This window comes from Stigmatopora nigra, chromosome 8, assembly GCF_051989575.1.
Source record: "Stigmatopora nigra isolate UIUO_SnigA chromosome 8, RoL_Snig_1.1, whole genome shotgun sequence".
Lineage (NCBI taxonomy): Eukaryota > Metazoa > Chordata > Actinopteri > Syngnathiformes > Syngnathidae > Stigmatopora > Stigmatopora nigra.
The window spans coordinates 6,903,004-7,023,888 of record NC_135515.1 but is presented as its reverse complement, the minus strand read 5'-3'; the positions used below and the strand labels follow the sequence as shown (position 1 = coordinate 7,023,888).

Genomic DNA, 120,885 nt, shown 5'->3' with positions numbered 1-120,885 from the left:
CTAGTTCCATTCCCTATCTGTTCTGAAAATTGACAAATAGAAATAATGTGAAATATTATTTCAACAGTCCTGTTAGTTGTATTTACCACCCCAGTGACCAAGACATGGTCCCAATGTTGAACAGTCAGTGATGCAAGAGGATAGGATGTTGTTTACTTGCTCAGCAGGGAGCCTATGTAGCATTTGGTTTTTGCAAGGGTGCAGTTTGCCTTTGATTTGTGCATTTGGCCGGCAGAGAGAAGCAATGAGCCAAACTTGAATAAAAGCCAATAACCTGTGAGTTGACTGAAAAAGACATCACAGAAAAATTTTCCACATGCTGTCTTTCCATCTCAGGGTAATTCCCTTTTATCTAATTTATTTATTTATTTTGTTTTTACAGTAAAATGTTGCAGGGTGGTTGCTATGGCTTAGTGGATAGAATGTGCAGGGATTTATCAGTGTGGTTTGAATCATAGGTGGGAAAGGTAAGAGGCAGCCAATGACTCATAAATGCTCTCCAAATATAGTACACAGTGGTGTTTTATTCAGTGGGCACTGACGCTATAGAGAACACGATGTTGTTTGTTTTGAATTTCAGATCACCTTGTTAGTGCTTTATTTATATCTACAAACATTTAAAAATATCTTTAAAAAATTGTAATTTGAACACATTCATTCTCAATAGTGTTTCTGAAAATAACATCAGACAAGTGTAACTTTGTATTTTGTTCAGTGAAAATCTATTGAGAGGATATTTAAAGTTCTAAAGATTATATCCAGAAAATAGTCTTAATTTTTTATGAGGCGTTATTTTATTTCTCAGATGTAATATTCTGTATTTTATTGTACTTTTACACATATTTTTACTGTGGTTTGATGTTGTGTATAAATTATTAAACCAATGATTTCGCGTTTCTCTGATATATGGTACTCCATAATATCCTATGCAGGGCCAGTCTAGTCTGCCTTTTGCCCGAAGACAGTCGGGTCAGAATCCAGCAACCCCCGCAACCCTTTTGAGGATGGGCAGTATGGAAGATAAATTAATCCCATGCAGGAAATTCTCACTCCACATCCTTTAGTAGTGCATCACCATTTGTCATGGCAATATGAATGCATCACTTTCCAGGTCATGGGATAAATAGGAGCACCCCTAATGGAACAGCTGTTTCCTTCTATCTTGAGTATGGTTTGGCCAGAAAATGTAGGATTTTTTTTCCTCCTCTAATTTGGTGCATATATGAAAAATCATCTTGTATTAACTTTGAAATTAATTATGGTCTACCTGAATTAAAATCCTAACTGTTCTCCATTAAATAATCTTAAACAGGAAACCTACAGGGAGACGTTGTATTTAGTCACAACAGAAGGTCTTCAATGATAAACTCTTTCCACAAAAATTAGAATAGCTCATAGCATGAGGCAAAATTGCACAGCAGCTGAAATTAATGTAATAGATAAAACATATTGATGTATTCAAGGAGAGGTAGTCCTGGCTAATTTTGATCCAGAGGCCAACTACCCTCTGACTCACAGGTCCCAAGTGCCCCAAAATAGATTGTGCCCCAAGCTGTTGCCCACATTGCCCATAGCAAAAAAAAAGTGTATTTCAGAGTAAATTAAGACTAAAATGAAATTGAAAAGAAAAAAATAGAGCATTTGGGCCTTAGTTATCAAAGTTTTGGTAAATCTGCCCCCAATGAGAGTCCTCAGCACAGGTACTAACTGCGCATATCAGTTAACTTTGAGTGGGTGTTGTCACACTATGGAATCGTTGTTGTGGGGAGTCTAATATGCTAAAGAAGCACAAAGAATATCTTTGTAAAGAGTCGATATGAATCTGTGTAGGCACACATCGAGGGTCAGACTAAGCTCACATACAACCACGCACACTTGATTTTAGACATGCATTTGATTATGGTTAGCTTGTCGGCCTCATAGTAGGGGACCTGGGTTCAAATCCAGGCCTGTCCACCTGTATGGAGTTTGCGTGTTCACCCGGGCCTGTGTGGGTTATCTCCAGGTACTCCGGTTTCCTCCCACATTCCAAAGACATGCATGGTAGGCATGCCCCTACGTATGAGGGTGAACGTGAATATTTATTATGTAATGGCGTCACCTCATGGGGTACAGAAGGTATCATTGCAATGAATGAGTGACGTTTGTGACGTCACTATGGCGTGTGTAGTATTTGTGCCAGAAGTAGTACAATTAAATGTCAAACAAAAGACCATTGTGCATATTGTTTAAACATGTTTGGTATCTGCTGCCATCAAGTGTTGAGAAAAGACTAAAGTGGTGATTAAACACTATTCTGACATCAGGGCTATGTAATATTATCATTTTAACACGTGAGGGAGTTGTAACATCACAAACTGAGTTATGTACATTTATAATCCTATAAAAAAGTGGTACTCACCCTTGCTGGCAGTGTTCTTCTACTACACGAAGCCTGTTTGGTGCAAGAGTTTTTGCTGTGAATAACATTTGATTGCAACTATTAGGAGTTTGTATATTTCCTTTAGGAACCATTAAGGTTTTTATGTGTCTATTCTGACATTTGCTTAACTATAAACATGTCATATTCTGATCCAGAATGTAAACCTTGGGCCTAGAGAGTATTTTGACATTCAGTAAACACCTAAGGATTGTGTTCATGTGATAAGGAAATAGGTAATGTTTTCTGATTGGGTGATGTCAATCTTTTCACTTCCTGATGAAAAAGAATATTCTAGAACAGGGGTTGGCAAATGATTCCACAAAAGGCCGCAGTGGGCGAGGGTTTTCATTCCAGCCTATTAGAGAAAACCATTGCACCTATCTGGTAATCAGTTGATTGCAGTCAGGTGATTCTTGTTTTCTGCAAAAACCTCATTGTTTAAACATTGTGCAAAAACCTGCACCCATAGTAGCACTAGAGGGTTGGTTTTAGGGTCATGACAGTAGCAATATATTCAAAAGGGTGATTATTTATGTTATGCTGCACAATAGCAGGAGTAATTTGGCCTAGCACAAACCTGCAGAAATCATTCCACGGGCACTTGGAAGTTACCCCCAATGACTCAATGCAATGCTTCACTTGCGACAGCCTTTCATAAATCCTCTTGGTTATTTTGGAATGTGTACTTAAGTGTTCAGCATGGGTGTAGAAGCACATACCTCACAAGAGCTCAGGTCAGTGCTTCTTTTAATTATTCTTCAGCTGTGTTGTCTAGACAAGAGATCAGAAAACACTTTCTGGAATGTATTTCTAAGCATGCACATATACACACTTCTGTCCCTAAATTAGACTGAGTGAAGACTCAGATTTAGCTTTTTATAAGAAACAATATTTATGGACAATAAATGCAACTTGATCTTTTTTTTTTTACATGGTTAGAATCAACACCCGCTTCACTATTCATTATTACAGACAGTCACGCACACACTAGTTAAAATAATGATGTGGTTGTGCACTGAAGACACATTGTGTCTCCAGGAAAAGACCAGAGACTGTGACCATAAGACCTCAAAGCAGATCCAGCAGTCAGTAGCCACATTAGGTATATAGTGCTTGTCATTATTAAGACATATTCCCTTCATGGCACAAAACTGCCATCTGCAACTTCAGAGCTTTTCAGCAGATTTATGTACAAATATGCTTTTTTTCTGTTTTGAAGAATGTGGAGTAATGAGCAAAAACAAATCTTGACAAGTTATTATATTTCTTATTCTGTTTTTTGCTGAAACTCATTGAAACAAGTGAATTGAAACAATTTAGAAAGTGTTGTCTATTGCATTTAAGAGAGAAGAGACATTTCTATAAGAAGTAACCCAAATTAGTAGTTATTTAATGTATTTTGTAATCTTTACTTAAATTAAATAGGATTTTCATTAGTGCCTTTTTTTCTGATCCTTGAAAGTTTTCATAAATTCAAAAAAAGTAATTACAAGCCTTTTTCAAATGTACAAACTCAAGTGTACATTTGTACTTGAAGTGGATATCAATACTCATTTATTTTGCAAAGGCACAGAGCTGTTCTCTGAAGCCACAGGTTGCTTGGACGTCAAATGACTTTCTTGTGGCAGACAGTGCGTAACAATGACATCCTTTTTGCTCTGACACGCTAGTAAAAGCCATTAGACACTGAAAAATCCCCCCTCTCCCCCTCTTCTCAGCATATAATGCATAGGGAGCAAGATTGTAAAAATGTGTAGGTACGCTAATTAATTAAACTTGTCTTGAGGCCTGTCTTCACGCGTCAACCTGGCCCATTAATTTTCAATCCAATAGTGTTGGTTTGTCACACTGTTTTCTCCACATTTAAAAATAACTTCTCAATTAATTATTGTGACAATTCTGGAAAATGGATTAACACTATTATTCCATTAAATTGCCTTTCTTAAACAAGGTCAAAAAAACAACAATACAAAAATGAAATAAATTTCAAGCTGCATCTATGAGCATTAGAATGAAACCTCATCAGTTTTCCAGTAGCTTTGGAGCATGGGGTCCCCATTATGTAGATTTCTAAGATGCTATTGCATGACAATAACATTTTGATCCCTCCCCTTTGTTTATTTCTTTAACTAGGATCATATGAATGTCCGCAGTAACCTTTGCATAAATTGAGAGAGGATTTGTGTCTTGATAAAGTCTAATGCGAGGTATATCATGACATAATTGCGAAGGTTTGTCAGTGGGCTGGAAAAAAAGAGAAATTGTGGAAGGTAAACTCCTTGAAAAGTCGATTTTGGAGCAAAAAAGTTTGAACACCCCTGCAGTAAATCATGTGTGATACATGTGCACAAATGTGTTATGTTAGAAGTGGATTGCAGTCAGGTTGGTTATAGTGTATATGGAACAAAAAGCTGCCCTGGGAGTGGCCATCCAGGACCCCTTTGCGCACCCCTGAAATCTATCCCTAATAACAAAGTAGATCGCAGTATGTTAGCTCATTGAAAAGTAGATCTTGGAGCAAAAAAAGCTGCTACGGAGAGTTCCCTCCCCAATTGTATTGTCTGTGTTTAAACCCCACACACACAGAAGGGACTGCCAGCACTATGTGGAATTCTTGTTCATAAATTCTATGATTAATACATTTTGCTTGTAATCTGTGAAAGCATCCTGGCATGAAGGATGAGGATTCTATGTTTTTTTCATCACACAAACTAATTGAAAAAGGCCAGTGGGGTGCTGCTATCGCTCATGTCCGCTGCCAGGCTGAGGTATGACTGACAGGGGGAAAGGGTGGCAGAAAAAAAGCAGATTTAATGAACAAGCATGTGATTGTTGAATAGGCAGGTGCTGGACTGGGCACTGCTCCATGTTTTAATAAAGATATCTGATATTGGTCGGCATTCAGGAGTCCAGATAACACCTGCAGTGTGTTGCTCCTTTTGTTCGATGATGGCAATATAATGTTTGGATACTAATTACGCGTGATATGTATTCATTTACGAACATGTTTATTAATGTTGGTGTTATAGTAATGAAGCAAAGAGTGAGTCTGAGTTTTTTTATGTGCCAAAATTAAATATAAAGTCAATTTAAAAAGATAATTGCTTTATGAATTAATGAGAGGAGTTTTCAAATTGTCCATTAGTTGATTCAATAGCTAAATATAACCTCAAATATAATGAAGAAAAAAAGATAATCATGATCATAATATTCATTACTAATTCAAATATTTTTATTATAATTGTAATAAAGACCTTTCTGTGCTAAAATTTAAAGAAATATGAATCCAATGAGTGTGGGCTAGTGGTTGAGTGGTTAGTGCGTCGGTCTCGCAGTTCTGGTGTCCCGGGTTGGAATCCAGTTTGGTTATCTTCTGTGGAGTTTGCATGTTCTGCGTGGGTTTTCTCTGGGTACTCTGTTCTCTTCCTGCGTTCCCAAACATGCAGGGTGTCTTAGGGTAAACCGCAAGAACTAATAGCAAAAGATCATGTTTTGGGGCCAATGATATACTCTCAACGAATGATCATTGAGTCTTTTTTGCACCATTCTGAAGGCTAAGTAAATATTGAGAATGACGTGGCTAGCCATTCAAAACAAACAACATTGTCTCATATGGTCACTGAGTCATTGCACGACTATTGATATCTAGAGCAATGACTCACAGAATCAACTCATTCTTATACCAAGTGTACAAAAAAATCTGAAACATCAGAAAGAGAACCTTTGGAAGTTTTGTGAGCTTTTCACAGACCCCCCAAAAGATATTCAAGCAACCCTGCGGGTGCCTTTCATCTGGATTTTAGGAGATGAAAGCATAGTTTATGCCAGCATTTTCCCCTTCTAATTAATATGCAAATGTGCCCTGTTCTATAAGGGATTTATATTTAGAAGAATTCGAGCTATGGCCTCATACACAACGACTGAAAATACATCCAGTCTATTTAATGTTATTATTCATTATGTATTTAAACATGCTTTTCAGCTCATTGTGCCTGGCAATGCTGTCAGAAGGGAGTCAGAAAAGTGCTAATTATTCCTGTACATGGTCATAACGCTTGATAATAGACAAGCCATTGCCATGACAACACATGACCAAAGGATGTTCGCTAAATTTCTTTGGGCTGGGATTTATTCCCATTTTTCTAAATTCGATTGATAAAAATATTTCAATTACTAAAGGTTTTTATTTTTTTCCTGCTTGTTTTGACACATGATGATGATTACCAAGCGAATTGATTCTTCCTGCTGCTGTTTTGATTGTATCAAAAGCAAAGATAAATGGTCAAATTGACCCTTGATAGGATTTTTATATATGCAATCTAACATTTCAAATTGCTTTCCCATAGCTATTACACAACTTAACTTATTAGACTGCAGCAATATTCCCCCTTCACTTTAAATAGGGAAGTACCAAGCTATTTAAGGATAAAGTTTACGTAACCTAATTTAAGCATACTGGGAGTCTCATGAGGTGTACTTGACTTGACTTTTAAATACAATTTCTCTCCGTTCTTACTAACATTAAAATACATGAGAAAAGAAAAGGTAAGAGTAATGAATCAATCAATCAATAAATAAATGTGCACGTCCTATAATGTGTGGCTTATATTTGATGAAAGGGCAGACATGCATATAGAAAAGTGAAATGAAACAGAATTAGTGAACAGTATTAACATCACATATATTATATTATTATGCGTACTGCACTTGACTTTGAAGTCAAGACAGCTATCCTCTCATCCTCTATACACATCCAGCCACGCCAATATAAAATAGTATGTAAGGGAATCTGTGGTAGACCTTTACTATGGAAGTAGTACCAGATGAATCAGTTCAGTCATCAGATCCATTCCCATCCATTATTCATTTTGCTGGGCCCAGCAACCCATCCTTTTCCATTTTGTGACATAGGAACAAAGCTATCTAGAATAGCAGAAGCAATCATGACACTAGAAAACTGAAAAAATAAATGAAAGAAAGTTTTGTGGCATAATTAGTGATGCAAGTCTCCATAGCATCCTGGCTGAGAACTACAGTTATTAAAGTATTTTTTTTAGTCTCTCCACATTAATTGAGTATCTTCTGATGTTTTATTCCCTATATCTGAACATTTATTCCAGTAAATAGGTTGAATGGCATCTCCTTTTGCTAGTCTTTTTTTCTGAGGTTTCTTCTACTGTGGAATATGTATCACAAATGTGTATTTGGAGGTGATGTTAAAAGCACCTTGTGGAGACACTGAGTGTGTGAGTGGCAGGCAGAACTAGCAACTGGCAAGCTGCCACAGATAATAACATCTGAAATAAATGTGATGTACGCAATTCAATCTGTATGGCGAAAGTGAGGGAGAGGGAGAGAGCGGTGAACTTGTAAATGCTATCTGCTCATCCATGGAATGAGGACTGACACGGCGGGCCCTGCCGAATAGATTGCACAATTAGCGGCCTTTTGTGGTGTTTGGATGCGTGGGGAGATTGTCACGCTCTCACAATATTCCCACAACTTCCTTCTCAATGTGCAACTTTTTCTAAAATGAAGACACATTGTGCACTTTAAAAAAAAAGAAAAATAATCATTGCAATTTGCAATGAATGTTGACTGTGAACTAGGCTTTTAGGTTGGAACTGTAGTCAAGACTGAGACCTTTCTATATCACAATACTCCAGGTAAAGACAGGGGGCAGTCTTTAGCAACATTGAGCTGATAAAGTGCATGGAAACGTATTCATTGATTTTATATTTCCCTTTCACACATCATTTCTCTCTTCCTATAAAACTGCTTTGAGGGTAAAATGCACCCAACTGGCGATTTATTATGTTTATATGTGCAGTGTAATTACAATTAAAGGACTGTATGTGGGTTACCATATTTAACTTGGCTATTAGGTTAATTGAAGTCTGGATTGTGCATGTTTTAATGTTGCCATGAGGTCTTCTATGATTGATTCTATCTCACCTGTGACCTGAATGAGGTCAAGTGCTATTAGAAAATGAGCAAGTGCATGTGAATCAATGTTGTAGCAATGGCACCATTGTAACAATATTCAGTATATTGTAGTACTTAATAATAATACAACCGGCATTTTATATATATATATATATTTTTTTTTAGCCACTTCAGTGGTGAAGACTACAGTATATATGCTAACTTTCTGTCTGTAATGCTGCAAAAAGGGCCTTTTGACCCTTGACTATAACTAATTCACTACCAATGGTGGCAATAGTTGTCCAATCCATTTAAACTGGGAATGTTTAAAATGATCATGGTTCCGTGCCATTGACAGCAAAAGACGTGCAATCCTTTTTCGTGAATGTTCATGGTTTAGTATGTTGACAGCATTGTCTTTGTCCCTCTTATCCTTGTATGGTGGTATTTGGGTTCCTTCCAGTTTGGGCTTAGTGTATAAATTAGAGGTGGGCAAACTGGGCCTCGAGGGCCACTGTGGTTGCAGATTTTTGTTCCAACCGATCCAGCACACACACTTTAGCCAATGAGCTTTCTGCAGAAAACAAGAAGCACCTGACTGCAATCCACAGATTGAATTTGTAGGACACCAGATTGGTGAAAAGGTGTCCTCTTTATGGCTTGGAATCAAAACCAGCAAGAAAGAAGAATTTGATAATGGTGTTCCCTTTACTATATAGTATGTATAAATATTGTAGCCCTCAGCTATAATCTTGCATATGTACATTAATATGAATATGTTCATTAATATGTGCTGTCCCTAATCAAACAAATCAAACTCAAATTGGAAAGATGAAAAGACCAAAACAAAGGTACAAAAAGGTACCATGATAGTTTTTCCTTTTTTTCCTCCTCTCTTGGGTCTTCTGCAATTGAAATTTGGCAGTAAATCCATATTTTGAAAAATATGAAGATAGGATTACGTGTAGTTTAAGTGCATTATGAGAAGGAAACATAAGAGTCATGTTATGTGTGCAAAGCATTGCCATCCATTGCTCCATAATGCACAATGCTTGATGATGGCACTCAGAATGTTTGATCCCTCCTCTTTCCTCTTTCTCCCATCCGTCCCCTCCCCTCTCCTCCTCTCTCCCCTCCCATCACTCCCTCCCTCCCTCTCTCTTCCTCATGCGTGCACATTACCATCCCATGGCCGTCTCTAGGTGATCTAACGCCGCCAGTCTCCAGCAGGTGTCCAACATGACGAGCACTACAAGCGGATCTCTCGCTCTCAGCTTCTTCCTTCTCGTGAGTTTGATGTCCTTCCTCACCAAAGGTAAGTTTCACTTCTCAACTATACCAATGTTTATGACGCAGCCCATTTAAAAGTGTGAGAAAAGCTTAGGAAGATCTCAAAGGGGAGGGTGACATGAGTAACTCGCGATGGCTCGCGCACGAGATCCCGCTCGTCTTTTTGACAGTTCTCCCCCTTCTCACTCTTTTTCACGTCAATATTGGATTTAGTGACGGAAAAAATAGCCTGTCGGGGCTTATGGCGCAGCATGGCTGTCAATTCAGTGTTGTCAATAGTTACGTAGCAAATTTGGGTTCGAAATCGTGAGAAGAAAAGTAGCGCACAATTGTAAGAAAGTAACGCTGTTGGATTCAAGTTGAACGTTTTGGAAAAAACACTACTAATCTCAGGCAGAAAAACACGCATTGCAGCTATGTCTCGATTCGCCGTGTCTTCCTTTAAGAATCTGTTTAACAGCCGACATGTCCGTGCACGAAGCCCCATGAATCTGTGTTTGCACTTTCACTGCATGCTGGTGCACGAGACGTCCGAATTTGCACGCGAATGGCAAGCATCAACGCGTGCGTGCGTGCGTCAATTTGTGAGTGTGACAGCACATTGACACTTGCTAGTGCATGTGAAGCTGTTAAAATGTCAGCGTATTGCTTGCTGGGTTTCATCCAGCTCAGCAGTGTGTTTTATTTTGTTACTGTTGTCACTTGCAGGCTTGGGGAAAAATGAAGAGCATGTACATAGTGTTGTGTGTGACAGTTTGTGGGGGAAAAGAGGTGCTCATAAATGCATCAACAGGTAAACAGAAACGTGGGAAAATGTCATTGCATGATGTGGAAATGTGTAAACATTAGGTCAATAATGGATCTTTGATCTGATGGAGCTACTTCAACATTATTTTTTTGCAAAAATTGGCAAACTATTATGTCACAGCATTGCATCAATGGAATGCCAAAGTAAACGTTCGGTCTGTTTAATTTGAGACCTTGGTTTGTAAATAATTTCTCACCAGAGGGATCATCTGGGAATGGTCCCAATGCGGATGTGTCCTTTACAAACCCAATGGATGGATAACATTGTCCAAAACTATCCCCAAATGTGTTGTAAGTTACTAGAAATTTAAAATAAAATATATTTTGGTCCAAATAATATTACTTGGCGGACCATGGGGCAAGTGATTTGCGCGTCTGCCTCACAGTTCTGTTATCGATCCCTTTTGGACTTTCTTGTATGGAGTTTGCATGTTCTCCCCGGGCTTGCATGGATTTATTCCAGGTACTCCGGTTTTCTCCCACTTCCCAAAAACATACATGTCAAGGTGGTTGAACACTCTAAATTGACGCTGCCTGGTGCCCCATCGCTGGCTAAGATAGGCTCCAGCATCCCTGGCAACCCTTGTGAGGATGAGTGGGAAAGAGAATGAATGAATATATAATATTACCTGTATAATCGGGGCATTGTTTATCTGAGAAATCAATACTTCTCTCCAAAATGAATGTTATCTTACAAAAGCTGATTCATATTTTGTGTATCGAATGAATTGTCCTGTACTGGTCGTCATCACCGTCTCACTGTGATTGTTTTCCTTCAGCTCGCTGCTCGCAAAGCTTGTATTTCACAGTTGTTGATTGTATTATGTGTTGAATTGGAGTGGAACGGCATACGGCATTGTCTCACCCTCTATTCTCCCTCCGCAGCGTCCTTACATTTAATTTAATTAACCTGATAGTCAAACAAAATGATGTATTGAGTGTGTGTGGTACGTGCTGTACAGTAGGTGGATTCATATTCTGATCTGGTAACAGCTGTAAACAGATAAAAAAACAAACAAAAAACTAAACAAAGACGCGTATCCTGAAGTACAACTGGTGTTTTTTTTCATGATTTTGTGCAAGAAGGATGAAAATAGTTTTAATCTTTTTTCAAATCACCTAATTCTTGTACTAAGACATAGAAAATAATTACGTATAGCTCACAAGAGTGGGCTAACTAACTTTTTATGATGACATTTGAATATTATACCTAATTACTGTTAAATATTTGTACACCCCTTCCTCCCCTGCTGCTCTTAATTGATGCAAACACTGGATTTCGGTAGACAAACTTAGTAAAAGAGTACTTAATACGAGATTTAGATTGCTAATCATGTTCTTATCGTGAGTTGTCGCAGCACGTCAATCCTCTGAGACTGGTACAAGAGGGTATATGTAGGAAAAAGGCATTCCACTTATTGTGTATTTGAAGAAATTCGTCAGGCCTGAGTGACGAGGAAGTAGATCAATGCAAAGCTGTCACTGAGCCCGTGGGCGGTGCTGAGGGACGCCATCACGGAAAACAAAAGGAAACATACCGTTGTTACGGGCAAGGGGTTTCTAAAATCCCCTCAAGCCAACATGCTGTCGCCTGGCAGCCAGCAGTTTGCCAATGTGAGTGATTGCTTGTGTCCGTCTCTCTATTCTGCTCCCCTAGTGATGATACAAGTGTTGAGATCACTCACGTTGACTTCTTGTACTGGTGGCAGGGGCCCTCACTTCATATTAGGATATACGGTGAAGTGCTTTGTTGCGGTGTAAGTCAACATGACTTAGGTGATCTGCTATTTCACGAGTAGAATGTGTTTTATGTTTTGTAGTTCTAAATGCCTTTTTTAACCATACTTGTATGCTAGGGGAAAACCACAAATGTCATTTCTGTATCACAAACTACAGAATTTCGCAAAGATGTGTTTTTTTTGTGTTTTATCAAAAATATCACAGACTTGTTATGAAAAGATCTGGAAACAGTTTCAAAAATGGTATTTCTCATGCAATATATCCAAACTTTAAATCTCACTATACCTGTATAATGATAATATAAGCATTCAATTCAATAAAGAGCAAACCCATTCACTTAAGAAATAGCTTCTTTTATTTTTATCATAGTTAATAATTCACACACCTTACTACATAAGTCTTATTTCAGCAACCTGCTCGAGGATAATAATAATCCTGCACTTAATGGGCCGTTGATAGTACCCATGTGTGAGCCTTGCACATTAGTTCACCCCAGTACATCATTTGTAACAATAATTCTGCTCTTCTATTTAAAGAAATTAAATTTATTGCTCATCAAATTTACATTAAACAGCTTAATAAGCCCCACGCACTAATTGCCAGATAATGCATGGCTCTACTTAATGCGCCGCTAACTAATCTTATTATTGGAAGGGTGCTCCGCATAGAGAAGTGGCAATGACTTGCGACTTGGTCAAGAGTCATTTGGGCTGCTTCGATTATCTTCATCACACTGTACATGACTGTTCTTTTCCTCTCATTCAGCGCCGCCACTGTTTTTAATATAAAATTACGGATAAGGAAATGAATGCATTTACTACTTTTTATGGGATTTAGTCACTTGGATCTTTTTCGTATCTCAAGTTACTCATTTCCATATAAAAAAAATCATAACCTGAACATTTCATACCTAGAGGCATTAGAAGTATGACTGTTTTTCTGGCTGTTAGTGGTAGCTAGTTTGAGAGTCTGTAAAGAAAAGTTTATTGTGGAGGAACTGTATAGCGAGAGAAAAAAAGAAGTCCTTGGATGTGAAGTCGCTTTTACATTCTGCAAGGTTAGGCAAGTGTCGAAGTTAGTTCTACATTATGTATCAAATAAATAAAAGCAAATAGGCAAAAAATACCAGTCTTAAAACCCAGGGAAATATCTTAACGACCATTTGCCTGCATTGAAATGTAGAAAAAAGAGTCAATTAGGACAAACATAGCAGATGACAGGGGCCTTTTGGTGGGGACAGAAGCCTCTATTCATTCATATCTTTGCTGTGTTAATGAGGAAGGCAAGCATCAATACAGCATTGTTTTCCCTTTTCCTTGCCCTCCCATTGGCCGAGGTGAGTTTTACGCTAACAATCGGGAGGAGAAACTTGAAATGCCGCTGTCTGGTTTTGAATAGGACATACAGGCCACATTAGTATGGGTGATGGAGCAATCACAAGCTGCCATAAAAGGCAGCCAAGAACACTATTTTCTTTTCTTGTGACACACCAAACTCATATTTTTGCCTTATGGTTTTTACAAAAACATGATTGGATTCTGGCTTGCTTCTCCCTCGGTTGTTATTTTTCAAGAATGATTTCCGTACTTTCCGGGTGGACGCGTCTCAGTTTGGGGCGCTGCGGCGAAGGCTGCAATCATATGTCTCCCGTTGCACGGATGGGTGCAGTTTGGGGAACATTCCCGGCGTCTCAATCTGTGGCTGCCATTTGTGTCACACCAAAGCAAAGCCTCATTCATTAGCTTGTCAGCGCTTACATGAACCTCACAAAAATAAACTTCCTAGTTACATTTATTCATTGGCAGGGTGTAATCTGAAAATCTGGCCCTTTTTTGTCTCCAGTAAAAAATCTGATGTTCTATTTCAACAGAAAGTTTTAGCTTTATGTTCTACTTAATTGGAGACAGAGGGAATCTCTCATTATTTTTTAATTTGATCTATATATTTTTTTAGGGGGCTTATCTAAAGCTCAAAATGATTATTTATCCAGTGTCTATTCCTACTTATGATTATCATTCACCCTTCTAGGTTTTGCATTTTGTTTTTATTGTTCTTTTATTGCCTTCTATAAGTATTTTACGCTTTGCTTACTTTCTTATTCCACTTTGTTTTATACCCAACTAAAGCCAATCCGCATCATTGCTTCTGTCCAAATGAATGGCGAGTCACTCTGACCTTGCTCTCTTTCTCCCTCTTTTTCTTAACCATAGTCGTAAATGTTTCTGGCACGGGCTATCATTTAATTTAAGGGAACCTTTGCATTTGTATTACGCTGTTACAGTCGCAAGGGGCGAGTTATGATGATAGCTTTTCAGACGCCTGGACTAGACTGACTGAGAGAGAGGAGTCAATCTTTACTCAATGCGTACTTGGCTGTCAAGATGTCTGCTAGGCCAGGAAAGGGAGCACCATTATCAAATCCGTCTTTCTTTTGGTCATATTTTAAACTGATGCATCCATGCGTGTGTGTGTGTGTCTGTATTGATGGTGGCTCATCAGGTTCCATCAGATGTGTTTACTGTGCTCTAATGGCAACCCATGCACGTACTAGCTACTGTACGGACACGGCAACGCTCTCGAGCATGTTTTATTTATTTTCTCGCATCTGACTCTGCTGTAATAACCAAACAAGATACTGTACTGCATAATCAGCAATCGTAATAGAACGGTTACAGTTTTATAAACCTTTTGACATTCATTCAGTCTTTCTGAAGCGCTTTTGACACATGTTCCACATATTTTTAGCTGGCATTTGATCATAAATCTTGCGTAGCACACGCAGAGATATCATAAAGAAAAGCCAAATCAAAGCAAGTCAGTATGTATCTGAAGAAAATGTAGTAAGGACAGTTATATATTTAGCAGTCACTATGAGTATACGTAACAAGGAACTCAAAGTATAGGATGATTTGAAAAAATCCTTCAAATATTGGTGTTTTTATAATAATATAAGTGACGCAAATCCAATAAATAGAAAAAAATTACAGCAAACATATTTTTGAATGTTTCATAAAAATAGTAGGTGTAGTAGTAGTAGTAGTAGTAGTAGGTGTAGTAATAGTAGAAGGATGAGGTGCTGTATGTGTAGTAGTAGGTGTAGTAGTAATAGTAGTAGGATGAGGTGCTGTAGGTGTAGTAGTAGGTGTAGTAGTAATAGTAGTAGGATTAGGTGCTGTAGGTGTAGTAGTAGGTGTAGTAGTACGTAGTCGTCAATGATCCCATAATAAGATGCTAAAGTGCCACAGCTGACAGTTTTTGATAAGAATCAAAATGGAAAATAGAAATCAATTTATGGCTATGATTTATACCCTGACTGAAATTTAAGAGACAAGTAGGTTTTTTTTTCTTCACACCTTTCCGGGTGGAGTGTTGTTTGTCGATGTATTTATGCACATAGAAGCCTTATTTCCTTTCGCAGCGGGATCTTTGGCTACACACAGGGACGACTTTAGACCCCTCTTTCCACATCTGTCTGCATTACTATTCCTTTTTCCTGCTCCTATTCTAATGTTTCCCTAATTTTATTTAAACAGTACACTCAGGGATAGAGCGAGGGGAAAAAGCAGAGCAATGATTCTGGATAGAAAATTGCAAATGCAATAAAGTAAAAGCCATATCCCCACAATAAATCTTTTGTGTGTGTTTGGTTAGTAGGCCGAGTGCTACTTAAGGGTGCCAAATGGAAAGATTTTTCATTCCTGATTGGACGACTCTGTAAGAAAATGTTGATAACCCCCAAAGCGAAAGTGATGTCCTTACAATTATTGAAGGTACTTTTTATGACCGCTTTAAAAAAAAAAGAATTGTTTCAATTAAGGTTAAAATGATTTCTGCAGCATTCAAAACATATAAAAAAAAGCTCTGTGTGGTTAGCATGTCCGCCTCAGACTTCTAAGTGCACGGGTTCAAACTCAGTTCAGGGTGCAAACATGCTTATATACAGTGGCAATATAGCTGGTTTAATTTAACCCTTAAAGCCCTGCTCCTATTTTCCACATTAAAAAATGGTTTGGCCTTGCTTGATGTAGTTCTATTCTTGTTAAAACTGATTTAACGGAGTCTCTTCTGCTCAGAGCCAAAAAGGACAGTCCATTTCAAGGCTAATGTTGGGACACAATTAATGGCAATTGTGACTCATCTTGCCTGCACAGATAAACAAAATGCAAGGCTACCTGTCTCCCTTGTAGTCACTTGGCCTTTTATCTTTATTTTAGCATGATTAAGGGACCAACAAGAACAATTGTGAGTTATTTGGCTACCCCTCACTTTTCCTCGTCCTAACATTTTGTCTAAAGATTCATGTATGATGCCTGCAAATCAAGGTATAAAAAAATAGGACAATTTTTGCGCTTTCTGAATTCGACCACTGATTTGCAGTGTTGAGTTTGCGTCCTCTCCTTATAGGCTTGCATCTGTTTTTATGAGAAATCCTGTTCACTTTGAATAGAAGGCAATATCGTGATCATTATTCCAATCAAATTTGGACGTCTATCTCTCTCAATGGCAGCCAATGATTTAAATAAAAATCTATTTCACCGTAAAAATCAGTGGAACTTTAACCTTAGAATCCTAATTGCTCAGGTTTAAAAAAATCTGGTTACCTCACCACTTCAGAAGCTGAAAACCCTTCATAAACTGAGCCAGCCCTGTACGAGCAATTAAAAAGTCACTTTCCATAATGTGCCTCCTTTAACAGGTTCTGCGCCGCCCGCCTCAGGGACGTCATGCTCCTGATTTCATCCGCATGACGACAGACCATCTTAATTACGCTCTGACGCGGTGCTCCAATCTGTCTTTGTCAGACTGATCGGGAGTGTGCAGACCAAGCACAACGGGCCTGACCAGGAGCTTATTGATTATTTCTCATACTTGAGTCATTGCACTGCCTACACACACGTACACACGAGAGGCAATAGAGCTAATGGAAGGGGAAAGTCAAAGTCACATTGTTTACATCGCAGATGACAGCTAAATGTATTTGGGAGAAAATATGAGAATGGCATGCTGCCTCTCAAATGGCATTGTGTATTGTATCCAACAAGATGCTGCATCATCGACTGGTGAATTCAAAACATGTCACGTTTCATCCATACTAGGCCTGTTATGGATCTGTTTGTCGTCCGATGGCATCTTAAAATCTAAAATTATTGACGTTTGTGTTTACATCCGACGGTGACGGAGCAGAGAGAGAACATTACTCTTGCAATCTTACATGAATAATCAATGCACTTCTATATATTTGGATTATAGGTAACTAAAGAGAAGTGGTGCATTTTGCAGCCTCGAGTGGAGATTTAAGTGATCTAAAACACCTCTTAATACACTTTCTAACACTTTGGAATTTGCATAGCAAATTGCTATACACTATGTGATGTTTTAAAGAGTATTTCGTATATTGGATAGAGAAACTTACCATAGTTAAAATACATAATCTGAAAACTTCTAAACAGTGAGCATAAACAACTGTTTGTTTTCTTTGTTACACAGCATCAGTCTAAAATTAAACATAATCCTATAGTGGTTTTGAAAATAATTACAGGCTAATACCATACCCAAATCATTACACGTTTTTGTTCCTTTTCCTTTTCTTCCTTCTCTCTTGGGGTGTTTTTGTTGGGTCCTTTAATGAGCTGCGGGCTTTATAATACAGTTGACTGAAGTTGCTTTGTGCTTTTCTTTTGTTTTTTTCTGGTCTGGAAGCTCGATGCACAGTTAATAGTTTTTACTGGATCAAAAAGGGAGAATTCTTTGGGTGACATTTGTCTTATGCTTGGTTAACTTACTGGCTTTTATTGACCGTCCTACACGAACCACAGTTGCTCTATAAATGACCTTTTTATTTTAATTTAATTTTTACGACACAGCGACTTTAGTATATCAATACTTACAACACAAACTAAGCGACTACATCAACATCCCTACTATTCAAAAGACTAAAATATTATTTAATAAAGTACATAATTGACATCCATTGAAAGACTTAGAAATTCTATCCTAAGTTTTATGAATAAATTTATCTTCTGAAAGAAAAAATACACACTACACAATCTAATAAATAGTTTTTGGGGGTATTATTTGTACGGATGTAAGAGTTTTCTGGGAAAATGCCTGTGGTCGTGATAGGTAGGTGCCAAAGGGGGTCGAAATCTCCACTCGCTTATCTGTCAGAATTTTTTTATATTGATAGTGATCATTGTTCTTATAGATAAGCACCACATCTTGTTGATGACATCAAGTACAAAGTAGCAGCCCAGTGTGCTCAACTTTGAGTGCAGAAAGTGAACTTTGCATGGCTCTCATGCTGTTTATCGACCGTATAGATTTTTTTTCCCCCTGCAAGCCTTTGCGTTGGAGGTAGTGGTGGTGGTGGTTGTGGTGGGGTGGGGTGGGGGTCAGTCTGTCTTGTGAAAGCTGCCTGCCATTCGTTGTAAGTGCTTTCTGTTCCGCAAGCTTCAATTGTTAAATATGTAATTTACGAGCTTCCTTCTTTTTAACCACCACTTTGATTTTTGGTTTTGTGTGTGAGACAATGCCACTCTCTGAATAAACGAATACATAATTCTCCATTTTACACATTTACTGTGTGCTACTGTTGTTTCGCTGCAAACCCCGCAGGAATGGCTGACTGAATAGCACTAGGCAGTTTGTTTAACCTGCCTGCTATTTGCCCTTGTGTCCTTTTCCCTGAGAGAATCTGTTGTATCTGTGCACCATAGCCTACAGTATGTATGGATGGAAGTCAGGGCCACTGAGAGGCGGATGTGCCCCTGAACACTTTTGCCAAGAATGTGTTTAATGCTATCCGTTGTTTTTCACGTAATGTTATGTTTTCGAGTGGCAAAGATACCATTAATGTGAGAAAGTCTTGTAGGTTCATGCCAGGACACAGCACATTAAAAAGAGGATATTTATTATTTGATGTGTTGACACTACATAGAAACTAACTGGGAAGACCATGTCTATACAAATCATATACCACGGTTATTCTCATACTCGGTGTTGTAGCAGATTAATGTGCCATGAGACATCATCAGGTGAGTCATGGGAAGTGATTGAATTTCACTCAGTTGCTCCCAAAATGATTTACTCTAAATAATCAATCTTTGTTCATGCGTCTTTTCCAGTGATCTTTAATGACAGTAAGAAAATTGAATTGCCCATTCACTAGATAGTATCTTATGGAAACGGGAATGCAATCTGTATTGTAATTTGGAATGATTCCTGTCAGGAAAAATGTAAAACGGGAAAAATGGAAACTGAACGAGTAACCCCTAACCCTAGGACAACCACTGTTTTGACTTACATCGTCACATTTGTAATACATGCTAAAATAAGACATTTTACGCAATGTGTGAAAAATACAGTCATCATTAAAATACAATAAACAATAACAAAACCAAAATAAGCCTACTTTCACAGAAAATATACTTTTTTGAAAACATTACCCAATATTTCACTTATTTTATTAGCTTTAAAGGTTTTATAAATAAAGACCCAAGTAAAACACAATTTTACAATTTCAGTCTTGGTATTAAAGATCTCTTGTCTGGCTCAGAAAGATTCACCAGCATGCATTTTCGAACACATATCAATACATGTAAACAGGGCCCGGCTTAGTGGCGTTATTAAAAAGAATAGCTTGTCCAAACCTCATAAAGTCCAAGCATATGGTTATTGTTAGGATGCTCGAAAGTTGAGTTAATGCCTATGAGCACTAAGATGGCATCCATCAATTCAGACACTTTATTGGAAATGGTAGATGGGCTTCTCGGGAGATGTAAATGGTTTTGTTAGCAAATGGCTATGCTTGGATGGGCCTGGAGGTGCAGTGTGACAGAATGAATTGATTTGACCTGGGGGGTTCTGTAGTATTGCTCTTTCTCAAATATCAGTCAATATGTCAGACAGCATATATGGAAAACTTTCTTTATTGAGTGGAGAGTCTGCCAATGACCTATATAGTCTTATTCATTGCATTTTATTTTAGATTGTTTTTTGCTCAAACTAGTATTACCTGAGCGTCTGTTATCTGTTGAATTTCTGAGTCCATGAATAGTTATTGGCTATGTTTCATTTGAGCATGCAGAAATTCCTTCCCAGTTTTATGGTATTTGGTTTAAAAGGATGCTCTGCGGGTTCTTCATAGGGTTGAGGTCATAGGGTTGCAAAGTCAATGTAGCCATCAACCACTATTATTTGGCAGATCTATTAATTTTAGTCTTAGTATTAGTATTTTAAGGATACTTTTGTCATTTCCTTTTAAGGTTTGGTGAGTTTTCATTCCAACCAATGAAGATGAAACAGTTTCACCAATCTGGTGTCTTAAATGTGTAATCAGTTGATTGCAGTCTGGTGTTGCTTGAATCAGCAGAAAGCTCTTTGGTGTAAACTGTTCATGCTAGATGAGGATTTTTCAGTTTGACGTCTTCCAAAACTGTATTACACAAATTCTATTTGACACCTTCATCAAAACATTTCGGAAAGATAGAGCTGATTGTTTCTCATTAGGAGAGCACAAATCGTTCCTTTTTTTTTGTCCATTCATATTCCTAGGAAAGACTTGGCAGTGAATTGCAAATGACAGCAAATGTAAACGTTTTATACAAGGTGTGACAGTACCCGAATCCTTCCAATTAACACTATAATCCATTCTGATTCAATGCCAGTTGAACGTGGGTGAAATCCCTTTGCCGGCGTTCCGGAAAGATTCTCCGGCTCTTGCTCATATATTTGCATTTTGCCATGTATCATTTTGACATGTCACCCCTCTTCTTTCACTGTATCTACTATTTATTTAAATCGAGACCTCTGCCCAACGGAGGTTAATGCTGCATAATCCATCAAAAATGTTTGATTTCAACAAGAGAGCGTTTTGGAGTCTTGTTAAAGTATATGTTGTGTATTTGGGGAAGTTTCACTTGATTTTTTTTTTGTTTCGTTTTTTTCCCTTGAGGTGGAAAACAGCTAGAATTGTAACACCATGGTCATTGTTCATGACTTGAAATCCCTATTCCCCTCTCACAACAGAGAGAGAGAGAGTGTGTGTGTGTGTGTGTGTGTGTGTGTGTGAGAGAGAGAGAGAGAGAGAGAGAGAGAGAGAGAGAAACCTGATACAAGAAACTAGAAATAAATAACTAATTGCCTTCCCATAGACGACAATACATGACATGAGTCTGTAGTGTAACGAACCTATTTAGATTGGTTTATCATTTCTTTTGTTTTAATTTTTAAATTCATTTCACTTTGCTTTCATTTGTGCAATCTGAATGCTTTTTACAATTCCCCAGTGCAGTACTCTGTGCTTTGTCGTTATGTACACGTTATGTCCTTTTTATGGTATTTGATGTAATAATCATCGACTTTATTGATATGAATAAAAAGATAGGATCTAAGGAGACAGCATTAAAGTGAATGATTTCTCTCCCTTTAATTTTACATGGAAAAAAAATTAAGTTGAGAAATTAAAAAGGTGGCATAAATTCACTGCTCTCTCCATTTGTCGCTCTGAAATGCTGCGGAGAATGAAGATAAATTACTTTCACAGCCCTGTTTTAATGGCATACAGTAACGCACAGCATAAGCCACGACTTTCTTATACATATCTGTACAGGGGGTCCTTGATTTATGATGGTTTTTGCATTGAAGGCACTGGCTTGCTGCTGGTTGTTTTAAATGTATGGTCATTATATAGTTTGCCACAAATATCTTCTGTACATGTTACCCCACAACGGTAGGGTAGTGATTAACTGCTTGCCTGCAACTTTGTGTTTTGTGTCATGCTTTAATAAAACAATGAGTTAACTTTATGTATATCGCACTTTTCTCAGAAAAGGTCACAAAGCGTTTCACATCGACACTTCAGCTAAAACAAGATTAATGAAGTAAAAAAAAACAAGTGTAAAAATAGAGTAAGAAATGTACATTAGCCTTTAAAAGCCCAAAATTAAAAACTTTAGTAGGCCCAATAAACGTAACAAAAAGCCTGGGAAACAAGAAAGTCTTCAATTGCCTTTAAACTCCAGCTATCAAAAGTTTTTACACACTAATTAAATGATAGAATCTTGTCACAGAGTATAAAAAATTAATTGCTATCAAGGTTGGCTGGAAGCCAATTCAGGGTGTCCCTCGCCGGCTGCCCATAGTTGGCTGAGATAGGCTCCTGCACCCCTTGCGATCCTTGTGAGGATAAGCTGTACAGAAAATGAATGGATGAATTATCAAGCTCACACAGATCCATACAATTTTTTTGTAAGATTTTGCCTCTGCAATAATTGAAACCAATGATGTTATCAAAGGCAATGATTCCGGCAGAAGTGCATGTGACTTAAGGTAAAAACACCAGTTGAGACTCGTTGACTTTATCATGCAATGAATGAGTCAGAAAATGAAATAACTTCTCATCTGAAAATATTAAAACTGGAATTTTTAAATGGTGCACTTTTGGTGATGCAATAGCCAACAACGCCGGCTAAATCCATTCTGTTTCGGTTCCAATGTCATTGTGAACAACTTTAATTGTCAACACATCATTTGGTTAAAGCAGTCTAGTTAAATGTTTTGACTAAAACAACACATTAGCCAACTGACAGACTGGTTCACTTTGGTGTTTAATCCACTCAGCTCACTGTTTGGTCAGAATAAGAAAATTAAGGCTTAATTTGGCTGTGTTCATGTTGGAAACATTTCTGGACATGCTTATTTATTACTTATTCTTGCCAGATGGCAGAGCCTTTACATTTGTCATTTGTACAACCTTGGAAACAAAAAAAAAACCTTTAAGTTCAAGGGAAAATAAGCAATCATACCTTTGCCAGGAAGTTAATTTTGCAGTTGAGGAGTTTTGTGGCAATCTGTTAGCTGATGCCTTCATTTCTTGCTTAAAATTTGCCCTTGTGTTTGGAAGTAAGACTTGAAGCACTTTTGGGCATTTGGTCTCAAGGACCTGTAGTGGACCGAAGTGGAAAAATAAATCAAGCAGCATTTTTTGTTAAGGTCATAGGTTTTCCCCCTCAATTGAACTTCTTTGTACTTTTTAAATCTAAGAGTCATTAAATGCAACCCCAGTAGCTTTGTGATGATGATTACCATCAAATGCTGTAATATATAGCAGATCCCTGTAGATGCTGGAATTAAATGTTTGATGTCGGCACAGCTTTTCAGTAGAACATAAAGCAAATATTAGGTAGGCTCAGGCTTGTCTTGTGGCTAGTGAGTTTTGATTAGACTTGGTGTGTCATGCGCTAAGTTGTGGAAAGCTGGAAATGAATGAGTAAAACACAACAACACAAGGTGGTCACTATTCACATAGTGTTTGATAAAACCGAATTTTACCACATTGTTGATTGTTTTGTTCACCGATAAAGAGATAATTGTGGTACCTTTGACTTCTCACTGTGTCGCTTAGCGGATGAAACAGAAGGAGCCTTCACAGTTGTATGGATTGCAGTCGGCGGGTCGGCACCTGTCTGTCAAGACGTTCTTCTAATTGCCCGTGACACTATTAGCAGACCGCTGTCGCTTGTACTGTGTGTGAGTATTTGATGATGCTGGGAATGATGCTTTTGTTTCTGGTAAACAAACTTTTACTGTGACAAGTCTTGTGTTACATGCTCTCATAGATTCGTGACAAGCAATTGCATGCTTTTAAGCCATGCATTACTCGCCTCTGCATATTCATTCCTTCTTATGATGCAATTTTGACAAAACAGAGCTATTGACAATTGGCCTAACCTTACCAGTTAAGCCATCAGTCGTGTAATTACTGTGTATTAATGTGTCATGGTGACACTTATGTTGTGATGGCCAGCGAGTTTTCCAAACATTGGTTATCGCTGCCTTATTTACGAGAGACATTTTTTGCCAAGGAGATGTGAAGGTGACTTTGTGGTGTCAAACAGGCAAAAGGCTTTCAGACAAGCTGTCTCCTTTCAGCAAGCGTTTTAAATCATCACTCCAGCCAGCTGTATGACAATAGGCGTGATGTATAACCATTGGTATACTGGCAACGAGCCATCGCTTGTTGAAACAGCCACAGATGTCTAATGCATCTGATTTTATGCTAAATTTCGTTGACCTCAAATTAAAATTTGGGGTTTTGAGGATGTTACTCCATGTCGCCATGCATAACTCCTTGATGGTTAACCAACAATAATGGGAAGTGAGCCAAAGTTGAGTGAGATTACTGGCCCTACAAAATATGTCTGCAGTCGGTTATTTTCAAATTTGAGTGCCAAGTACTACTGGAAAACAGTAATCATATGCAGCTTCGAAGGCCTAAATAGTACGCGGAAAAACAGAGTTGGGTTCTTTTCAGTTTCAGTAACCTTCTGATATTTTAAGAATATTATAAGCATAACCTCAACATTACATAATTCTTCTTTCGAAAACATTAAGAGAAAACAAACCAGATCATGTTAGGATAGAACAATTTAATATGAACAAAATAATAAACAAACTGAGAAACAAGCAGGGATGGCTTACAATTAATAGCAAGGTGATGATTAAAAAACTCCCCAGAGGATTATGTTAAATGGAGTTGCTCCCAAAATATTTAACTATCGACCCAAATGAAAGCAGGCAGCCAAGATATGAGTGATGGTAGCTGGCCTGGAAATGCCACTGCCAATAGATGGTTAATACCAAATAATGGGAGCAATTAAAAAATATTTATGTTGTCATCACTTAACCAAAATGGTTTGGAAAGATGAATTAATACAGGTGTCTGTGTCAATGGTTGTATCACAATGTGGGCTTCATCTTCACCCAGACTGTCCTTGGACACCCACATTTATGTTATAAGCCGGGCTCACACTGCGACAATAGATCATCTCCTGCTCTGGAAGGCATTTTCTGCCGTGCACCGTAAAAAGAGCTGTAATCTGATTTCGACATGATTGACGGCAAAGCATCACCACGTTTTATTGGGACAATTGCACACTCATTACGCATATGTTTGACAAGTTTGCCCCCCTGGCATTGGGAATGCTTGCGATTAATCACAAACAGCAGTGTGACAAAGAGAGATAATGAAATGATGAAATATATGTCCTGTTTGAAGATTATGTGATATTATTGATGGATGGCAAAGGCACATGTCAGAAAATAACAGCCTTAACTTCATCTATGAATGCCGAGAATATATTTTTGGGTCACTGTTGAGGTTGCTATAACTCTTTGTGGATGATATTCAGTTGTTATCAGTCTTGACCTAATGTGAGATGTCTTTTCTTCCTTTCTCTTCTTGTTCAATAGAAAATGTCATTTTATTGGATAGAGGTGGATGGTCACTGCTAGACCTTGCTTTCAATATAGACAGAACATTTACAGCATCAATGGTGGCATTCAAGTCAAATGGGATGTTTGGATTATAGAAAAAGGACAATTGGCTGAATTACAGTCAATGCTGAGTCTAGCCATGACCCCTCCCCCCCGAAAAATTGGCATTAGAACCAGGAATGGCACAAACTGATAGCCAACCATTCACAGCGCGTTCAATTCAATAGGGGAAAAATATGATATATAGCATGGTTAATGGAAAACAAAAACATCACAAAAGCAGCCAATTTGTATATAATTACTAGTTATTAAATTTTGATTGACATTTCATTGTCTTTTTCACCCCTAAAAATGATTACTTAGGCTTTAAGAAAAGGAACAATGTATCATGCTTTATTGAAACAAACCGGATTAGCAGACTCAGCAAAACTGTAAAGCTGTATTATAGACCACAAAATTAACCGGAAATTAATAAAGACTGGGGAATTGTTGGCCAAATCATGCACTTATACTCTAGTCCCCATATAGAGCAGTATTCATGAGGCAGTAATGACCTTTCTAGTGTATATCCACTGCTCATTTTGTTCATAATGAATTAAGACTTTTTATGGAGTCTCTTTTCAGCAGTTGAACCAGCCACAGACCAATTGAGGCACTACCATTTTCCAACTTTGTTTCATCATTCTCCTAACAGACAAACCAGTCGATAAAATGCCTTGGCAGGGCAAACTATTCTAGGTATTGCGGTGGTTCTGAAAAATTTTACAACACCTTTTCAACTTTCAAAGTACCATATATAGAACTAACCAACACTAACTTATTGGCTATTATTTACACCATGAGCGCTCTAATTCAACTATTCAATTAACACTAACTTATTGACTATTATTTACACCATGAGCGCTCTAATTCAACTATTCAATTTTTCTGCCACCAGTTGAGATAAAGTAGATGACTAAGACATCAATTGCAAATAGAGTTAATTGTGGAAAAATGTTTCCGCCATTTTTTAATATTACAAAAGTCAAGTATGACCATGAATGCCTCAAGAAAAAGATGTTGAAGTAGAAGTTGAATCCTAGATATTTGAAAGGAAACATTTCCATGAAATTAAGTAAATCTTCATGGCTTTAAATACAACTAAACTCTATGATAAATGAACTGTTCTAGATAAATATATAAAATCCAAAAGATATATAAAAGGTTTGAATATTTAGTTCAATCTATCACGTACCACAATAGGGAGCAAGGAGAACCGAAGGTGGCACTTGTATCACATTTTAAGAACGACAGAGCTATTGCATTTACACAACCAGCATTCAGAATTGTGCCTAGATAGAGACATACCCTGAACTGCGAGAGTCTCAATTGTGATCCAAGAGCGAGAGTAACAAAATGTACCAAAGTAAAAGAAAAATTCTCTCTTCAAGGTTGTGATTGCAAGGCTTAGTGCAGCAAATAAAATACTCAAAGAAGACATAAGTCTCATTAAGACTCATAAAGGACATCCTTAATAAAATCCTCTTCCTGACATGTAAGAGTTCTCTAGTGTTGGCTGATTAATTGCCAGCACAAATGAAAGCATGAGAGAGAGCCACTAGTTGGGAGGCTGTAATTTATCCTCAAATGTCCTTTCTTGCCCTCCTAGACTGTGTGGGCGCCACTGGGAAAAAGAAGCTCCTATCCTCAAATTAAGTGCAGGACAACTTGTTAAGAAGTGGTCGTTTGTTATGGATGTTGGCTTTTTATTTAAGTTTGTTTGCGATCAGGATTACTCTGACATGGCTTCCTCCAATTTTTATTCAAATGCAATTTTTAGGAAGCTTTCTGTTGGTTTAAGACAAAGAATGTTTATCTTGTCGGTATGTTTGCTCACGAAAAAAGCATCGGAATCCCTGATGGTCACAATCTGTAATTTGGAGTCATTTTTTGAATAAGAAAACAACTGGTGTTCATAAAATCCCAGTCAAAAATCATAATAAGCTATTTACACAGTCATATCTTGCAAAGTATGTTTTTGGTATGCTTAAAATAATGTGAAACAAACCACATTGAGTCACACACCACTGACGATGGCTCTTCAGTCGTATGTACAGTGATAGCAAAATATGCAAGCAATAATGAGAACATTGCTTTTAATGTCTTCATATTTAAAATGTCATCATTTCACACCTTTGAGACAGACTTTCCTCAGTGGAAGTTTTATAATGGCGATGCGTACTAATCACCTTATAATTATGTGGGATCATAAAAGAAAAAAAAACTTCATAAACAGAAGCTGTGCTACTCAAAGCTTTGTTATGAATGCAATTAGTTGAAAAGTCCAAACAGTCAAAACAGGAGAAAAAAATCCTCACAATCATGTCCTTTAAATAGTGATTTGGGGGATTTTTTTTCTCCTAAGAGCAGCAGCAGTGCTCCTAGTGGGCGTCACTCAGTTAACCCACAACCACAGGGTAAAAGGATATGGAGGCCATCTGGTTGCACTTTTTCTCTTAGACCGTAGCATTCAGGCTGCGTGCCCACATGCGCGCTACTGCAGGAGTGGGGTGACGGTCACGGAAGGGCCAAAAGACTCTTAAAACTCCCAGTGGGAGCACAATATGAATATTCCCGCTCCTGTTTTCGGGGTTGCCTAGATGGTGACTCTGTGGCATCTGTCCACACTTTTAACTTTTGCGACCTTAGCAAAGTTGTATTTTTTAGTTATGCTGGCATATATATATAGATAAATAAATAAGAAACTTTATATATTTATATATTGTTATTTATTTATTAGTTATTTTTTACATTTATTTTGAATAAAGTAACCTCAAAAACAACATGTTTTACGACAGCACAACATATACTTAGATTTTTTTTTATTAGCTTTCGATTGTGAAGTGAAACAGGAAAGAATAGAGCAGAGGTCTTGAAATGCATCAAAATTGGATCAAATTGACTTTGAGTTGGGCAGCCCAAAACCAATATTGGACTTAGGCAAGCTATTTACAGTACCTTAATCATGTTTGACAGAGGCTTTCAGTCTGAGCAAATCATTGGCCAATTCTTTTTCTCTTTTTTTAACATGAGTCTTCATGCTTCTACTACTATTATTTACGTTTGTTATTTACGGAAGACCGTACAAACAAAAGCAGAGCGATTAATTGTAAAGGAAGGTTCAGTTTAATTGACATTGATAGGGTAGTTAAAAGCAAATGGAGATGAGCAATGGTCCTTGATAGAACCTCCTCCAATCATTGGATATTCTTTCTTGAAAGCCAGCACCCCCTCCTCACCCACTGTTGGAAGATCATCTCAAAATCTATTTTCCCATCTGTGGAAAGTAAAACCCTCTGTTCAAAAGAGATGTTTAACTTTTATAAACCATGGCACTATTCTGTTTTTGTTTATTGTCTGTTGAAAACAGGTAAATAGCTGAAGATATATTTTGTGCTTGAGTTGAACCTGGAGGACAATAAGGTTTTGCATCTTTAGGCAAATTAATTTGTAGATTGAGGTGTGACAGCATTTAGAGCGCAAGTGGAGAAGTGAAAATAATCAAACGACTCCCACCTTTGGATTTAATAAGCCAGAAAACCCTCATTTCACCTTTCAGTGCATGTGGGCTGTATTTAATGCTTAAATAAAATATCCAACTTTTCTTTGCGTGAACAGCATGCTTGCACACTGTGCAAGAGACATAAATGATGTGTTATTCAGGCGTTCATCAATGGCAGTATTTATCTTTCTAGCACAAAAATACAAGGTAAGCATATGCAGATATTCGGGTTCAGTATTAAAATGGAATATATTTGCAGTTCCTGCAAATATAATGTTTTGAAGAGAACTAAAATGAACATTGCCAAAATGGAAATTTTTGATTAGTTTTAATAAATACTCTGAATGTTGCATGAGTACAGGTATTAGATACTTAGGGGAATGTTAACTGTTTGCACAATGGCACGTGTAATTTGGCCTGGGGTTCACACAATAGGAATTTGTGTGCTAACTGCTCAAGCCTATTTGAGTGACAGGTAGAGGTGGAGCTTTTCTCTATGTTGTGTCAAACACATCAGTCCCTTCAAATATTTCCTCAGTTAGATCCCAGAGAATTATTTTGCAAAGTGACTCTAGTAAGTCTTGAGCTAAAACTCTTATGATTAAGCGGGCAAATGAAGAAGGCAGAATAACTTTAACTTTCCGGTAGCGGCCGCCCACCAGCTGCCGGAACAGAAATAGTAGTGTATCATTAAGGCTTGCATTGAGGGAAAACACCCTATGTTTTAGTCCTAGCCAGAGGTTATGTGGTGTATTCACGCAGTACTTTTTGCTTCGAAAAACACACTGAATTAGACTGGGGAGCCACGTTATGTCTGTGCATAATTTAATTGTTTGTTTCTTTTCAGTGTTTTTGTAACATTTGAAAAAAAATGGGATTTAACTTGGCAACTATCGCTTAGGGAGACATCCCAATGGACAATTTCTCTCTGACACATATGCATGCACAAGCTGTCTGTAGATTTATTTTGTCAGGGATGAGTCCGACGACTGTGTACAGCGCCCCCGCATGACGCAATGCGCTGCAAATCTACGCGCCTTTGAACTTTGCCTTTCATGCTTGTCCGTTAGTATTTCTATTTTGTTTTGTTTTGAAATTTTGTTCTAATCCATAGATGAGTTCCACAAAGGCTCAGAAAAAGATTTTGTTTTTCTTTCTTCCACTGAGAAAAGTCACAAGATTGGCCAGAGTTTAATAACCATGTATGTTCGTTAAGATTGTGGACAGTTAATGGTAGATGAGTAGGGGAGAGTGTGGCGAGTTGTGCCAGTCTTTATATACTCTCTTTAAAGCAATAGCATGACACTAGTGCCTTAAAAGTGACGTGCTATTAGTTAGGGATGTTGTGAACAATCTTAAATCCAGTGTGTGAAATAAAGCTTCAGAACTTCCAACATTTAAACCAAGGAAACACATCAACAACCTCTTTCGGTTGTTATTCCATGAGTTACTTCATTGGCTCCCATTGACAGCTATAGACTATACAATCGGTACAGTTTCATTATATCTCACATTTGGCATACTAATCGCTCTCTGCTCTGCAAACACCAAAGAGACTAAACAAATACTGAAAAAAAACCCTCACAGTAACACTCCAAGGAGAGTCAGTCATTGCCTATGTGGAATTAGCACTTTTGAGTTTATTTTAGTGGGTTCTCCATTTGTACATCTGACGTTTTGCTTCTGAATAAGTTTTGCTTCATTGTGCTGTCAGAATTCAGTTGATCATTAGTCTGTCCCAATTTCATTCTCTTTTTGTTCTGTATTCGTGGCACAAAAACATTTCCCCGACAGAGTTCTGAGGAATTTCTGGGGTAAGCTCCATAAAGTGCCCTCTTCTCCACCTGTTCTTGATGAATATGCAAATACAAAGTAAAGGATCTGCTTCTCAAGTCCTTTTTATATTTTGATGAAGCGATTTATACTCGTGTTTAAATCGAGTACATTCAGACGTCCATTTATAAATGATGATATAATAACTCCCTGACTTGTAAATCTAATTAATTGTTGTCCAGCACATTGGCTTTCTGTCTACCGGTACCAAACATTTACTATCTCCAAAGATTTTTCTGCACTAGATTTCATTTCTTTCAGTCTGGCTTTGTGTTTACGATGTCGATAAAACTATATTAAAAATGGGAGAGAAGGGTCGCAAAGTGTAAGTGAGTGGGACAAAATGTTCTTTCATTGGGTTGTACTTCAATGCATTACGTCTCTACAAGTCGTATGGAGAGGTGAAATAGTGATGGTCCATCTTTTAAAAATACCATAAGCATTATTTATTGAGTTCAATATAGAGGTTTTCATACACCTAGAGTAGCTTCAAAGTGATGTAGAGGCAAAAGAGTAAAACTATAGAATGGGCAAAATGAATGTTAATCCTCCCAATAGAGATCTTATAATTAAAGACGGCATTAAATTGGCAAGTTTATATTGCTATCGATCGCTTAAATTGAATGTCGTGTGTAATCAATATGAAGACCAAAGAGCAGTCGATAGCTGACAAATCAAAGCGAAAAACATGGTTTTAAAGTACATGTTTTTGCAATCACAGAACTATCTTTATGTAGTGTTCATTTACATTTTGACACCGAAAAGTAACATTAATATTACAACATCGTTTTTCAACAGTCGCCTAGAGAGCAGCCAAGCGAATGTGACGGACACTTGAGGAAATCACTCCAAATGTGCAAAATCACCATGACCTCGATTATCACGAACCGCCCGGACACAATTTACCCGCCTGTCCAAATAAAGAAGACTGGAATTAGATGAGAAACATAGCAGTGTCTGAAACACAGGAACACAACATCTTAAAGCAATATGTATGGAAGTCTTAATCCTTTTGCCAAAGAGGCTCTTGGTTGAAAGGTGAGGCGCTGAAGCAGCAACTAGACACCTCATATGGCGAAACATGTGCTGTAGTAAATAGTAGTTGGCTTCTCTTCAAATTGGGAAGGAAATTGAGTTTTGTTAACTGGGCACTGCAAGGTCCCCCGTTTAGAGATGGAGAAGATTCAGTGCAAATTGGCCTTTCTGGATAACACATTTTAGTATGATGTCAATATATAATTATTACATTTAACTAAACTAATATTTATAAAAAAATACAATGTTTTTTCAACGCTATCTTAGTGTAGAAAAGTGGCCTCCAAACTATTCCACATAGAGCAACACAAAGTTGAGGAAAAATAAAATGGTTCTCACTGAATTATGAGCATAATGATATTCTCTTTCTTTATTCTCCGGATAATGAATAAACAATCATCGTTGGGCACAATGAAATGTACACCTCACTTCCCTATGCTGATGACTATCTTGTTTAAAGTATATCAGCTGGAAAATGCGCTCCCATCATTTAAATTCCTTTGGTTCCGCAGTATGTGTTTGAGAAGAAAATACAATATTGTTTGCTCATATTGCTTTTTTATCTTTAGGAATTGTTTTGCAGCTTCCATTCAGAGGCTCACAACTGCTTGAAATGTGTAATAAGATGATCATTGCTAGTTTGAATATGACCTTTAACCGTGAAATAAGATAGGTGACTTTGGTGTGTATAAATGTAGTTTGTTTGTGAGAATATGTTGACCTTATGCAAGGTTTTTTGGATAGCCTCATCATTGGCCTGCAGCTTCCTTGAAGTTTTAATGAAGATGGCTAAGTGCAGTGTGGGGGTCATGCTCCCTTTCCTCTCAGAGCACACAAAAGCTTTTCTCAGCTATTCTGCTATTCATGGTTACACATTTCCAGTTTGCCAACATATTGTACTTGTATGTACAGTTGTGTGTTGTAGCTATAGGGTAAGTGAATGGAATGTTTCCAGCCTCTCCTGCTTTAAACAGAATGCAGGAGGAGGAAGATAAAAAGTTTGACCGGATGTAGGCCCCATGTGTTTACATGAGTAAGTTGAATTGATAGCAACATTCCTTGCAGAAAGATCTTAAATTGGAATGTAGGAGATTATTTTAAAGTTGTACAATTATGGAGTAAGAGCTCACTTTTGGCGTGTGTGTTTCTGTGTGTGTGTGTGTGTGTGTCCTGGTTAGTGGCTGGTTATGTGTGCTATATCTCCAAGTTTCTAATTTCTCTGTTTTTACTTGGCAATTAATTTACTAAAAGGATCCTAAGTAGGAGCTGGTATTATCCAGCTTTTGCTGAACAAAGGACTTTGGAAATAGTGTAGGATATTAGTGTCATTTGCAAGTTCGTACCATCCATATGTTTCACCTAAAAGGGAGATAATTTTACATAACTGCATATTTTGTTTTCAAAGATAACGGAATTCATCTTTGCAGCACCACTTTACATACTGAAAGTGGGGGCTTTTCATGCACCCCACACACATTTTTTGTCTTAAGCTCGCCTGCCATGAAGGATGAGCCGTTAAAATGCTCCACCGAACGCTCCAGCAGGTCTAGCGTTCCCATCAGTGATGTTTGGGGCTGATATCTCCCCTGCAGGATAATTAAGGAACATTAATATTCAGTTGCGATAACCACCAGCCTGTCCAGTTTATGCATGAGTGCCACAGAGATAAGCCTGCACTAACTTCAGTGCACTCTGTTAGAGTCAGTGAAAAAAAAAAGACAACTCCATCCCCAATTCTTCTGGCGGAAACTTCTGCACTGAGATAGACAGATGGTTATGGCTTTTGGATTTCAAAGTAACAAAGTGAAACTAATGCCAACTCAAATTTTTTTCATGCCGGAGAGTTTAACGTGCTCTGGCCCCCTTGTTGGCGACAACAAAGCAAATCTGCTGACTGCCACGACTCCACACATCAACCTGCTGAGTTCGAATGAAACAGCTTTCCGTACTCGACTGCTTCTGCCTTAGGGGGTGCCGGCGCCCACGGTCCTGAGAGGTAAATGGATGAATGGGTGCTTTATGGAGATGAGGAAGCGTAATGGTACTCTCTTCTCCATCCCCGCGGCTGGAACACTGGTTCTCTGTGTCTTTTATCAGACACATGAAAGCGGGACAATACGCTAGTCTGCCATTAACAATATGGTGTCATTTGAAGCAGATTATCCTTGTGTTATAGAAGAGCCTGAGAAAAAAAAAGCCCTGGAGCACAATGGAGTAGGCAAGATTTTGGCTCTGTGAGGAAATCCAACGTTCCGCTTGATTTTATTTGAAAAAATCTAATCTGCCAAAGTGGTAGACTCACTGTCATTCTTAAAAAAGACATTTCCGCTCTTATTTGTCTTCCACACACCTTAAATAATGAAAAGAGTGTCTGGTTTGCCTCCAATGGATTTTAGCCATATGATGCACGTCTATATGGAATTTGTATTCATTTGATACAACATTTTGCTAAAATCTGTACATTTATTGCATTTTATAGTCCAAAAGAGAGAACAGGGGCTAATTTTGGACCAATGTTTTATTCATTCAATTTTAACATGCTTCATTGGGTTGAAGTGTTGGCCTCTTGCGCCTTCATGAACCGGTAACCCATATGGTTAACTATGGATATTTTATATTTTGAATAGCATATGTAGCTTTGGTTTGAGTGCTGAGCCTGACAAAAACACTAGTAACTAGTAGTAGTATTGATCAAAGAAAGTCCTTCAACAATGATAAACAAACTTTAATCCTTTCTCTTGATTTGTGCTTTAGCCTATGGCCAGCTATCCATTCTGGTCCGTGTATTGTCTTTCTTGTCTTCCCCTATGGGTCGAACAGAAAGTTCAACCATCTTTCACGCTCCCGCTGACTCACATGCGGCGGGCCTTTCACACCAAGAGTCTGCTTTGAAAGAAGCCTGCGGGTGCAACCGCTCTTCTTGCTTCCTTTGGGCTCAAACTTGAGTGACAGATCAGTTTTTATTTATTTATCTATATATATTTCAACCCAACCATGGCTTTTCCATCAGTACATCAGCCAGATGAAATGGTGGTTAATGGAATAATTACTATTTTGAAGAGGAATTACTATTGTATTTTAATGGTATATCTGGTTTTAATGCTTGTGTAATGTTGACACTGGTTAAGCTTTGTTCTGTTTGCCAGGTAAAAAAAAAGTTTCACAGTTTTTAGATCTGGACTTGGCCAATATAAAAGCTTCCATTTTCTGGCATCACAATAGTAGGCAGGTGGTTGATCTAGTTTCCTTAGTTTGTGTGTTGTAAAAGGTATTATGCCAAAGTTTCCGTGCGGTCAAGACCAGAACATTTTTTCCACAAGATCTGGTTTGTCTATCAACGTCAAAGGCAGCCAATGTTTTAAAAGAAGCTAACTTTATATGTCGGACTGTTGGCTTTATTCTATTATTACTTAAATATTTCCTATAAACCATGTGCTATTGGAGGCAATTTGAAAAGGATTACTTGCGGGAAAAAGTAATACTGTCTTACTGAGCATGAAGTGAAGTTAAAGTGACTGCCCTGGTGTTGTGACACTCCAATAAAGAAAGAAAAGGGAGACTGCTTTGTGTGTCTATTAATCTGGCTGTGTTTGCTTTCAAGGGCTTCCGACAGTTACAAAAAAAAAAAGGCACACCACCTTCCGTGAGCCATCGTGGTGAGGGCAAATAAATCCATAAATACTGTGTTTAAAAGGCCACGGGACCAACAAACCTTTTAAAGACCAGCGGCTAAAAATCGAGATAAAAAGGTCAGTGGAAAAATGAACTTCTTCAACAGTAGTTTGACAAAACTCCCATAGATGAGGGGAAAAAAAGAGGCCACTCAGCCTGTGCTTTGACATCTTAACCACACGCTACCTTGTGCACACAGCATCAAGTATCGAGAGTGAAATTTAAGATGTTCTCCAACTACAACTTTGAGTGGCACTCCAGGGTAATGTTGATAATTTTCATAAATATTTCAAGTCAATGATAGCAAGGGCATGGCCGAACCCACGTCGTGTCTACTATTACCAGGCTAATCTGAGCTCCCCCCCTGGAGAATTTCTAGATTTAATTTAGGCATTTGGGGGATGATGCTCGACGCTGACAAGGGCCATCCATCTTCTCTTAACAGTCCTAATCTTTATAGAGGCTCCAGACTTCAGGTAGTGTGCGTGATGGATAGCACCTCTGGCTGAGGACAGTCCATTAGCAAGGTGGGGGTGAGTGGAGGCGGGAGGGATAAAACCACAAATCCAAAAGGCTGTTTGCACTGTCGGCAATGCAATTCAGACAGGTCTGGCAGCAGCAAACAGTTGCTCTAGTAGACAGAAACATGGTTTTGAATTGCACGTCAAATCTGTAAGTGCACGCACAGGCTCACTTTATTGACGACTGAAGGGAAATCAGAGAGTACAAAGCTTCAGGAAAACCTTTGGTAACCATTTTCTTCATAGGAATAAATGGCTAATGAATTGACAGCCTAATTCCTTGTGTTAAAGCTCGCCTGTCAGAAGTTGATTTTGTTTTGGACTTTTATGTTCGGTTATTTATATTTCATGTTCTGTAGTTCTATAATGTTATTCCTTCCTTTAAAATAGATAAATTGAAGAACAAAAATACTTTCCTATGATAGCATGGGAAGATAACTAAATCCTTCAATTAGTCATTGGGTCATTATCCTTTTATTCTTTCTTGATATGTAGGAGAAAAGACATTTTTCGTGATATTTGCCATTTGCTTTTGCCGTTTTGCCATCTCTGGTGACGAAACAACCAAAATATCCAAAAGACACTTATGGATTTAATCCTTTTTCGTAAATCCCTTATTATTTAATCCTCTGTTTTTTTTTTCTATATTGGCACTTGTCCTGTGCTGCTGAAATGGATGAAGTATTTTAAAATTAGCACACTTGAGTATTTTGTTTTTTCAAGAACGTACCACCTCCTCCACCACCACCGTCACATTCAAAGAAAGAAACAAATGCAAAAGGAAATCTTTTAGATGCTCACTGAACTGAATCCTCATTGGACTTTTTTTTAAGTGAATAGTGACAGCGAAATGATGCTCACCCCCACTGAATATCCACTCAGTGATGTGAATTGAATTTCTGTCCCACTCCGGATGTTTTCTTGCATTTGATAGTCAGCAGTTGTTTATTAAAGGATCAATAGTGCAGACACTGCCATCAATTAATCTTGGTACTTTCACTGAAACCATGCGTGTAATGTGCATGTGTGTATGTGTGGAAGTGGCATCATCCAGCTCTTTGCTGTTGGCCCAGAGGAGAATTGCTGCCAGTCATTTGTAGTTTGAAGAGAGATGAAGTGCCACAAATATTTTCTCCACACTGCCTGCCATTACCTTCAAATGCAACATCAAGAAGCTCACTGATGTCTTACTTTTTAAGCACTTTTTACTTTTTCCTCTCATCGGCACATAGGAAAAAATAGATGCTTGGAATATCCACAAATTAGCTCATTTTAATCCTTTAAAAGTGCTAAAACAAATCTATCAATCAAAGCTTTTTTGTTAAATGTACAGCAAATCAAAATTTACTGGATTCGCTTCAGTACCTCTGCATTAAATATATCTCTACTTTTAAAATTAAACAGATAACGGGAACATTTTGTCTTGTATTTGATCATACAGATTGGTGCATAACTCCTTCAACCTGAACAGTGTTTTTATCAGACATACATATGAAAATGGTTGTGTTTTGGATGGACTTTCGGAGGAAAGATGGAGAGAAAATAGTCCGCGCCATTGGCGACAAAGGGCAGCTAGGACCTTGTTTAAACCACTGCTACACTGAAAGTTCAAGCCCAACCGTGCGTTTTGTGTTTAAACAAGGACAAGAAAGGGTGGAAAAGAGTGTAGCTTTTCTCATTTCCTGTCGCTGTTTTGTGAAAGTGAATTACAATAGCGTGGAGGTTGGACACGAAACCTCTAGAACATCCCTGCCATGCCAAATGAGATATGTACAAACAGTGTAGCCACAAAAGAGGAATAGGTAATGTGATGGGAAGGTTTTCTGTTGGCGTTTACACATATTTGGTGGTGAATGAGTTATTTATATTTGGGTTTTGTTTTTTTCCCCCCTTGGAGGAGTGGTCTTCTTTACTAAATCCAGTCAATCTTGACACATCAATCAATCCAATAATCCAATTGATGGCAGGCAGCCAGTTAGTCAATTACAGCTAAAGCATGGCAGGCTGTTTGGTGACACTGTCAAATGGACTCGGCCAATGAAACTAGAGTTGATGGTTAAATTAAATGAAAAAATGCATATTCGAGTTTTTCTTTCTCTCCACAACTCCACTTCTTGGAGCCTCAGCAGTGGATGAAGCCAACAGAGTGGATTTAACATTCATAGTAGCAAGAGAGCAACGCTTGTTCTCTGAATGCCTATCTCCAGTAATTTAACTCCTTCAATAAGTGAACACAGCACAACATCACTAGTGTATTTCATCTATTTCTGTATATTTACAAACTTTGTACCTGTTGTTGGTACAAAAAAAATCCATTTGAATGGCCTGATAGCTGATAAACAGATCTTGATATCTATATAAGTCCTCCCCCCCCAAATTTAATGCATATCATGATGTTTTATATTTGCATACATTCTCAAACAATAATTTGTCCCTAACAAGTCACAGGAATGGTGGAGGATCCTTGGCCCTGCCGATATTCGCACCAAGACGTGCAAATCCGTGCTGTCCTGACGGCTACAATTAGTGTCAGCTAGAGTATTGAGTCTTTAAAAAAGATTCCTGGCCTTTTGGCTCCTAGCCTGTCTGGCTATGGATGTCTCTAATGAGTCATTAGCTGCATGGCCTCTTCCTCTCATGAGCCCACCCCGTAATGGCACACCTTTCATCTTTTTACAGAGAGCCTGTCGTTGGTCATTAGTACAGCTCTGAAGTCCCATTACCTTTACGTCAATGATGAATGAATAGAACACCACTGCCAAGAAACACAATATCTCTAAAAGTGTCCAAGTGGTTGGACGCCACTTTTAAAAAAATTAATTTAAATCAATGGGTGTTTTGGATAATTAACCAAGAATGGAAAAAGTTTCAAACATGGCACACATGTATTATGCTATTGTCAAAAGCCTAAGAAATCAAATATGTTTGTCCTTAGATTTAAAACAGTTCAGCAGCACTAAATACTAACTTAAAACTGCACTTCAAAATCTAGTTCTTGACTGTAAACTTCCGTTTTCTCCCCAAGCTTTTGTTTCAAAACCTGACACGGATTGGCCTCAAAACCTACTGTTTGTTTCAAACCCCAAATTGTAATCAACTCAATGTTGAAAACAACAACAACAACAACACAGCATGAAAATCGCAACGTTGAGTTAAATACCACAGATCCTAATTTGAAAGGCTTCAAATCCTAATTTAAAGAATTAAGACCTTAATTCAGATTTAAGACCCAGATCTGATTAACTGTGTTTCTTGTTGTGGTCAAGGTGTGCAGGCAGCCTCATCTCAAGACACAAATATCTCCCATGTATCTTGCAATTATTCATCCATTAATTGATTGTTGGTTTGTTTTGTCAATCTTTGTAAAGTCACGACAACAACTGTAAACATACACAGACTACAACCAAAGATCTTTAATCAAAGAAGCTTCTTTCTCTCCATTACTTGCCAGATGATAGCTTCACATGATCCCAACCAGATTTAAGAGAGGAGCCCCTTTGGTTAAATACAGCCAGAGCTGCTTAAAAAATACAGTGCCATCTTGTTTGTGTGGCTCCATATCATTTTCTATGTCCTTGTCTCTCACTCTGAAATGGTTCACCTTTGTTTGGGTTGTTGTTTTCCTCATGTCAGGCTGACATTAGGATTGACAACCACAGGCAAAGTGCAAATGCACAGGTTCACAATTCGAGGGGCTTAACGTGGATTGTTTTGCATAGAGTAGCGCCCGAGGAAATATCCAAAGACAAGTGCACTTCACTCACAGCAATAACAAAAAGAGAGGAGTGTGTAGTCAATTCTGTGTTGTTCATCCAATGCGACTCAACATAAATTAGGTTTAAGGATGATGTTCTGCATTTAAATATGAACCAAATTCATTACAGTTTTCCTAAAAACAGTCCCTTTTTAGTTACTTACAAATACTATGAATTTTATTGCAGGGCCCCTGTTGTATGTAAAGTTCTATGTACATTATTCTCCTTATTTATGATAGGGGTTTGCTTATGTATCAAAATGATTGGCATTATGCATGCATTGATTTATTGTTGAACATGATAGGAACAATGCACGCTTAACTTTTTTTTTTTGTAACCAAAACCCTATCTTGTTAGATGTAGTTATTCTCCGATAACTGAATTTGCTTCATCAAATCACATATCAGAACGTAAAAAACACATACATTTGTCAGGGACATGAGTGAAACTTTTATTTCCTTCTACTTTTTAAATACCTTGGCTTCTCAATATTTCTTGTTTGTTTTAGATACTGCTGGGAGTCAGTGGGATGCTAGTTATTTTTGCCCTCCTTTAGTTATTAACATTGACATACTGCTCAAGGCACATAGCTCACTTTGATGTCCGCCACTGAGCTACACAGTTTGTTCATGGACTCACAGCATGGCCTGTCTGCAAGGTAGTTCTATCTGTGTGTGGGAAATACTGTGCAATATTCCAATTGACTGCAGTTAACATTAACTTTGGTCATTTCCTATAAATGTTTGAAATTGGAGCCTCATTGTTTTCATACAGAGCCTTTTGTAAGTGTAGCTGACATTGCTGACGGTCAAGGGAAATCAGTCCAGAAACCTGGAATTGGTTGCTGATTGTCTCAGGGCCATGTTGACATCAAATTGTGTTTGGATGGATAGTTATATAGAGATTTGTCACATTGCGATACCTTTATGGAGTTGTAAGTGTGACCTTAGCTATTTGTTTCAATGGCAAACTAAATTGCAAATCTGCATAATAAAAAATCCTGCTGAGCAAAAGGGGAATTGGCTTCAGTTGGTTGAAGAACTGTGAGCATTCTTCAATATAAAAACGGAACTTTTGCCGCAAATAAAAAGAAGCCACTCCAATGAGTTTTTGGCAGTTCTTACCAAAGACAGACCCGCTCAGGTGGACAACCTTGAACACCCCTCCTCTTCCTTCTGGCTGACAGACCGAAACCTTCTGATTGATTATCAGTAGCCGTCTAGACGCGAGTACTTTGGCCTCATGTCTCAGCGGCATTGTGTGGGCTAGCCTGTCCGTGTCCTGCTCTAGTGGTTGTCACCTCGCAGCCAATTTAAAAGACAAGAGTGAAAGTCTTCCACGTAGCACCTGTGACCCACGGTCCAGTGGCGAAGAAGCAGCAAACACCACTGTTTTAATGATGTCCGGGCTGGCGAGCGGCAAAAACAACAGTTCACTGTCACTTTACGCTTTCTGAACTGAAAATTTCAAATGCATGTTCTTTTCCACTGTAGTTGGATGCTCAAAGGATAAATGTAACGTAATATTTATGCTACATTTCTCAAATGTTTTGGGTAAATTCCAATTTAAAATTTGGAAAATATTTTTTTTCAAGTGTAAAAGGATATATTTTAATATATTTTTTCCTCATAAGCAGACTACCCAAACAAAAAATGGTAATAGGCATAAAATTCAAACATATTTATAGTAATTATAACTTCAAGTCGAAATATGTTTGTGAATCCTTTTTTCTTTGTATAATTGATTTCCAACCAACTTTTATCTGAAGAGTTTCCCAAAAATGACTAAAATTAACTCAGCCTTGCTTTGTTTGTCTTCGTTATAGCACTCGCTTTTTACACCCTTAATCAAAATTTTGACACTTTCTCACTCAACTGAATGGTGAAAATATGAAAAAATTATCACCACACGTGTTGGCAAGATTTATAGTCATTTTAATTTCTCTCACTTAATTTCATACCTGGGATATCATTGAAAAAGTCTCATTTCTAATTCTATATTTCCCTATATAACTTTGAATGATGATTTCTGTTGAAATATAATATTGTAATTGATGCTCTTTCTGCAACCTGTCAAGGTTAACTTTATTTGTCTTCTATTGGTTCTGCTGCAACTCTTTCTACTTTAGTAGTATTCAGATTGGCTGGCTATTTCTGATTCCAGGAAAATCTAGGCTATTCATTCCGTTATATTCAACTTCAAAGAGGGGATGATTGATGAAGATCCCATTTAGCATGCATCTCGGTTGTCCTTTAGCATCCTTTTGCCGTGCTGTTGATTATCCTTATTTGTCTGGCGTAGGCCTTGTGGGGTACTCACACTTAAATGGCTACAAACAGGTGGTGAGAGTGAGACAAAAGGGTGTGCAAAGAATCAAGCTGTGTGATGTAACATCCGGCACTGGAGGACATCCTTGTCCTTTGAAGTTCGGCGAATAACACTTTACGCGAGGCTGTTCACTGAATGCTGCTCTTAAGAGACACAAACTGCTTTTTTTTTACCCCTATTTTTTTCCCTTTTCATTTCTTTTGGGCTTAGCATAGCAGCTGCTGGCTGAGAAATTGGCTCAATAATTAGCAGGATCACATGGTATTTATTTCAGTAGTCATTAGTTGTTTTTTTAATTGGAGGGTTGCAGACCATTTCGTAGTTATGGGTTCCTCTTGTGTAGAAAGCCATGTACATTTTTAATAAATACTAAGACATTTGCAAAAACAATGTTGACAACTTTGGAGGATTAGTGGGCCTGTGTATTTAATTTTGTTCTTAAATTACTATTGTTCTGATTTTTATTAATGTCATTCATTCAGAAAATATGTTTTTTAATCAAAATTGTGTTAAAAATACAATATTCAGTAATAATATATGATATATTCCAATCATAAGCCTGTTGACAGAATGTGAATATAAAAATAAAACTCGCTTGAGATGCTCGAGTGATGTTATATGAAGCAAGCAAAAAAAAAGACGTATTTTCTTTTTCTTTTTTTATCTGTATGCAAATGCCGCAAACTGATTTCCTTTCTACGACTTCAGGGACAGGCTCATTAATCTTCATGAATGAAAATATGATGACGACAACAAAAATTAACACAGCTCCTTGTAATATTTTGTATGCCCATTTAAAGAAAGTTTAAACCAAGCACATGCTTACAAAAAAAAAGAAGATAGTTTGAGGTAATAAAGTATTTTGACTGGCCAAATAAATATTTGGTACTTAAACCCCACAGAGCATTTTTTATATTACTTTACCCTCTAATTTCAGATTGAAATATGAAAATAAAATCTGTTATTAATTCAAAGCCATTACGTTAAATATTATGCCTACTGATTTCAATGTCCTTTTGTCTTTTTCTCCTAGGTAAGCATTTTCCAGCTCCTATGCCTCGAGGGGGGGATTATGGCTGTGTGTGGCGCCCTGGTCCACTTGCTTGCTTTGGCGGTGACATGAGTGATTGAGGTGATGTACTGCAGTGTGTCCAAAACAGAACAGAATTGCTAGAGAAGTGTGTTGATTGCTCAACTCATACACAACCCAGTAGTGCAAATGTAACGTTCCCAGCAAGTCAGTGAGTTCTTATTTTGGAGGTGATAAATGGATTGTTGTGAACTCAACCAAAGCAGTGCCATTGCACCGCATTGTCCACAAAATATTTAAAACCATAACCTTCCACAGAGCGCTTTGTATATTTTGCCGAATGTCAAGTACCGCACATCACTTTTCATACATATTGTGTAGTAAGTAAAAATGATTCACGCATATGATTGAATGGGTCCACTATGAGGCAGTTACTAAAGGAAACAATATTAAGATTTTTTTTATGTAGAGTTTCAAGTGGCATTTTCAGCGAAAAAGTGTACTTTAAACAGTTTTTTCATCCTAAGAGCCCTTCTACTTCCTCTATGGCTGCATTATATTTCTTCAAACATATTTTTATTTATTCATCTCTGGCTTAAATACACAACCTGGCAAAATTTCCACCATCTTTGTATGCTTACCCGACCGACATATCATCCAAATGTACTCATTATTATTCTAAGTTGTTTTGTTGGTAATTCCTGAATGACGTCTGCCCTTGTGTTACTCTATCGACGTAAAAGCGGCAGTTTATATTCCAGTAGCTCCCCGGTATTGACACACTGAGAGAGGGAGGAGGACTACTTTTACTCAGCGGTGGGCCGAGACTCCATTATGCATGAGCCCTGACCACCCGTCACCAGCTGTCACTGAGCAGACCGCCGAAACCCGGCTGCACCCTTGGGGTCACCGCGGTCCGTCAGGGAGGCTGTAAACTGACTCCACTGGCTTGGAAACTCCCGCCTACGTTCTCACTTACTTACTTACCCCCTTCTCGGTCAATAACGCTTCAGTTCGCCTTGACTTCCCCCCGTCGCTCCTCAAAGGCTCTCTGATCTCGTCTTTCCACGGGCAGCGCTTGTGTTTCTCAGATTTGACGTGACAGAGGGGGACGTTTCGAGACACCTCGCCTGTTTTAATGCTCTGATTTGTTTCGGCATACTTATCATTAAAGGCCAGCTTTTTAAGACATTGTACAAGGAAACTCAAGGTGACTTTACCCGTGCTTTAAGATCATAGCGTATACAAACTTTGCACACCTGAGCTTTATCTCTTACTATAAGGGGAATAATTATCTCTAACATTGGGGCCCATATTTTACTATACAGTGCATGTTTTTGTGTTTTGCTGCTGATAAAACAGGGATGCTTTTGTGCAGAATGTCTAGGCCACCAATGATTAGCATAATCCAAAGTATACAGATACTTTTACTATCGGCATGACAGTTGAGGGATACAGTCTCCCTGAACAGGTCACTGTTATCTGACAGTTCAGCCAATTTTGATTATGTCACCCCTCCCATAATGTCGACGTTATTGCCTATTCAGCGGGTCTAGAAGTGGTACGCTGAAGCAGATGGTGCTGGAGGCAGGAAAGCAACCCTTGTCTCACCTCAGTCTGGACAGTGGAGTTCATCACTCCCTGGATGGATTGGAGGAGTTTTGCTTGAGGCAAACAATGTTATAAAAAAAAAAAAAACAAGCTGTAGCCTAGTGAAACTCCTAATGCACTAAACATTTGACCATATAGCAATAGTAATTGTGAAATTTGGAAAATAACTACAAATCGGCTATAAGATAAAAAAGAAAGACCTAAACTTTAACAACTCTTTGACATTAGAGTATGACTTAGTATAATATTTTTGCAGTTTAAGCTCACATCGTATCTAATGTTAAGGTAAGGTAGAACTTCCCTAATGTTTAACATTACCTGTGCCTACCTGGAATTGCTTTCAATGTGAGAATGCTTAGTTAAGTTTCATTCCGATGCAATTCCAGAAGGAAGTACATTTAAGAGTTCTGCTAGAGGCTGTACTCAGGCATTTAAATGAATGACTCTCCTGAAAAAATCCAGACATATGCCTACACATTCTATTGCATAAGTGAAATCAATGAGTAGAAAGACAAGTTTGCAACTAGTCATTTTAAGAAAAAAGGAATAAATCAAGATTGACTTTGTATTTGGCGTCATGCATTTGAATCAGAAGACGTAGACGTATATCTTGGCATCTTTGAAAGGAGAATATGCAACACTTTTTCAAATCTATTTAGGGTGACAGCTCAAATCATCATGAAGTGCTAATATGCACCCCCTGTAGCTGGTGGCTTTTCACAGGCACACATGTACGTTGGCAATCACACGCACAGCTCGAGCGCATGAAAATGGATGTCTTCGCAAAAGAATTCTTATCGAGAGAACGCCTTTGTGCAGAAGCATCTGATTAAGGAAAATTGAAGGGGAGTCATTTATTGCCACGGCGCCGCAGCTGTGAAGCTAATTAGAAGTGCGGCCATTTCCGGCGAACAATGTCTCAATTACAGTTTGCACATATTCTGGCAGAAAAGGCTTTTGTCGAGCATGTGCGTCTGCTTTTTTTTCTGCGTTTCCTGCTGATGTAGATTGATTACATAACTTATATTTTACCGCATTTTCTGTGTGATCCAGAAGCAGTGATTCATTTGTTTACATGTCTGCTTGTTTAGTAGATTTCTGGTTTTCTGAAGTCTGGTGTGTTTTACCATTCGACAGTATTCTGTGAATAGTAGTGTGAGTGCACTCTCAAAATTCACACTCAATGCCAAAGATGGTTCAGACGTGATAAACAAGGGAACAGCAATCTAAATAATGCATTACATGCCAAATTGCAGTGGTTTTCATTGAGGATTAGGTTGTGATACCTCAAATTTCCATTAGAGATTAATTATTTTGGGGATAATGACTTCCACAACCATCATGAAACCTGTTTGAGTGTGGTTTAAGTAACAAGTTGATGGGTCGGTATAGCAAAATAGAATAAGAATAAAAAGTGCAGCTTTACCAAGCACATGCTCACAAGTCAAAATTGATTGGATGTCTATCATCAATCTCATTTTATGAGCTAACCTTAATGACAAATGAGCATAATTGGATGTATGGTGCGTGATGTCAGTGGCAGCTAATGGGGTAAAGTGTGTCCTGTAAAGAGTTGTAATATAGACATCTAAGTCCACATTATTCCCTTGTCAAACATCCCAAAACAGTTACTAGTCCTGAATGCACCACAACACCTAAAAATCAGTAAAGATCCATAGCATAGAACACAAAAAGACACCATAGATACGGAAATCATGAGAAAGTGATGTAGTACTACTTGTTCAATCAGTGTGCTTTCTTGCACGTCTTCACAATTATTGATTTATGACGTAATCAGCCGGCCAGCTTCAATAAAGCTGAATTGAGTGACAGCTGGGAGTCCGCCGTGGAGTAGCCGCATATGTCATGTGTCTGCTGGCTATTTGAATTTGAATCCCTATTCATCATTTTCTTTCTAATATTAAAGGTCACATTTGCATTGGAGTTGATAAGTATTTGGTATGCAGGGCCCATCGTGTTGCTCGCTGCCAGGTAGACCAAAGTTCAGTCAGCTGGCAAGCTTTTTAAGGGACTTTGCATTGTACAGTAAATGAATATGAATGTGTGGCACAATTGTTTTGTAAAAATGAAATTGACCAAAGCGTTTTTTGTTTACTTTAAAAAAACATTTTTCACAGAACTGCTACCTCTAAATTTAGAGGATCGTTTATACACTTGTTTTGTCCCCTTCTAAGATTGCAATCAGTCGATCAGTGCAATGGAATCAATTTTGAGGAAATGTGGTTGGTTACACAGTTGACATGTTTTGAGCATGTTAAATGTGTTTGGGTAAATGATGACTAATGATGGAAATTACAAAGCATGACTGTGACTGGAGACCACACAAAAATTACTGGGCTTCAAAATAATATTCCAAAAATTGAATTAACATAATATGACATAACTAGTTCACGGCCATTAATAGCGATGGATAATCATTAACAGCCCTCCTTGTTAAAATGGATTAAACTTCTATCAGCAACATGTTTCACTGTCAAGCCTTCTAGTTCAAATTTAAACGTATCACTCTTACTGGCAGACAACGGTTCAATTTTAGGGCTAGGATTTGAATTGTCTCACCATTTAAAGGGTAATATAATATTTTTTATCATGTCTATCTCTGTGGAAAGAATCTTGTTTATGAAGTTATAGGAGCAGAATTTTCTCATGTATAACATTGGATAAAAGCATAAATAAAAGCCAGTACTTTCCGTTGCCTCCCGACAGGGTGCCAGAAATGTTATCAATGCCTTTACTAGTTTAGCCAACCGAATAGGAGTATGCCAAATTTTCCATTCTTTCTCGTTATGCGATTATAGTCATGAAAAACAAACCTGAGCTCGAATCAATTTGTGTCCTTGTACATTGGTGGAATGTACAATATCATAAATATGCTCTTAAGTGGTTGAATTTTCTTGAGTTTACACATCCAAAGTCTAAAAAAATTCGCAATTAGCTTACAGAAATACTTTGAGCAACTGTTTTCAATACTATGTATGCCTTTTAGGTTTCATGTGATTTTAAAATGAAAGTAAATCTTCACGAGTTTTGTGTTATGTATTGCTAAGTCACAACTTAATAATTGATTACATCAAACAGAGCTTGAAACCTATGAACCATTTTAAATGCTACTAATAAATATTGCTTGCTTTGTTTATAAGTCGACAATCTATTCTAGAATGTTTGTTTTTGATAAATCACACCAGTATTTCATGATGGTCCACTCAGCCATGAGGCTCTCATCTCGTGATGGCCTCCTCCATCACTGAGGCATGTAAATCAGGACGCTGGTGCCTTGCGCTCTTCAGCCGTCCGACTCAATTTCACACTTCTAGCAGCGGGCAAAGATGCAGATGATTGCCGAGGATTTTAATCACTCATAATGACCTGCCATTGTCGCCCAAAGCAATCAAATAAAATCATATTGAAACCTCTTTTACAAATAGAAAATGCAACAAGACAGGACTGCTTTTTCTTGTATTTCACTGGTAATGATTAAAAAAATACGTATATTTACCTGTATATACCAACTGTGTTAAATACATACAAATCAATCCTACATTTTGAATTTAGTTTAATTGCAAAGACGATGCATTCATCGACTTATTGGGCGCAGCATCAATTTTAGAGAAAATTCTAGACTTTAAGTGCGCCCAATAGGGGTGAAAATACAGTTATTCTGCATTCCCAAGCTTGGGACCATCCTGAACCTTTCTGATATAATGCAGGATACAGGAAACAAAACATCTGAGCTTTAGGCAGCCATGGTATAATGGAAATGTAGTGATACATCACAGATGGAGTGCAGAACTTGAATTACTGTACAATGCTAGAAAATGGCCCCTGGGCCATAGTTTGCAGAGCTGTCTTAGCAGGGATGTAGTTTTCAAAATGTTGGTGAGGTTGTGTTGCTTTCGATCTAGCAGAGCTTATAAGCTGAGCCTTTGTGTTGCAGTTTCTAAATGATGGACAGCAGTAGACGGTTGTGTCAGACAGACAGTGACTGAGGCAGGGCATTGTCATATTTGGGTTAATGCTGGAAGTAAGACAGATGCACCGAGCAGACGGTGCTCCATCAAACATGTCTTGAAGGTGCTCGGATGTCGGGCTTACCCTATACGTATTTTTTTCTTAAATAAAATTACATACCACCTCTATATGAAATATGAGATGTAATTAAACCTGCATGGCAAAGATCCAAGGTTCTCTACAGCAGTGAACCCACTAATCAAACAGGACATCTGTGCCGAAAAGGCCCTTAGCTTGAAAACCAATATGTTAACCTACGACATACATATTAATGTTCTTCTTTATTCCTTGAATTTTAAAGTCAGGAGTAAGCTAAACACAATTAATCGCAAATAAAAGTCGATAAATGAAAATATACTCTGTAATTTTCCTAGCTGCAAATTTTCTCCTTGTGCGTGCTTACATATTTTTTCGCTCCCCTTTACATGGTATTACATTGTTTTCATTAAAGCCCCCCTACAATTTGCTTTCCTGTTCTAAAACACCAACTGTCACGGAATTCTTTGGGGGGCAAAGATGGGTTCCACGCCCTGTTTGTCTATAGTCAATTGTGCACAAGTGCATCTTGACCTCCCAATGACTTTATGAACACTGTCTGGAAAGCCAACTAATGACAGTGTGCGGTCACCAAACAAAATTAAAATTAATCCAAGTAGTTATTGTTGTAGCTTCTCCACAAGACAGTTTTTGGTGTGCAAGTTTGTCTTTTTATAGCGTACTTTAAGTGCTTGTACTGGCAGGCCCCATGCGCAGCGTAAAGCTTGTAAGATCCAACTATCGGAGTAAAATAGCCGCCGCACAGCATCCTGTGGGTTCCCCAAACACTGAATGCTATAAAAGGGACACATTTTCAAGGAGTCTCATAAGAAAACCGATAAGTAGACCCAGTTGGTTGAGAAAAATAAAATATGTTACAGGTTTATGCTGCTCAAGTTCTTAAGGTGCTTTGGAACATCTCCTTGACAAGGTTAGGAGTTTAAATTTGAGATGGACTATATGCCACCTGAATATACACCGCAACAGAAGTTTATTTCACAGACAATTGGAATCGATTTATTTCTGTTCATATTGTGCTGTGATTTCACTTCCTGGTCCTGATTTTGACAAGAAAAAGACAATTCTTACATTCGTATCTATTTTTTGATTGATCTATCATTATCACATGAAGAAGGAAACAAAAAAAAACATCAAATTACTAGTTGGACGAGTTGAGATAGACTTGTCTAACTTTAATGGCTTCAGAGAGCCCATATATGGAAGCAATTTATATTGTGAAGTGATTACATTACATTCTTAAAGGCTATTGCGCCTACTGTGAGACTTTATATTATCCAAGATCATCTTAATTAGAGCACAGGCAATCTGTTTACTACATACTCAGACTTCACATTTGAATGAAACGGAGACAGAGTATCTGCTTCTTATTTGGTTAGCAACAGACAAGCTTTCATTCATCAAACTGAATAACATTCCGGAGTGACTTTAGACTTATTTGGATTCGATTTCCCAGAGGATCTGACATGTCTCAACACAAACACACATTCTGCTTGTCAAACAATGACACATACAGTCAAACGCCTTTATTTATTTATTTTGTATATAACAACTCGACTCAGGCGGATGTGGCAGGGGTAAAGTGGTTATCTTAGATAAGAAATGCCTATCCTTCAACTGGAAATCACATTTCCTGCTCCCACATTTTATCTGTAGGGGCCACCTGTGGCAATAACGATGAGTTGAATGGCCAGTGCTGGGGACACGCGAGGGGGCATTGGTGCCAATATCCTCTTAGATCCACGGCGGGGGACATTGCTGTGAATGCTTAAAAAATCACACCTGAATGAGCCGTTTGTGGCAAAAAGTCAAATGGTCTTCCAGATGGTGCTACAAAGTACTACAATTCCCAATGTGGTGCTGTCTGCTCAAGTCATGAGGTCATCCAAGTGAATCTACAATGTTCACTTCACTTGTAATCATTTCAAACCACTCGGGTTCTGTGGAGCCATCCCAGTCCAAGCGTTTTGTATTCAAAGACAAATAGTCTGCTTATAAGCCCCCTGCTCTAAATATCTTTAGAATTGAAAACTGATTCTTGTCACTTTTGAATTGTCAGGTCCCTTTTGACCTTGGTGAAGAAATACATTTCCCAATAGACTGAATAAATTTTGCCCTTGAGCATCTGTAATGGAATGTTAATACTTTGCAGGTGGCAACGTGATGTGTTCCAGTGTGTTTTTCAGATTGATTATTTTTAGTTTACACATAGTTGGTCACAATCGTTATTTTTATGCGAATTTTGGAATGACAGGTCATTGAATTTTGCAACAAGTCATTTTTCTAGTAGACCGGTAACAATTTAAAGTGAGTTGACTGGGTTATTTTCTTTACAAAAAATATGGCATCGTAGCTCACTCTTTTTTTTCAATAATACCCATATGTTATTTAGTATTTATTTTATCATAGATGAATTCAATTACACATTGATTTTTGTGTCTGCCATTGACAAGGGTAGACAGATTAATTTAAACTGGGATTACTACTTGCTATGCTTGCTCATTTTTCAGTGTCCATTTTGACTGTTAGGGCTTGCAAGGAATAACAAAAATGGCAGCCTGTGAGCTAGATGAGTGTCCATTTGAAAGGTTCCCGCGTGTTTTTATCTATTTATTTCTTTATGTACGTCCTTGCCTGGACGTATTTCTACTAGCATGGAAAATAATCTGTGACCAAGATAAATGGAGATGCACAGTCTAACTGCCTCATCTGTTACAATTGCTTACATAAATATTGGCACTGGATCCTCTCACTATCTCCTGAGCTGGCAGCCCCAAGTACTGGGTGGGGAGGAAAAAAAACGGGGAGATCTCTTAATATTTGGCAAAGTCACCGGCGGCGGTAACAAGGGGATACTTCGTCATAGTCACGGTGTCTGTCAGGTACCATAGAGCTTGCCAGCATTTTCAATTTCTGCTTCCCCCTCTCTCTTAGCAATGTGCCAAGGTGGGAAAAATAGCAATCTGTGTATAATCTTATTTGTTTAACACAGTGAATGGGGCGGCTGAAAATTGGTCTGAAGGACACCTGCTGAGATACTGAAAGCAGGGACGTGGCATGAGGATGTCACAGGAAAAATGCCTCTCAGGGAAGGGTCACCAGATGGCATGAAAGTCATCGCTCTTTATTCCTGATGGAATGGGAGGGGACCTATTTAGCAGTCACTTGTTCATCTTCTCGTGTGAAATTGCCGGAAAGTTTTTGTCACTGCGGCATTTCAGCTCGAGATGGAGGCATTAATGTTTGAAAACACGTCAATATTTTTGATGAGAGAAATAGTTTTGCTATTGTTGTCGTCTAAGATGGCCAGCATTGTTTTAGTACTCTGCATTGTTAGAATGTTTGTATCTCATTCAACACTATTGACGGCAATCCTCATCGATTAGTTGAAAGGCAGGTATGTGTTTATGTGCTAAACTTTGAGATTAACTTTTGAAGGTAAATTATTGTAAGTGAAATCCAATGTAAAATGAGTTGCTCTATAGCTATCGTGACACTTTTCCTCCTATGCCATCATTGGTACCCTCTGCACACTGGTGCCACTCCAATGCACATCCTTTAGAATAGAGTCCCTTATCACTTGCAGAGAGGTTCAAATTCCGTCAATCTGGCTTCACCTGTCACTACTCCTAATGGCTTGCGTTGCCGAGGCCCTGGTTAAACAAAGCAGAGTGCTGCGTGCTCTCCCACTGAGAGTGTTACAGAGACAAAACACAAGTGCAACACGGCCGACGTGACCTTCCGTCAGCCTTTTAAGTCACCGCTGGGAGCTGACTAAGACGGAAGTTGACCATCTGTTTCAACTGGCCAATTGAGAGACTGGAGTATAGTAGGCAGTTGCTGAAGCTTCAAATGAAGTGCAGTCGTCACCGTGTAACATTTAAAAACCCCAGTTGAGGTACTTTTAATTTTCCACCATTTTTTTTGGTTGTTTACTTTCACAAAGATAAGTAATTTAGGTTATTTTCGAGTGATTTAGTTAATTAACTAGTTTTCAATTCGATCATTAAAAACGTATAGAATTGTTTTAGTTTTTTAACATTGGCATTGTGTACTTAAACAAGTACACAAACTTATGGAACTCTACATTTATAAATTGTGCTAATGGACTCACCGACTGGGGAGTGAAAAGCAGCGGGGAAGCGTAGCCACCATATCCACACACTCGGCTCCATCTGCCCATTGTATTTGCCCTTGGAAGCCCAACACAGCGGCCAGCGCAGGCAAGTTAATGAGCATTGCGCAAAGGTTAAGTAAACAGGAGGGGTTGGCCTAACTGGAAAATGACTACCTCCCTCCATCATCACAGACCATCGCTGAGCAACGCTGGCCATACTCTCATGCCATTATCTGCTCTGATTTTAATGATGCGTGGGTAACACTTACAGCAGTATGCCAGTTGAGCATACTGGCAACCCTAGTTGCTCAAATGTTTGAGGTCTAATTGGCCTCCATTGCCAAGGGATCTGGTGAAATAAGACCCAATTTCATTTGCCTTGGAAGCGCTTCTTGGACTTTGTGAGCAATGCTGAGTCTAAAGGGAATAGGGTGAGGTGTTCTCATTCTCACAATCCTTCATAGTTTAGACTCTTCCCCTCGCAGTTGTATACCATGATGGATAGCCGGATTGTGATTCAGCATTCTGTGCCTTTGCGGTGCCAGGTCGTTGTCTCGCCGGACGTCCATTGTTCTCCGGTCGGCCGGAAGAGTCACCTTTATCCGATTGATATAAATGGGATATACTGAAACTGAGACATTAATTACAAAGTTTATCTCCCTGTTAAAGTACACTAATAAAGGACTGTAATAAGGCATCCATCATAGCAACTCTGGGTGGAGAGTGGCTAAGGGCACCGGCCAGAGGTCAACAAAGTTTGATGACTGAAACGTATGAGGCCACAAGAGCATTTCATGGACCACTAAGGGTGCTCATTGTGTCCATCGTGGTCTTTTGTACCGCAACATTGCAATGTGCTTAGCAGAATGCCCACACTTTTTGTGAGCATGCATTTCTGACTCTTAGCAGTTATCAGGATCTTATGTGTGCTGCCGACAGCCTTGACTAACACAAATGAGTTGCTCAAACCTAATGTCTATCACAGATCTCTTGTCTTAAATCTATTAGTCACTACTTTGACCCATTATTCTAGGATACAGTGCTCATTGTCAGCATGCGCTATGCTGCTTTGTCAAAGCCTTAGTGTAAAAACTGTTTTCATGCTATCGCCTGTAGTCGATGGTGACAAATGTGCAGCGTGGGCCAGCGACATTATATGCCAATCGCTACAGGCTTCAGTTGCTCCTGTTGATAAACAAAATGGACCCATGCCAGAAAAAAAACACCTGCAGAGAGGATTGGAGTTCTTTTAAGCCAATGGCGTAGAATGACCGTCAAAGGTCATTTCATTGTTACAAATATGTGATTTAAAGGCATGACATTCGCATTCTTTTTCTCCATGAGCGTGAATGACTGACATTTCAGAGTATTCCCTCCAAATGCGATGAGCACTGAACAACAATGATCAAGCTGCATATTCAACATCTTTCACCTATTAGATACTATTTTTTTAAGCTTGATTAATTTATTTTTTAATTTGCCCCGGGCTTGTTAAAATTCTTAGATCTTGGGAGATACACAAGTTGATTACCAGTATTTGTTATGAAGTGAGCCTTGCAAAATTCAAGTTTAGTCCAAACATAAAAAGAATCTGTTGGATCAGTCATTTGGCTCTATTTATCCAAACCAAAAAATGGAACCTTTTGTCACATTTATAAATCTATAAAAAGGCATCTTCACATCATATGAACGGTTCAAGGGTCTTTAAAAATGTTTTCTAGGACATAGCAGCAAATTGACCATGCAAGTGCAATTTTAGCAATCATTTTGTGGCTTTTGGCTGTGACTCAGAAATGATGTCTGACATCTCCACTGCTGTTCTACTGTGCTAAGATTGCACCAGCTGTCTCCCATTTGCTTTGTAATGTCGCCTTTGTTCATTCTGAATCAGTCGTCTGATGGCAGCCTTACTGGAGGGCATTGTCCCTTGTGCATGAGACCCCAAAGAGGCATCGACACATTTACTGGTAGCTGGTGCATCAAGGTAAATGATTTTTTAGTTGTACCAACGTTGCCTTGTCTCAACCTTGATTGGGCATTACATATAGCCTTTATCCACACTCAGTCTCTCTTGGTCTTGAGCTTGACTCTGTGTTCACATTATTGTTTGATCATTGCCTTACAGTGCCTAAAAATTGCTCCATATCGATCCCAACATTGTCTGGATTTTGACTGTTTCTTACCGCTTGGTCTTGGTTTATTCCTGATTACTTGGTGTGGACTCCTGACATTGTTTTAGGTCTTGACTCGGTCTTGCCATGCCTCACTTTTGATCTTACGCTGCATCACATTTCATCTACCTTGAGCTTTACCAACATTACTTCAACATGGTTTTATATCGCCTCTATCCTTTACGTGATACATCTGACATTTCGTTCTTGTCGGTCATGAAAATGCCTTAGGCTGTGTCAGCCTCGGTTTTATTTCTGGATCACATTGTTCAAGCGTTTAACCCTTTAGCTTGCCCTGGTCTTGACTTGGTCTTTGCATTTTTTCATGCTTCACTTTCCATCACATTACTTCATTTTGGAATTGACTCGGTCTCATTACCTGCAGAGCTATTTGTTCATAATATATGTATTGTTTATGGTCAGATTATTTTCATGTTGTGATTTTGTATTCCTGTAAAAACATAGATGGAGAGGGAATAAGGCTCATGAGAATTTGAGTTAAATAGCTTCTAATGCTTTATGGTTTTGATCTTAATAGGAGAACAGAAACATACACCCCCAATAGTGGCGGCGAGCTAACAAACAACCACATGACACATCGAGTTCGAATGAAGCACGGGGCAGACACATTTGTGGTTAAAGGCGTGCCTCTTCATCCTCAAACAGGTGTCTTCATGTGCTACATTGTGTAAGCTTAATGCACATTCAGTGATGATCTCCTTACAAAAGAATAGCTTCTCATATGCAAAGCAGCCCTTTTACTCCTGAAGATCTATTATTCAGCTTCTTGTTTGCAGAGCCCATCGTCAAACGAGCTTTGGTTCATTCAACCAATCGGAAAAAAAAGTCCACATGGAAGCAAATGTGGAGAAAAAGACAATGATAGCAATTAGTCGTATTGAGATGACAATGTGGGTTTCTTTTTTCGTCTCGTCTCCCTTTGGTACCATTCTTAATCAGAAAATCTGTGGACTGTGATCCGCGACCATCATCCAGTTAAATATAGAGCTGCGTTCGTCTAAATAGGACAATGTGTGTGGTGCACAGCTGTCACTTACACTACATGGTTCAATTGACACAGTTCCCATTTTTTGTACTTCCAAATTGGATAAGGAGAAAGTGTAAAAATTAAATAAATCTTCAGATTAGGATTAAAGTCCTGTTACATCAATTTATACCAATGTGGAAAGCGTCATTTAACTTGTCATTTATCTCCTAACTACATTTTATTTTATCTAATGGTAAATATACCTGATATCAAGTTTTTGCATTGAAAACATTGTTTCCCCATCAAACATCGTTTCCCCGTCAAAAAATGTTAGTTATATTCTTCCTTTAATGAGGAAATTAAGTGTAACCATGAAAAACCTTTGGAAATGGACTAATCTAAAAAAACTGTAATTGGCGGGTCATTAGTCCATGGTGAGTCCCTCCTCTCACCCAAAGGCATCTAGGGATAGGCTTCATTTCATATGTCTCATCATACATAGTGATATTTTGTCCCAGCCTAAGTGTAAATCCAGTCTATCCTCAATGAGATTTCAACAAGATAAAACTGAACTATCATCACAGCCGCCTCATGTCATCGCCCGCAACGCACGCCAGGGCAGCGTTTTAGGGCTTTTGAACGAACCAGTGAAAATGAAAGTGTCAATGCTCGCTCTTCATTCTGCTGGCAACACACATTTCACCCCATGCAGGTGGGCCAAACCTCTGTGGTTCGCCTGGGGGCAAGCTGTCGCACTTCCCGCCTCGCTGGCTCGTCTGTCATTGGCCAGAGCCAAAATCTAGAGGATCTTTGCCTGCAGACTTTTTAAAAGTCTCCGGCGAGAGGTCATATATTGAATTAGAAAGGCAGCAGGGGTCTATATATATATACATTGGTACTGCAGCAAAAGCAAAGTATTAAACTTCATTTTTGTAGCCTCAAGCATTGCGTGCCCTGTCAGTCTGGCCTGGCTCACTGAGTGACTTTGCAGTGTATTTCCATGGGAGAAAAAAATATATATCTATTTATCAGGGTCAAGCGCTGTACTTTACTCGACTCTGAATTCATATTTATTATTAAAGACACAATTATAAGTCGTATAATATATTTTTTTACATGAAACTGTATAAAAAAAGTACAAAACACTCCTGTGATCAGCTTCAACTGCCTTGCAACATTGTAACATGGTGAAGTGCACATCATTTGTCTTTAAAACGGCCACAACAGAGAATACCACTACTCGCTACCTCTATAGAGTTATGAAGACTTTATGATTGCAGCTATACTAAGCGTGCTTTGACGAGCCCCGAGGTGTTGTGGGAAATCAGTTTGCCAATAAAATGTCTCTTCAAAGCTACCTATAGTTTGTCAGCACCCACATTTTTGTCTTACAAATAATTAATGAAACAATTTTGACACGTTTTCTGCAATTGAACAAAACAAAAGCATTGCCTTCACTTTTTACGGCTTTACAGAGATTTCTTTAGTGTATAAATAAACCTTATTCAGCTTTTACAAAACTAAAGATCTAGAGAATTAAGCCTGTTGATTATGACTATAGATAGACTTAAATATTATAAAGATTATTTTGTGACTGATAGTAATTATTGCGATTTGGGCTTAGTTGCTAAAAAATCATACTGGCCTTTTCAGGATGAAGATAGCCACTTTTTCCATTTTAATTCTAATTTATATATGTCATAATGCTACTGTATGAATAATATAGGGTTTCACGGGAACATCGTTCTACTAAGTGCAATAAATTATGAGATGTGCCTCTAACATTACGCTATGTACTGCCCTGCAAATGCTGACATGAAGCAATTTCTGCAAAACATTTGAAGCGTGACACAATTCAACATTAAGATGTGAATCATATTTCTAGTTTAATGAGGATAGTTCACATAATTCATAATTTTTAGCTACAGTCTTCAACGTGGATCATAAGTTTAGCTAAAATAGTACCAACATGTTCATTATACTGCCAAAATATTTTGTGTTTATGGAAAGTTACATTAAAGTATGACTGCCAAATATATTGTAAAGTATTCAACAAATAGAATATTCATTTTTATCCTTTACTATATTTACCCAGTGGAAATTATTCATATGCTTTCACCTCACAGAAACACTTAGAAGGTCGTAACCAAGTCTGCATAAATCAGCCATAAAATGTCACTGTAAAGTTGTGAGGTTATTTATGATTACAATAGCTTCCAGCCATTATGAAGCTGTGACATGAGGGTCTAAACTTGTGGTTGAACCTTCTGCTCTGTCAATTGACTTGCCGTGAGGTACAATGTCCAACGTTTTTTTCAACATTTAGCTCATAGAGTTCAAATCTGCATTAAAAGGTTCATAAAATAAATTCTCAGGGATGTTTTGTTTTTGCATAAGTCACTTCAGTCAGTCTATCCGGTCATATTCAAGCAAGATGTTTTTTTTAGAATATGATAATGAATTATTCGCACAAAACTTAATGAGTGGTGGCCTTCTGCCGACATTTGGCTGATTGTTTTTTTTTCCCCCAATGGCGTCAAGAATTAAATCACTTCTTAACTCCTGTCTTCCAGGCAAAGTTTGAGACATTGAAATTAGGTTTCTGACATTATTTTCCCAAGAATGTTTTTAATTTATGTAATTTGTAATTGTTATCGGAAGCATTCATAATATTCATCGAACTGCTAGTGGCACGCAAACCATTTTCTAGAATTTTTAAGGAATATCTTGCCTGCCTGCTCTATTTAGATGTTTGTAAACTGAGAGACTAGTGCTCTACGTTCTAATTGTATCCTATTACTTTTGAAACAGAAAGTCAAGCATTTTGTTTTAAATCAGGTATTTCTTTAGGCATTTTGACTAGTGTTCTTCAAGGATTAACTTGTCTTAAAGATTGTGTTTGATTGCTCCTACATTTGAAGTCCAAAGATTAGACAAATGGGTAGCACAAAATTGTGAGTAAATGCGTCTACTTGGCTATGTTTTGCTCATCTATAAACATATATTCGTAGTGATAAATAGGTTGTTATTTTTTTTTCTCCTGAATCATCACAAAGCAATATGCTACAGCTTCAGCATTCTTGCACTGAAGGTCAACAGTGTTTGTGCACTTTTACGTGTGTGTGTCAGACTGAAGATTTAATCACATTTCTGTCGCCCACGTTTTGACTGAGCAATGGGAAAATGAGGATGAGGAGACAAAATGTGTAAGGGAAGAAAAGAAATGACATGCAAACACAGTCTAGTCAACCTGCAAGGTTTTGGTGAGTCGTAATACATAAAGAGATTGATGATTCTAACGGGACGGGTGTGAGGAAAGTAGCTGGTGGTAGCCCGCACTGGAGTTGTTGACAAGACAAATGTTTGTTGATGGGCTGGTAATAATCATTCGTAATCAGAGCGCGGCAAATGTGTTTTCTCTCACGGTTTTGAGAGATGGCCTGAAGGGCTCTAATCAAACACCCAATGCAGTCCAAGAGCCACTACTAGAACATTTGCCAAACATTGTTTATCCTGCTACTTTTTACTTGATGTGTCTGACAGACACTTTTAAATGCAAAAGCTTCAGAAAGTCATTGATTTTTCAAATCGAGATGCAGTGCATTTTGTCACGGAACAGGGATTCCCCACTGTTGAGTTGTGGGGAAAATGTTTCAATCTGTCTGTCTATCTGTACATATTTACTTACATCCAACTTATCATAAATTACCATATGAAAAAGGCTCACCTTCAGTAATGTCAGAATGTTCTAAGGATTTTAGATGATGACTTTAACGTGCGGATCCCTCATGCTTGACACCTGACACAGAACAATCTGACCCTGCATGTTGACTTCATAGAAGACTCTTGACATTTTCCCTGTTTGTGGGCTCATTTCAAATCGTATAGAAATCCCAGAAAATCAATATAGTTTCATTTAAAATGATTAAATATAGGCTAAATGTTTTTAAACCTGTGCAAGTTTAATAAGAAAAGAAAATAAGCTCCCTTTTAAAATTATAGAGGCCTATTAAAAAGACGGTGTTCGGACAAACTGGTTAGATTGAACTTTAACGCGTGTCATTCGGCAAACAACCTCCTTCGCCTACATGCCTGCAGTTCGTCGTGAGGAGAATGCACATTGCATTAATCTGACTAATGAGCTATCACGTTGCATAAATAAATCCAGTGCAACAATAATGTATTTTAATAGAAAATGCTAAGGGCCGCTCGAATGAAAAATTGCCTCTCAAAAGTTATCGCCCGTAGAATAAATCTTTTTTTTTTCTTTTCGGCTCCGTATTTTGACGAGTAGAAGTTGATTTTAATAATTGATTATCGCGAAGTGCTTTAAGAGAGCATTGCCTGATAAGCGAAGAATAGAATTTAGCATTGAATCCTCATCGATCCCCTGAAGAACGTTTAGTGGAGTAGTAGCACACTCTGGGATTATTTATGGATCTTACTTGACCCTGGGAGACTGTGTTTAAGGCCCCCATATTGACTGGCTACTGCTGTATATGCACATATACTTCTGACCGGACATAGATTATCTAAATAAAACACTGAAAATGCACTCAGTAACATGAAAATAGTTTGCCGTGTCTTGGAGGTGTCGACCAACAATAATTGCTTTAATACACAGGATGGAAACCAGTTGTGTTTGGTAGTCATTTGTCCTTTTTAGACCATTTCGTTAGGGTCTTTCCACAAATGTCTATGACTGTTATAGCAATGAAGTTGGATTATCGTAATTTCCTAAATATAATACAAAGCATTGTGCCATTGTGCACTGCATTTATGAACCTCTTTGGTAATTACCTCTTTATGATACCCATTTTCTCTTTGCACAACCTGGTGAGTTTAGTAGGACGAGCCCCGAAACCAAATGGTTCTTCACTCTATGCCTTAGCCAAACTTGTATGCTTCTGGTGCAGTTTAAAAAGGGGGTGCAATCACAAGTAAATGGAAATTTGAGAGACTTACAGACTAGACTCATTTTTCCTACTCCCTTAAGATCTTCCGAGTGTTCTGCCAATAATTAAAAACAATGTGATTCTCCTTTTTTTTTTGCCTTAATGGTGCATGGCGGAGGTTCAAGCTCATTTCTGAAGCTCTGCATCTGAACTCCTTGTACACATTACTTAACTACATAAGATAACTTTTCATTATGATGTGTTCAATATGTTTTCTATTGATATTTTGTATGTATATATCTGACTTACATAAGTTTCTCGTTTGAAATAACTATTGATGCTCTGATGACAAATTTGGCTCTCATGCGCTTGCTACATCAAGGAGTTCAAGTTGTTTTTGTAAACTTTGAACATCCCTGCCAAGGCAAAGAGAGAAAAAAAGCTTTAAAGGTAGCATTTCTTTAGTAGATGTATGAGGAATGATGTTAGATGATGTTCGTTAAACATTTCAACGTATAATGCTGAGATCCCATGCTGACACCCCATCTATCCACCTGTTGATCTCCATTCTTCCCCACAGCCAACAGAATCACATTATCTCTAAAAGGCCTGGCAATGAATGATCAAAGTTAACGCTAAGCGTTCAAATGGATTAAACATCTATTGCTGATACTCTAAAGGAGTGATTGAAAAGTCCTGTGGTTTGGTTGACCTTAAATGTTGTACAAGTACAAAGGTGCAGTAGTTAACTAGTCATCTAAGTGCTTCAAACACATTAGTAACCATGCAAGTAAGGCTTTAATTTGGATTAAATCATCAAGATTGGCCCTTTAATTTATCTTCTGTGTGCATACTGAGAAGGTGCACAAGCAATTGCAGCAGGGTCACAGGTAACCGACAGGCTTTTGCATCTCTTCTCCTTTTGAAGCGTTGTCAGTTTTGAGACATCGAAACCCTGTAATGTAGAACCACAGGCAACTATTTCTTAGAGATGAAAGCATTTGAAGATTCATCAAAGAGCAGAAAAATATGAAAATATGTTTGTAAGGCTGGTAGAAGCATACAAGTAATAACGTGCGGCTCAGCATGAGCCGGTCAATTCAGGCTAACGAACGGTGTCGTTAACGACTGCTACGGCATCTGCGTTCTGACTGACCGGGCGTGTCGTTGGGGTTGACAGAGTGCTGGTGTGTTCTGTAGCCGTAATGAGCTTTACAGTATGTGTCGGCAGCTGATTGGTATGCGGCGCCAACCTGCTTAATTGTTTGCCTGCACAAACCCCTCTCCCCCTACTGTCCCACGGCTCCTCTGATTCGGATCCATTTAGCCTGTACTTTTCCTCATTATGCAAAGCCTTCACTATCGCTAGCTTGTGTGTGAGGTGTTTGGGATTGATGGAATTGACACTGTAATTTAATTTAAAATCAAAAAGTCATCCCCACTTCTTGGGCAACCCTTGAATACAAAGCAGAGTGAGGAAATTTAAGCAGATTACTTTTTGAATTGGTGTGTGCCAGCATTTTGGTTGAAGTCAGTGGACACGGAAAATCAAATATCCTCCTGTCATTTTGTTTTATTAAGCCTTTCCGTGGCAGAAGCATTTTTTATTATTATTATATTTTTTAAATAGAATTCCCTAAAAATGCAGCAAAAAGCAGCCGAGTCCCGAAGTGGACTTGCCAATGAAGTGTGCTGCCTTTCATCTTGTTGACAAATCAACTGTGAGAAGCAGCTCTGCAAGGCTGGGAGTTGCTGCAAAGAGCAATGAGGAGCTGTGTTGAGCTGCACTCCAGTAAGCCGAGGGATGAAAACCTTCTCTGATGCTGATCCCAAGCAGCACCGACATAGCCCTGATCTTCCTCAAACAGACACACTCCATGACACGCCATGTTGAGGTGTCAAGCAAACCAATGTCAAGAAATGCTGTCTGTCTCCGACTGTACAAGGTCTCTGCGCATTAATACATCTGCAATGTGGATAAACATGAAGTTTGCTTAGAGATTTGGCAGGAAGTAAACACCCAAATATGCTTTAGGGCTTTTATTCCCAAACAGTGTGTAGTGACAGATCATCAGGTGAGCCGCGGGTAATTTACAAATTATTTACCACTTTGTACCCACATGAGGACATTTGAACCATGGCGTGTTTCCCACTTGCTCTCCTTTCCAATATTTACTTCAACTATCCTGCTTGCATTAATTTATAAGTTGTGTTGTTTATTTTGAATGTTTAAAGTAGTGGTTGGAGTGATAGGATTACCTTGTTTTTGTACTATTAGGCTCACTTGAGTAGAAAGTTCACCAGTCAAAATAGTAACATTTTAGGGGAGGGTATTTAATTTAATCAGAGACTGAGAAAAACAATCATACATTACAGTAATAACAAAAAAACAGTCCGAATAGGTGTCTGTTACAGTGCCTCAGGCACCCCTCTTTGGGCTGTGAGTATGAAAAATCACCACAATATTTTATATTGTATTAGTCCTATCTGAGTGCCCACTGTGCTATTTTTGTGACATATCTATGAATTTATTTCATGACAGTACACATTTATTTATTATTTCAAAATTATTACAATTAGGATAATGATTTGGTACCACAAATGTACCAAGTGTATGGGACTATGACACATTTTTGACTGTTGAATATATCTTGGAGTTCAGTTCATCTCTAGGATTGTACAAAGTGCCTCTGGATGTCATTAATAACTAGTGAGAGGAGATATTGCTTTCATTTGGTTTGATGAATTATTGAAGGGAGTGCTTTATAAACAGCAGCGGTCTAGAATTTTGGTCTGCCCTTTTGTTCTGTAGCTCCAAGCCCAATTCTGCTTTCAACTGTATTTAACGCTAGAATCATTCATTATTTGGTTTGGGTTATCCCTACATCATATACGACAGAGAATAAAGAAATGCATAATCGTCCCCCTTTAAAAGCTTTTCATGATTTAATATTTCAATTCTAATTCACTGTGTGTTTAGTGGGAGCGGTTTACATTACAAGCAGTCATTTGTCATGTCCATTGATAGTATGAAATATTGATCAAATGTGAGTTTTCCGCAAAGCATCTTCCATCACAGAGTAAAAATTGCATTATTCATATTGTCAGTAAGCGTACATTGTGTTCAAGTCACACACACACACAGACATCGACACTGAGTCTTGTTATCTTTTGCTAGGAAAACAGTTGTTTGTTTTGATCACACGCTGCTCGCCAACTGAAGGTATAGGCCTGGCTCGTCGCAAATATGAACGCGCCTGTCGTTTGGGCACTCGGGTGGTCCGCCTGATTGGCGAGGGGACTTTGATGTGGCCAAGCCAGATCTGACTCTCTGATGTGGAGCTCGACACAGATGATGACATTATGCGAGCCTGCATCAGAAGACTTGGCACGTACAACAAAAAAATTCCCCGCACGACGTCTTCTTCCTCGCCACTCTCATCGTCCTTTCACAAACAAGCAAATGAACTCCTGTTGAAATAAACACAGCCGACCGGGTTGAGTTTAAATTGACGTTTGTGCAATGCATGCAAACGGTGGCGCTCCAAAAGTAGTTACGGAGGTGTCATGGGTGTTTGGGGAAGATGTAGAAAAGCCATTACACTTTTGAACTGTGCAAATAGCTGTAGCCCACTGAGACCCACCCGAGTGGCGTTTGCGATGCACTAACAACACAGTCAAATGAAACTGAGGCTGTGTGTAAATATTTTGTATACACTTGTTCTTGCATGATACACCCCCCCCACCCCCCATCAAACTCCTCCACCCTTCAACCCACGCATGAAGATTGCAGAGGTTACTTTTGCCAATGAAAGCTTATCACAAACCAAACATGAGCACAAAACATTAGAGCACCAAAGAGACCAAGGTCCAACTTACAGATGGATGACACGAAGGCAGGTTCAAAGTTTTGCCCTTTTGTTTGTAAATGGGAAGCGGAAAGAGTGGGAGAAAGAGAGAAGTGTTGTGAGTCTTTGATTTTTAGCAGAAACTCAATGCTGTTCAAGATAGGCAAATACATTCAATTCCTTTACTGGAGATAATCTAAATAAACCTTTAATGTAATTGCTGGCTATCCCATGATTCTCAAAGTATAGATTTTTGTAATTCAGTTAAGTTTGTTTTCCTCTGCCACTAATGCATCCAGTTCCATCACTTGGAACTTCGTTTTCTACTCGTGGTACTCTCCATAACATTTGCTTGTGTAATACCACCATGTCACCTAAAATCATCATTATTGCACTCGTTTGCAACCGTGCAAATTGATTCCAATTGAAGTAAAGTCCATTTTTCAAGATCCTAGAGCTTAGACGTTATGTTTTCAAATTGACTTTAGACACTGCCTTCCATTTGAACATGTGCTCAGCCTGTAATAACCTGGGATTCACATGGCGAATCTTGCCAAAGAACACAAGGCTACTTTCTTCAGGGATACAGATGTGACTGAAGACCACAGCAAGGCTCTCTGTCACTGATGCTAATTGGAAGCCTAATATAGCATATTAAACATGCGCTTTGCCCACACTACCAGTCGCCATGGTTATATAGCTCCTTGGGGGGCTGAGTCTGATTGCTGGCACCAGCCTCAATCATCGTGATACTTCTCTTTTTCCTTCTACCTCCCCTCACAGGGTGTTCATAACAGGCGGTCCCCGTGGAAAGCCGACTGACAGGTAGGAAGTGATCAAAGAGGTTTATTCCTCCTGTTTCATGTCGGCCTCGGAGAGTCGCATTTTCACCGCCGTTTCTATTAATGGCCTCGTGATGGCTCCTTCACCCAAAACACACGTGCATTCACGTCACGTTTGACAGCTGTTAACATGCTTCTCGAATTCAGTTGACGCATTCACCTGCCGCTGCTGCGCTTCCCTCCCGTCTAATATGATACGGACTCTCGCCATGTGCGCCCCGACTCTTGAGACTTGGCACAACTGTCATTTGATCTGTATCGCACAGCCATAAAATTTCAACGAACTGTATGGGAAAAGACAAGTATTGCCACCCAGACAGTCTGTTGGTCTGTTTACCCTTGCCTACCTCAATCCTGCCTGACCATCTCCAACTCAGGTGCTTAGCCTCACTCTTGTATCTCAAAACCCATCTTGTCCACAATAGTCTGACCGTGTGCTGGTCTTCGTATTCTCTTGCTTGATCTCTTCAGTCTGTTCAGTCAATTGGAGCGATCCCGATTGTATTTGAGAGGAGACACAACTGTATTTTTTTCTCTCTTTCTGAGAAAAAAGTAAGAGAATTGCTAAAAAAAGGAAAAACAAAAAGGCTTTGTCTGGAAGATTAAAACTTCAGGGTCACTGTGGTCGCTTTTAATTAAACTGTGATGTAGTTTGCTGATCTTAAAACTTGTACAAGTGTGTTATGTGCATTTGTAGATGTTGTCGTCTGTGTTAATATAAGTTGGTTCAATTGCCAATTGGTTGTCCAAAGGCGTGTGTGATTTTATTAAATTGATTATAATTAGCCAATGTTAAGTGGAGTGTGTTCGGTAATCAAATAAGATGATTGAAATCTTCTACGGCAAGTTTGTGAATGTGATGTTGTTGACCCATGAGTTTTCAGCTTTGCAAAGCCTGTGCCTCATCTGCTATTTATTCCCCTCCACCAGTGTTTCTGTTTGGCTAGTGCGTAGTACTTGTCTGTGTTTGTGCGCCGGGAGTATCTTTGCCTTCGTTTATTTTAAAAGGATGTTCCCCCTGAAAAGAAAGCTGGGTCTTCTAGCGATGTTGGTGCAACAAAAAGAATGAGCATATTTGTTTTCACACAGACCTTACGTCACCAAATGTCAGTTCAACCAGCTTACCCTGCTTTTTTGTGGAAGGAAACTGGAGTACCCAGAGAAATCCCACGCAAGCTGAGGGAGAAGTGTTGGACTTATGTTGCCTGACACTAGTGTTGTAGCCAGCGGCCTTACTGAAGGCGGTAAAACTCGATTTTATACCAAGAACGAAATAAGGGTAACCTAAATTTTTAACTCGCATTGTTGCTTAGCTTGCGATGTGCAAAGTTACAGATTGTGTAAGTTTTAAAATGAACTAATCTGTAAGACATCTATTTTCAAGGACAATTAATTGGTTTTAAGTAAAACATGATATTGATATTTACGGTAATTTATCAGCCCAAACAAACCTATTCCCAGTCTTGCACCTGATCGCCCTGCAATTCAACATAATTCCTCACAGTGTCGGGATAAAAAGCCGAGAAATCTGGGAGAGTTATTGATAGCTGTTTGTTTTGCTTGCTTAATACAACATGAACCGGGCGGCCGATTCATCACCTGAGAGAAGCCTGCTTTTCATGGAGTCTCAGCAGAGCTCCCGCTCGAAAATAATCCATTTTCCGGCAGTGTGAGGAGCCAAGCACTAATGGTAAATATTCATGCAGGTCCAGTCTAAATGATGTGGCCATTGGCACGCCGTAAGAGTACACTCTACAGGAAGGAAGAAAATGTCAAGCAGTGAAAAAATGAAAGGAGAGAAGTTGTAGATTACCATCATGGTGTGAATTTTTCTTCCACCCATGATGAATGCACCTTTATTTAAAAAAAAACAACTCTATATATCACAAGTATTTTGCTAATATTTGTTACAATTTGATGGCAAAAATGTTTACTCTACGTATTGGGCATATATTGAAATAGTTCTTTCATTCATTTTTGGCTTCTGCTTGCCCTCACAAGGGTTGTAGCTTTATTTATCACATTATTTTTGTTGTTATTTTTATGGGCATATTTGCAGAATGCTCTATGTTGTCATTTTTTGGGGGTTGTTAACAGAAGAATAATTTATAATAACTCATATGCGAGTAGTGAATCAAAGACGATTCCACAGTGAAAGGTCGATACCACAGTACCTCTTTATGGCAGACTGGATCGATGTGGATCACGGTTAACGGTTTGAGTCCAATTGACCTGCAAATATCATGCCACTGTGTCGAACCGTGAGATGACGGCGTCTTCATCACTTCTGCCACAAAATTGTTTTCTAGACATTTATAGGTCGCTCTGTCGTGATAGCAGTGAGCACCCTGGAGGGAAAAGGGCAACATATAATAGAATAGCCTGACTGGGAGGACTCCAATTGTGAACATCATGGAGATGGCATGAAGGGGGTTGGGATGTTAAATGGCTTCATACTGATAGATACACATTTATACACGCTTGAGGGGTAGTCAGGGATGTAAATCAGGATTACCTCTTATACTGTGGCTGGGAAGTGTCAAGAGCGTAAATTACAATTGCTTGGAGGAAAAAGTAAAAAAAGTAAAACGAATGAACACCACAATGATCTTATGACGCGGTGTCTTTGATCCATGTGGTGGAGTCCTGCCGTCAAGATTGTTTGAAAGTGCGGATTTGAACTCTTCCAGTTTTTCTTTGGTATTGATCGTCCATGTAAAACAATAGCTATCATAGTTTTAATTTGATGGTAAAGAAAATATGCTCGTTCAACAGATCGACCGACTCCATATAGTCATTATACTAGAAAAATGGGGAAAAGCTATCAATGCACTACACAAGGACTTTATGTAACATGTCTAATGGAACAACAGATATAAAAGCAATTTCAATAGTTTGAGGAAAATATTACGAGCTGCACAACGGCTTGGCGAGGGGAGCCCATGTGGTGTGAGGATGACGATGATACAAAAAAACAAGGCAAACATTGAATATACAGCGGCATTGTTTAACTTTGTGACCAGCATTTTGCATTGGCTCTCTCTCTGTTACTCTCTCGTTTTTCATCAGGTGTATGTGACACCAACACATAAAATAAACATTGAAACCGTTTATTCCACCCTTGTTTATTGTGACTGTGGTCATCCCAGTTGTCACTATAAGATGTCAGATATCGTGCGATAATCAGGCAGGATCTGTTCTTATAGTGTAAAATCCCTTCCGTTCTAAGACACATCATGACACAGTTTCGTCATCTAACACTGCAGAATAATAGTGTTACTTACTCCATTACTATTTTGGGAAAGTATGAAGCAGAAGTGGTCACAAAATGGTATCTTCCATTGTGAGTATGCTTCTGTATTGTTATTTCGTGTTCTTGTTGTTCTCAATGGCGTATGTTTTTTTTTCTTTTACGCAGTTTTTAGACTGTAATACACACTACTGAAACACTCAACATTTTAGTGAATTCATTTAGTCTTACACATATGTTTCTGAGGGATTAACACCTTTCATAACAACAAAAGTGTTAACATTCACACACAACACTTTTCCTGCAGTATGCTTAATGAGACCTGGGGCCTGAAATGGTTCCATCAAGGAAATTTACACCCCACCGCTACCATGTTTTCCTCTTCTCCCGCACGCTGTCCTGGTTCTTCAACGCACATCTGATTGATAGCGCCGATTTGACTGAGAAAAGGGAAATGGAAAATTGAAAAATGGTGTTGGAAGATTGGAAACAACGCACTGATTATAAAATGAGTAGGAAACAAAAGGCTTCCCCTCCATCTTCCATCTCGTTTTTACTGGCAAGGCAGCAGGTGTGTGTCACACAGGTGCCTGATTGAGCCGCACAAAAAGACATTACCAGCGCAAACAAATGGACATGGTTAGCGTCCCCGGATGCGTTTTGGACTGATAGAGGTGATTATGAGCATATGAGGAGAGGCGACGCAGAGAATGAGCACAGGTGTTGAAAGAATAAGGAGGAGAAGTTAGTTTTGTATCATGATGATATTAACCCAGCCATGCAATTATCTGTGTGCCTACTGGAGAAGAGCAATGTAGATATTTATTTTTATTTTGCAGCAATTTAGATGCTACTAATAATTGAGCATTTTAACACTAATGCAGCACAGATCTGGAAAAGCAGATGTTCATTGCCTGATGATGTAAAGTTATAGTACCACTTATAGGTACACAAGTGTACTGATTATTATCTAAATGTTTTTTTTCTTGATAGCAACACTAAGGCAATTGCCTTGCTGTTGCAATACCTTCTAAAGGGCAGCATAGGGATATTGTCCCAACCATTATGTATTTCATATTGGTAGTTTACCTGCCTACTACTGCTGCTGCTGGTGTAATAATTGAACCTTTTTTTGGGGTTCCAAAAATGAGGACAATTTGTAAAAAGCAACTGTGGCATACATTACCTGCTACCTGTTCATAGAAGTAGATAAAAAATGGCTTTGTTACATCTCATAAATGAATCCTGGCTGAGGTCCTGCTGGTTTTATATTCTCCCAGCGCTTCTAGAGAACAAGTGGCTGTGCAGCAGCTGTCTCTTGAACCTGCCGTTTGGACCCCTCCTCCTCCACTTACCCCTTTGACCAGCCTGCTTTCCACCGCGCCGGCTGTGGCGATGACAGGCGCTGTCACACTCATCTCCTAATGTCCTAATTACAGCGCTTTCTCCCTTTTCTTTCTTTCTTTTTTTCCAAACCTATCTCTTCATGTACACCGTCACAATTGTGCGTGTTCTTTGTGAATAAGCAGATATACTAGCAGACAAGTATGTTGCCCCTGTGATTTCTCCCAAGAGAGAGATGACAGTGTGGTATGGCCTAACGGTAGATAAAAGGTTTCATTGTAGGCTTTCTAAAGGCCGAAAAAGATTTTTTATTCACAGCCTGCATAAATGCTGGAATAATTTGTACTGAGGCCTTCAGACTCCTAAAATACAAAATACTTACTGTTTAGGGTTGAAGATCAAATTGCTAATTGGGAAAAAGTCCATTTGTTAGATTGTTTTTAAGGCTAATTTGTGGTGGAGAATCTTTTAAAGTTAAAAATCTAACATCTTCAATGATTTGTTGTGGTACATTTACAAGTATATACAGTCACTGTAAGCCGTAAAGCAGGTCTGCTTTCTGCTCAAGCACAACTCTTCTTTAAACAGACTTGCTTATTTAAGTTTAAAAAAAAAAGAAAGCACACAGTGAGGCAGAAAAGACGCTTTAGCTAGTAGAATTTTCAAAAGATTTGACGGTGGTCCAAAATAGACAACATGAATAAAATGGGATGTGTCACTTGGTGGCTGATGCTGGTGGCAAAAGCAGCAGCCATTTTTTTAGGACATCTTTAGAAGTCAGTCGTTCTTGTTAACACAAGCGACGGGTGCGACTGTGGCCGTTGGTGAGAAGAAATCGGTACACCTGGCAGGGAATCCGTTGGCTCACTCTGTTATTTATGGAGCTGTGAAGTCACTGCATTTGTCACAATCAGCTCTCTTAATAGTCTGTCGCTATAATTCACTGTCACCTTCCTATCAAGGTTTATTTCAGACATCCTGACAGGTTTTCCTTCATTAGGTCAAGATAATTTTTTGCCTCTTTTGTCATATGGATTATTATCGTTCTTTGTCATTAGGGAATGTCGGGACTATTTTTTAAAGTGAATACCTCTGTCAGTGGCAGCGGAAACATAGTCAAATATTTAAGGTGAAATTTTACAAGAAATAAATGACAAGAAAAAACTAATCTAATCTGTTAGTGAGGACATCATATACCTAAATCTGTTTTTTTTTTTTTTTTTGCAATTGTCCTTACAATTTTTGTCAGTTTTATCGCATTAGATAATTTTAGGTCTTAAGGAACATTTTTATTATTGAGTTTTAAAGCCCTGTAATAAAAAGGAAGTCAATATCAATTAAGAATTTGCAGGTTAAATATAAGATAATTATGGTGGAGCGTGAGGGATCTAGGATTGGCCAATGTTGAATTGCAGCTCATGGTCAGCTGTATATTTTGCAGTTTGATCGCGTAATAAATATAACATATGCCTGAAGCACACTCTATTTTAAGGGATATGATGGGCCTATAAGCAGTGAACATATTTTTATGGCCAGGTTTTGGATAAGGAAGTTGCAAATGCCCTGAAAATACACTGGAGGCACTTAGTGTTAATAAAGTGAAAAATGGAGGGTATGTCAGAAACCCAGTTTTTTTTTTGCTGATGTCAGTAGAGATTAGTAGATATTTCTGTAAATCAGCAATTGAGCAAATATCTATCATTATCAAACATAATTAATGTATTCACAAGGAAATTATGAAAATGACTTGATAAGATCTTAGAATTTTTTTGATTAGCAAGTTTAAACATAGCTTCAAAGTGACTATCCTTAATGTTGAACGACGGGGTGTTTATTATTGTGCAAAAAAATCCTCTCTCACTATGTCACTCAAAAATACCATTATTTTCTCTGTAAAGGCATTTTCTTTTATGGAGCTAAAATCTCATTTCATTATACATGATCATTATTTTCTCTGTAAAAGCATTTCCTTCTTTGGAGGCTAAAATCACATTTCATTATGCAAGTGTACCTAACAAAGTGATCCATGGAATGTAACGAGAGAGAGGAAATTAATCTGAGGCAGATCTGCAGTTATTCTTCTTTTTTTCTCTCCATTATTTGCAGGTGCTTGGTAATCAAGGTTTTACATCTCTAAGGACTGACAGATTGATTATAATTTCAGAAGGTTGTCATGGCGATGCACTGTAAACTTGACAGGGATGCTTTCAGAAGTAAATCTAGTTAAAGGTTGTGCAAAAATAAAGGAAGCAACAGAAGTGGCACCAATGATTTGTAAACAAAACTCCCAAATAATAATTAACTCATTTGAGTAGCAGCAATCACATTCCATGGACTTAAAGTCCTATTTCTATTGATTTTTACACACTAATTAAATGATAGAATCTTGTCAAAGCGTAGTCAAAAATAAACAACCAAGACTTGCTCACTCACAGACCCATGTCATTGTTAATTATTGCAAATTGCTCACATGTTAATGATCTAACACCAGTAAATTTTATGGCAGTTTAGCCTTTTAAAAAAAACACCCAATTCATTAGCCACGTGTCATTTGTCACTTGGTCAAAGCGGTATATTCGGTAAACAGTTTGGATTAAAGCAACAGAATTAAGTATTTACTAGCCTTCATTCGTATTTATTTAGGTGACCGTTTAATATTATTAGTGTGCTTGCCTTTTACGACACTCGATCAAACTCAAAAAAGATAAATACACACATTAATAAAACATACTACATTGATAGATCAAATTGAGTAAGCATAACATGTTTTAAGCTGTGAGTTGGAAGTGGTAAAACAGAGTCGTAAGTCCTTATATGTTCAGAGAGGGAGCTGAGCGAAAGGCTCTGGACTCCATGCTGGTCAAATGGGCAGGTGGGATCATAAGTTGATTGGATAACAAAGAACTTGGAGTGCAGATGTAGTTGTAATAGGCGTACTACTGAGGTTTCAAGCACAGATGGTTAGAAGAAAGGTTTTCTATGATGATGGGGAACTTTGTAAGAAGCCAGAGGAGTATTTTCTGAATGGCTATGATGTGACTCAAAGAGAAACTCCTTATAATACGAAGTAAAAGAGAATAATGTTAAGTCTTAAATAACCCTGGCATAATCATGGCAGTGAAAGACACATTTTAATGATTCCCCCTCCCAAAAGTTCCCTTATAATGTGGTTTGGTATAAAAATACTGCATAAACTGAGTCTTCTCTTCAGTATCTTGGGATTTTGCTTTGGCATATACTGTTAACAATATTTCACAGGTGTTGTGGATTTTTTGGAATATCGTGTGAAGCGATGACACTCCTCATTACAAAAATAATGCAACAGGCTCACACATCCGCTGTGCGTATCACGCAGCAAATGTATTTGTCGTCTCCTTCGTCACAATGCAAAAGGAAAGAGAGTTGGTGTGCAGATTGGGATGAAAAAAGAGTGGAGGAGACAAGGATGGACATTATTGGGGGGACGCTTGGCCTGCCTGCTCTCATCTTGGGTGATTGACAGATGGGTGCATCGGCTGCACTCTCGCCGAGGCATTTTCCCGCCCCGAAATCTGTCCATCAGAGCTTGTCTAAGCAGAGCGACAGCCATGACATCTAATCACAGGGCAGCCGGCGCCTCATAACTTGTGGCTAATGTGCTGCAGGTAACACAGGGGGAGACACGCCGCCAGAAAGGCACTATTAATAGTCTGGGTAGCGGCAGCTGACAGGAAGTGGATCATTTTGATGGCAAGGGAAGGTGTCGCCAGACTATATCACAAGTCTGTTTGGTTTTAAGTCTCATGAAACTCAACTGTGTCTGTGCATTTGACCCCACAAAGCGACTGGTGCCTAACGTTTTATTTCCTTGCTGTCACTTTGGTTAATTCACCTCAAAGTACTCGACCTAAGTATCTAAGTCCTTATAAAGCGTGTGTGGCTTTTTTTTTTTTTTCAAACGATGAGCTAACCACTTTGTCCCTTGAGCGATCACTACAGAATTTGTTTTATTTTGCTTCTAGGTCAGGAAGTTATTTTTTAATTGCAAATTATGGATTAGCACTGGAGCAGAGTTGTTAATGTCTAAGGTCAGCATGTGGAATCCAGTCTTGAAACTTTCTTTTGTAAAAGTTCCCTTGTTTTGGGTGTTTTTATTTATAACAGAGTCCCACAACATTTAACTATCACACTTGTCCTAAATTTGCAGAATTTATGACACTATTTGAGAAAATAGCCCCAAATTTGTAAGGACAATTATCAACATATTTACTATGTATTAAAACTGATGTACTTTAAAACCTTTAGTTTATTTAAATTAAGAAAATAGCTATTGCCATTGTGTCTGCTGCACACACTACCTACTAATTAATTGTAAAATTGTTTGATTTGGTGATATTCTGACTCCTTTAGCACTCTTTGACAAAAGAGCATGCTGTTGAATTTTCAGACACAACCAGCAAAAAAAAGTTATGACTGCCACTCAGAGTGTCAGAGTATTCTACCCGCCTTCCGCTCACAACTTTTTCCCGTCCGCCATGTGTGATTTGTCAGTGGTGATTTTATGTACCCCGCCCCTAAGGGATAGCGTGGATTGCTGAAATGCCGGCAATGCACAAAGATGTGTAACAAGGACGTGTGTCACACCTTGCACCCTTATTACACTGCCAATGACAAATGGGACAAGCTGTCTGCCCAACGTTTGTGCTGCATGGACGCGCGTATTGCTCACTCCAAGCTCACTTGTCTGGGTGCAATGTGCTGCTACAACATAGTGGGGGGAGTCTGCACACATCAATGGTGATTTGCTGGAGACAATTGTGTTGTCTTGTCAGTATTCAGGAAGAGGGAGTGACAACCCTCCAGTAGTTAGTGTTATTTTCACTTGTAGGTAGTTTCCAATGTGTCTTTTGTATTTTAGATAGAACACTGAGTAGTAACATGAAATTCATTCCGGGGGATATTTGATCTAAAAACGATATATGCATAAAAAAAAGTAAAGATGACACTGAATGTAGCAATAATTATATTGACTAAATTGCATGATTGAATTATTTGTATACAAATTTTTATTTGTTCAAAATATATTAGACCTTACAAACAAAATAGAATAAATAAAATAAATAAAAAATATATATTTCGTAATATTTGGTTACATCATCCTAACAGTGAACGTTTCCCATACAAAAACATCAGAATGTGTTGATGCTTAAAAGAAAATGAATGACACTATCTCCCTTGAGGTTATTCTACCAATCCCTGCAGAGGTCTTCTGTGGGGACTTTGGGATTGTGCCCAGCTCCAAAGCTTTGCATAAGGTGCCATGCTGGGTGGGCAGCGTTCCGAGTGTGTGCCCACCCTTTTTAAGCAAACATACCATGTCCCCTTGAGAGTTCATAGCTGTGGTTGCCTTGCCTTTAAAATCATTACCTCTTTTAAAGATCAACTCAAAGAAGAGAAAATACACAAAATAATTCAGTAATTATGCCGTATATTAGTTTGAAGTAGTGGCTGTCATTTCATGTTAATTATTTCCAATTGCATTGAACACCCTATAATTGACCCAATTGCTATCATCAAGAATGCAGTTTTTTTCTACTTGCTTTTCTACCTGCTCATAAACTCTTTTTTTTCTGATCTTGTCTTCCTCATCTGCTGCATCAGGAGCTGCTGAAACCATCACAGGTACTGTGCTTCTCTTTTGCTTCCACTTTCCCTCATCCTGTCTGCTCTTCTGAGCTGATTAAAATTGGGCCTTTATTTCTGAAATAAGAGGCATGCTGTATTTTTTGTGTTTTAGACAGCAAAAAAAAAAAAATCTATGTTCGGGTAATTGGTTGTCCCATTTGTGTGCTTTTATAGGGATGCTGCCGAGGCACCTATAATTGAATAAATTGCATTTAATAATAAAGCATTGTTCTTCATTGCAGAACCACAATGAAATAACAAAATAGCCCATAGTGGTTTCATACATTGTTTTTTTTTTTTTTTGCCCAACAGCATTAATATCTAAAATGAAGCTTGCATTGATGAGGACGTTTAGTTAGTTTCCAGTGAAATGTTGTGATCTCCCCTGTTCCACTCCATTTCATCTATGGTCAAATAGAAATGTATTGAGGCTTATATCCGTGCATACATTATTAACCTTTGGTGCAATAAAATTACAAAAAAATCGTGTAACTTGCTTAATGAAATAAACAGCTAAAACGATAGCCGCCACAACAATGAAACCTCGCGGGTGAGGGTGCTGCATTAAAAATTCCTGTCTTTTAATATAGTGACAGTCATAGCATTTTCTCATTACGTTTTATTTCATGTTTACGTCTTCCCTTTGAACGTATAATTGATGCATTTGGCAAATCCCAATAGGTTTTTTATTATGACTAAAAACATGTTTCTCTCTCAAGATGAGCTTCTTTTAGCTTGAGAAATACAACTAGTCCGTTTCAATCCTTTTTTGTGTTATTCAATCATTAAACAAGGATTATACTTAGATAAAGTTGGTCGAATTTAGATGTTTGAGTTTTTTTCAAAACCTTCTTGTGCAGAGTTTCCAGAAGTTGTGATTAGATCCTTTAAGATCCAAATCCCTGTTGCTTTTAAAGGAGCGTTTCATCATATAAGGATAAGGCTCTAATGACTGAGCAGTATAAAGAGACATGACATGGAGAAAGAAGCAGCATCAGAGACTGAAAAGTTTTATTGTTAATGATGTTCTGTAGTACCGCTTGTTGCTGTAAAGGAGACGCTGACTCAGGCAATTGGGTGCTCGATAGGCTGCTTTTGATGTTAACCCAACCCATCCCCTTTAAAAAAAAAAAGAAAGCGAACATAATCAAAGCGAACATCTTCTATAAGGTGCCTAAACCACAGAATCCTTCGACTTTTACTAAAACTGATCTGGTTTTCTTCAGATATTGCTGCTCTCCAATTAAAATTGTGCATCCCAGATGAAAGGCAATTAATTAGGTCTCTGAAACAACCTGATTTTGATGTTGCAAAATACAAACAAAACCGATAAAGCGAGACACGCTTGACTGAAGACCTGGTGCATAGACGCTGTTAAGAAATAAGCCCTGAGCTTATTAGCATCACTCATCAAAGGCAAAGTGAAAATTGTCGGGTGTGTCCACAGTCGTATTCCCAACATTTTATTTAGGCTTGAATCATGGTCCACGAATAAAAAATATTTTTTTAGTGAGGAAGAGTAACACAAAAGACAAGAAATTCATTTAAAAAAAGGAGTTAGAAGCACCTCTTTTGTCTTTTGCCATGATGGGAAAACTACCTTATCTTGACATGTCAGCAAATTGCCAAAGCAGATTTCATTTGGTAATGCATTGACCCAAAACTTAAACTCAAAAGTACATCACCTTTCGAGAAGTTGTGCAAGTTTGGCGTCTTGCATATTTTGAATTGCAATAAATTAAATTGAATTCTTTTATTATCATTATACAAGTATAATAAGATTTAAAGCTTTTACCACTTGTGCACAAATACCAACAGACAGGCAAATATATAATCAATAAATAAGAAAGCTGGTATGCCTTTTTATGAATAATGGTTTGGGTGTAGAAATTTGCAGGGATGCCTCAGGTTTTATGTCCACAAAGTTCTACACATACTTTATTAGACGAAATATCAATTTTAACAATTTAGTGTCACCTTTCTGTCTAGTGTACAGCCGTAAAATTGTTTGGGGATTAGGTGGATTCCCTTGGAGGTGCTCAGTCAGGTTCAACCATTGGAAATGGCTGGAAGGCCCTGAGGTGATGCCTTTTGCTAATATTTTTCAACAACCTGGGGAAGTTTTTGACACGTAATTGACAAAAAGTCACAACTCGAACTTGTTAGCGTCAGTCAACTTTCCAGTATACCTGTTTTAAAATCAAAGATAATTGAATTGGATGTTTGGAAGGGGAGCCATATCAACCGACCCCTTTGAGGGGGAACACATTTGACAGCACACAAATGCACCTTCGTTCTCTAACAGGTTACATCTAAGTGTTTTCTGGGGGAGTGTTGTTGTTAGAAAATAATTGTTAAAACGACAGTAACAAAAACGCTGTCACCCTTAACTGTTGCATTTAATTAAAACGTCATGTTTAAGAAACATTTGTCTGCATTCGCTACCAATTGCTTCTTGGTCAATGGAGATTACCTAGACTCACCACATTCAATCATTTACTCAGACAAACACCCTGGCAGCAGATACTAATAATATCTCATTCTTCCATAAGAGATCACTGATTGTGACTGAAGGTTGAATATTCCTTCCATTTAAAAAAAAAAGAAACGGTCTGAGGTTTAGCTCTCTCTTATTTAATGTTTGAGCACTAGACTCCTTGATGGCAGATTGTGCATCCCCATGGTCTTCCTCGGCCTCGCTCAGTATGTTGTGATGCGTCAAGAGCCAAGCAGTCATGTGTAAAGATACAGGCACTTTACTCTTCCAGACAGCTGCTGGAATGAGTGTGCATTTATCAGCCAGTCACCTGTGCCCAAATCACCCCCTTACCCCATTCGCCCACAACCAGCACTACCACCCACCATTTGGGATTAATGACTGTCTCTCCTCATTTGCACCCAATCATGAGCGGGATGCAGAGGCAATTGAAAATGTTTACTTCAATCGCCAAAGCCCTCCATGTTCCACAAAGTGGCCCGTTTTCACTTTGATGGGATTGCTAATCACAGCCATGTTATTTATGTGTTTTGAATTGGAGATGAGCCTAGGCTAAGAAGGATGCTGGAACACCACCAACTTTGCTCAGGGCTGTAGAGGATTTATTTACAGTTACTTTTTCTGTGACCAGCAGATTGGGAGAAGAGAGTCCCCGGCCTTGCACTGCCAGAATTGAAATCAGCCATTTTGCTTTTAACAAAACATCAAATAGAAACTGACGCTTTTGCTTCATCTTTTTGGGACTGTATACCATCAAAACTGCAATTAGGTCATCAGTAAAAAATGTGCTATACCTGAGCAACCACTTAATTCCAACAGTACCACAAAACAGCTTTGTAAACCATCACTTTAAGCAGTTCAGTTTAGCTGTTTAGAATAAATATTTAGAGCTAATATTATTGAATTTAAGTCCCATTTTTAACATGGTTTCTTCTCGGTCAGTGCTATGGATTCTGAAGGCCCTCAAAAATTGTATTGGCATGACATAAGAGTACTGTAACTACTGTAGCAAATAATAATTGACCTCCATATTGGAGGGATGAAGCAGCTGCTGCATGGGCTCATTGTGCGGCTGATAGTAGGCCAGGATCATTGGTTCATTTGCATGTCAAGAAGGGACCTTCCTCCAAGGATAACATTATACGAGTTCTGGTTTGAAGGAGCTGTAAAGAAGAAAAAAAACACTCCATGTTGATCTAGTAAAGCCATCGCTAAGCAAAGCACGTTTGGGACATCACCTATCTATCCATAACAATGCCTTGACATCCTTTCCCCTTAAAGATCACCTCGGTGAACGGTGAAGGTGGCCTTAAAAAGCAGTTTTGACGAGCGATTGGTATGCAGGACACTGATTTCACTGACAGCAAAAGCAAAAAAACAACATTAAATATCTAAAGTAATACGTTCAAAATGAACTATGACTGCTGTGCTTACCTCATAAACATTGCATCGGCAAAGAGACACAAATGACACAATAGAAGAACACACGCCCTCCAAGGATGGATAAAGTTATCCAATCCAATCCAATGGCTAACTTGTAATCTACACGGAAGAATAAATCTGCAAATAAGTTATTTCATTAATCCGAAACAACCCGTCACAAGTCGTGATTGTGATGTAAACGCGATTGCGGCCTTTCATACTAAATTTGTAGACAAAAGTATCATCTCAATAACTGCCATTTTTGTGGGAAAAAAATTAAGAGTACATGGTGTATTTTCGTATCCAGTACTTACTTTACATTAAAAGTACATGCGTAAAAAGTTTGTTTTGGTACCCTTTCAGTCTTTAAACAAGAATTTACCTCTCATAATTAAAATCAGGATGCTGAAAAAACTGCCCTTTAATTCACTACAGAAAACCTCTTTGTGATTGGTACAGCTATATCGTACTCTCTCACTCAACTTTCTTTTGCAAAATTATAAACTTGGTTTTGACAATACGCTTAAAGGGCACATCACACCTCAACACACAAAATCTTATTAATATTGTGCAAACACTCCTGATGCTGTCTAAACTGTGAATTAGTGGTGCAAAGAGCAAGTCGTCTAGATTTTTAGTGCAGACGTCGACGTTATTCTCATCCATTATCTGCTGACATTTTGTCCGTTTTCACCGATTACCTCGCTTTTGTCCAAAACCAAGGGCTCCCGCATCAGAGCGGAATCAAACGGCTGGCTTTTTGCATCAGACGATTGGTCCGATGAGCTGTTATTTTTCAAACAGAAGGTTAATTTCTTATTGCAGGAGTTCACGGTGAATCATGTTAGTTTGCCTGTCTGTTTCTATTATCTCTCCGGGGGCGAAACAAATGCACGTTCCTCTTTTATTTTTTCCTTTTTATTATTCCTCTCCACTTTGTAAATGTCACAAAGCAATAGAGGTTTGTGTGACGACTCGGGCATGTAAATGCGCTTTTGATGTTTGCGCCTGCGTCTGCAGCTGATAGCACTGTGCCTCCATTGGTGTGAATCTGAGACATTCTAATGTATTCCTGGCCTGGGTAAAAATAGAACAAGGTGACTTTAAATTCTCTCCCAGAAAACAACAAAGGGGGAACAAAAGGCTTTTTGCGAGTGTGAGAGGTGTGAGTTACGACGACAAGGTCCCGGGCCTGTCTCGGAACAGCGCTTGTGTACCGAGAGCTTCTATGAAGCTCCTTTCCATGCCAAGAGACACACGATAGCACACTGAGCACACATTGGTCACATGGGCGCTCAGATGGAGGGCTCTGATAAAGCTTTGCCCACCAAAAACCATCCAGCAGCTCTACCCCTTCTTTCCCCTTCTCTTTAGAAAATATCGTGTCAATCATTAGAGTGGCCGAAAATGCATTATGATAGAACAAGACGGCTTTAAGAGTAAATGAAAAACAATAGACAAAAGTTAGTGTCCCTTTTTTTCTTCAGTAATGAATATGCCATTACCAAACATAATCATATAAAAGAGTAAATGGGTCAGTTTCACGATAAAGTGCCTCTTGGTGTTCTCATTGGAATCACTTAGTAGTCATGGTGTACATTTAGGAAAATAATGAGATTCTGAAGTCCTATAACAGGATAAGTGCCCTAACATTTGCACATATTAAATATGATGAGGCACCAAAATGTGTTTACGTTATTGAATTAACTTTTTCCATGGTTTTTCATATATTGAACAAGTCACATTCACTTCTTACTGCAGTATCTGTGTGTGGTTACATCTTGCAATAAAAGCTGTATTTCTTGTTCACAAGTAGTGGTTATTATTTGAATGAATGTTCAATGATCTTCGATGTAAAATAAAAAGAACATGACTGTATCTACTATTGTCATAGACACGTTGTCAAATCATGATTTTATTTTTATTACTTTTCATTGTTCATCTATTCTTCTCAGCTACATAGAGTGATATAACTAGCTGTTTTTTTCTCACTGGATTCTATCAAGCTCAATTAGCCTTGGTCTCAAACTGTTTCCATTTACACAATAATTGGTGTACTGTGAATCAAGGAGGATCAATAATTCAATGTTAATGTCATTAATGTCAATATTATTGAATATTGACTATATTGTTGAATATTGTTACATATGTGACTTTGTAGTACTTATAAGCAGTTTCCATATGACATCAATTTTCATCAATATAATTTTCCGCCCCCACAAGTTCCACCTTACACTCCTTTGTCTTCTAGCTGCTGATTGCCAGCTTCCCTTCATGGGCAGCCAAGCTTGCAGCCCATCTGGCGTTGACTCACACAGACCCCTCTCTCGGTTCTGTGGGCAGCAGGGGGGATCAATAGTGACAAACATGGCACTTTTATACTAAATGGATTAGACTTCAGCTACACTATCGACATAAGATTTGTTAGTGGAGTGTCACATTGTTGCGTTGTGTTGACAAAAGAAGCGCAAATATTTTCGAAGCATAACATGGATCTTATTGATGATATTCAATTGGATTGTAACCTTATTTTATGTGTGTGTGTTAAAGTGGAAGGTCAGAACCTGGCGACGGACAATGTGTCGGTGGTGGAAGGCGAGATGGCTACCATCAGCTGCAGAGTTAAGAACAACGACGACTCGGTCATCCAGCTGCTCAACCCTAATAGACAGACCATCTATTTTAGAGATGTCAGACGTAAGTCAAAACAACATTATTTAAACCTACTGTGTATTGGTTCTTGCTGAAAAAAATCAAGAAGAAATTGATATTGGGATTTTATGTTTAAAAAAAATATCCACTTCCTTTTTCCTATTGCAAAGTACCACTGTTCTTAATCATGAATAACTCAGATTATTTTACATTTAATTGAAATCACCATGACACCACAGCCTCTGCATTGACTTAAAAATGATGAGAATGAGCAGCATAGTCTCAAACTTTTCACTGGCTACCATTTAATCAGTTGTCTTAATAGGTCATTAGTTGGGGCTTCTCCTTATTAATTTCTAAGAAAAGGTTATCATGAGCTTTTATGAAATATATAGCCATATTTCTACCATAGTTATGAATATATCCAGAGATATTGGCTATGCTGTGGTTTCAATGGTGGATTTTCATATAATTAAAAGGTCGGCCTGATTGTCTTGGAGTTAGGTTTCTTCATTATGATCAATCTTCAAAAATGTAGAAGGATTTTGTGCAAATGTGAGTTTATAGGAAGGAGATATTTGTGTGAGAGCGGGATTGGATTTATGGTCTGTTTCTACTGTTGTTAACTGTGAGTTTTCCATTTCAAAGTAAGCTCACATTGGGAAATTGTTCAATTTAAAGAGACTGTTTCTCAGTATACTCACCAAAAAAATCCCATGGGAACAATTTACTATTGTCTCGAATATTGTTTTCATTTGTTCATTCATTTTCCATGTCGTTTATCCTCACCAGGGTCGTGGGGATGCTATCCCAGTTAACTTTGGGTGAGTCGACAGGGTGCTCACTGAATTGGTTGCCAGACAATATTAATATTGTTGTGCTCTGCGTAAAATAAGAGGCATTTTATAGTGGTTGTATTTTATACTTCAGAAGGACTGATTTCTGTCTCTGCCAGTATTACTTTCGGGAGTCACATCGTTAGGAAATTAGGGCGTACCTCATAAGAAATAAGTGGGCTTTTTGGTGACCCATTATGTGGCAGCTGGGTGGATGCAACCACAGGGCCTTTTCTTTGCGTCGCATGTGCAAAACGTGATTTCCATCTGTCCTTGACGTTTGCCACTTTAGCACAAGTCATTAAGCTCAGGAAGCAGGCAAGATTAATATAAGATAATTCTCCGCTTGGCCATAATGGGAATACTTTTGTGTCCTTGTCACTGTTCGATTTTACGATAATCTCTTAGATTAGGAGATTGAATGTTATGATTATGCATGAGCATATGGGCCTCGTCTACTTTTCACTTGTGTTTTTTTGCACCTCTTTCACTCGTTTTTGTCTGGGATGCAAGCCAGCCTTCAAGGTGATAGAGAACATTTGCATCTATAGCCCATCCCAGCTGTTGCTGCAAGTTGGTCCCCATTTTCCCCAAATGCGTTCTGATATAAGAAAATATTTTTAAAGTATGCCGTAGATGTGACATTTTTCATCCTTTGCTTTTTTTTTTTCACGGAACCCTGCAAAGCAGTGGGGTGCTATTCTGCGTGGTGACGGTTATATAATCAGAACAATTAAATTCAAAAGCCCCCTCTGGAGAAATACTGAAAAACGGTTTGAGCTATTATTGTTGAATACATTGCAAAAAGAATTAGATTTATTTCGAAACCCAAATGTCTTGGAATTTTGCAATAAATCAAACAGAAGATGCATTATACTAAATTTTGCAAGTAAAATTAATGTTATTAAAAAAATGTGTCCTATTAATTTGACACACCAATTTCAGGGGAGTTCATTTCAATCCATTTAAAAATGGTTTTGGAGTGATCCTCGTTATCAGGTTGTTTTCATTTTGACATAATGAGACAACTAACAGCACAATGCCAGCAGTGTTATGAGTACATTGCATGAAAGCTACAGCAAAATTTGTCATATAAATCTATGGGAGAACCCGTTTTTTTTCATCGGATCAAGAAACACAACAGACTTGTCAAGATGTAATGAGCTTTGAGATGAAAGTGTTGAGCAGGGGTACTATTCTAGAATCTGTTACTCCCCAAGGATCATGCACCTTACCCTCAAATCATTGCCAATGTTAGCTGTCAAACATGGTGACTGGACACAATGAAAGAAGGTGTTAGACAAGTCCGTCAGCGACAGTGACACAAAGGCCGTACTAGAAGAAAAACACATATATACCAGCATCCGCATTTACCCGCGCCAATAAAGAGCAAATAAACACATTTTTACTGCCACAGTAGATAAAAAAAAAAACACCTTACAGGCTGACACGGGGACAGTCTTGTCGAGGCGAAGCATTTATTCGGCAAGATCTATGCAAAATGACATGCAATTTGGCAGAGCTGACATCTGTGATGGGAAAAATGAGGTTTTATCCGAGGGTCTTTGTGATGAGGCGATTTTTACACAGATATTTATGCCCTGGGGTGCATCTGAAGGAAACTGACTTTTAAAAGGTGGATTTTAAAAGGCTGGAAAAGTCATCGTGTTTCAAATGAAGCCACCAAGTGAGTCAGTCAGATACGTAGATATATATATTTTTTAAAGAAAATCCTATCCAAGATCCCCCATGCCTAATGTCAGCATCCACTTTTAAATTAAAATAAGGATAAATATATTTTTCAGTATTTTTCTTTACAGTATGAACTCATTTTCCAAAAGATCGATTTGACAAGTTGTCCATGCTGAATTGCTATCTCCTTCGGCACATAATTATTTCACCTTCTAAAAGCACTGAGTAGCTGGAACATAAACATTATAAGTGCACTTGTAAGCACTTTTACCTCTGTGCACGCTACGCTGTTTGTGTTGTTTAATCTCCTGGAGTTGTCTCGGGGGTGGCAGGATTTCCCTCCCTAACAGGTGTTGTGACTCTCCAAGTTACACGAGCTCCATTGTTCCCTTCTGAGTCCTCAATGAGAGCTCTCAAATTATATAGGGGGAGGGGATGAGATTTCATGTTCATGTTGCCCTGAGACCTTGAGTAATGATCGTGATAATAACTGCCATGCCTGACGGGAATACCAAAAAATGTCCTGGCGCTTTAAGCGTGCACTCGGTTATCTCTGCAGAGAACAAGATAAAAGAGGAGAGGTCAGATGATCAAATGGAGTCCCTCTGATCAAATCAGCCAAAGATGTTTATGTAAAAGAGCACATTAGGATGAAAAGATGGCTTCAACTGAGCATGAATATGTTAACGAGGCTGAAATTCAGATGTACAGATATTAATCTGATATCAGTGACTTGCATTCTCAGACCTGGGATTTAGCCATTTTGGAAATAAAAACAGCAATTCTTTCCAATAGATGAGCAAGGCATTTATTTATTCTGTTTATTTGTTTGGTGTGAATCCAATGCAATTCTTCACATCCTTCATCTCACTTTATCTTGTGGCACATGCTTGATATATACTCACTTGCACCCCTCCACTCTTCCTATCTTACTTGCGAAATATACCATATGCACACTTTCTCACACTTGCCATACTTTGTATATGTGCAGAAGCATATGCACTTCCTTCTGCTTTTATTTTTTTACTTGCTTTTTTTTCTTCTCCTTACCACTTTAGTCATCACTGCTATTATTTGTAATTTGTGTGAATGCACTGCCTACCTCTCCTCTTTATGTTACTTTCATAGGGAACACTTTGCACTCCTTCCCATGATTTTTCCCTCCTCTTCTTACACCCCACAGTTTTATTGTACCTATGACTCTCCTACTCTTGCTCTAAAATATTACAGTTTGTAGTCTGTAGTTTAATTCTTGTATAATATACTGTATTCAACAACTGTGTGTACTCAATAACATTCTGGTTTAAACTCAGACACTTTTATGAGCTAACCTATTTCTTTTTTTTATGTTATTCTCTAATTTTACGTTCAACAATAACTTCACCCAGTCTGTGAGCTATTCCCTTTTTTTTTGACTACCCTGCTTTGGTGGTCAAACCTGCTTTTGAATGCTGATTGTCTAAAATCCAATCATTCATTTTCTATTCTGCTTATCCATACACTGATTTATGGGGGTGCTGGAGCCAATGCCAGCCAATTTTCAAATATTAGACAGCAATTGCTGGGCACAATGAGACAAACAACCATTCATACTCACACTCATATATGTAAGGAGAATTTAGAGTGTTCAACAAACCTACCATGCATGTTTTGGGAATGTGGGAGGAAACTGAAGTACCTGGAGAAAACTGACATGTTCAGGGAGAGAACATGCAAATTCCACACAAGAAGATCGGAACGGAGGCGGACATTCTGACCGCTCGTGCCCTGCGCCGCTGTCTGAATTACAAATATAAAACAGTTTAATGTGCCAGGACATTTGAATGAATTTTCATGTGGGCAACAGGAATTTGGGAATATTTTTTTTAAATTACAGCAAAAAAATGTTGTATTAGCGGTATACTTGAGTTATTCTTGAATACATTCTGTATTATTCAATTGGAGTGTAATGCATCCATCCATGGCAAGAAGCAGCAGGCTGGTTTAAGAGTTGCCAGCTTGTTAGGAGTCCTCATGAGCACTCCTCACACTTTCCTGTCTTGGCGAGTGCTCCGTCGACTGTGAAGCTACTTTATAAATCAACTTGTAAGAATTACTTTGAAGCCCACTTTTCTTTGACTCAATTAAGGAAAAAGCCCACTAAGATCCTCGCACTCCTCCAATCTCACTTTTTCCTCCCGCTCCCTTTTGTTTTCATCCATTTTCTCACTAATTCTCACCCTTTCATTTGCTACTTTCCCCTTTTTTTCTCCTGGACATTTCCTTTAACTCATTGGTGCTAAACTCTTACTTATATATACTCCACCAGCCCTGAAGGACAGCCGGTTCCAGTTGGTGAATTTCTCTGACAACGAGCTGCGGGTGTCTCTGTCCAATGTGTCACTCTCCGACGAGGGACGCTACGTGTGCCAGCTCTACACTGACCCCCCTCAGGAGGCTTACGCGGACATCACAGTTCTCGGTAGGTTGGAGGCAGATATGCCTCCCTTTCCCATCAAAAGTATGCAATACCCAATTGCTGTTTTTATCTTGCTGGTGATAGCCAGCCTTTTGCATTACTGCACCTGACCCATACTCTAAATAGAATGTATTTTAACTTATAAATTATCTCCCGAATTTCTTTTATCACTTGATAAAAATTTGATTTGTGCTGTCCAGCAGATAGACAACATCTACTTTAACCCTTCTGTTACTTTTCTTATATGTTGGGTAGATCTTCCCTCACATAGTATATTTTCTGAACTATGAATTGTACTTTTGTCATAGTTTTACTGAACCTGTGACTTATTCTACTATATTTATATATTTTTTAAACTCTGATAATTAGAGGAAGGGCATAATTCTGTACTTCCACAGTTCAGAAGTTAGTAAACAGAATCTAAAGAGTTGAATGGATTTGGAAGCTATATAAAAAAATTGGATTGGGAAAAAATATTTTTCAAAAGAATAAAAAACAACATGCTGAATAGGTGTAAAGTATGTGAACAGCAAATTCAGCTACAAAATATTTTCCAAAAAAACAACAACAACATGCTGAATAGGTGTACAATATTTTAAAAGAAAATTCAGCTACACAAGCCATAAACAAGAATACACAATATACTATTGTTAATACTTACACTTTGGTCTTATTGATGGGTGGGAAATAAAATTCAAAAACTTTATAAATGCCTAATAATCAATATATATTTATATAAGTCTCACATGAGTGGAAGTGGAAGAGTAAGCCAAACTGGAAAAAAAATTGTATCATAGTTTAGAAATTTCGGAATATTGTGTATATGTTCCCTCTAGTTTTCTAATATTTCCTGTCACGTGTATCACAAGCTCTCACCTGTCGGGTGACTATTTGCCCCATTTTGTTTGCTTTTTTAATCTCACCCTGCTGCTTTATGGATGATAGACATCTTTAATCCCATCATCTTTAGCCCCCCGAAACAAAATGTCAGCAATTAGCCGCCCTCAATGCGAAAAAGGAGCAGATGCTCAAACCGATGGCGTATGCCGCGTCGGTCTTGGCAGCTGTGTTGACTGTGTGAATTCCTGTGAATGTTGACTTGGCTGTTTCCAAACCATTCCCTTTTGAGAGTCAGCTGTGCCTTCACTGTGCTTTTTTTGCGGTGAAATGGCTCTAGTTAAGCTTTATTATACAAGCCGACATCCTTGGGGGATTGAAAGGAATTAAAAGCACTTCTAGTAATTGCTTTACTTGTACAATTGAGGTTAACAGTAGCAGCAGTTCAACGCTAAACTGAGGGTTGCATTGAAGAGTCCTCAGAATGAACTCCCCACTGACTTTTGCCTTTCAAACCACTGGAGTTCAGCCCGATGACTAATTCGCCGAATAAGGAAAGAGTATCCTGCTTTTTAGCTAAAGAGGAGTTATATGGCCTGGTGTGAGGACATCTTTTTCATATTTAAATCCAGACTGATTCATACTTTTCTATGAGTTATTCTCCAGTGCACTCAAAGGCAACAGCAGTGAAGTTTTTAAACTTGTTTGGGCCAGAAAAACAGAATAAAAAAAAAGAGATATTTGCTTGGATAGAAAAGTCTGCAAGGAAACTTTGGATAGAATGTTATTCTTCCATTATACACACATAATATTTAATCATAATAACGTTTTGAGACCAATTTACAATATTTAACAGCCCACAGAATAGTCAAAAAAACCTTTATTGTCATTATTCACAGCTGTGTATAACAATATATTGTTTCCTATTTTGTAATCTAAGATAATTAATGTACCTAAAAAAGAATAGATTAGACACTCATCATCACAAAATAAATTGTCTTCACCTTCACTTTGTAGCAGGAGTAAAATATGGTGTTTTTTATTTTATCGCTAGAAATAGCTGTTTTGGACTAACAAGTAGAGGAAATTTGTGTTTTTTTTTAAATAATTAATTTCAATGTCAGAGTCTTTTGTTTTTACATCTAATATTTCATTTCCTACTCACACTTTTTATTACCCAAAGCAGCATATTTTATGTGTGTGGTATACATATAATTAGCCCGAATTTTCTCATCGAATTGCCAAATTCAAGAGGTTATGCAAAGTCATGTTGGTTGCACAAATATTTGATAAGTATTCTGCCCTGCACTTTGCAATTTGTACCTGTTTTATACATCCATCCATCCTGTGCACCTTTATAACTGTGGCCATCACTTTGTGTACCAGTCCCGCCGGGTAGCCCGATCATCGACAGTCGAGATGATGTGGTCAGTGAGGGCAACGAGACGGAGCTCATCTGCACGGCCAGTGGCAGCAAGCCAGCAGCTTCCATCCGATGGATGAAAGGAGATGAGGAAATGACAGGTGGGTCCAAATTCTTTGGAGAAACCAACAGATTCCGCTCACTTGCACATAAAACCTAGGAGGATGCACTTAATGTTTTTTATCGTATGAACTAGAGCATATATTGAATGCTATTGAATTATTGCATTTGAAAAGTTTATTATCTTGTCGAAATATGTAAACATGACGGTGAGGATACATCAACAAGGGTGTACACACAAGAATTAATTTGAACTTTTTAGCCTTATGCATTACAGTTCAGTCATAGTTGAGCAAAGCATACTATAGTAATAATCCCCAAATTTCCATTAAATAAAAATTAGATGATGCTTAGGATTGATTGACCTTTTCTAAGGTTTGCTCCCTTAGTGTACTGTTCTAGTTCATTATTTCTAATTTTTGCTTGCTCAGCCGAAGAATAGCACAATCAAATTGCACATTAATAGCTTCATGTTGCTGAATGTTTCTCATAAATCATCCGTATCTGCGTCTCGGAGTGTGATTTAAAATTCCCCAAATATTCACTTTCAAGGCTCTGTTAAACACATTGAAGGCTGATGGAATTTTAGACCATGAATCTATTCTGATACCTTGAAAGAATCTATACACAGCAAACTCACAGTCGGTGTTATGAATTCATATTTGTGCATTTCATCTTCATTTCCGCATCTAGGGCTCTTGCACAGAGGTGTAACCTGAGGGCGTGGAATAATTCTTATTGCCTCTCCGTTATTATTAAGGATCCTCAATTTTTCATTATAGTACAGCTAGAGGAGGTAGTCATTTTGGTTCTATCGTATTTGCGCATGTGTGTGTGTGTGTTTGTGTGTGTGTTGATTGTAGAATTTTATGTGAATTCTAATCGAGAGGATTGAATGGTCTTGTCAAGAGATGAAATATTTAGACAAGGGCCAATCTGACGTTAAATGTCATTTGTGCCTCCAGTATTCCCTGGGAAACTTTCCTTATGACATATTGTGTAAAGGTGCCTTCAATGGAGTAACTAGAACAGTCCTTGACAATAAAGTTTATCCAAAACAGTGGAAATTTCCATTAAAGTGCACTATTTTAAACAGTGGCTGCAATTGACTATAAGATTACTGCATTTTTCAGATTATAAATCACTTTTTTCTCCATAGAATATATATTCCAGAGCAATTTATAGGTGAAATTATTAAAAATAACCCGAAATAAAATGATCTTTATACATCATCTTGTTCAAATTTCTCGTAATGTCTAATGAAAATAATCAGATCTAAAGCGCTGAATAACTGAAACCCATTAGATTGAAATATCACCGTTTTTAATTATTTGTATGAATTGTGTTTTAGCAGCGTAGGCATGACAACTATATCTGTGGAATAATTTAAGCAATTTTATTAGCATGGGGTTTTCAATCAATAATCAAGCCTTCAGCTTTTTCATTGGCGGGTTTTGGCCCGAGAGACGGAATCAGCACACTAGGTGGCAACATTAACATAAATTACAGCAGTAGAATGATTTCAATAATGTGGAAACTAGCTCGTCTACTGCTGGCCTTTTACAAAGTTATTTCCGTTGTCTAAATGATTTTCATAATTTTCTAGTGTTTTGTCAAACAGCCTGCAGTGGATGAAATTTTAAACGGTCTAAATTTTTAGCTCAATAGGAAAATATTAGTAGTTCATATGCCGCGCTCCCAATCAATAAAAAAATGGAAACATTATTAAGATATTTTTACTGTAAGAGTCAAGTCAATGTTTTTACATTATTCCCAAGGCCAAAGCTCAGAATTCTTTTAGAAGCTAAAATATTAACTGAAGAAGTTTTGGTTGTTTAGGCATGATTTGATCGCAACTTTTTATTTACAAGTGCAATGTTTTTAGTTTTTTTTTAGCTTGTTTTGCATGCACGTCATCTAAAAAGCCGTCTGATTTTCTAATTCAATATTCTGTTCAGACCGCGTTTGACAGCGGCAAGTGTCACCCTGACAGAGGTTACGCTTGATTGCGTTGGGATTGATCAGTGGTTGATGCTCACAAGTGTGTTTTGATTAGACGTCTGCGCCACGACACTCAAATCGGGTCCGCATTGAGATTCAAGTCCCCGAGACGGTTTGATTTGCCACTGTTTTTTGTTTTTCTTCATCTGCTTGTCGATGTTGATAATTGACAAGCATCAACATTGAGAAGTACACTTTCTGACCCTCGTCTTGGAAATGCAACCCGAGAAAAGTTCTTGTCATGTCTTGTTTTTCAGAAAAAAACTAATTTTCAAACCTGATCCTTCACTTTGTTTTTGCTCTGATAGTATCAAAGGTACTAGTGCTATAACATGGGAGGTGTGAATAAGTTTTGACTTAGATTAGATACATTAACCAGTCTAAAATGTAGTCCAACTTTTGCCTTAAGTTAGCTCTGTTGGGCTCCATCACGTAAACAAGCGCTGTTGAAAATGAATGAATACAAATATTCAGTTTATGTTAAAATTGAACATCCAACCGAACTCCAAGTGTGTTGGCATCATCATCAAGTGCTTGGTGTCCAGTGGGGGCTCCCCTTGTGACCGTACTGAAATGGAAGTGCGCCGCAGGTCAGACTGGGGTGCCGTAATTATTTCCCCACTTCATTAAGTGCGAGTAAAGCGTCGAACTCAGCACTGCAGCTCATTCGCTGCCCCCTTGGCATTGTAATGCTCTTTAAATGAAGCAGTGCCGAGTTGACAACAGATTACTGCCGACTTGCCCCTCCCTGCAAGCTCAAAAATACTATAAAGGGCAGCCATTATCAAGTTTATATTAGCCTTGAAATTTCATTTAGAATTCCACTTTACCACTAAAATGAAATCTAAATACTAGTTGAACACTCATCTTTATAATGCCAAATATGTTTTTGTTTATGATTAGAGCACTAAATGTGCAGTTTCTGCGAAAAAGTACTCGCACTCTTTAGAATCTCAGGTATTGTAGAATTACCTTTGATGAAAGTCAATGATTAAATACGTTGCTTTGTTAATGTATATTGGGAGGCACAGGTTGAATGTGCTTCTATGTATAATTGACTAGGGAACTTTCCATCAAATGTCTTTTATGTACACTTTTCTACTCGTATTTGTAGTTTTCTGATGATAGTAACATTTTTTTGATAGAATTTAACTTATTTTCTGCCATTGACACTCACATAAGTGAAATTAACTTTTACTGGGAGTTCTAGCTGTGATTTTTAATCAAAATGGATTTCAATGGGACAATAATATAAATGAGTAAATGGTTAATGAACATCTTTCCTTCTTTCTTAGGCGAAACGACAGTAGAGGAGATGTACGACCGGATGTTTACTGTCACCAGCCGTGTGCGATTCTCAGTCACTAAAGAGGACGACGGCATGCCGGTGGACTGTGTTGTGGACCACCCGGCCGCCAACGATCTTTTGGCTCAACGAAACCTTGAAGTGCTATGTGAGCATCTACTCTAAAAGCCTAACTCCATAATTACACACTGAGCTACAGTGACAATGGAAAATTGTCAAATACTACCTCCAAAAATGTGAGAATTATGCCTCTAATGAGAGGGGAAATCACACTCTTGCATACATTAAACCAGGAACATTTTGATTATTATTTTTAAACTGAATTTTAGTACTGTGTAAAACAAATGCAAAAATACATATATACAGAAGGACAATTTGCCTAATGTAATTTAAAAATATATATTTTTACAAATTTGTAACATTTTAAGAGCAGTACAAAATATTAGAAGCATTGGATGCATTTGCATTTGCATTACTTCGTCAAGGCATCAGTTTATACGCTAAATAATCTAAAAAAAAGCATTTATTGCTTTTATATAAGTATATAGACTTGCTAATCACTAAAATGTTCATTAAATAAATGTTAATGAAACAGAAACAACCCAAGTAAATGTGGTCTCTTAATAAAAAAAATTAGGCATAAAAATAAATCAAAACATGATGTGACGCATTTGTGGATTTTTGAAGGTTCACAAGCAGTATGTTTTAGGTGTAAAAATCGTTTAATGCAAAGGCTTATAGGCAACGGAAACCTTCTACACGAACAATACACTTTTCTTATAAAAGCTAGTGTTTGCGTCTTATAGGCAGGTGTGGTTTATAGTCCCAAATCACTGTAATTGCCCTCTTGAAACTAATAACGGGTTGTGCCACCCCTTGGCTGAAACAACAGAAATCACGCATTTGCGATAATTGGGGATGAGTCCCCATGTGGAGATAAATCCAGCCCACTCCTCTCTGCAGAATTGTTTCAACTCTGCAATACTGGGTCATTTTTAAGCATCAAATGCTTGTTAATGGACACCACAATGATCTCAGTCTGATTTAAATCTGGACACTAAAACCTTCCTTTTTTATTTCATATATATGAATTTATTTATGGTTTTTGCTGGTGTGTTTTGTATCATTGTCCTTCTGCATGATCTAAGAGCCCTTGAGTTTGAAGGCGCAAAGGGATAAAGTCATTTCAGTTGCCCAGCCACTCCTGGGAAGGTTTGCCACTTTTCCCACTTTTCTCCATTTGTTGATAATGACGGTGGTTCTTTGGAGTCCCAAAGTCTTGGAAATGACTTTAAAGCAATTTCCAGACTGATAGATTTCCCAATCACTATCTCATTTTTTTTTCTTCTTGCTTTTCTTTGGACCATAACATAGTGTTTTCATGAGATCTTAAAAGCTACCTCACTTTGTCTGACATGTTCTATTTAACTGAATTCTTAATTTTAAAAAAAATGTGGCTGGTCAACATTGTTTTTTCAAAAATTAATAAATGGATGTTCTAATTACAGAAGAGACTAAATTTTGCAATACCCGTCGGTAAATAAAAAGCATATTTTAGATTTTTATTAACTACTATTCCCTAGAAAGTAAAAGAAAATTATTGCCCCGCTGGATTAAAAATTTAAATGCAACCTCCAATTGTTGATGTTTACTAAAGATGACTTTAAATTAAAGACTTAGCTTCATCAGTGACCATAACTCACTGAAAAAAAGATTATTTATAGTAATTCTTCTGCTGTAGCTAACCAAATTCTGACAGATAAATGAGACTGTCATTGCACACCTAGAAAGGTTAAATCACCCTATTGTAGGTAGTACAGCATATTCATTTTAGTCTCCTTTTTTTTTCTTTTAATCTGACCTTTCAAGGAAAAACAGAAAGCTTGACTGCAAGTGCTTGACATTTCGGTAATCTTTAGCACACATTGATAAGGGGAGAGAAATCATTTTGCTGTAAGCTACTATAGGCTGAGTAGTGGTCAAATGTGCACATTAGGTAATCCTTTTCATCCTGCACCACATTTCACTCCTGGCAATTTTTTTCCTCTTGCTTCAGTGCTTCTCCTTCTTTTCGTGTTTCAATTGTAGTAAGAATTTTTATTTTAGTTTTGTCTGGTGGAAGCAGGCCTATAAAAACAGGCCAGCCTTGTTAAGAGTTTATGATACGAGTCAATAACTGTCTTGTTTTATTTCTCAGATAAACCTGAAGTGAAGATTGTGGTGACGTATCCCGAAGGATTAACTCGAGAGGGCGACAATCTTGATCTGACGTGTATCGCGGGAGGAAAACCACAGTGAGTTTATGTGAACAGTACAGACAAACGGCGGTGTAAAGTCGACATATCGGATTATTTTCAATTAGGTTGGGGTCATCTCCACAACATCTATGCAAATTTCCTATGCACTTTTTATTGCAGTCCTCATGTGATCAAATGGCTAAGGGTGGACGAGGATGTTCCACCTCACGCCGTTGTCACCGGTTCGGACCTCTACATCGAGAACCTCAACAAGTCATTTAATGGCACGTATCGCTGCGTGGCCTCCAACATCATCGGCGAGGCTTACGACGACTACATTCTTCACGTGTATGGTAAGTAGGTGCTTAACTCCATCAATGTTGAACAAGACGAGATTAAGGTTGGTTGGTTTGGGTATAGTTGGTTGGATGGTTGTATATGACGGTTCGTCAAAGTGGTTCAAGGTAAGTTCTATGGTTTAGAGATAGGTTGGTGTTTTGTGTTAAAGTTTAAGAAAGTTAGACATAAATAACACACAATATATATATTATATATACTTTTTTTCTTCTATAATGGCAGTTCGTGGGTGATTGTTAGATTCGGGCAAATAAACAGCGGGATGTTAGAAAAAGACTGCTTTAAAGGTAAAGCATGTTGTGGAGAACCAGCCTCGTATTGGCTTTTATGAGAAATTTGATTGTAGCTTTCACAACGATGATATTGTTTTGATTTTTGCTCGGCCGCCTCATATGAGTTGACTTGACAACCATTGTCAAAAGGCAAACAATGTCACTGTTTGTTTATCTGGCTCCAAAGCAAATGACTACGACAGCTGTTGAAAATGTGCATTTGTGCACATAAATACAATGTTTTCTTTTTCTCCTCTTGGCTGGTCCTTGTTGCCAATTGTGTAGCTGGCAGGGTTTTTAGCCAAGGAGCTTGTAAAGAACTCGTCAATGTTGATAAATTGAACAAGAGTCATTCACCAAACGGCCTTCGAGGAAGCTCTGCAGTTGCCTGTGTAGAAACTTTTCTTTACTTGTATTTTTCTCCAATTTTCTACAGCGCTTGTATTGCTCATGGTCATAGCAGGAGGTGATAACATAACCGTGCTATTATATCCTAGTCATTTTCTTTTATAATTTTAACACTAGCGGTACAGAAGATTCAGAAATGAAAGCAATTTAGGATCATGGGCGGAGGGCCCTGAAGCAGTCACAAAAACAGCTTTGGTCGTGGCCATTTTTCTTTATTTCAATGTACCAGACAGAGCAAATGCACAAGGGAAGAAGGAAAAAACAAGAATCTGTAGATCAGATAACAAAAACAGTATGAAACGTGAGAAGAAGGTACTAACAGTGAACTGATAGAGAGGATCCAGGGATGTGGTCCAGTTCTAGCTGGCTTATTGAGGTCAGGGATGGTGGTAAGTCACACCTGGTGTTGCTCGAACTGGCTAGACTTGTGATTGGACGACAGGTGCATCCACCCACCTGTGCATCCATGGGACTGACAAAATATTTGAATGTAAATAAAAGCATTACTGATTTATTGATGTATAATTGGCCTCTGTGCTGGCAGAATTGATATTAATATAGTTACTAATTGTCGCACAATACAGTTTTTTTTATTTATTTTGTTTGTTTAGATTAGGTATTATTACAGCAGTTCGCAAAGAATGTGGATTATGTCTCGGAATATGAAATGGAAAACTGTTGTTTTAAAGTTTCAAGAAATCATATCTCTATTAGTTAGTCAGTTTAAAAAAAAAAAATAACCTTAACTATTGAACTGCATGCTTTGTCTAAAGACAAAATCTATCATTGTCTGATTGTGTTGCCAACACAGCTAAAAATCAAGTTTAATAAGTATTTTTAAATTTCAGTAGAGGTGCAGTGGTCATTATGAACAAAAGAAGAAAATGCTTTTGTGTTTGGTTTATTTTTCAGACTGAAAAAGTGAAGAAATACTATAGATAAATGAAGGACGAATGGTATCAAACTTTCAAAGTTTTCCAGAGGATTTTTTTTTCCTCAAATGACCTTCTGGAGGTGTGAAAAGTTCAATGTGAATTCTGTTGTCAGTTTTTTTTTTATTTTGTGAATGTGTAGGGAGAGAACAGCCTTGGTGGGCACAAGCCCCCCCCCCCCCCCCCCCCCCCCAACACGCACACACATGCATACCCACAGAATATTACCTTGCTAATCCAAACCTCTCAGGTGAAAAAATATTCAGTGTTCTGGTAATTAATCTCTAAAATAGTCAGTGGTGTTTGAAAGCTAATCCTACAGTGAAGTTAGCAAAACTCTCTTTTGAATTTTGAATAATACAAAATTGGGATCTAACTTCATTGTTGCTATGAGTAAAACCAGTGGAAAATACCCATGAAAATGACATACTGGTACATACCAGAAAATAAACACCCTTCAAAGAATATTTAAAGTTGATTTTGTTTTAGACAAGTGAAGAAGATGGTTCTTTGAGCCAGAAATTTTTTTAACTTCCTATATAATTCTATTCTCTTCAATTAGTTACTTGCTCGATATATAATTTAACAATTTCCATTCAATAACACATGGAAAATGGACATTGCAGTTTTAGCCGATTCTGGAGAGACACAGGAGATTGTTAAAAATGTGCTCATAACCGCTTATAATTATGTCAGGATTTAGTGCCATCCCAAATCGTGTTGCGTTCCGTCGGGGTCTTTGTTGTCCCAGAGTAATCATGCCCACTACAGTTGTTTAATTAGTGTGTTTGTGCACTACAGATTGGCCCTCATGTGACAACCTTGTCCTCTGTTGCCTTTTTTTTTGCAAATGTCACTTGTACACTGCCCAATTATTTCATATAAGCTATTGTCTTTTTGTTGTATTTAGTTTTAAGAGTGTTTTTGTAACCACGTCCAATTATTTTTCAACATGCTCTATAGTGGGGTTAACACTTAGGTCAGTAAGACTCTGTTTAGCCACTTTGCCAATAACCCTATTATGCTTTGTGCTACAAGGTTTCCAATTGGACACCGATTGTGGAAATGTCTATATTTTGTCCATCGTCTAATGGAAGATATCCATTCCGTTCAGGAAGGCTTTTGAACCATCAATTTGTTCAGATTTCGATTTGCTCCAAGAGGAAGACAAAATAGACTTTTAGAAGCGAAATAAATTGTAATATTGACCATATTAACCTGTGTCAAGCTTAGTTTTACATTCAATTTGGTGCCATATTTGTATGACACCATGTTTTTTTATTCATAACACTCAAGATTAATTCGATAGTAAACATAGAATTATCAGGGCGGTGGGAATTTTGCAATATTTCTCTCCTTCTGGAAGTAAAAATGATCCTTTAGGGGACTCAAATAATTACATTTCCTATGCTGGCCGCATGAATGTCACTCCCTCCAGCCATCTCTATTTTATGTTGTAAATAGTGACAATGTTTCATTGTGCGACTTGCCTAGTTAGGTGAATGTGTTTGTATTATTGATGCCAATCCCCATCAAATCAAGTCCTGTTGTTTTGAGTGTAGACATGCTGTTCTGTAAGGGGAAAGGAGAAAACAGGCATCTTTACTCTCCCGGTCTGATTGCTGCTATTATTCACATCTAAGCTTCGTTAGTCTGTCTACTGTTTAACTTAACACTGATTTCCATGACCTGAGAATCCTCTACAGAGCAAAAGTAAAAGATTTGTTGTATGTTTATGTTAGATATGCTTACAGCGGTCAAGGATCTGGCCATATTCATAATATGGTAAATCTGTCAGTCAGTCTGAGTATGTTTCATGATGAACAGCATTTTAAAAATGTTTTATCAATTTCACATTAGTTCTTATGAGGTAGTTTTGTTTTTCAAATACACAAAAATAGTCAATAATAGTATATATCTATTTAAGCCAACATTGTGGCTATAAGGTACCTCCTCAGGAGAATATATATTGTGGGAATGTGAGAGGCAATATATTATACTGAAGTTGTGTAAATGCAGACTGACTCATAACATATGAGTAAAGTCGAAACCAAATGACAACAAGTAGATGTAGTGTTGCATGTAAACACATTTCCCAGTTTTGTTTGACTCGCTGTTCAAATTCTATCCTACCTGATTGCTTATCTTTAGGAAATATGGCCCCATACCAAAATAAACTCCAACCCGTGCCTTCATAATGCACAGGCTCCAAGTCATTCGGCCTGGGAAATTGCCCATGGAGAATTGCTGTTTGCCTTGATATTATATGTGCCACATCCTATCACGGCCTTTGTCAAGACCCTCTACCCCTGAATGGCCAATTTCCCCTTTTTCCACATGCTGACATTTCTGCTATCGGACCGCCTTGGGTTACTGGGAGCGGAATGGAGCCCACCTTCCTCTTCAATGCTGTCAGAGGGGAGTCTCGGCACGATCCCCTGATCCCTTCCCCACCATCGCAGCCGTGCACTCCATCCCCGGCGGCGGCCTTACACCGCCCTTGATGTTTTATCATTAGTTTGGAAGTGTGAGCTCCCCTGCTGCTGTCTTCAGATGGAATGCAGACAGTAACAGGGCAGGGAGACAGCCAGGCAATTTCCCCCTGCTGCGACTCTCCCGCAACAAGGGGTCGCACTATCTTTCCCTCCCACAGTCCCACTATATATCCTCCCTGATGAGGTACCTTATAGCCCCAAACACCGGCACTTACCTGAATCGCCCGCCGTCTGACATCCATTTCCTTTCTTTGTTTGTTTTCGTCTGTTTTGTTCCTTCTTTTGATGCTAGCTGCTGAGCGACGAGCCCTAATGGGCGCCACGTGGCAACAGGCTGTCGCCGATTGGGTTCACCTCAGTGGTTTCATCGCTTCCTTGTCTTAATTCTCCGGGGAGATTTTAAGGGGGAATGGGGACTCTGCCAAATGACTCGGCGCAGTCGAATTGCCTTGTTAATTTGAATGACAAGGGAATATGACATGTTTTATTGACACGCATCACTCAAATATGCCTGTGTTTTGCATTGTGACTCAACAGATGGACCAGTTGGAACGCTATTGATGCATCTAGTAGATGTTCTAAACTTAAGCACCATGCATTTGTATGCTCTTTAAATCTGTCTGCAACGACAATTGGGTGAACGAGTGGTACAAGTGTTGCACAACTGTCTGTCAACAGTTTGGCTTGCTAGACTTTCTGTGCTGACAGGATGGATTTTAAGAGTAGGGTGGATATTTTATAGCAATTAGTGATTGTGAAAGTCAAAATATGTGCTTAAAATGGTTTGAGCTTGGGAATTGTAATGTTTTTTTTGTGTTTGTTCACTTTTTTTAAATTTGTCAATTCTTAATGGAACGTATATATCTGAGACACACAACATATTTAAAAATATATATATAAAAAAGAAAAGTAATGAGTAAGAGACAGTTGTTCAAGTGCGCTCTACTAGTTTGTTTGATTGTCTTATTCATGAGGACTAAGGGTGAACTATTAAATTAACCTTAATCTGATTTTAAATAGTCTGTAATGACTGCATACTGCAGCTCCGTTTTTGCAGAAAGCTGCAATTTTTCTACTCAGAGACATATTCTCCACAACGAGATGGTGTTCAATAATGGAAGATTTTGTTTTGAAGTCCCAGGGCGGTTAAAAAAAAAATGGAGTAGCTTTCAGGAGAAAGACGTGTAGCTGTAGTTCTCTCCCATTATGCCTAAATACTTGATGAAAAAACAATTTTCTGCCATAGTGTACAGAATTCCCGTTAAAGTTCATTTATACTACCCTATAAACGGTATGGTTTTGACAAGAAAATGTTTTTTTTTTCTCAACAGAAAATGACAAAAAATGAAATCCATTAAACTGTAAGACGGCTCATTACGTGCTGCTTTTGTCTCGCTGACGGCCACTAAAGTTCCAGAGCATTGCAAAGAGAAAAAAAAGCATGATGTCCTCCGTTGATGTCGTTAAATCTGTTTTCGTGCCCTCCCACGTGCTTGTGGGTGCTAATCTGGTAACGCTGAATAATAAGCATTGATTTAAAGTTGACAGTATTTTTATTAGCTGGAAGATAAGCTTTGTCTCGGCGGGTTTTACATTGTGACTTCTATGTCTGGTTTTGTTTGAGTTCAGGAAGTATACTGAATGAATTGGGATGTATTTAGAACTTGTCCCCGCTTATAAAAATGACACTGGAACTTAGCTGATGAAATGAGAAATGAGAAAAAGCAGAAGAAAATATGGAAAATTAATTATTCTAGGTAATTTCAGTGTCCTATTGGAATATAATTGTTTCTAATTTTCAGTTCCTTGCCAATTTAAATTGAAGTTTTGTCTCAAACTAAATAGGAGAACACGTTTTGTGGGTGGTGGTCATAGTTAGTTATGATTAGTAATCCTTTAAATTTTCTTTTCTCTGTAACCATAGCATGTTTGTATTTTCTATAACTACCTAATGGCCATCTTTTGGCCCTAACTTTAGTCCCTCTCATGAGTCCAAACCTTTTACTATTTCTCCCCCCCAAGAAACGATGTTAGTTCTTACAGTCTTTTGACGTGAATGTCCTTTGGTCTTCTTTACTCTTGGCTTTCTCATTTCTTATGTTTTGTTTTTCTTTACTCTTTTCATCTAGATGCTCCCACTACTATCCCCACACCCACCTCCAACCCAGTCAACACGCAAGGTATTGTACACCTCCCCGTCACCACCACCACTACCACCACTACCACCATTGTGCTCCTCTCTATAATTAATTTGTGTGTATGTGTGTGAATGATGATGTGTGAACAGACGGTTTCCATCAGATAGGCTATGATGGGGGGCATTAAGGACAGAATTCAGGATGCCTCCAGTGCACCCTAGTCATGTGTTAGACGTCCGCTCTATAATCTTATCAGCATCTGCAGATGTATTACCACCAACAGGGGTCCATCAGATGTGAAAACTCTTTACATCTAATATACAGTTTATATTTTGTCTTAGTGAGGCCACAAACATCCACCATAATCATTCAAGGGAATAAAAGACAAATTGTTGGAAGGATACTCGCCTTTGATTGGGCTCTAAATGTGAATCTCAATATTAAGTGCATTTCAAACGCTGCACATCATGGCGGTGAGAACGCCCTGGGAGGTGGCATTTGGATATGCCACAACATGACATTTCCCCAAAAAAGGAAGGGAAAATACGCTTGAAGAACAGGTCAGTTTATTAGTAGTAGCGGGAGACCGAACTGATGTAAGTTCAAATTGTGCACGATAACTTTTGCCTACCTGTGTAAAGTACGCAACAATTTGTGTCCAAACACTTAATTTAATCCTTGTTTATCTACCTATTAAGACGATATGCCACTTTGGCTTAGAGGTCTGACGGTGAATGACGGCTGCCAGGCCTCTCAGTCAAAACAGCTGGGACATCCATCAGCATCAATTGCAATCTATGAGTTTATTACTTAATCACTTATTACAAGTTATTGCTTCTATTGAATCTGAAAAATGACTATGAACAATGAAGTCATGTTGGTGCAATTCTGGGTGGGGGGTCACCTGTTGATTTGGTGTTGCATCCTTGAGTATTCGGGGCAAGATAAGGCCCCATCATGTTGATTTATTGTGTAATTCTGGATCATTTCTTGTTGACTTGGGGTCTCCGACTGATTTTTCAATAGAAAGGTGGGCATGACTTCATTTGAAACAGAAGTCAGACTGGCCTGACCTTACTTTACACACATTTTCCCCCATTTATCTTTGAACACCTGCTCTATAACCACTTTCTTTAGTTCCTAACAAATTGTTGATTTAAAATAATCTTAATATACACCTCGATCCATTTTGCCGCACATTTCCCCCCTGAGCCCATCTCTATAACATTCTAAAAGAAGAAAGGGGATCTAGTACAATTTATGCAGTGCATGCTGGGATGATGTAATTGTGCCTCTTTATATTTTGCTATTCCTCTAAAGGTCCTGTCATCAGAGCCACGCTAATCCACTGTGCCTAAATTTTGCTCTACACCTTAACCAGAATAACAGTGAAAAATAAATAGACTTGTTGTAGCATAAAGCATTTTTTTGTTAAAAAAACATTGTGGCACTACTGAGTAAGAGGCTACCCTGTTTATGGTGCCAACATATTTTCATATACAGAAAAAGAAACATGAAGCAGCATGTCACACACAAAAAAAAAGGTCTTCTAGTCTGTGTCAAGTGTCAGTTGTTGTCGTCTTTGCTCGACTTTGAATCCGGGTGACAAGGCGGCTTTCTTTCTTGTCATGGCAGAGCGGGAGCAAACCCCACAATAAATGGCTGCCGTGTTGTTTCATGTTTGTAAAAAGTTTCAAACGAGTTCAAATTGTCGGGTCTCAAAGGCTGTTTTTGTATGTGAGAGTAAACCTCTCGGGAGTGAGATAAGTCACCCTTTCAAAAGAGTAGTTTTGTTTCATCTGTTTGAAAGTTTCTTGCAATAAGTTTCGTATTTAACATCAAAACATTTATCGGGCGTATCCAAACATGTCAACTCGCAATGTTGCGCCAAGGTCGAAAACAATGTATCTGTTTTGTTTTCATTAGGATTTCTGCTTGTTTGCGGTCTTGATTTTGGCCATTGCCATATCACGTCATATTTTAGACACATGGATGTGTCCTAAACACAATACGACTTGCAATGTCAGTTATTCCTTCACAATTACTCATGCAAATAAGCGCACAGGTGAAAATGTCTGTGCAACCGACCCCTTTGGCCCCTCCCATAGGTGGTGATCCCATGGAAATGGGAACCCACGTAGCCTCTTCAGGCCCAATAGTTCCATGTATTAAAGAATCCTGGAAGAAATGGTGCTAATTCAATGTAAAATAAGTCTCTATTTACGAGAAAAATCCAAGTTCCAAAACCACATCTGGAAATAAAGCTACCATTGAACTCAATTTTATTAATGTCAAGCATTTTTATCTCCAGACGCCCCCTATAAAGAAAAAGCTTCATTTGCAGCACGTACAAGTCATAGTAGCACTATATAGTGATTAGATAGTAAGAAAAGAGAAAATAATTCCAAAAGCCAGTTTTAGTGAGGGCAAAAACTATCCAGAATCCTCAGCTCGGGAGCAGGCTGAGATAATTCTTCCGAGTCGTCATATACGCCGAGATGATCCGAGGCAGGGACATCATATCCGAGCTAAGCTCTCAGTGGACGCCCCCGACGCTTTGGGCCAACCCGGCTCCATACGGAACACAGAATTAGGTTGTCGGGTTGATTGAACAGATGAGGTATCCTCGGATTGGCAGCTAGGGAGCGGCGGTCTTGTATGGGGGTTCCTATGGTGAAATATGCAGGTTTTTCTGAGGTCATTCTTGCAAATATGGGGGAAATAGAAGGCATACCCTTAAAGATGAGTGATGCTACAGCTTTACGATGTACAATGCAAACCTTAATACAGTTCCAAGCACCAAGTCTGGTTAAATCTCGGGAATGTAGGATAGTTATCCCTCTTTTTAACAAGCATGTTAGTGAAATACACGCCATATTTTCCTCTGTTTACTCACGCGGCACATGGAAGTGTGTTGTTGTTGTTTTTTTGTTTTTTTGTCTTTCCGACAATTGTGGGAATCACGCACCAGATGGGAGAGTGAGAAGTCCATTCCGAGTGGATTTTTTGTGGCTATTAGAAGCTGCAATGTTTTCACTAGAGTGGAGTTTCGAAGTTCTTTTTCCAAAATTGACATGCAGTTGGCTATGGGAAGTCTCTAGCGGGTCGTTGTTTTCTCGTTGGAAAAATTAAGGAATCGTTAAGAAATGGAAATGATATTTTTCTCTCTCTTTCACACCTTTGTTGAGTATTATTCCCAGTTGATTTTTTTTAGCAGTTTATATTTGCTTAATGAAGAAAGTGAGTCAGTTTTGTTTCATTTAATTGGTCCCTGGGGAGAAGCAGGTTGAGTATGCCAGCCCAACCTCAAGTGGAGCTTCATTACGCTAATGTTGCTTTTTCATGGAGCAGTTGCATGTAATTAAAAGAAGAAGAAGAAAAAAAACACTGCACATTAGATGTTGTATGAAGCCTAAACAATTCCCTGGTCATCATTTTTCAATTCCTGGCAATATTTAAACAAGGAAAAAATAATAATTTGAGCTCAAAAACATCAGCATTTTTGTTTATTCAACACATTGTTTAACCGTACAAATTTCTTTCTTAAATCCCAACACGTGTATGTTGTCAAATTGTGTTTTATTATTTTTTTCAAAGGCCATTGGGAATCTATTTAGCAAGCGAGTCGACAGCAATGAAAAGTACGATGCTCTGCAAATTATTTGCATAAAGGTTACCCTTGTACACTTATGCATCATCTTGCCCTTTGAAAATGAATACAAAATACGCAGACATTTTTCAATACTGTTTTGTCAAACGGCTATTAACAGGCTAGGAGTTAATAAAGAGAGGATGCTTCATTGTACCCAGTCTATTCAGTGAAGTATTTACTCCTATCAATACACAGACATTCTGTGCACACCTATGAATTGATTTGTATGCAGGGATGGGGAGGGGGGTTAGCCCAAGTGTGACAGATGTGATTTGTTTGCTGAAAAAGAGTATAAACCAAGTACTATGAATTTAAAAAAAAGCATAACTCACTTAGAATGTTGCTTCTAACCAATGACATCATATAGTAAAAAGAATAATAATAATAACTTGAAAAATAAAACATAAAAACTCCCTAGAAAAATTTTTTTTGCTGTTGGGTTATCATCAACTACTTTTAATGTTGTTAACTTAGCAGTACGAGGTGGGAACATTTCTTTTGTACCTTTCGCCAATCCGTTTAAGGATTTATTTGTCTTGGATGTCACTATATACCACTGGCATATTTACAACAACAATAAAAGAATTCCGATAACATTAAAGCAACACGTTTAGCAACAAGTGGCTCTCTAAATAGTCGCCATACTCAAAGCAAGATAGTAATGAAGAAAAAAGTCATCTAAGGTTCATAAAGAAATATTTTAATTGCAAATTTTCCAAATTAATCCCATTAGTTTTAGCGTTAATTGGCCCGACAAGAAATTAAAAGGTACATGGTAAGACAAGAGAGAGGTGACACAGGAAATGGTGTTGTGCAGAGCAGCTTTCTCCATCACGTAGACGTGGGCATTACTTGCAAATCCCTTTTATCCCCCCCCCCCCACACCACCACTATAAATCCCCTCGGCCTGCTCACATCCTGTCAAGATGTCGTTGCCGGCATGTCAGCGCTCCCGCACGAAACACTGAGCGAACCCTTGCTCACGGCGTGGACAAGCAGCCACATTATAGACATCATCAAATTGCGCTTATTACAAGAGGGAGGCCAGACAGGCTGCTGTCTGTTGTAATACTAGGTGACATTTCAATGTGACACATAGTGGGATATGTATCGCGTATGTCTATTTATTGAATTTCTCTTGGGGATCTTGCTCGTGATCCCGACAGAATCCTGCCTTGTCGACATCAGGTGCATATTTGAACCACTGAGGCTAGATGAGTCGGGCAGAAATATGGAAATGTGGGATGCCGTAGATGACAAGAGTAGGCCAAATCAATCTGCTGTGGTTTCTTTATTTGAATGAATTCAGCATCATTAACACATAAATCAGCTTATTTTAATTACTGACACCAGAGTTTAGATGCCAAACTCGAGGTCTATGGCCATTTACATCTTGACACAGATGTAATAGTTGCTTAAATATGGGAAATACTTTGGAAAAAAAGTAGCATAACATCATGAGTAAAATATATGAAAACTTATTTCAAATATCGAGCAGCGGAAACAATGCTAGACGGTCAAAAAGCATTCTTCCAAACAAAATTGCGAAAGTACAAATAATTTATAGGGTTTTTTTGTCAATTGTGTGAGGCATTTTGCCAAAAAAATATTTTTCTAAGCATGCATTTCACTGTGCTTAAGTTAGTGAATAGAATGAGTTCTTTGGTAAGAAATGCATAAATATGACCTTGAAAAAGGTGTATTAAGTAAACTCAACAACGTCATAATAGTGAATCTATGCTATAACACATTGACTATAGCGTTTTTACATCTCACTGTTTTTTTTGCATTAGTATAGGTCTGTCTAACCCCGGCCCCCTTTCCCATCCCCTTGACTTGTTAAATAACTCTCCCTGGATGTGCAGAGGCATGTTTCCAGGCGGATGTGTCAAATGGAAGGGAACAAGGTGAGGTCAGGGAAGAGAATTGGCATTTTTTTATTTTTTTATTTTATTTCTTTACATAACACAGAGCACTGTACATGATGCATTTTAGGGCATGGATGTTCATTAAAGCTTTTACTTTTCTTTTGTGGGTTCATGAATGTGAAACGTAACCCCACAAAAATACTCTTTGATATCTTTCATCGCGCTTGCATTTATGACAAAAAAGGTTTTACCTTTATTTTTTTTTCATATAAAACATTTCCACATTCCTTTAGTACTATTTCCTCTTGGAGTAATATGCTGCAACTTTCCATTCTTCCCCAAACCTCTCTAGTCTTTATATACAGTGTGAGGCATGTTTTATGTACCTCATGTTGCTAAGGAAACAGCGTCGTGAGCAGTAAGGGATTATGGCAATTCTTTTTAAAAGGACAATATCTGCCCAGTAACAAGCAAGTGTCCATGAAAAGGTGTGACTATGCCAACCTTCCTAGTTAAAAAAAATGGACATGTCTTCCCTCATACAAGGTGAGAATGAAGCCAAAAAACACCAAAGAGGTCAAATTCAATCACTGTCCAGCTTTAAATTATGGAAAGAGGTTTTTTTCCTGAAATGTGTGACTATCATTATAAAATTTCTAGTGGATACCTTTTGCCATAGAAATTGGACCACTGCTACTGCACACCTTAAAAAATAAGATGAATTGTGTAACATTGTGCAATGATGTAAATTGTGGTCGAATTGGGTGCAAATGTGTCCAATTCTTTGAACTGAGAGGTTGGCAGAGATTGGTTATTTTCCAAACATTAAATCAAATTGTCATATATTGAATACTGGTGGCACAAAACTCTGAAACAGAATATGTATTTTGTGTTTATTTCATACAGACACCAGAAAGTGGGTTCTAAAACTTAATTTTCAACTGTAGATGCGACAGTTGATATTTGCTCCCTTACGTATTCCTCTTTTATTTCACTGTTCTGTTTTCATCGATGATAAAATCTAAGTTGGACATGAGTCAACTTAACTGTTCCGTTTCGGTATGGATCGTAACTAAGCGAGGTTTCTCCATCATTTTTTATTTCCATTATTTTAGATGCGAACCTATTTAAAAAAAGAAGTTAGTAAGATATTGTTCCCCTCCATTGTCACTCTGTGCCGATGTCTCGGAGCAGAATCGCTCAAGTCGAGTGCATGACTAGTGAGATTGGTGGCAAATTGAGTTGCGCTCTCATGCAGCAAAGAATAGCGGCGCCATTTCCCCCCCCTCCCACCGCCGCCGTCAGCCGCCGCCACTCCTCCATCACTCCCGCGTGTGCCGATCGCAGACGATTGATAAACGCCTGTGAACTATTCCGGGCTTGGAAATTTAAAGGCTTCAAATGTGGCTTTGTTCTTTTTAGGGCGTGGGGGCGCACAGATAAATGTGCCTTAACGTGAGAGAGCGATGCTCCGTGACACCTGAGGCAGCCTCACATTTCTCCGCTTGGGTGGAATTTATCTGCCGAATGGCGTCTCCCTCTGTCACGATGGAGCTCTATATGACTTCCGCAAATGGCCTCTTATGAAACACAATATATTTTATTGTGTGTGAACTGGTGCTTAAACTGCAGCTAAAGTCCAATGGATTGCGCTGTACAATAATAATGTTTTTATGTCCAACCGCATTGTGTATTGTCTACACAAAAGTGTAAATTGTTATAAAATTGCAATATAACCCTTAGTTTAAGCCAAGGGTGTCAGACTTGGGTTGGTTTAACATCAACTTGATTTCACGTGTGCCGGACCATTTTAGATATAATATTTAGATATTTTTCTTTATAAATTGATTAAAAGAACTGGATTAAAATGTCTGAATATTCAGTTTTTATAGATCTAAAACAATGTTTATTTTAGCTTTTTTTAAAATATATTTCTAGATTTTACAAAATGATTTTTAAACTAAAAACAGAAAAAAATTGATTAAAAAATGACAATTATTGATTTAAAGGGGGAATATCAGGACATTTAATATACATCTATACTCTTCATTTTAATTTGATCCTAAAACAGAAAGTTGGCACTCATCATTTACTTTCCCGGGCCACACAAAATGATGCGGCGGGCCAGATTTGGCCCCCGGGCCGCCACTTTGACACATGTGGTTTAAACAAACCAGTCGTTCGGCTTTAATCATTTCATGTTGCTTTAACAACACGATTCTCTTCATTTAACATGGCGTGGATAGTAATTCTTGTTCTTTTCATGTACTGCTTTCTTAACCTGTGAATACACTTTACATTTGAAAGGCTATAGTAAGTAAGTGCACTTGAAAGTCTAAAAGAGAATCTGAAGTGAAAAGCTTAGCAGTAAAAAAAAGGCGCTATTTGAATTAGCCAGTTACAGTATGTGTCGTTAAGTAAGAACAAAACGTTTTAATCGTCAATTTGTGGGACTCTTTAGTAAAACCGTTTAGCATTTATTTCCCCTGCTTGGATCCCTGGGGGAGCTACTGGTGCCATTGTTGCATGTCATTTGATTTTATTTGTTTCAGTAGACAACAAAAACTGGCACTTCTCACAGCTCAAGTTCTTTTGAGGTGAGGTTAAGTGAACAAACTGTTTTGATTCAATAAGCGCTGATCACAAAATAATAAATTGTCTGATGTCCATCTTCACCTTTTTCTCAAGACAAATTACTAAGAAAAATCCTGTATTTTATTTTCTACGTGGCTTATTTACAATTTGAAAATGTGCTCCATTTCTAAAGTGACCCTCGTCTTTCAAAAAAAAAAAAAAAAATGGAAAAGGTCATGTGTATATACTCTCAAATAATTTCACCACACTCTTATTTTCAGACTCCCGAGCGGGTGAGGGTGCACCTCCCAAACTTGACCACGCAGTGATTGGAGGGGTGGTTGCCGTGGTGATGTTCGCCATCCTCTGCGCGCTCATTGTTCTCGGTCGATACTTTGCCAGACACAAAGGTAAAGCACGACCAATCACACTTGACCATGAACTCATCCCGAGGGTCTTTTGTTGTCCGATGATAAGATTTTCAAGAGCTTTTCAAAAAATAAATATATATATTTCTATACATGTACAGGCACTTACTTCACACACGAAGCCAAAGGGGCGGACGACGCCGCGGACGCCGACACGGCCATCATCAACGCCGAGGGAGGACACAACAACACAGATGAGAAGAAAGAGTATTACATTTAAAGTGTGGAAGGAAGAGTATAGTGATGCTGTGGCAGCATTGAGTCTAACTGATTGTGTGCTGGGGGGGTGGGGGGGGGTTGCGAGGGAGAGACAGTAAGATTGGCGTGGTCTCGTGTCGGGAAGAAGCCGAGTCTCTTGTCAAAAAAAAAAAATCAAAACAAAACAAAACAATACAAAAAAAAACAACCTTCCTGGACTGCTGGGGCCTAAACTTCTGTTAACTTTTCTTTCTTTCGCAGACTATTTTGTGCCTTGTTCTCTTTTAGTTGCCCCCCCCCACCCACGAATGTGCTTGTTGATTTAGATTAGTTTGTTTGTGGACTCAGAGATGAACGTGGCCTGTTGTGTGCGCGTGTGTGTTTCTCTGTTAGATTTTAGTTTGAATGTCACTGAGCATCAAGATGAAGCTCGTCCCATTTTTTTTTTAAAGGCATTTTAAATGAGACATTTTTGGACGTTCAACTAATTTAAAAAAAAAAATCTCAGATGTTTTCCTACTAAATTTGTTAGTTGTTTCGGCCCAAATTCTGCATATATTCAAAAAAAAATTACATTACACCGTCTAGAATTTTAGTCATTTACTGCCAGGTGTATGCATATATCAATGACATAATGTCCAATATTTTTAAGTTACATTTGATGCTGTTGGTTTACATTTGGACATTAGATTAAAAAGATTAGATGAAAAGTAGACATTTTATTAGAAACACAATAAAAGGTGGATTGACTTTTGCAAATCTATTGCAATTAACGTTTGTGTTTATATGTGCAATTGGTTGTTCAAATAATAATTTCATAGAAAAAAAGGCATGGTAAATAAAGTTAAATTCTATTTAGAAAGTGTTATCCTAATGAGAAAATTATAAAGTCAAATGATTAGGGAAAAAATAGAACTCTTAGTAAAAAGTATCACTCATAAACATACAATTCATTTTATTACGACAATCAAGCAAACATTTTTATGGAAAGTTTTTTTTCCCCTCAGAACAGCCAAATAATACTCATCTTCACAAATTGGTATTTTTTTTTCTTCATGGAAGTGAATTTAATCTATCATGGTAATAAATATTAGACAAAAAAACCCTATTAAATGAATCAGTAATGCTTTACTCCATCAGGATGTTTTTTAATTAGATTTTCCAAGTTAAAAAAATGATTTTCACCTAATTTTGACAAAACTACAACATTATATTGTCTTCAGACAATGCAATATGTTTTTATTTAGTAATGAATCAACAAAAATCTAACTTGTTTACATTAAAACTTCATATCATAATACTAAAACTTTAGTCATTCTTACCCTCTTCATCAGAACAATGTTTTTATTTTAGTAAGTTGAAAACTTCCTTCACATTTATAGTACTTTCATTTCAGGTACTTTACATTAGATTCTATTTTTTTTATTCACATAAAAAATGTCCCTTGTTTTCATTAAGATTGATTCATGCCATTCCATTTCAAACTTCCTGAATTTTGATTCTGTATGTGTAATGTGTTTCTGTTTCTCTTCATAGATTTTGTGGTACTATTTTGAAAAGTGCAGTGAATTCCTCAGTCCTGCATTGAAGTGGTATCTTGTATATTTGTGTCCTCTTTCTAACTGGCTGGATACGATGTTCGTGGACGTTGTCGCTGCCTGACGCAGCGTTTGGCAAAGCCCTGGCGTTCGTTCCTGTTGTACAAAAGCTTAGATGATCCCACATGTTGTATTTATTCCGTATGATTAAATTTGGTGATTCCAATCGTTCAGTGGAGCAGTATTTCTTTTTCTTTTTTTTTTTTTACTGGAAAGCGGTCAACGTTAAACCACCAGAGATCAGCTAAACAGAAGGAATGAAGGAAATAAAAAGTGAACAATTTGTGATGTAAAAAAAAAAAAATACAAATCATTTTAAAGTATAATATTGACTTTTGGAAAAATTGAATGTATGTTTGATGAAAATATGATTTTTTTTCAATATTTGTTTTTTGACAAAGGATACTTGGAAATAGTTATACTTTTTTTTCAGTGTGTTGTATGTATTTTTTGCCCATAATATTTTAATGCAGAGTTACCTACCAATTAATTCTAACAGAAAAAAATATTGAACATATTGGCTTACCAATACTACATGTAGTATCATAGTGCTCTATATCCAAAAATAATCTTTGAAAATGATATTTTTACTTTTACTGATTAATGCTGACATGCAAATATTGAGACACATTAAGTACATACTTTTTAAGTCTATTATTTTTCAAATTATGTCTAAGGCTCATGTTGGAACGCTATATAACAGAGAGAAATTTGAATTAAGCGTGTTTTTGACTTGAGTTGTGCACTTAAAAAAATATGAAGTTAGTGTTAGACTATTCTTTTTCCCAGATAAATGAAATTCAACCATTTTTTTACAGTTAAACTGGAAAATTTTGATTTTATTGGAATGATATATTGTGGTCCCCATTTTTTTTTATTTCAATGTTCAACCTGTTCTTTTAACACTTAACCATTCTCAGAGAAATTGAGATATGTATCAACAACACTTTGTATATGAAAGTTTATATTCATTTTTCCTTTTTTAATGACTTCTGTTGATGTGAGGAACACCAACATGGCTCTAAAACCTCTTTGTCCGATTTTTGGGAATATTTGATGTTTCTCCTAATTGTTATATTAGTACGTTTGTGTTCACTCTCTCAGGTTCATGAGTGTTAATGATTGTGGTTTCTTTTGCATCTCAGGTAGATTGCAAATGTATGTAAAAAAAATAATAATAATAAAGAGAGAGATAGAAAAAGGATAACCCCAGCCCACAGAGTAAATACTGTACCTAGCAGCAGCTATTCCAACCAATGTAAATACATTTTTGAGCTGTGTGTGTGTGTGTGTGTGTGTATTCTTAATGATAATGGTGCACTGTCACACTTCATATGAATTTGCAAAGTCCACAAAGATAAGTAGATGGGGCACGATGTGTACAGTTGGTGTTTCTCCTGCAGTTAAATAAGTTGTAAATGTTTTGCATACACAATAAGATGTATTTCCTGTAACATGTCGTGAAGCAGAAGGTGGGGACCCCCTTTGTGTTTTACAACTCCCCCACATATTGCTTCAGCATTGTCTTTTTATTGGTTTTCTTGGGTGTAGTAAATACTTACTTTGTCTTCTGGCCCTGCATATTTTGTTTTGGGTCGCCAATATTTTTACAAAGTTTAAAAAAAAAACAACAACCTGATGAGTACTTGTCTTAATAAAAAAAGATGTTGAAAGTCAATTTTGTCCTTTTGTTAGATGTTTGGATTTGGGTTTTTAGTCCAAGCCATCAAGAGGGCATTTTTTTCTCACCAATTTGGTAATCAGTGGATTGCAGTCAGGTGCTTCTTGTTTTCTGCAGGAACCTGATTGGTTGATGTGCTGGATCGGCTGGAACAAAAACCCGCACCCACAAAGGCCTTCGAGGACTAGTTTGTCCACCTTTCAGGTAGCAACACATCATGTTTCATTGCCTTTGAATGCAAAATATGTCCAATCCATTAATGATTGGAAAGCTGGAAGGAATGAGAGCATTGGACTAACTGCAGGTTTTAATGAGGTGAAGTTGAAGTTTGTTTTTTTTAATGTTTATTTTCATTTCTTACCAGAAACAGTCACTTAGTCAATGGGGAACATGAAAGCAGCCCATCTTGCTGCAGTTGACTGCATGAAATCGTTGAATATATGCAAACATGGTTGAGCGTGTGAAGATACCAGGCCTCATGAATGACAAGTTTGACGTGAGGAGACGTGTTCCCGATGACTCCTTGACTGACAAGGACAAGCTCACTGACCTCCTGTGAGGTGCCGTGTCAGCGCCTTGACAAATTGATGGGCCTTTTTTCCACCATTTTGCACCAACAACTCGCTATTGCATGTTGCCAACACGTACATTTGAAATTGAAAACATTACACACAGGTTTTTTTTTTTTTTTAAATAACTACTTTATGCTCATTGGGCTTGCAGGGGGTGCTGAAGCCAATTCCAACTGACTCTGAGCCAGCCAATTGCACAATTACCAATGAAAACATTGCTTAATATAAGAAAAATACACTTGTTGGATCATATTTACCAAGGGTTGCTGGGGGTGCTGGAGCCTATCCAAGCTAACTATGGGCACCAGGTGGGTTACAACACCATGCACACTCAAAATTTTAAATTGAGAACATTAAAGTCAACTATTTTCTCCAATCAACATTGTATCTACACAAAAGTAAGTGTGATGGAGTCATCTGTGATCTTAGCTTAGTATTTGCAGGTAGTATTTCTACTCCTGTGTTTAGTTTTAATTTAGAAAGACACATTTAGACGTAATTAGCACAATGGGGAAATTGCGAGCGAACAAATGTGCATGCGTACCTTAATTGCTTGATTGAGATTGATCGCAACCATGCTGAGCCATAATGACGACATGCGGGAACAAACAAGGAAGGGCACCAAGATGTGCCAGAATACTTCACACTCATTGTTCTCATTCATTCATCTGCTTGCAAAACCCAATGAAAGATGTCCTTATTCTAGACTATATAATAGTCTAGGTTCATCACAAATGCTTTTTTGGGGGGAATGGTGTCAAAGACTAAATTTGGAGAGTACACTTGAAGGTACTATGCACAAATGAAAAGGATAACTATCATGTTTTCTGTGGGACGTAAAATGAGAGTTTTGTTTTTGGGTACTTAAAAACACAATGAAGTGATTCTTTTTGCTGTGTTTGGAGATCTTTTCTGACATCAGTCTTTTGAAAATGTGCTTTTTGAACACTTGGCAATGTTTATTCCAAGCAAATGAAACATTGGATAGATGAAAGGTGCTTTTGGAATGTCAAATGAGGAAAATCTTTCATCTACATATGTGATATTTGATTGATTTTACCGTGAGTTACATATGTGCAAATTGCAGACTAAAGAGCTTTTATAAAAATCAACCATGATGTAGATAGATGGTTGAATAGAAAAGAAAGTTATGCACCCACTCATTTCATCAGCTTTAAAATTCATCAACTAGACAAGTTGGAGAGTTTCAAAGGGACTTTGATTTCGTCAAAATACTGTTTTCTAAAGATTACATTTATAAGCAAAGTGGACTAAAATTGATGATGATGAAAAAAGCAAACAACATTGCCACTGCACTTGCTTGCCCTAAAGTGGCTATATTTAACTATAGTTAAAAATAAAAATGCTACTAAGTCACTTTGCATGAAATGCTTTGTATCATCATAGCAAGAACCTGACACCTGAAGTTTTTATAACCATAGTGGTACAAATACATTAAAAAGAACTGACATTTATTAGTAAGGCTATTTTTCATTTAAAAAAAAAAGGTGAACCATGTAGAGAAAAGCTTTTTTTCCCACAACAAAAGAGACTATGTATGGTAAGACTTTTGTAAAAAAAATAATGTTTGTTTATTTCTAAATACACTCCATAAGTATCCATTGTCATTTTTGCAAGAAAAAATGCCTTACTATACATGGTGATTGTTTTCCCCAAAAAAGAGCTTACTATACATGGTCAAAGGGGGATGAGCTCTAGTAGTAAAGTTCTCAAAAGACACTTCATAAGACTTATTCTATGGCTAAGGGGTTAGTGCATCAGCCTGTCACCCACGGTGTCCTGGGTTCAAGTCCTTGCCTGTCTATACTATGCCAGTTTTTTAAGAAATAAGCCATACTATACTATGTCATCTTTAAGCCTTACTATACTATGTCGTTTAAAAAAAAAGGCTTACTATACTAATAGTTGTAACAGACAAAACAACAAATACTACTGTTTATTTTTGGGTGCCTGTGGTCCAGTGAATAAGTCATTGGCCTCTCACCTCTGTGGCCCTGGGTTCAAATCTTTTCTGAACTTTTCCCACTTGAAGGTACCATAAAGTACTAAGTATGATCTGGGAGTGAAAAGACACAAAAGAACAAATACTACTGTTAAATCCAGTAGAGTGGTGGCCCAGTGGATAAGTCATCAGTCTTCCACCTCTTTGGACTTGGGTTCAAATCCAAGTGATTGCACAGATTTTCCCAATATTATTCAGGTAAATGAATGAGGTAAAAGTACAAGTACTACTGCTCAGTCTCACTGGTTGGTGGGCCAGTGGATAAGTCATCAGTCTTCCACCTCTTTGGTCTTGGGTTCAAATCTAAGTGTGTGCCAACATTTTCCCAATATTATTCAGGCAAATGGATGAGGTAAAAGTACAAGTATTACTACTTCTCTCACAGCATGGTGGACCAGTGGTTAAGTCATCAGTCTGCCAAATCTGTGGTCCTGGGTTCAATCCCCAGTGCCTGCAAAGATTTTCCAGATATTGTTCAGGTAAATAAATGAGATAAAAGTATAAGTATTACCAACTTGTCTTACAGCTTGTTGGCCCAGTGGTTAAGTCATCAGTCTGCCAACTCTGAGGTCCTGGGTTCAATTCCCAGTGCCTGCAAATATTTTCCAAATATTATTCAGGTAAATGAATGAGATAAAAGTATAAGTATTACTATCTTCCCTCACAGGGTGGTGGCCCAGTGCCTAAGTCATCAGTCTCCCACCTCAGAGTTCCTGGGTTCGAATCCAAGTGTCTGCAAAGATTTTCCAAATATTATTCGGGTAAATAAATGAGATAAAAGTATAAGTATTACCAAATTCTCTGTCAGGGCGGTAGCCCAGTGGCTAAGTCATCAGTTTGCCAACTCTGAGGTACTGGGTTCAATTCCCAGTGCCTGCAAAGATTTTCACAATATTATTCAGGTAAATGAATGAGGTAAAAGTATAAGTATTACGATTTTCTCTCACAGGCTGGTAGCCCAGTGGCTAAGTCATCAGTCTGTCGCCTATGAGTTCCTGGGTTCAAACCCCAGTGCAGGCAAAGATTTTCACAATATTATTCAGGTAGATGAATGAGACAAAACTATAAGTATTACTACTTTCTCTCACAGGGTGGTGGCCCAGTGGCTAAGTCATCAGTCTGTCGCCTATGAGGTCCTGGGTTCAAATCCCAGTGCAGGCAAAGATTTTCACAATATTATTCAGTTAAAAGAATAAGTTCTAATAAGTGTTTAAGTGTATAAGTATTCAGTGGTGGATGAAAGATTTTGTCAAAAAAATGACTAAGTGTTTCGCCCCATTTCCTTGGATAAAACGTTTCAACACCTATGTATAAGTGGGGCACGAGTTGGTGTAGTGGGTTGCACACTCGCCTTTGCACCGAGAGAACGTGAGTTCGCTTCCCGGTGTCGGCGGTTCACTGACCAAGCAAGCGGTCGAGGGTCGGCCGAAGGCCGACCCGAGAACGCCTTTCGCACAGACAGGTCCCTTCAAGTGTCTTCCGAACTGCCGAAGGCAGTTCGGAATATAACCTTTTGCTGAAAAGTATGACTAAGTGTTTCATATAAATTAAAAAGATTTTTCTTTTTTTTTTCTTCTTCTTCTTCTTGTTCCATTTACCAATTCTTCTTTCCAAGTATTTTCAGCCAAACAACGGCAGCGGGAATCGAACCCAGGTCTCCCACACGGGAGTCCTGTGATCTAACCTCTGCGCCACCAAGTGACTACATGCTCCTTTGTAATCATTTGAGTGTCTTGACAAGAAGTTCACAGAAACAACTAAGTGAAAATGATGTGTCCCAACCGGGACTTGAACCCAGGTCTCCCGGACGGGAGTCCGGTGAACTAACCTCTGCGCCACCAAGAGACTACACTTTCCATGGTTGTCATTTCAAGATCTTGACTACAAATACATAGAACAACTATGGGGAAATGTTTCCTGACTGGGATTTGAACCACAGTCTCCCACATAGGAGTCAAATGAGTTAACCTCTATGCCACAAATTAGCCACACTTTATTGTGTCATTATTGGAAGGTCTTGACTCCAAATACATAGAAACAACTAAGAGGAAAAAGGTTTCCCAACTGGGATTTTAACCCCAGCTTCCCACATGTGGATCAGTTGAACAAACCATGAAGTGGCCACACTTTACATTTTTTTATAAAAAAAAGAACATGTATAGTCAGGCTTTTTTACTTTAAAGAATGATTATGTATAGTAAGGCTTTTTATCCCCCCCATCAAACCCACTAGGGAAGGAGTCATGCAAGAAGGTGACTTCACCAAACGAGAACTTTGCCAATTTAGTCTCACTGTTCCGCTTCACAGACAGCACCCCGACACAATAAGCATGTCTCTTATCATCTTATTGCCTAATCTTCCCATCGTATTTACTATTGTGGATACATAATTCATTTCCTTTTCATTTCAAATAGTGTCATTATCTACCCTGTGTGAAAAGAGGAAGAAAAAAAAGATTGCATTTATTTAGTCATGTTTCTTTGTTTAAAAGTGTTGGCTTTTGGTCGGGGGAGCCTTGAAGCACCCCCATCATTTATCAGCCCCACTCCATTTTCACTTATCAAATTAATTAGTTAGGTAATTAAAAGTTACATGTTTTAATTAAAATGCCGCCAATTCCACCTTGTCACCTGAAAAGTAAAAAAGGAGCCTCAAGGGGATTGAAGTCATGCGCCTTCAACACTTTTCCATTTATTTTGAAAAAGGGCCCCTTTTGGACAAATTAGACAGGAACATTGGTTTTTAAGAATACTGTTCCACAATATTACATTTCTACAATTTACATAGTTATGGATCTATGGGGAATAAGAGAAGGGAGAATAATTTTCCACAAGATTCAATCATTTACTGCATAAAATTTGTTAAATGACATTTTAAAAGAGTGGGGGCAAAGTTGTAAATAGCAAACAAACAAAATAATTTATCATTAATGCATATTTAAAAGGTCTCTCCTTTTCCATCATTAAACATAGTCCAAGTAGTATTTTGTTAAGAGTATTCTAGATAGATAAATTATACACAAGCATGCTTTGTTTTGTTGGGCTGTAAAAAAAAGGTATTAAATGCTTAATGGATACATTTAACGCTTGAAAGTGGACCCTCCCTCGCCCCAGTTATGCTTCATTAAAGGACAGAATGATGTCGTTAATATTCTCTGCCCTTCTAACATGACTTCAATTATGACTTTGAAACGTTGTCATTCACGCTGGTAACATGTTCTGCTATGTTATGTTAAGGTATGCCATTGTGTTTTGCAATACCTTATTACATGCTATTTTATCCATTCATCCATCCATTACTTACCATCGATGTTCAACCAGGCCATGGTGGTGAACGTCAACCAACACTAATTCACCATTTAGATTTCTCATGATCAGATCCTGCAAAAAGAAATAAGGTCAAGATCGCCACTATTGCAAAGACAAAAGAAGTGTCATTTTTTTTGGGTCGTGAGGCATATGGACTTGCTGGTAAAGAACTATTGTTGCTTTTGACCATTAAATTTCAATCCATATGATGATTACACCCTTGTGAGGATACGTGGTTAAGTATAATACAAATTGACTGTTTTTTTTTAAAATAGCCTGATCACTTGTTCAATCACAATCCATTGTTTAGCACAGTTAATCATACCATCTCTTCAAAAGACAGCTGATTGCCAGTTCAGAAATACAAAATGAAATAAAACTAATTTGCACTACCATGTATAAAAATACAAAAAAAAAAAAAACAACAAGCCTTAAGTTTCAATGAAGCTGGGTTGATTATATAGAGTCCTTATGGGCTTTTCAAATTCAAAATCTATTGTGATGTTAACCACACGACAAAGGGGATAATCATGCAGGCAAGTGTTTACAAAATATATAATAAACAGCCTATGGTTAAAAAACTGTATAAAATGAATAACTAAAATGCTTTTCTGATTCATACTTCTGATAATTCCTCAAAATATAAAGAAAACAAGCAAAGGGGCCTGGCTTTGTCGGTCCTACCTGATTGGGCAAGGTTATTGTACTTGTACAATAAAATATTTTTTCATATAATAATGTTTGCCACCTCCAAATAAGATAAAAAAGTAAGATAAAATAATAGAGCAACATCTTGCGAGTGGCCAGATCTAAGTCTCAAGCAGATACATTTTACAGTTTGCCATATTTAAATGATTTCAACAAAAATCTCAATCTAGTAACAGGAGATTCAAAATTATGGATGCACAAGTTATGGGCATGTTGATGTGGCCCAAATTTTCAGAGGAATATTTCTACAACATTTTTGGATCTA

General features: G+C 38.1%; 1 protein-coding gene and 1 long non-coding RNA gene across 4 annotated transcripts; one reads left to right on the top strand and one right to left on the bottom strand.

The window, feature by feature from the left end:
- Positions 1 to 2,876: 2,876 nt before the first annotated feature.
- cadm1b (cell adhesion molecule 1b) lies at positions 2,877 to 112,501 on the top strand. Of its 3 annotated transcripts, XM_077722710.1 has the most exons (12): positions 2,877 to 3,156; positions 9,550 to 9,662; positions 75,964 to 75,984; positions 82,457 to 82,603; positions 87,395 to 87,547; positions 89,768 to 89,905; positions 93,161 to 93,319; positions 95,369 to 95,465; positions 95,589 to 95,761; positions 102,002 to 102,052; positions 110,386 to 110,514; positions 110,634 to 112,501. In XM_077722710.1, the coding sequence occupies exons 2-12, from the start codon at positions 9,587 to 9,589 to the stop codon at positions 110,750 to 110,752; spliced, it is 1,263 nt and encodes a 420-aa protein (XP_077578836.1). In that variant the 5' UTR covers positions 2,877 to 3,156; positions 9,550 to 9,586; the 3' UTR covers positions 110,753 to 112,501. The 3 variants fall into 3 exon arrangements, with proteins under 3 accessions (XP_077578836.1, XP_077578837.1, XP_077578839.1); XM_077722711.1 differs by lacking the exon at positions 75,964 to 75,984; XM_077722713.1 differs by lacking the exon at positions 102,002 to 102,052.
- On the bottom strand, positions 76,982 to 80,802 carry LOC144200506 (uncharacterized). Its single transcript, XR_013327125.1, has 3 exons — positions 80,608 to 80,802; positions 79,723 to 80,026; positions 76,982 to 79,647 (listed from the first exon to the last, which is right to left on the bottom strand). It is a non-coding gene; the product is annotated as an uncharacterized LOC144200506 (long non-coding RNA).
- Positions 112,502 to 120,885: the final 8,384 nt, after the last annotated feature.

Coding starts and splice junctions, on each gene's coding strand:
- cadm1b (XM_077722710.1), top strand. CDS start 9,587: ATGACGAGCACTACAAGCGGATCTCTCGCTCTCAGCTTCTTCCTTCTC. Junction 95,762..102,001: donor CTACATTCTTCACGTGTATG/GTAAGTAGGTGC, acceptor CTTTTCATCTAG/ATGCTCCCACTACTATCCCC. Junction 102,053..110,385: donor CAACCCAGTCAACACGCAAG/GTATTGTACACC, acceptor TCTTATTTTCAG/ACTCCCGAGCGGGTGAGGGT.